This window comes from Cryptomeria japonica, chromosome 8, assembly GCF_030272615.1.
Source record: "Cryptomeria japonica chromosome 8, Sugi_1.0, whole genome shotgun sequence".
In the NCBI taxonomy this organism is placed as follows: domain Eukaryota; kingdom Viridiplantae; phylum Streptophyta; class Pinopsida; order Cupressales; family Cupressaceae; genus Cryptomeria; species Cryptomeria japonica.
Window position 1 is genome coordinate 316,898,855 of NC_081412.1, and position 144,179 is coordinate 317,043,033.

The following is a 144,179-nucleotide window of genomic DNA, read 5'->3' on the forward strand; positions in this document are numbered from 1 at the left end:
CAAAAAAGTCCAAGAGAATCCCACCTGGTTGCAGTCAAGCAGATTCTTAGGTATCTGAAAGGAACTATTGACTATGGGTTATGGTATCCATACAATAATGATTTTAACCTAAAAGTGTTCATAGATGCTGATTGGCTGGTAATGTAGATGATCGGAAGAGCACAACCGGTGGTGCATTCTTCCTTGGTGGTAGACTGGTCTCATGGATGAGTAAAAAGCAGAGTTGTATCTCTCAGTCTACAGTGAAAGCGGGGTATGTTGCAGCTTTCATGAACTACACTCAGACAATTTGGATGAAGCATGTATTGAATGGCTTCAAAGTTCCTGTATTTGAACTGGTAAGTATATTTTGTGACAATACTATTGCAATTAATACCTCCAAGAATCTGGTTTTACATTCTAGAACCAAGCACTTTGAGCTTAAGTATCATTTCTTGAGGGAAAAGGTTCAGAACAAAGAGATTGCACTGGAGCATGTTTCCAGTAAGGAGCAGTTAGCAGACATATTCACCAAGCCTCTCCCAAAGACTACATTTACATACTTAAGAGGTGAATTAGGGGTACTGCCCCTTCAGGTGAACTAAAAGCATATGCTCCACATCAGTCAGGTATTGCATAGTCAAATTTATTTTGGATTGATGTGTTGAAGGATGCTACTCCTCAGGGGGAGCAGCATAATGGAATAGGGAAGCTTGTGCCTCCACTTTGGCATTGTTGTCAAAGGGGGAGAAGATGTGAAGCAGAGAGATATCTTTGTATATTGCCATCAATGCCAAAGGGGGAGATTGTTGGCATTATGTGAACCGGTATGAGGACATAATGACATTGTATGTTGTCATTGATGTCAATATGTTGAAGAGGTGTGAACCGGCATATGTGAGAACCGGTATAACACTATGAACCGACATTTGTGCCAAAGTGAAGCGATGTGCTTGTTCATGATGAACCGGCATATAGTTATGGGAACCGGCATATGGAAGTATTGTATGATTACCGGTTGGTAGTCCCAACTTTAGGGTTTCCAGTTGATGTGCTTCAAGCCTGTGTGGCTCAACCAATGATATCGTGTGATGAGTTAGCATTGTAAAGAAGAACAGATCATGTTGCCATGTAAGCCTGTGTGCGTGAAGGATCTTGCATGAGGGAGATTGTTCCTATCTACCTCGGGAATGTGCAAAGTCTGTAAAATGGTGATAACATGTGATGGGTTATCAGCCGCCATAAAATCGGTGGAAATGGACGATGGAGAATGTCTTGAGTTTGGATCAAGATCTACTGCATTTAATGCAGTGTGCTCAATGGTCAGGATTGAACCGTTTGAATTCCTTAACCTAACAAGTTTAGGGTTTAGGTTTTATGCTACCGACCCATCTATTTTCCTATAAGGTCGATGGTGTGTCTCTTTCTGAGGTTGTTGGCAAAAGTTGTGTGTGTGTATCCAAGAGAAGGGATACGTGATTCTTGCCAAACCAAAAGGAGAGAAGTGATACCTGCATAGTGTAAGTGCAGAAGGTGAAGAGGAGCTTAAGCGGATCTGAATTGGCATTGAGTATTGTTACCAGATCATTGTAATACCTTTTGATCTCTAACCACCTCAATAGCTAGAAAATCCCTTAATAGGGTAGCCTTAACTGGCTTGCTGAAAATCCTTTAACAGGGTAATTCAAAGCTACTGAGTTTGGAATCCTTTAGCTATTGACTTCTTGAAATCCTCTAACAAGGTAACCTTTAATAGGGTTTAACCCTTAACTGGGTATTGTAGCCATCCCTTAACCGGGTGGTCCCTAACAGGATCAGTTCCTAGCAGAACCTATTGTAATGTCTCTAACTAAACAAGGCTTCTAACAAAGCGGACTTCTAAAGAGTTCAAAAATAGCTTGTGGGTATTCATCCCCACCGTGGTTTTTCCCAGTTGGGTTTCCACCTGAAAAATATGTGTGTCATGTGTGATGCTTTGCTATTGTCTATCAAGCATATGATGGTTCTGTGTTTTATGTCTGTCAATAAAACATGTTGAACTAGCTATTATTATGGTCTGATGATAGATTACCTGTTTATGCATAAGGGTGAAATGGTAGTGTAGTCTCGAGTTGAGTGAAAAGCTTAGTGAGTAACCAATTAATGTTGGACTCAAACATTCTTAGCTTTACCAGTTGCACTCTGTTTCAAACCAGTATCATTGTTTGCCAGTCATTTGAAGTGTTTGTTGTCAAACCGGTTTTGGACGGTATTTTTGCCTGTACTGATTCACCCCCCCCCCTCTCAGTACCAGTTTGGTACTATTCGCTCATCATTGAGCTATCAGTAGAGGACTGTACAAAGAGACCATCGTATATGGTATTCAGAGCTTAATTTTGTGTTCTCATTGCCTCTGATGGTTTGCCCAACTGTTTTGGTGATGGAGGGAGAGAAACTAATGAAAGTACCGGTTCTATCTTGTAGCCATCCATGCTGGTATTTTTAATCTTCAATTTCTTTTCTAAGTCTTTCATCAATGTTTCTGGATCTTCATTTGTAGAGGTTGCCCTATTATGAGGCGCAAAAGTATATGAGGCACAAAAGTATCTGCACCTTTTATCAATGCATTACAGATGACATTTGTATTAGCAGGAATACTGACTTCGGCTCCATTATAGGGGAATTTTAAGCATTAATGGTATGTTGATGGTACTACCTTCATTTCATGAATCCATGGCCTGCCCAGTAAGATATTGTATGACAAAGGAATATCAAGTACTTGGAAAGTGACATCTCTTTCTACAGGTCTCATTCTGATAGGTAATGATACCAGACCTTTAGAGGTCCTTTCTTCTTCATCATAGGCTTTTATTTTTATTTTCTTGTCGGGATCAATGACATTTTCAAAGAATCCTAGTTGTGTAAGAAGACTGTAAGTACAGATATGCAAACACGTTTGACTCTGTTTTTATGGATCATGGATTCAATATGCAATGGCTGGTTATGTGGATGATTTAGTGAGTTTTCATCTTCTTCAGAGAAGGTCAGATAGTTAGGTGAACTCAGATGACCCACCATAGACTGAAACCGATCAATATCTAAATCTTTTGGAATGTTAGTGGTGAGAAAGGTATTGTATAGGATCTCTTTGTGAGCACATGAGAGTTTTAGCAATTCAAAAATTGAGATTTGGGCATTTGTCCTTTTCAACTGTTCAACGACACTATATCTAGAGGATGATGTTGAAGTTAACCTTTTAAATTTGTCCAAGGTTGATTCTTTTTGTTTGTTTGAAAAGGCTAGTGGGTTCGATGTTGCTTGAGCCGGGTTGGAAGAACTAGCTCCTTGGAGAGTGACTTTCTTCTGAGAACGGGTCAGAGCTCTTGAATATCATGATTCATTTGGTTTATCTTGGACTATAATCACATTGCAATATTCTGATTGGGAAGGCTCAATCATGTTAATGATGTTGTCATTGCTGGTATAAGTATAATTTACTTTGGCATCGCCTTTGGTCTTTGAGGAATCGCCTTGTTTGTAAACAGGCAAAGGATCTTCAAATGCTTTATGATCAGCATTGGTCGGGTCATTCCCAACAACAATTTTACCAGCATCTATAAGATCTTGTATCTCATGTTTTAGCTTCATGCAATTGTTTATGTTATGACCTTTATTCCGATGGAAGTCACAGTATTCATTTTCTCTCCACCATCTTGGTTTGACTTCTGGATCATATGGTCTGGAGTTATCTGGTAGTGTTATCAAGTTGTTTGCCAATAGAGTTTTGAAAGCGGATCCATATGATTCTTTAAGAGGAGTAAAATCACGCTTAGGTTTAGAAAGCTAAGGCTTTTCTTTGAACCATTCTTTTATTATCTTTGGTGGATTTTCTGTTGTAGCCTCAGCAGCTTTAAGTGCTTATGTACCACTAGCCAAGTTGAATATTGTGGGCTTTGAGTTAGTTTTAACAGTGTCTACTACTCCATTGTTAACAACATTCTTGTTGTTGTCTTTGCCAAATTTTCAATACTTGTTCTTCTCTTTAGAGCTAGATCCTGGTTGTGTTTCTTTCCAAGGTGAGATATCTCCCTTCTTTATGAGCACATCGAATGGCATTATCTACCATTTTGTTAAATGATGGGTGTACTTGCATTTGTATACTATACTTCAGTTCGGGGACCAAGTTATTGACAAATATATCCATTTTCTTTAAGTTTGGGATAGGTCGAGAATACTTAGAGAACATCTTTCTCCAGCATTGGAGGAAGGTAAGAAGAGGCTCCCCTATTTTCTGTTTAGTATTGCAAAGCTCGATCATAGTCACAGGATGTTGAATGTTGTATGAGTATTGTTGTAAAAATAGTTGGATTAGTTCTTCAAATGTTTTTATTCCTTTGGGTAGACTTGAGAACCATTCCATTGCTTGACCCCCTAAACTCCTTGGGAAAAGACGCATGAGGTATGTTTGATCATGCATGAACTCCATACAAGCGGCACAAAACTCTCTGACACAATCTTGAGGATTTGAGGCACCATCATATTTGTCAAATTTTGGGATCTCAACTCGTGAAGGAAATGGAGGCATGTATAGATTTTTGTCAAATGGAAAGGGACATATTGTTTCCAGAGAATATTGTTTTGGGGACTTATCCTTATTCTTTAGTTCTATGACCTCCATCTATAAGGCTTGTAACTATTTGTGTACCATGAGTATAGGCGATTCTTCCTTTTTAGTAACGAGAGTCTGAACATCATATCCAGTAGGAAGTTTGGCACCTTGTTTTGCTAGTTCTAAGAAATAGTCTTCCTTCTCTCGAGCTAGGATAGCTTTCATCATTTTTCTAAAGTCTTTGTCCTTTTGACAATCAAGAATATCTTTTTTGGGGGGTTTTGTGTCTTCTTCAGCTTTGCTTGATGAGGAATCATTGTCGGTTTCGTGAACATTACGGTTGTTTTTGTCATTGTATTCTATCTCATGTATAGTTGGAGATTCAGGTTCATCAAAAATTGGTTTCCCTGATGACGAAGGTATGTCAGCGAGTGGATCTTCCATGTAAAATGGGTTATCTTGATATGAGAAGGGTTGTCTTTTTCCCTTGGCCTCTTTCTTGCGAGAACTCCTGGTTTGAATAGGCATTTTTATGGATTAGTGTGACCTAAAGTTGTTTGTGATGCAGAGGTCAAGATCAATTTCAGAGCTAGTTGTTTAGTTAACGTATTGTTTGAGAGAAACAACTGAGATTTTAATCTGGTTTCAGGAAAGATTTATCCTATATAAGATGTCTATCTAAGTTGATTCTAAGAGTAGTGTAAGATTCAGTCTAGTTTCAAGAACGATCTATCCTGTGTAAGTCGTTATCTAAGTGACTTAAATTTGATAGGTAGTTGATTAAACTAGGTGGAAGATGATCGACCAAATCGTGCAACACAAATGGCAGAGGTACACTATTTGGATCTATTTATGCTAAGGATAATGATAACCAGTATTATGTTCGTTGTAGACTATTTTTAGGCAAGTTTGACTGTTCTGTTTTGACAAAACTAGAGACTCGTACGACAGGATTTTCTGAACCGGACGACAATTTAGTAGTTACATGATGACAACAATTCTATTTCGTACGAGTTTCTGCCTTGTACCGTACGATAGATGGGTATGTGTAGGATGACAAAAGATTTAATGTAGTTTTGTTTCATATGACACAGGAGTTAGCTCTAGACGATAGACTTTTAGGTTTCGTACGACACATGATATAGTATAGGATGACAAATCACAAGACTCGTATGACACAGGATATAATATAGTACGACAAATCACAAGACTCGTATGACATAGGATGTAATGTAGAACAAGAAATCACAAGACTCGTACAACACAAGATGTGGTGCAGGACGATAATTTAGCAGATTCGTACGATTGTTCATAGAGCAGAGACTAAAATTCTGAGTTTTTTTTATTGCTGAGTATGACTAATTCTGAGATGGACTAATTTTGGACCAGGATAGACTAGTTTTGAATAGAATTTTGACTTAGGATGGACAAGTTCTGACATGGACAAAGTTTCGACTTAGGATGGACTAGTTCTGACATGGACAGAGTTTCAACTTAGGATGGACTAGTTCTAACACAGACATAGTTTCGACTTAGGATGGACTAGTTCTGACACAGACAGAGTTTCTAATCACTGAGTTTGTTTCTTGTCTTCTCTAATGTGGGTATTTCAGTTTTTTTTTGTTTCAGGGATGAAAACATAGAAAACACGTAGTATGAATAGTAACTCCAATCACAACATGCAAACCCTCAGAAATTTGGTGAGGAAAGAAAACCTTTGCTTGTAGACAGGTACACACCCAATAGCTAATCAGAATACGGCCACTGAGTCTCATGCAATAGATTCTTAACGTCGTATTATCCGACTCCAAATGCTAATGGGGGCACGAAATGACAAGTATCTTGGGAGAGTTACTATCTCTCTTGCACAAAGATTATCCCCCTTTCGGAGATGAACCGGGTAGCTTCTAATTTTAATTGGAACTAGTAAGGGATCCATTTGACGCGTTGAGGTATAAACTCAATTAAGAGGTCTCCCAGCCTTGAAAACCAAGGTTTAATATACCCGAAGGTATGGAGGAGAGCTATTCCTGAGCACTGTCGTTGACTTGATTTTCATCAAATCACATTTATTTTATAGTGGGTTGGAATACTTGGTGTTTAGTTGTTCCCACTTAGGTCATTCCCCTCACACCGGTCGTAACGACTTTAAGAGTTTTTCAACCCCTCGAGAGGGCAGGCCTGCTAAAGATGTACAAATCTCAAACAAAGAAAAAGCCTCAAGGGTCTAGATTTCTGATTGTCTAGAAAAAGACAAGAACATACTCTCCTACCTCTCAGAATTTTCTAAAAACACGAAAGACATACCTGTTCTTTAACTAGATAGCAATTTAGGTGCCTAAAAAAAATGAATTGAAAGAATACACGATGTTTGGTCGATTTTCCTTAGGCAACCTACAAAGACAACGAATCAGTAGTCATATTTTCTTTGTGCAACAAGCATATTCTTCGACAAGCATTCTGCAAAAAAATTGATTAGGCTTTGAAAAATTCTGAGATAGACAGATAAACAGTCAGGGTTAGTCGTCAAAATAATCAATTTGAATCAGAAAACCAAAATCATGAAATTTGCCTTTTTTTTAACCAGAAAATACAGAGTCGTACGATGGAGTTTTAGCTCGTACGATACAGGATTCCTGCTCGTACAATACATGCAGTTTGTCATTTCAGCCTGTAAAGATTGTCGTACGAGATGTACGGACGAAAATCCAAAAAATCTGAAATCTGGAAAATAACAAAAAAATAAGCAGTTAGTCTTGGAGGCTGAAAAATGTAGTCTTCTGCCCCACGGTGGGTGCCAGAGATGTGTGTGTGAAAAAGGGTCTATAGTTGCAAGCACAACACTTCAATTAAGTCATTATATGTATGGTTAGTAGTCAATAATCAATAAGTAATAAACCATAACAAAGCGACTAATTGCCTTCTAAAAGATGCGAGTATAAGATTGCTCTCACATTTTTATAAGCAATACTAGTGACTAGACTACACCAAGATGAATGATTTAATCTATATGATATTAACTATATGGATGCAAGGTGGATGAATAATTCAAGCAAATAACGAATCCAAGCAATATGGATGAGTAAAACTAAATATGGATGCAAATAATCTAAAAAGCACAATGATCTTCAATGACTCCAGAGTGAAATTAGCATGATAATAATCTCCAAGCATGTTCTCAAAAATCTTTGGGGTGAATTGGAATGAGAGCTGAAGGCTGAATTTATAATTACAAGAGAGATCATAAAAAAAGCTCTATTTAGGATTAATTGAAAATAATTGAGAAATCAAGTTCAGTTAACCTTGAGATAGATTCCAATTATAGTTTAATTGAAATGCATTTAGATAAGAAGTTCAAGTTGCATTGGAAATAATAATAAATTAATTCCATGCATTTGTGATAAAAATAGATAATTCTTTTATTTATTCAAGAAAAGAGTCTTTTCAATGCAACTGAACTTCTTTTTCTGAAAAGCTTTGAGTTCCAATTTTAGAGAATAATTCAATAATTCAATTTAATTGCTTTTCTAATTTCAAGTTCTAAATTTAGAAAAAGAAATAATATCTCAAATTTGATTTCTCTTTCAATTCAATTCTTTTTGTTTATTTTCAATTCAACTCTTGCTTTGTAATTAATTCCTCTTTTGTAATAAATTAATTCCTTTTGCATGTTTAAATGGCAAATTTATTAATTAATTAAATATGCAAGGATATTTAATAAATTAAAATAGGATAATTGATCAAAATGATATTCTTGGAAATGATTCAATTAATTAAATAAATATTGAGTAATTGATTTGCCATGTGATATTTGATGATTAAAGAATTAATAATGTGCTCAAGGTTGATTTAATTGCCTTTGGTTAGGACCTTGGTGATGTTGTCGAGATTAGGGGCCCATGGTTTAGATGACCATTTTTAGGGTATTACAACTACGAGGGGAAACATCCTCATTGTCATCCATACACCGAAGAGATCAAAGTGTAGAGAGAGCAGAGAGCAGTCAACAGTGATGGCATTGGTGCATAGATTCAATCGTGTTCGCCTATTTCAAAGGCCAGCAGATACAGGAGAGTCGGTAAGTACCACAAAACCTCCTTGTACTTTGCTATATAAATTGTTGTCATAAATGCATGCTAGGTAGTACAATAAATATGCTCTAGGTAGATCTAGAAAAATGTCAAGCGGGGGGAGGGGGGAATGTTAAGGTGCGTCTGCATTGGTGCCAGGTGCGTCTGGGTAGGCTAGGCATCTTTGCGTTGGTGTCAGGCGCGTCTATGATTTCAGTAGCATTTGGGTTCAATGTGAGCGTGTCTGTGTATTTCAAGGGCGTTTGTGCAGGACAGGCATGTCTGTGTGATTTAGGAGCATCTATGTAGAGCATGCGCATTTAGGAAGGATGCAAGTGCGTTTGCATCATGAATGTGCGTTTATGTCTTCAAGGCCAAATCGGCAGTTCTGTGATAAACATACGCTGTCGATTGGATAAGCTACTGAGAGGATACACTCAAGCAGGTCCTCTAGGGAAGACTAGGGTAGCACATAGGGCTAGGATTGATAATTCTATGATAGAACATATGTTGCCAATCAGGAAACTACTCAAGAGGATACACTCAAGCAAAGGCCCTAGAATAGGATAGATCGAGGCACTTTGTGATGAACAGGGAGTACCATAGAAATTGGCAATTCTGTGATAGAACATACGTTGCCAATTGGATTGTGCTGAAATTGACAATTATGTGATAGAACATACATTGCCAATTGGATTAGGCTAAAATTGACAATTTTGTGATAGAACATACGTTGCCAATTGGATAAGCTACTGAAGAGGATATGGTCAAATAGGTTCCCTAAAAGATAGGATCAAAGCAACACTTTGTGATGAATAGGGAGTACCACTAGGAAAAAAAAATAGCACTTTGTGATGAACAGAGAGTACCACTAGGATAAAAAGCAGCACTTTGTGATGAACAAGGAGTACCACTAGGATAAAAAAGCAGCACTTTATGATGAACAGAGAGTACCACTAGGATAGAGTGCCATATGATAGATATAAGCACTAAGATAAAAAAGCAGCACTTTGTGATGAACAGGGAATGCCACTAGGATTGACAAAGTTGATTTGCTTGACTGCAGGAGGACCTACCGATGCTGGAGTCACGAGAGAGATTCCCTTCGACTTGGATTTTACGACCAGAGTTGACATTCAAGGATAGAGCAGTAGTTGAGGTCATGGGACTGCGATATATTCTGTATGTGCCTGAGTTTCAGGTGAACATGGGTTTGTTGGATGCATTAGCTGAGAGATGGCACTCAAAGACATGTACGTTTCATTTGTAGATGGGTGAAATGACAGTCACCTTGGAGGATGTGTATAGGATACTAAGGATACTGATCGATGGGGAGTTAGTTCCTTACAATCGAGACAAAGACAGGGATGCACTAAAATGAGTGTTTCAGGATCCAGGACTAGAGATGAGGGTTGGACATGTGGCTTGGGATACCATGACACAGACAGGATTGGCCCTACCAGCAGTATTGTCAGGATTGATCAGTGGGTTCCTTTGTCCGAACAGGGCGACACGAGTGTTGGCTATGGGATGGGGGAGGACTCTGGAGATATTGGTGACTGAGCACACCAGATTTGCGTGGGGGGTGTGTTTGTTGGCACACTTGTACTATGAGCTGCATCAGTTTGTGTATCACAGATCAACAGGATTGGGATGCGGAGTGAAACTATTGCAAGTGTGGGCATATGAGCATCTGTCAGTTACATGATTGATATATTTCAAAGGCAGAGGACATGGGTGTAGCTATGTACATTTATATGATATGATTACGTCACAACAACAGATTGGGAGACTGGAGTATTGGCGTCGAGTGATTGACGAGATAGACATTATGGTATGGAGGTCATACCAGGACTATGAGGAGTGGGAGGATGATGCAGTGGAGCTGCCATATGTATTCTGGAGTAGGTATCTGATTGGGTGGACAACATATGTTATTGAGCGACAGTTGATAGACAAAGTATGCAGGTAGTTCAACAGGATACAGTGGATGCCATGGGGTTCAGGGATGTATGTACGGACAGTGAGGGATCAGGTGCATTTGGGTCCATTATTATCTTATGATCAGGTAGTGATATAGTTGCAGAAGACAGTTCCCATGCCTTGGGACATATGGGCAGATGTAGAGGATGCAGGGATGGATGCAGAGTACACTGCATATTGGGCAGAGCATCCATTTCCACGGCTGATGGATCTAAGGGAGCCGATAGATGGAGATGGTGGAGGTGATGGAGATGATAGTGGAGATGACAGAGGTAGAGGCTGACGGTGGAGGCAGGGCGCAGTGGTAGAGAGGAGAGTGGCTCTGAGGAGAGAGGGTGGAGAGGATAGACAAGCTCATGTAGTGAGGGGCAGAGGTGGATTTCCTTTACATGTGCCAGTAGCACAGGTTCCTAGAAAGGTACAGGATCCTAGACAGGTACAAGGATGGGGACAGGGACAAGGATAGGAGCAGCCACAGGGACGGGGTGAGGGGGGAGAGGAGGAGGATGAGCTACTATCCTTGAGGGAGATCTTCCAGGAATAGGCAAATGAGATCCAGGATCTGGAGAGGGATACAACTAGACTCAGGAGACAGATGAGGGACACTGAGCGGGAGAGGGATCGGGCTATTCAGTGCTATACAGAGGATGATACAACACTGAGGGCAGGGAGATAGGTAGCAAAGGAGACATGAGCCGGATACACCTATGTTATGTGGGTAAGGGAGGAGATATCCTACTAGAGAGGCCTATATTATGGAGTGGTGCCACCAAATCAGTGGGCTAGGAGCTTCCAGAGACCATCGTGGACTGCGACGACCTCTGGAGGGAGAGATAGGAGACAAACATCTAGCGGTGGGGTCATGGGTCCTCCACCACCACCAGATAGAGGGGGAAGGAGAGATTATCTTGGGACGGGTCCTTCCAGGGCTCAAACTCCATCGAGGTCAACCGGCTCTGAGGGAGGGAGTTCATCATAGCCTTAGAGGCCTCCCTATGTATTAGTTTTGTACCATTTTGTATGAGGACACCTTCAGGTGATTGTAGTCATATGAATTTGACATCATTGTATCATGACACTTATGATTTTGAGATATATATATGAGATGATTCATCCTTGTGACAACTATATGAATGTGTACCTATGTGTTAATGCATGATTTCTATGTGATTCTTATGATATGAATGCAAACATGTACATGATGCAACGCAATATTTTTGTTCTTTTATGTTTTATATGTTTATGCAAATGCAAATGTGAATGTATAAAATGTAGATGAATATGATAATGCAAATAACTATTTACATGATGAGAATGTAAAATGTGCTGACATATGTTGTGTGCAAGATGTGATGTAATTGTGATATCTATATGAATGTATGAAATGCTAACATGTGATAATGCAAGTGCAAACTACATGAAATGCAAATGTTTTTTATGTGTCATTATACTCAGTCATGTGATAACGGACGACATGGACTCGAGAAGGATGATGGAAGTCAATCAAGAAAGGGGGATGAAAGATAGAAGATATGGAAGTGAAAGAGCTTCTTGTGCATTATCATCATTGATCTTTATTATGGCAAATAGGTTATGACAATCCAAATATATGTTCGACCCAAAAAGTCATTGTACCTATTTTCATGGAGATCAGACAGTTGCAAACAAAGAATGCCCAAGTTCACACTAGACTCTCAGTGTCCTCATATACTTGTACAAGCCATAGCATTACTAAGAGACAATCCACAGACAGCAAATAAAAATAGGTGACGATACCCCATCCTTGCCTTTCTAGTCAAAGACGTCCTGGAGATAGAATCTCTAGTCAAAGACATGTCACCAAAAGATAAAATCAAAAGAAAACCAAGACTCGACACCAACATCCACTGTATTCCTCAAGTTTAGTGTCTCTTGTCACTTGTATAAGTCTATTTGAATGTGGTCACAATGTTTACTTTCACAAAAGGATAGATAGCACTGAACCATGATATTGTCTGAGTTTGTCGAAAGATTTGATTTGTTGAAGCCCATTGCTGCTTGTGTCTCATCTGAAACTGATTGAATCCATGAAATTGATACTTTATTACGGAGAAGATGAAACTTTATTGTGGATTGGCAATGCAAGTATTGCTTTATTGCAGATTGTGCGCAGATAGACTGAAGAAAACTGGAAGAAACTGTACTCCTCGGAACGTGTGATGCTCTCAGTTCCACACCCATCACTAGACGTAGGATTTGCCTTAGCCACAGATAAGATCTGATTTATTATGGATGGAAAGGTTGTGAGTGTGTGCAAACTGAAGGGATGAGATTGAATCCTGAAGGAGGCAGGAGCAATGTCTCTACACATGGTGTCGGTGACCTAGTTTTCACCATTGTACTTGCCCAAGGCACCACCGAAGTGGTTTTCACCATTGGACGAAATTATTTTTTCTTTACTTTTTGATTTTTCAATTTTTTTGTGTCACAAGGCACTTGTTTGCCAGGTTTTCACCAAGTAACGATTTTTTATGTTTATGATTTTTTTTGATTTTTTTTGTATTTTTGAATTAGGATACTCTAAAGAGCTATGTGTAAAACCTGTGAAGGTGCATGTTGTTGATAGGATCCTCCAAAGGTTCACCCTCTGGGGTTGAGAGTTGATATGCACTGGATCCATAAGCTATTGTAATGATGTAAGGACCAAGCCAATTTGGTTCGAACTTGCCCTTCTTCTCTCTGTCTTGCTAATTTTGGGGATTTTCTTTGAGAACTAAGTCACCTACCTCAAATGTGCGAGGATTTACCTTGTGATTGTAACTGCGACTCATTCGTTGTTGCTAAGCCTTGAGATGATTAAAAGCAGTTTGTCTTCGTTCATCCAATAGTTCTAGTTCCTGTAAGCGAGAGACCCTGTAGTCTTCATCAGTGATAATGTTATCCAAAGAGACTCGTAAAGATGGTAACTCAACCTCAATAGGCAAGATAGCTTCAACACCATAGACAAGTGAATAAGGTATGGCTCTTGTAGGTGTGTGAACACTTGTGCGATAAGCCCAAAGTGCGGGATTAAGTTGGATATGCCAATTTTGGCTAGCGTCATCGACTGTCTTTTTCAGGATTTTAAGAATAGTTTTGTTAGACGCCTCAACTTGACCATTACCTTGGGGGTAATAGGGAGTGGAGAAACAATGAGTAATATGGAAGTGTAGACACCTAAAAATGGTCAACGCTTGCGAAATCATACTTTAACATTTGCGCATTGCCTCATTTTAGGTTTTTGTGTCGCATTAACATTTCTCCTATGTCACGCACTTGGTCTTTATCATTTGCGAGCATCGAGTCCTTCTTCTGCATTCTTAAGTTGTCTCGCTTTCGAATTAGGTCTTGTTGATAACCAATTTTCAGTCATGATTTTGGTCAATCCTTATCAACTTGTCAATCTTGTCTAGGGAATTTTCATTATTGTTCTTTGAAACAACACTTAAAATCGCATTGTCTCAAAGAGGGGCAAAATGTAGACACCTAAAAATGGTCAACGCTTGCGGAGTCATACTTTAACATTTGTGCATTGCCTCATTTTAGGTTTTTGTGTCGCATTAACATTTCTCCTATGTCACGCACTTGGTCTTTATCATTTGCGAGCATCGAGTCCTTCTTCTGCATTCTTCAGTTGTCTCGCTTTCGAATTAGGTCTTGTTGATAACCAATTTTCAGTCATGATTTTGGTCGATCCTTATCAACTTGTCAATCTTGTCATTTTGCGATCGATTTGTCATCGATCGTCGTCCTTCTCAATCATGTCAATTTGGATCAATTTGTCATTGTTCCTCGACGCATTTATCAATCAAATCATTTATCAATTCAAAATCATGATCGAATCGACATCAAATCAATCTTACATCAAGACCTAATTGTCACCTTTGCATTTCTAATTCATCTTCCAAGGTTTTATCATTTATTCATTTAATCTTGTTTGGCATTTTCCCTCTAGGTTAAATAATTTATTTATTTATCCTAGGTCTTCTTGTCACAATTAAATGTTTATTTAATTGGCTAATTATTTCCTCCTATTTTTGTAAATTAATTAATGAATGGGAAATTATTAATTAATTTACCTAATTTTGCATCAATTTCCTAAATTCCAAGTCATCATTTCCAACTTAATTTTCTAATTTCTCCTAAATTCCTAAATGTCTATTTCTATTTTCAAAATCTTGTCATAAATCCTTGCATAGCAATTTGTCATAAATTGTCATAAATTGTCATAAATCCTTGCATAGCAATTTGTCATACACATGTCATAATTTTGCTATTCTTGATTTGAATTTCCATTCGAATCACTTTCATGCTAATCTTGTCTTTTCTCCAATTTATCTATAAATTGGATGAGTTTCTTCAATCAAAATCCCCAATTGATCGCATTTTGAATCCCCTAATCAGATTATCGAATTTCTAATCACTTTGTCAAATCACGCTTCGAGTACTCTTGAGCAATCATCTTGTCTACTTGCTTTCATATCATGATCATGCACTAGTAGGTGAGATCCACAACAAAACTATTTGGAGAAGAAAGAAGGACAATGGAGCCGCATGAAGGAGACATCTGCATTTGGTTTGCTTAGATTTCATTTAGAATGTCGTCTTCATGCTTTCATTGAATGTTTTTAGGATTGTTATCACTGCATTTTAGTTTTTTTGATTGAACTAATATTAATTGATACTTGCTTTGATGATTTCCAAATTCCTAGCTACATTAATTGGTGAACCCGACGTGAACACTAACCATCTAACCCCTTAACTGTGTTTTTGAGTGCTTTTGAGTTGATTTGCAAGTCAAAAAAACCAAAAACAGGGCAGTGCAGGGTTTTCTGGGGACTTCTGCGCCTGTGTAAGACAACTTGCGCCTGTGTTAAGCATTCTGCGCTTGTGTTAGAGACATTCTGCGCTTGTGTTATGAGTTTTGCGCCTGTGTCATGAGTTCTGCGCCTGTGTAAAGTCCAGAAACAGAGGTAAAAATGCAGTGTTTTACTTGAAAATTGTTTGTTTTGCATTCTGTTTTCTGCTTTTTGGTTTTTGGTACTAATTCTCTGTGCAGAACCTTGGCATATGCATGATAAAGGCAATAAATGAAACTACTAACATGTTTTTGTGCAAGTTCGATAGTCAAAGACTAAACATTTCAAACTTCTGACTTGGGTTTTGCAGGTTGCCTTGGACTACAACTAAACCTTGTGTTTGCAATTATTTTTTTTAGGCACCTAGTGATTTCTAAATAGGATGGAATGAATCTATGCTTGATTTGATTGTTGAGTTTGACATTGGAGTAGGAGAGTATGCTCTCATCCTTCTTAGGGTGATCAGAAATCCAGATCTTCAATACCATGCTCATGTCTTTGATTGTGTGTCACCTTTAGAGGGCCTGCCTTCTCAACCATTTGCTTTTGCAAGCAAGTGATAATCGTGAGAAGGGAACGACCCAAAGTGAGTACGGCTAGAATACCTTGGCATTCTAACTCACTATAAAAAAATACCTGATGAGTGAAAGCTTTGAAGGAAGGGTTACGTGGGAATTGCAGTTACTTGGGAAGTGATGACCCTTGAACTCTTTCTCATATCAACATCTAAGTAGGGCCTCATGGTCTAAATCGTGCTTGCGCGACTACATTTGTTTGGTATCTTGATGGGCTTCATATCTCAATCACGCTTGCGTGACATCAAGGAGTAACGCTTAACAGAAATCCTGACTAAACACCTTGTTTTTAGAGGCCAAAAACCCTTCTAGTTGCTTGAGAAGGACAAGTTCGGATACTTGGAAGAGATACTAAGTTCACCATGGGGAGATTTCCATGGGGACTGATGCTTGGCTGCCCTGAGAAGTGAGTGCCGTGGAGGGGAGCCCGTGGGGTCAAGCATCTATGTATTCTCCTTGAATCCCATAATGAGTCTACCTCTCAAGTACCTAATGTCCTTGCCTACCATAAGAAATGTGTAAATGAGCATGATTGTCTTGAGTCTATGTTAAAATATCTTGTCTTCTTTACTTGTCAAAAGTTGAATTGCATCTCATTTCAAAAACAAGGCAAATTGATTCAAAATAAGGTTAAACACAAGAGACATTCATCCAACAAAATTCAAAAACACCTTCAAACATGGTTGTCAAACATTGTTCAAAATCTTGTCTCAACATTCATGTCACTTACATTTAGGTTCATCCTAGGTTGCATTTTGCAAAGTTCATTGTCAAGTACCAAGGTTAGGTTTCACCTAAGTCATACTCCTTTGCATATCAATAAGGGTCATCCATTTGCATGTGTCCTCTTGCATTTGAGTAATACCATTGTCATACTTTGCATGCCCTAAGTCTCTTCATTAATTTTAGGTTATTATCATATCATATTAAGGTCATTTGCATAGTAATTGTCCCTTTGCATATAGTGCCAAAACTAAGTTTTGTCATACTTGAGTAATGCAAATCTTTGATACAACCCTAAGTCATTGTTAAGAAGTCTAGACCTTATCAAACTTTTGTCTTTTTGTCATCAATATCATTTGGTCAAACCTAGCTTAGTATCCAAGCATATAGGAGAGACATTGTCATTTTGTCCTTTTGTCACTCAGTCCTTTTGTCCTTTGAGGTCTAGACATCATTTCAATTTCCTAAGGGTCTCATTTTTAGATTTGCATTCCAAAAAGTTTGTCAAAATCTTGAAAAACAACAAAAACATTAAGTTGCATTGTCATCCTTTTAGGTTGCATTTGTCAATTCCAAAAATAGTTGCATTGCATAGTGACATGTTTGTTGAAATGAGGTCTCAACCTTCTTACGAAGCCATGTCATCACAATTGAGCAATCAATCATGTCAATCCAATCTCTACATGTCTCAGAACTTGGATCAAACTTATCATGATGATGTAAATGTCCAAATACAAAAACTAGAGGAGAAACTAGCTCAAGAAGAAGAGATATTGGAACAAAGAGTGAAAAACATTGAGAAGAATAGATCACAAATGTCCAAAGTGTTTCAAAAATTTCCAGGTCAAAATCCAAAGATTGAGCCAATTGATGTAAGATCTCTTCTTGAACGATCAGACATACCAGCTCTCCTCTCCCAAATAGAGATGATGAAACAATTTCAAGAAAAGAGACAACATCAATTTCAACATTATGTGCCTCCACAACAAGAACAAGAAGGTGTTTACTATCAATCAGATTTTCAACCAATACAACCAATGGTTCAACCAATTGTTCAACATATACAACCAATACAACCAATGGTCCAATTTCAACAATATGTCCAACCAACTATACAATGTCCACAAATGGTTCAACCAATGGTGGAATATCAATGTCAACAACCACAATCACAAATTCAAAAACAAAGGTTGCAGCACACACCAACCCAAGTTTCAAACATGTCAGAACAATTGAACCAAGTCCAATATCAAAACATGACATCAGATCAGAACCAACTTCTTGCCAAACAAGTTCAAATTCCAGATACAACCATGTCAAAACCTCAAAAGAAAGGTGGCTTTATTGCAATGCTCTTAAGGAAATTACCAAGTGAGTTCTTTGAAGAAGATCAAGATAATACACTTATGTCTAGCAATGTCTCATCCCCCCACAAACAAATTGACTCTCCAGTGGCATCTATCCCTACACCTTTAGAAGTTTCACAAGAACCTTCCACATTGTCCTCATCAAACAATACACCCAAGGATGAAATTATCCAAGAGCTATCCATAATTGATTGTCAAGATAATCCAATTCATGACGCACATCCTTGTCATGTTTCAGAAATACAAGATCCAATGCCACCATGCACTTTATTGCCATTACCTGTTTTAGAGGACCCCATTCGAAGTCCCTCTTCCTCATGTTTAAGCATTGATTCCTTGCCAGAATCCATCACAAATATTCAAAGTGCATTTCCTTCATTCCAAAACATTGATTCCTTGTCAGAATCCCCCATGCATATCCAAAGTCCAACCTCATGTCAAGAGGATAATTTAGAGCACGAAGAAATGAGTCCTAAAGAAAATCAAGATCAAGATCTCGAAACCTTATCATCCCATTCAATTGTTGACTAGGATCTCATCTTCCTAGAAACTCATGATGATTCCCCTATTCTTGTCCATCCTATCCAAAGTCCTATTGACACTCCATTCCCTGAGAAAGATCAAGATATCCCAGTTCATCCAATCCCAAATGATCCCCTTCCATTTCATGAGCACAATGTCCTTTCAAATCCCATTGACATTCAAGATATCCTTTCCATCCTTTATGATGATCCCATTGAAAGTCAAGAGCAAAGCACCTTTAAAGAGGATTCCAATGATCTTCCTCCTTGTCAAGATCAAATTATTCGTTTAGATCCTCCACAAGATCCACTTGTTCCTCCATCTCCTTGTCCTAATGCTCCATATACACTCCAAGATCACATTTCTTTTGATGATCCCATTATTTCTCCCATTCCATCTCTTGAAGAGCTTGTCATTGAACCATTTCCACTACACAATCCTAGTCCCCCACATGATCCTAATCCCCCTCATGATTCTAACATGTCAGTGCAAGATGTTCATGAACCCTTGATATGCATAATGGGTTCTTCCACTTTGGTGCAATCCGATCCACTTCAAGATCTCATTATTTCTCTCATCTCATATCCACCTCATAATGGACTCGCGTCTTCTTCCCAAAGAAAAGAGTATCCTACAAGTCAAGATATTCATAAAGGCAAAGGAGTAGATCTTCATAAGCAAGAATCCCTTCATGTTAAAGAAAATATTAAGGGTCATGGCCTCGGTGAAATTCCTCAAGATGTGAGTACCCCTACTAAATCCAACATCCCTCCATCAAAATCAAAACATGCACCTTCCTCATCACACCTTCCATCCATCTTAGGTCCTTATATTCCTTCATCCTCTATGCAAGGTTAGCAAAGGCACACATCCTTGAGTAAATTTCATCAATCCAAAAGAAGTCCACTTCATTCCTATCCATCCATGCATTCCTTTCCCCCTCCAAGCAATTTGGATGCCAAGTATAAAAGTCATAAGTCTAAAAATCCACATGTATTCAAGGATCAACATGTCCAATATAATCGACATGTCAAAAAAAAGAACAATATGATCTATAAAGAAAAATATATATCCAAAAGGCCACAAAGGCCCACTGAGCAAAATCAAAAACAAAAGTCAAAATATATATGGGTTCCTAAATCCCTTGTGCAAGCAATGCACTCCAAGGAACCACAAAAGCATGAAAAATCAAAAACCATGTGGATCCCTAAGCAGCTTCTTGAAGCACAAAAAGAAAAATCCAACTTGGCATCCAAAGTTGCTATTCCTCCATCTAAACTTTCCAACCCTCTCAAATTTGTTCCTCCATCACCTTCTTCATCCATTTTGGGCCCTTATGTCCCAAAATCCCAAGCTATTCCTCCATCCAAATCTCACAATCTGAAATACATTTTTCCTCCATCAGTCCATCACCCCTCAAGGTGTGTGCCAATGTTGATCTTGCCTTCATTTCCACCCACTGAAGCCCAATTCTTCCAATACCCTATCCATTATCCAATGCATATTTTCCATCCTTCGATCCCTTTGATCCCATCCCTTGCATAAATCCTTGCCTTAGTTTCATCTCATTTTCCATGTCCTCATCCTACCAACGTCTTTGAGCATACTTTCAAAGGTCATGGTCCATTTATTTCAAGGTTACTATCCAAAAAAAAAAAAAGACGCTTGAGTCCTTCTTCCATCCCCTATCATGTGTCCATCTTCTCTTGAAAAATTAAAAAAAAAAATTTTTTTAAAAAAAAGTGAAAAAAAAAAAAAGACAAAAGAAAAAAAAGTAAAGAAAAATAATTCGTCCACTGGTGAAAACCTGGCAAACAGGCGCCTTGGGCAAGTACCATGATGAAAACCTGGCAAACAGGCGTCATGTGTAATCTATGAACTTCTTGTACACCACACTTGGGGGCAGGTTTCCTCCTTCATATCATATTTCCCTTCATTATCCTATCGAACCCCTATCATTACCCTCCATTATCCTATTGTCCCTCATGTCCATTTCCTCTTTCCACCTTTGATCTTGACAAGGCTGACGATCTTCATGAGCATCATGCATCTTGTTTGCAGCTTTTAGTCCATCATAGCTTTTGGTCTTTATCCATTTGCTTATTACAACCTTTCATCCATATTCCCTGTCTTATTGCAACTTTCTGCCACTATCCCGTATCCTATCCCGACCTTCAGTCCATGTCCCTTATCCATTCTTGGTCTTGCTTATCCTATCCATATCTTATCACTATCCATACACTCTTTTTCATTCCTTGATCTTGATCTGACATAAGGACGCAAAATTTAAACATGGTTTCAAAAACCTCTTGACATGTCCCTCATGCCATGTCACTGCTTTACATTGTCATATCCAGTCTCTTGTCCCATCACGCAATAGCCCTTGGAAATTGCATTTGTATTGTCTCCATGATGAAAGGCCTTTATCTTCCCTCTATCCACCAACATTTTAGCAAGCCTATTTATTCACCTATCATATTCCTTTCCTTGCTAGACACTGGGGGCAAAAATCATATAAAATCATAAAAAAATTGAAAAATGTCCTGAAATAATTCAAAAAAAATTGAAATATGTCTTGAATAAATCATAAAAAAATTGAAAAATGTCCTGAAATAATTCAAAAAAAATTGAAATATGTCTTGAAAAAATCATAAAAAATTGAAAAATGTCCTGAAATAATTCAAAAAAAAATGAAAAATGTCCTGAAACAAAATCAAAAAAAATAAAATTGAAAAATGTCCTGAAATAATCCAAAAAAATCAAATAATGTCCTGAAAAAATCCCTAAACAGTCAAATAAAGTCCTGAAAAAAATGAACACAAAAACATTTCAAAACATTAAAATCCAAAAAACAAGCATTTTTGTCAATAAAGGATCCCTTTTTGTGCATAAGACAAATCACTGAGCATCCCTCCAACGACACGCAATCACACATTGTGCTTTAATGAAATCATGCGTTAACAGATGAACTTTTCAATCAAACCAGACATTCAAACTGATCCGAATTGTCATGTCAATCAACCTCAAAATCATTTGTCCTTGGCACACTATCATGGGTCTTATAGAGGGTGTGGTATACTCGAAACCAGACTGTGTCCTGTCTTAGACGGGGTACCGCATGTCCTGAAACCAGACAGCATGATCGTCCTCTCAGCACTTTCAACTTTTGACAATGAAGATCAAGATGTTTGTTTGACTTGTTGGAATTTGTGCATCTTATCTTTTTATTGATTTATCTTCAATCATGTTCCTATGTTGCTCGATGATGTCACTGAGTGATTTAGAGTGACCAGGATGGTTCATGGTTCCTTTCTTTTTTGTTGTGATTGTTGTTTGTCTGCAATGTGTCTGTCTTTTGCAAAAAGGGTTGCATTTCAGCTCTGGCCTTCAATGCCATGATGCTACGCATCCATTTTGCTACATTAAAATAAAGGTTCTCACCTACAAAGTGCATTACTGAAAGCAAGTTTTTCTTCGTCTCTAATTGTCCTCTGTTTCAGTTCTTCTTACTAACATTTCTTCCGTCAGTTCGGATAGTTAGTTCGGTCTAGTGCTCCGATTTCCCCAAACACACATGCTACGTCCTGCATTCATTGGTTAGTACATTTGCATTACATCAAGCATCATATCAAGCATATTATCCATTTCATATTATCAATGCATCAAAAACACATAAAAAATATACATTCATACATGTTCCACAATGGTATATAAATAGTGCATAAGTTATCCATACATAGAAAATAACATCAGTCATAACACATTGCATCCCATCATATTGATGCATATCATATGTCGAAATAATATCGGAGTACAAAATTGGACTGTCTGTCCTAAGTATGGCCCGCAGGCTGACTACAAAATGTCAAACTACATAATGTCCACTGTCTGTCCTAAGGAGCACGTGCCTCTGTCACTGGGTGCTCCCTCTGTCCTCCTCATCCTTGCAATGTCTTGTGGATGATGTCCCTCCTGGTCCTGGCTGTGGTGGTCTCATAGGTCCACTCACTCCCATGCTGCTCAATGACCTCCGAGAGCGTGCCCTGCTCTCTGTCCTCGATCGTGCCCGATATGAAGCTGCTCTCTACTCTGGTGGAACGACACCCTCATATAGTGTCCTCCAATGGTGTATCTCCTCTCCGGTCTCTACCAGCATCTGTGCCATCTCCTGTGCACTGGCATCCCGAATCGACCCAATATACTCAGTGACTCTATGTTCCTCTCGCTGTGCCTGAGCAATTGTTGCATCTCGAGCCGCTGTGAGTTTGGCTATCTCCGCTCTGAACTGATCCTGTTGTCTCTCTAATGTCGCAATGTGATCCTGCTGACTCGCTATGATAGCCCTGCACATCTCCATCTCCTCTGTCCTAGCTGTCTCCGGCTCTATGGGTATATCCTGCAATGTCTCCTGCTCGTCATCCCCATCCTCATCTCCGTCATCGTCATCCCCATCCTCATCTTCGTCCTCGTCATCCCCATCCTCATCTCTGTCCTCATCATCCCCCTCATCCTCATCCTCCTCGTCCTCATCATCTCCCTCCTCCTCTCCTATGAGTGGGAAGTCCTCCTGTCGCCTCGATACTGGAATATCTGGATCTGTCAATGGCACTGGTCGTAGTTGTGCAAACCATCTCTCATACTCATCTGTCATCCCGACGTCCTCCACATCTGATCTCCAATCCCACGGTCTATGCTGTAGCTATGAGAAGTCAGCATATGCTATGTGTGGCTGAATCATACTCCCCCACTGACTCGTCTCTCTGTGAGATCGGGCAAAATGTGCAGTCCTCCTGGGTACATCCTGCCTCTCTCCAAACTGTCGTCTGACTCTCTCTGGCAGGTACATCTCAATCACTCTCTGGCGATTCACTGGTCGCCCAATTAGGTACCTCTCCTGTCTACAATAAGGTAGCTCCTCACTGTCATCTGACCATCCCGGGCAATCACGATATGGCCTCCATATGAACTCTCTCAGTCGGTCTAGCTCATGTCGCCAATATAGTATGTATCCAAAAGGACCCTATCTCAGTGCTCCCCCATAGCAGTACACATATGGTCGATGTGGTACTACCTGTCTATCTGTAATCGGTCGACATATGGCTATGTGCTCAAATGCCCATACTTGTAGCAATGTGACTCCACAGCTCAAAGTCTGAACTCTCTGATACGCTATCTGATGCAGCTGAAAATACAGCATAGCCAGTACACATGGTCCCCATGCATACACCGTCCCCTCTGTCACCATCCACTCCAGTACTCTTCCCCATCCAATAGGGAATCCATGTCCTCATCTATCTCCTGCTAGTAGACATGCTATCACCACTGCTATCACCACATATCGTCGATCATACTCCGATGCCATGGTCTCCCAGCCAATCTCCCTCTCTACGATATCCAGATCATCTGCGTCACAATCAAATAATCTGCACAATGCGTCTCTCCCTGTCACTGGGTCATACTCTATCATCTCTCCATGAATCGGAATGCGGAGGATACGCCATACATCCTCTAGTGTCGCAGTTGCCTCTCCAGTCACCAGATGGAAGGAGGAGGTCTCCGAATGCCATCGCTTTGCCAATGTGATAAGCAGTCCTGTGCTTGCCCTAATCTCAGGCATGAACGTGATATAGTATATCCCCAGTCCTGCTAATGTATCTCTGTCCATGCTCCTGAGTCTATGTCGTAGCATGAAGCAGTCAGGTCGGTTCTCCCGTGTGATCAATGGATACTGTCGCCTCTGCATCACAATTGGGGCACATTTTGTCAGTTTTAGGGTTTGCTCCTACGGGTTGCATTTCCTCATTTCATCCACAAATCAGGGTGTTTTTCATCTAATCTAACCTATCCTACCCTTATCCCCCCTTTCCGGATCATTTGCATGTCGTTTTGGACCAAAATTGAGTTCCCAATGCACAACTGCGCCTATGTCAAGGAACCTGCGCCTGTGTCATGTAACCTGCACCTGTGTACCCTACACAAGCACAGAAGACCTCACACAAGCGCAAGATTCGCCCTACACAAGCGCAGAAGTCAGTTTCTGCACTCCCTGTGGGCCCCGCAATGTCCCGCAAGCGATCGAAATTCATGCAATTGAAAACATGGGTTTTTGAGATACATACCGCTGCTCCTGCGTCGTCCGGTCGTCTGAATGTGCGTACACATTCTCTGAGGTGATCTGCCATTGGAATGTTCGCCATCTATCTGCAAGTGTCCTTGTCCAGAGCAACAAATTCTCCTCTTTGGCTAGTACAAATGAGCTCTTTTCACTTTCTTGGTCCCATTTATAGATCTTTGTCAGTGCATAGATGGACGTGCACTCTCTCCATCTCATGTTGGTCGCGGTCTTTTATGTCTTCTATTGCTTGTCCTTCATGCATCCGGTCTCCGATTGTCAATCCGTTCGATCCTATCATTTTTATCAATCAATTGGCCTCTTTTCTACATGTTTCCGGCCAATTCCTTGAGGGGGCGTGCATATGTCATTGTCATTGTCTGGGGCATTTTCATTATTGTTCTTTGAAACAACACTTAAAATCGCATTGTCTCAAAGAGGGGCAAAATGTAGACACCTAAAAATGGTCAACGCTTGTGGAATCATACTTTAACATTTGCGCATTGCCTCATTTTAGGTTTTTGTGTCGCATTAACATTTCTCCTATGTCACGCACTTGGTCTTTATCATTTGCGAGCATCGAGTCCTTCTTCTGCATTCTTCAGTTGTCTCGCTTTCAAATTAGGTCTTGTTGATAACCAATTTTTAGTCATGATTTTGGTCGATCCTTATCAACTTGTCAATCTTGTCATTTTGCGATCGATTTGTCATCGATCGTCGTCCTTCTCAGTCATGTCAATTTGGATCAATTTGTCATTGTTCCTCGGTGCATTTATCAATCAAATCATTTATCAATTCAAAATCATGATCGAATCGACATCAAATCAATCTTACATCAAGACCTAATTGTCATCTTTGCATTTCTAATTCATCTTCCAAGGTTTTATGATTTATTCATTTAATCTTGTTTGGCATTTTCCCTCTAGGTTAAATAATTTATTTATTTATCCTAGGTCTTCTTGTCACAATTAAATGTTTATTTAATTGGCTAATTATTTCCTCCTATTTTTGTAAATTAATTAATGAATGGGAAATTATTAATTAATTTACCTAATTTTGCATCAATTTCCTAAATTCCAAGTCATCATTTCCAACTTAATTTTCTAATTTCTCCTAAATTCCTAAATGTCTATTTCTATTTTCAAAATCTTGTCATAAATCCTTGCATAGCAATTTGTCATAAATTGTCATAAATTGTCATAAATCCTTGCATAGCAATTTGTCATACACATGTCATAATTTTGCTATTCTTGATTTGAATTTCCATTCGAATCACTTTCATGCTAATCTTGTCTTTTCTCCAATTTATCTATAAATTGGATGAGTTTCTTCAATCAAAATCCCCAATTGATCGCATTTTGAATCCCCTAATCAGATTATCGAATTTCTAATCACTTTGTCAAATCATGCTTCGAGTACTCTTGAGCAATCATCTTGTCTACTTGCTTTCATATCATGATCATGCACTAGTAGGTGAGATCCACAACAAAGCTATTTGGAGAAGAAAGAAGGACAATGGAGCCGCATGAAGGAGACATCTGCATTTGGTTTGCTTAGATTTCATTTAGAATGTCTTGTCTTCATGCTTTCATTGAATGTTTTTAGGATTGTTATCACTGCATTTTAGTTTTTGTGATTGAATTAATATTAATTGATACTTGCTTTGATGATTTCCAGATTCCTAGCTACAGGAAGCAATCACAAAGTTCATGAACATCTTGGATTTTGAAGGGACGTCTATTGTCAGTGATGATGGAAAGAGGAATATCATACTGGCAAATGATATAGTTGGGAATGAATGTAGCAATCTGTTTTCCAGTGACTTGTGTAAGAGGCACGACTTCAATCCATTTGGTGAAATACTCTGTGGAAACGATAATGAATTTGTGGTCATTGGAAGGAGGGTGAATCTTGCCTATGAGATCGAGTCCCCACTGACAAAAGGGCCAAGGAGTCGCAATTGGTTGAAGTTCTTATGTTGGTGCATGAATAAGATCTCCATGAATTTGACATTGCTTACATTTATTGACAAACTGATATGAATCTTTTTCCATATTGGGCTAGTAGTATCCAGTCCTGATGAGTTTCTTGGCTAAGGTAGGACCACTAGAATGTGGACCACATATTTCTTCATGAACTTCACGTAATGCAATATGAGCTTCGTCACTTTCTAAACATCTAAGGAGAGTGCCATCTAGACCTCGACAGTATAGGATATCGGCTAAAATGATGTATCGGGAAGATTGGCGAATGAAAGTGCGACGTTGGTTGTTGGATAAGTCCGGAGGAAGGGTATTGTTATGAAGGTATGTGAAAATGGAACCGTATAACTGGGAATCAGGACCAACAACACATATCATCTTAGTAGGAGTGATCTCATATGAGGGAACCAAAAGTTTATCCACCAAGAACTCATAGCGGGCTTCATTCTATGGTAGATCAATTAGTGAAGCAATAATAGCCATGGCATCTGCGGCTTGATTCTTCTCTCTTGGTATCTGCTCAAAGGTTAACTTTGTGAAGTGTTGCTTGAATTCATCTACCATTTTCTTGTAAGGCATTAATTTTTCATCCTTTTTTTGGTAGTCATCAGTTGCTTGACGAATTACTAGTTGAGAGTCCCCAAAAACATGAAGTTCTTGGATCTTCCATTGAACTGCAATCCGTAGTCCAGTTGTTAATGCCTCATATTCTGCTATGTTATTAGTGCAAGTAAATGACAATCGATATGATTTTGGAATGGAATCCCCTTGAGGTGTGATAAAGAGGATGCCAGCTCCTACACCATGCTGCGTGTATGAGCCATCAAAGTATAGTTGCCAAGGCTTTGTGTGTGATACCGTCAAGATGGATTTATCTGGAAATTCTGAAATTAGAGGAGTATCATCTATCATGAGAGCATCCCCTAACTGATCTGTGATAGCTTGTCCTTTTATTGCTTTTCTTTCCACATATTCAATGTCGAATTCACTTAAGAGCATCACCCATTTGGCTAGTCTACCAGTAAGCATCACCTTATTGAGAAGGTATTTTAATGGATCGATCCTTGCGACCAGCTTAGTTTTATGAGTTAGCATGTAATGTCATAATTTATGCAAAGCACAAACTACAGCGAGGCATACACGCTCAATTGGTGTGTAGTTTAGCTCATAATCAACCAAAGTACGACTGATGTAATAGACTGCCTTTTCTTTGCCCTCAACATCTTGTTGCCCTAAGAGTGCCCCCAGTGTTGTTGATGTAGCTGATATGTAGAGTAACAGAGGTTGTTTTGGGACCGGTGGCTGCAAGACTGGTGGATTCAGAAGATAATATTTGAGTATTTGAAAAGTCTGTTGACAATTATCATCCCATTTGAATTTGATGTTTTTGTGTAGCAAATGTTGAAAAGGATGACATTTATCCGCAAATTGTGCTATGAATCTTCATATGGATTGGAGTCTTCCTTGTAAAGATCGAAGTTGACTGATATATCTTGGTGGTGGCATTTATAGGATCGCTTTGACTTTTGTTGGATTGGCCTCAATCCCTCTTTTTGAAACAATGAATCCCAGGAGCTTCCCAGAGGTTACTCCAAAGACACATTTCTTGGGGTTTAATCTTACTTTGTATTTTTCCAACTGATCAAAAATGACTGAAAGGATGTCCAAATGTGTGTCTCTGTCTATTGACTTTCCCAAGAGGTCATCAACATAATCTTCTACAGTTACGTGCACGAGATCATGAAAGATAGTAGTCATGGCTCTTTGATATGTAGCACCTGCATTCTTTAACCCGAAGGGCATGCCATTCCAGTAGAAAGTTCCCTAGGGACAAGTAAATATTGTTTTGTGCTGATCCTCAGATGCAATTTTGATTTGATTGTAGCTAGAGAATCCGTCCATCAAAGATAACATTGCATGACCTGTTGTGAGATCTATGATTAGGTCGATGTTTGGCAATGGAAAGTCATCCTTAGGACAGGCTTTGTTAATGTCTTTGAAATCTGTGCATATTCTGATGCTGCGATCCGGCTTACTGACTGGTACCAAGTTGGAGATCCATTCAGGATAATCAATTGGGTGTATGAATCTGACATCCAATAATTTTTCAAGCTCTGCCTTGACTAATAATGCCACATGTGGATGCATCTTTTTTAACTTCTGGTTTACTGGTTTTGCCCTCGATTTGACTATCAAATGATGCATTACTAAATTTGGATCCAGTCCAAGCATATCAATATATGACCATGCAAAATTGATTTGTCACTCTGTGAAGAAACTTATGAACTTTGATCTTTCTCCCTCTATTAGAGATTGTGCTAGGAATATGTTATGTGGAATCTCTTCTATTCCAATGTTTGTTTTGATGGTCTCCTCTACTAACATAGATGATTTTTCTTCATATGATGTCAGGAGAATGTCGAGCCTTCCATCTTCGGGCGCCTCAGAGAGGTTTTCACCCTTAGATACGTCCTTTCTTTTTACTTTTTTGGGGTCAGACACGTTGGTATTTTGGTATGGTTTTGTCATTGATGTCAACGCCTACTAAACGCTTATCAACTCTGGCACTTTGGAGAATCAACAACATTCACCGACAAGCGAGTGACTTATGCACAGTCACCGATATCTGGTACACCGGCAGGATATAATGATCACCAGCACTTGGAATGATATGGAAAACACTTGGTTATGTCGAAGACATTGTGTGGACACCTTGTCTTGGAGTTTTGTTAATTAACATATTCGTATTTACATATTTGTTGTTACCGGCAAATAGGTCCAGGTTACACCGGCAGGTTTATCTTTTCCAGATCAGCATGGCATGCTATGGAGATGACTTATTATTGTTGTAAATTCATTGAGCCGACATGTTGAATCGGTTATTGCATCGGATATTGTTTTGTTTATAAAATGATTTTATTGTAATATATCTTGTAGAGTCGACCTACTAAAATTGGTCCTAGGTTATGGTATAAATGTAAGATCTTATTTTAAGATCAAGTGTGCAGTGCAAAAAGGATTGTGTGAAGGTATATGCAAGAATAAGAAGAGCTATACACGTAGACATCATTTGAAGATTGAAGGAGGGTTTTTGTGAAGATAATCAGAACTACACCAGCACTGAATCCAACATATGAAGATGCTATTTTGAGCAGTACATTCTTATTGGATTTAACCATCCAATTGTAGTCAGTGTGACTCCATTTTGTGTTTGAGCAGTTAGCTCTAGGTGCTTGGCCTTTCTGCATGTGCAGACCCCATTCGTATACACTTACTATTTGCAGTAGTATTATCTGATTGTGGGTAAGGTTTCCCATCGTGGTTTTTCCCCTTACAGGGTTTCCACGTACAAATATTGGTGTTATGTGTTGTGGATGACTTTGTCCTTTTGTTTCATGCATTAATCTTTATCGGTATTGCAATTATCTAATAAAACTGTCCACCAGTATGAAAGACTGTTTCACTGGTATTAAGCAGAAAGTTGATTAAGTTGTTTTTGGTTTAAATTTATTAGACAACTAATTCACCCCCCCCCCCCTTCTTAGTTGTCTCTAGGACCTAACAAGATAGTGCCACATTGTGGTTTTCACTATAAAACCCTTGATTTATTTTTATTTTTACATTTTTGCGACTGGAAGATCCAACACCCTCACCAAAATATGCCACGTTGTTGAGTTCTATAGTGTATCCTGCCTTATGGTCTCCAAGCAGAAGATCATCTCGTATGCCTAGATAGTCGATAAAGGCTTCATCATTTTGGAATGTGTCGAACTGTATAGGTCCTTCATGGTCCTAGTCAATAAGTTGGTGGTGAACAAGGGGAAGGCCTTCAATGTTTTTGAAGTCAACGGATGTTAGGGTGCAGATATAGTTATATTCAGGTATGTCAAGGTAGTTGTCAAGGTCATCGTTGGCACTCTCCTCATCTGTCTTGATTTTGAACAAGTCCAAATTGTCATTACTAAAAGTGCATTCTAGAACAGGTGTTCTCATTCTTCATGATTTCGACCTAGAACCTAGAGACAAAGATTGTGTGGGATCCTCAGGGGTTTTTTCTTGACCAATTTTGAATTTTCTATGACCAATTTTGAATTTTCTATGGAATTCCTCTTCTTTTGTGGGTTCACCTGGTTCTTCGAATGTCTCGGTGAGTTCATAGTCACTGAAGGATTTGTCTGAACCCCATTCCCATTCATTAGAGTCGGTGGAATAAAACTTCTCTTGTTGATCATTGGACATCATGATTTGTAATGATTCTTCTTATTTGTGAGTGTTTACCCTGGAAGAGATGAAACCAAGCCCTTTTGAGCGTTGATTTTTAAATGTTAATTATGGTTGCAAAGGTTGAGTGATACCTTCTTTTCTTAAGCTAAGAGGACTTTTGCCATCATACCCAAACTTTTGTAGGATCTTGAATCCTTTGCCATATTTTTCACATGGTATGCTGATGTAATCTTGTGTACCATCTTCAGGGTCTTTGTAAAGAATTTTGTATAAGTCTTCTTCTTCCATTTCACCCCACTTTTGGAAGAAAGTAGGATCCCATTTTAGTGTAATGATAGATACCCGTTTAGAAGGATGTGGTCGTCCATATTCTTTTGGTGAACTCATAACTTGTCGTAAGCACATGGTTTGATTCAAAGTGTATACACCCATGCCTTTGTCCTGATATTTCCCTTTAAGCTTACCTTGCTTTGATGTTGAAGGTTTTAATGATTCAGGGTCAATGTATGCAGAAGAAGGGATAGCTTCTCTATTAATTGGAATGATTGTCTCAGTTTTTGGTCTCAAGTTATTGCAGTATATAAATGGATTAGGATCACCATTAACTATTACTTCAACTCCATTGTAAGGAAACTTAATGCATTGATGGTATGTAGATGGGACTGCTCTCATCTCATGAATCCAAGGAGGCCCCAAGAGTATGTTGTATGTGAGATCTAGATCAAGGACTTGACAAACCACATCCTCATAATTGGCCCAACTCTAAGAGGTAAGGTGACTGTACCTTTGGATGCATGCTCTTCATCATCATATGCCTTGATGGTAATTTTGTTTATAGCATTCACAGCTTTATCTGAATATCCCAATTGTATTATTGTGTTCAAAGAACATATATTGAGACCAACTCCTCCATCTATTAGGACTCATTTTATTCGATGTTTGTGTAGGAAGGCTTCAATGTGTAAAGGTTCATTATGCAGTTGGCTCATGGAGGCATCGTCAGCTTCTGTGAATGTAAGGGAATGTGGAACAGAAAGGTATCCCACCATGGCTTGAAACTAGTCCACGTTCAGATCAGTGGGGACAGAGGTGTCTCTCAAACTTTTATCAAGGATGGCTTTATGTGCGGGAGATATGTGTAAAAGCTCTAGGATGGAGATAAGCACAGGTGTCTTCCCTAACTGTTCTACCAAATTGTACTCAGGTTTGGCTAATGAGGAGGTGGTGTTTTTAGCTGGAGCACCTTGCAAAGTGACCTTACCTCGACGAGTTGTAACATTAAATTCAGAGGTAGGTTCAGAAGAAGATCCAATGCCTTTTAGGACAACTTTAGGTCTTTGGGTAGAATTTTTAGGCATTTTTTCCTTGATGATAATGGTAGAGACATAATTGTCCATCAAAATGTGATTAACAGTTGAATCATAATTATAGGATGCTCTGGTATAGTTGGTCTGCTCATCTGTGGCTTTGGATTTTCCCTTGTCATGTTTAGGGAATGGTTCCTTGAACATCTCATGTTCTTGATTGGATGAATGTCCTTCGATCTCAATGTCACCTCTATCAATAAGATCTTATATTTTGTTCTTCAGTCGATGACAATTTCCTATTTTATGTCCTTTTCTCTTGTGAAATTCACAATACTCATCATCATTCCACCAATTTGGTTTGACCTTTGGTTCGTATGGAGGATTGTCAAGAATTGTTATTATCTTGTTTGCCACTAGCTTCTTGAAAGCTGATTCAAGTGGTTCTCCAAATGGAGTGTATTTCCTCGTGGTTTGGAAGTTGTTTGAGTATTCACTTGATTGTTTGTAGAACTTGATCCAGAAAGATTGATTTTGGGTCTTACTGTGTTAGCATCGACAACACCATCATTTACCGAGTTCTTATTTTTGTTCCAAAATTGTGGCTTGTCTTTTCCTTTAAATTCCTCTTTGTTTTCTTTGAATATCTTAATTACTCCTTGTTCAATTAGGACCTTCTCTATTGCTACGCCTTTTTCAATGACGTCCTTGAAAGTGGACAAGCAAGCTTTTCTCAAGTCATAACCGATGTCTTTGTTGACATTCTGGGTGAACATCTCTACCATTTATTTTTGTGGAATTTCATAAGAGCATCTACTGGCTAAATTCCTCCATCTTTGTAAGAATGATGAAAATGATTCCCCATCCTTTTGCTTGGTGTTGCACAAAGTGGTGACTGATATATTTGTCTTTATATTGTATGATAAATATTGTATGCAGGCTTCCACTAGATAACCCCGAGACTTAATTCCAGGTGGAAGTTGGGAGAACCATTCCATAGCTTGATCACCTAAGCTTTGTGGGAATAGTCTCATCAAGTACATTTCTTCTGATGCTACCTCAATGCAAGCTGTGAAAAATTGTCTTATATGTGCCTTAGGGTCTCCTTTGCCTCTGTACTGATCAAACTTAGGTGTCACAAAATGTGTAGGAAAAGGAGGCATTGGAATGCTTTTGTCAAATGGATAGGGACATATGTCTCTCATTGTGTAAGTCGGCTTTGGTGTATTTATGTCCTCCATTTTCTTTTGTAAGTCCTTGATTTGTTGTTCGAAATTGTTCTTGGGTGGAGATCGACTTCTTGGATCATATCCCATACCTGAGCCACCTGGTGGGGGCGAAGCATACTGCATATATGGATGATATTAATCATACATATGTTCATATGGAGGAGGTCTATAGTGATGTTGCGTATAAGGACCATTTGATATAGAGTCATGATGAGGAATATAATATTTGTTTTGTCCATGTATACCATACTCTACAGGCATGTCATGAGTTTGTTCTAGTGTGATGCCCCCAAATTTGACATGGGGTTTCCTTGTGTCTAAATTTTGAGCATGCCTTTGGATATCTAATTGCTTTGGTGGTTGGTCCTTAGCATTGGTATGTGATTGAGTATATTTTTCTACATAAGACTTCCATAATGGTCTGCGAAGGTGAGTATCATATGCTTGACCATGTGTATGTGGGACCTCAGGTTTTTGAAACAAAGATGATGGTGATTTAGGCACAAGTTGTGGTCCTCTATTGCCTCCACTATTAGGCCTCCTTTGATCCATGTTGAGTTGAGGTTCTTGCAAAGGTCGATTTTCCATTATTTGAGACATGTCAAAATCATGAGGGATCTTGGCTCCACTTTGTGCCATCACTTGTAAGAAATATTGTCTATCTCTCCTCATTATTTCCTCGACCAATCGATTAAAATGAGGATCCATAATGGAGTCTTCCACTTTTGCTGAATGTATGCAAAAGTTGTCCATATTGTCATTGTGTGTATCATTGTTGTTTGTAGTGTCCATGTTCTCAACATTTGGAATATTTCTATAGGCATCCATGTCAGGTATTTCCAAAAGTAATTTGTGATCAAACCCAAACCATTGTGTTGCTTAAGTGATCTATACATCACAACATTTTTTAATATATCATTTTATTTTGTGTCCCACCTTATATTTATTTATTTATTTATTTTTTAACTTATAATCTTTTCCACAACATCACTCGTAATAAAAACAAATTAATTAGATGAGATCAAGATAAATAGATTTTATTTTTACCATGGTTGTAAATATGCACTCTAACTACTTTTATTTTTTCTCTTTCACTCATTTAAATATCTTTATATTTAATAAATATCACTTTGACCGTTTTATTAGCTCAGTTAGATTTCACTTTCACCACCACAATTATAGGTAGTTGTAGATATGCTTTCTAACCACTTTTATTTTCCCTCTTTCACTCATTTAAATGTCCAAACATCACTTTTACATTTTTTATTTAGTGTTTATTTACAAATATTTATTTATATAATTAGGGATGATTAAATTAAAGTATTAGATTTAAATTACAAATTAACAATAAATATTATTTTATAATTATATCTAATATTATATAATAATTTATAAATAATTAACATTATTTATAATTGTAGAAATAAATTGAAGTTATTAAATTTAATATGATATTTGAATAGATTATAGAAATAAATTTAAGTTATAAATTTAATATTATATAATAAATAATAAATTAGTTTAATATTATTTTGTAATTATTTATTTATAAATTTAATAATATGTTGTAAATATAAAAATAAGTTTCTTAGTTAATAGTTAAATTTGTATAATATACAAATATAATAGAATAAATTAGATAAAATTGAATTTAATATGATTATTGAATAGAAAAACAAAACTAATGTTAAATTATTTTAAAATGTGATTATCAACACATAAAAGTTATTAGAACAATACGAGGTTGTATGGGTCTTAAGAGTACTTGAACTCATAATGTATCAATATTCAAGAACACGTTTAATGGTATCTTCATAGTAATAAAGCTGACATCATCAAAATAGTATCTTCATACTCATAAGGTTGTATGTGAAATTAAAGCAAAACAAGTACAAATAACATAGCATGGTGTAATTTAAGACTTCCAAAGGTGAGAAACAAGTACAAATAAGAGAAGTGAAAAAGAAGATAACAAGATCAATTGCAAAAGAGTCAAACCAACATTTATATTTTGTAGCTTCATACATATTTAATGAAAAATGACACATCCTATGCAATTTGCAAGTATCTTCATCTGTTGGCACTCTCTTTCTAAAAAATCTAACTTACCAATTAGTACAACTATGAATGGTATGGCAAATATTGTAGTTGCAAATATTTTATGTTTTGATCCCTCATATGTTTTCTCTTTCCCTTATTCACTTCATCTCTCCTACTCTATCTCCCTTTATCTCTTTTTATCCATAGCTCTCTCTCCCTCTCTCTCTCTCTCTCCTTTTCTCTTTTCATAAATCTCTATACCTTTCTCTCTTTATCTCCCCCTATTCCTCTTCATGTTTCTATTTTTCTATCTCTACTTCTCTCTATTTGTCTATCTCTAGATATCTCTTCCCTTCTCCCTCTCTCTGAATCGTCTTATATATATCTATATCTCTATCACTTTGTCTCATCATATATCTCTCTCTATTTCTCTCTCTCTCTCTCTCTCTCTCTCTCTCTCTCTCTCTCTCTCTCTCTCTCTCTCTCTCTATTTGTGTCCCTCTCATTCTCCCACTATATCTCTCTTCCTAGACCTCTATATCTATTATCTATTTACCTCTCCATGTCTCCATATTTATTGTTCCATCTCTCCCTCTATATCTACTTCATTATCTCCCCATATCTCTCTACCTCTTTATATCTCACCCTCTCTAGCTCTATATATCTTTCTACCTCTCCCTCTCGCATTATCTCCCTCTCTATATATTTATCTCTTTCATTTGTATATATATCCCTCTCTCTTGATCTCTCCCTGTCCTCTCCATATCCCTCTCCCTCTCCCTCTCCCTCTATATTTATATCTTCCTCTATATCTATACCTCCTTACCCCCCCCTCTCTCTCTCCTTATTGCAAACATAACATCAGGTTATTAGTAATGGACCCTTATCGTCTCCTTGATTCAAATATTTTGTTTTTGTCTTGTTTAAATCCTTATAAATAGATGCATAGTTTATTTAACCCTATTAATTCTCCATTGAGACATTTTATATCTCTCTATATATTCCTCTATATATCACCCCCTCTCTTATTCTTTATTCATTGAGGTCCCTCTTTCTCTATCTATAAATCTCTGTGTATATCTCCCTCTCCCTTTCCCACACCCTCTCTCTATATTTATCTCTCCCTCTATCCACCCTCCTTTTCTTCTTCTCCTCTATCTCTATGTCTCTCTATCTCTTTCTCACTATCCATATTCTCTCTGGACATCCTCTACTTATTTATCTCTCCCTCTCCAAGCCTCTTATCTCTCCCTACCTCCTTTTCCCATATCTCCCTCCCTCCCTCCTTCCCTAGCCCCCCTCTCTCTCTCTTCTTTTATTTCCTCATATCTTTGTCTCATCATCACTCCCTCTCTCTCTCCCTCTCCCTCTCTATCTTCCTACATCAATCTAGCTTACCTCTCCCTCTATCTCTCTCTCTACCCCTCTATTTCTAGATATGTCTCCCTCTCTCTCTCTTCCTATACCTCTATACCTACATGTTTTGCCTCTCTCTCTATCTCTCCATATCCCTCTACTCCTCTCTTTATATCACTTCCTAGCACGATCCATCTCTTTCCATCTCTCCCTCTCTCTCTCCCTCTCATTATACTTATCTCTTCCACCTCTATGTCTCTTTGTTTTATCTCTCCTTCTCATTTTCTCTATATCCCTCTTTACCCCTCTATCTCTCCCCCATTCCTCCTCTTCCCTTGTTGCAAACATAACATGCTCTTGTTGGTAATTGAGCTTGATTATATTCCTAATTCAAAGAATTTTTAAATTGTGTTTAGATTGATGCATAATTGATGTGAATCTACTACACAAATGTATGAAAAAAAATTCAAAATTTACTCCAATTGTCCTTCTGTGCTTATCCGGTGTACCCATTGCACACCAAGATGCAATTGCTAGTTTAAACTCTAAAAGTAACAATTGTATCACTCCCAACTTCATCTACAAATTAATAATCTAATTAAGTTATGCTTGGCCTAAATATAAATAGACGGGTATTTAGTGCCTTGCAAATTCATATTATGGTAGGTAGTAAAATGTGGTACTTGCCGGTTTCATGTACAACCGAGATAACAAGCTCAAATGTTATACAGAAAATATTTTTATAATCTGTGGCTCGAAACATGGTGTTGCAATTCCAACTATCGTGCACAGCGAGCTTAGCTTATTCATCTTCCTTGCAATTTTTGGCGAGTAATCTAAATTCTTCTCTTTCCCCATCTTATTATGGTAGTTTTAAAAGTGCTTCCTTCAAACTATCCAACTCCACCGCTCACATGAATAAGAATTATCGAGGGATTTGTGCACAAAGTAGGCAAGCTCCTTTCAATAAAGAGGCATACGAGGTAGAAAGGCTGCGACTCGACGCGCGAGCTCGGGAAGCCATGAAAGCACACGAGAAGACGGAAAAAGATGACAATTCCAAAGCCTGGAAGTGGGAAATTCGCAAGCGAATTTGGGATCTAATGGAGAGGGAAAACATTGCACAGAATCCTCGTCCGGTTCACCATCGTATTCCTAACTTTGTCGGGGCCGCCGCTGCAGCTCAATTGGTAATCCCTTTCAACTAACAAACATCGCTTCGCATGATTTTTTTCTCCATAGATTCGCACTTCTCTGCCCACGAAAACTTTCATCTTCAATTTTAAGCACATTTAATCTATTGGATGCTAAAGAATTCTATTTCGGTCCAAAGCACATTTAATCTATTGGATGCTAAAGAATTCTATTTCAGTCCAAAGCACATTTAATCTATTGGATAATAAAAAATCCTATTTCTTCATGGATTTTCAAAACATTATTGTATTTTCTGCTACAATTCATATCTTGTAGGGGGGTTTTTGTGGTTAGCTATCGTACCTTACATTCCGTTTTTTCAAAATTTGTCAATTTCACAGAGTTTTAGGACTAATATATTCGAAGGGCATTGAGTTGTAAACGTGGGGAACTTAGCGCACTATGTCAAATTTATAAATTAGCGTATGAGAACTTTTGCAATTAAGGATTTTTCGCGTTAAAACAAGTTTCCAATTTAAAAGAAAGTAATATTACATTTTCATATAAGTGGTTAGTTCTTAGTGTGTCAATTTACGAAACGATTTATGGGAGCTTCATTGTATACTTCTGGAGTCAATTTATAATGCAATTGACTCATCGTACCATTTTCTATGTAATTGTAATGGTGAAATTTGCATACCAAATCGTTTCCCAATTAGTTTTGCACCTGTTTTGAGAGAATAACTTCATATATTTGCATATCAAAAAAGTTGTTACTCTTCCATACACACATTCCCACATCCTTTTTCCTTACCTCATCCACATTTGCCCATATTTCCATTTACTCTTCATTTATTATGTCTATCCATGCACTTATTCCTAGACATTTCATTCCCATCTTGATTCCGCCACCTTTTGTGCCTTGATGGCCAAGAGAGTTGTTTGTTGTTTTGATCATAACTTTTGAATTGTAACTCAGATTTGCAGCTTCTTATATGTGGTTAGAAGCCATATGATTAAATTTGAACTAGGTTGCTCTTAAAATTTGATCGGTCAATCCCATAGTTATAGAATCAACATCATGCTTATGGATTTGACCTCCTAACATTTAAATTCAAATTTCTGGTAACTCTTGCTCATTTGTTTCTTGCCAAGAGCTGACTAAACACATGTTTGTGTGATTTATTACTATTTACGTGTATTTAAAGGCATTCAATTGCATTCATTTTGATCATTCAAATGCATTTATTTGAATATGAATTGCATTACAAGGAAGAATACTTTAGTTTGGTGCACTAAAACAATAGTCATCTTAGAAGCATTTCCATGGTAGAGATTGGTTGTCTTTGACCAGGAACCAATTCACTTCAAGGCCAAGGAAATGTCATCCTGAAGGGGATTTATTAGCTCATCAACAAAATTTGAATGAAATAAGGCCAATTGCTGAGAGTGGGTATTCTCTCCTTTGCTTCGAGCTCAGTTAAACCCAAGAGGGTGTGCATAGAGGTATCCTTAACATAATTGATCACAATTGAGGATAAACAAATTGAATTTGTTACAATAATACTCAATGTATGCTTGGCCTCAAAGGGTGCCACTAGATTAAAAACTAATCTACTCCACTTAAAAACTCTTTTAAGCTACTAAGAACAACATTTCACAAATGCAAGATGAAGATATGCAAAACATGATTCTTTAGGATAAGAACTCTAATGGCTCACTATCGATTCTTCCTTAGGATAAGTTCTCGTGAAGAAGGATGACACTATGCAAATATGTATTGATTACAGGGCTTTAAACAATAAGACCATCAAGATTAGATATCCCACTCCAAGGATAGATGATCTCATAGATGAATTGCACAGAGTTGTGTACTCTGAAATTGATTTGAGATTGGGATACCATCAAATCCACATGAGAGATAAAGATGCCAAGAAGATAGCTTTCAAGTGTCATTATGGACATCTTGAGTTTTTGGTCATGCCTTTTGATCTCACTAATACTTAGCCACTTTCTAATCATGCATGAATAATATATTTAGTAAATAACTCTAAAAATTTGTGCTATTATTTTTTGATGATATCTTGATATATAGTAATACCTGGTAGGAGCATTTGAAACACCTAGATTCAGTTTTGGGTATTTAGGAGCAGCAGTCTTTCTTTGCTAAGTTGTCCAAATGTGAGTTTGGTTTGGAGAAGATTTTGCATTTGGGACATGTCATAAGTGCCAAGGGTGTTTGATTGGATCAACAGAAGATCAAAGCAACTTTAAACTAGCCACCTCCCACTAATCTGACACAGTTGAAAGGATCTTAGTATTATGTTGTTACTATAGTAGGTTTGTGAAAGGTTTCTCTCAAGTGGCTGTTCTTTTGATTGATTTGACAAAGAAGGGAGCTTTTGCATGGATTGAAGATGCTCAAATTTTTTTTGACAAGCTTAAGGGGGTAATGAGCTCGTGCTCTATACTTGCTATTCCTAATTTTTCATTGTCTTTTCTTGTTGAATGTGATGCATCTAGAAAGATTTCAGTAGAACAGCATGCTGAATTTGTACCTGCTGAAAATTTCAAATGAGCTACTATTGGTAAACAGTTTGACAATAATAATGAGGATGCTGGTGTATCTGAAGATAGCTGCACAAATATAAAACGAGATCAAGAGTGGGTCAAACAAGAAAACATGGGTAATTACCAATCATTTTCTAATCCATTTTTTGAGATGGATGTAGGGGTACCCATTTCCAAAGAACCAAGTTTGACGTGTGCTTGGAGGATGTTGGCAATGGATGAAGAGTCTGCATTTACACCTGAAATATGCAACCGCTCTTCTAAAGTTTTCTATTGCACTATTATTACCTTGTAATATTTGGCCAATTTAGTAAATATATATTCATATTATGGTTTAAAGGAGTTATCTCATCATCTTTATTATTACCTTTAAACTTCGACAAAAGAAGTAATTGTATTTCCTTTAGTGAGTATCAGTTTTGTTTAATGTAATCAATGTATCTTTTAAATCTATATTTAAAATACCTTTAGTATTTTCCAGTAATCTGATAAAAGAACCCAATTTTTTGGTAAAGTTAATTAATAAGTGTAAAAAGGCTGGCTAGTTTTTTCATGCTGTAAGTAAATAAGTTTCAATTAGATTTTAAGCTGTTTGCTTTTCACACGTCTGATACTATTTGTTGTTGTTTTATCTATGCCCCAAGTTGGCCAGCTTGGAGGCATTTGCCACTGCACAGTGTGTGAAGGTGAATCCTGATACACCACAAAAACAAGTCCGTTATCTAACTTTATCAGGTATTCTCATTAACACAAAACTCCGGTTATTGATCTTATGTTTTTGTATGTAGATCTAAGCTTATAAGTGTTGGCTTTTGTAAATTAGTTACCTATTGGTACTCGAGCATATGACTGAGAAAATAACTACTGTATAAGCCTTCAACTGTACTTCGATATTGGACTAATTATACACAATTCTCACTTTACAAGGTGTTGGTCATTTGTCTTGATAAATTTCTTGAGTTATTCGTCTTGGTAAGGAAATTTTTTGAGAAGTGTAAAATGTTTTAAAAGTTAGAGTGGTTGGCAAATCTGTTCATATTAGAAAATAAGAAGTCTAATAATATTTGAGTAAAACATAAGTTTTTTGATAATATCAGAGTAGCGTTACTTGAACTTGGGATTGGATAGCAAACCAAGAGTATAAATGAAATTCAATTACTCGGGAATAAATCAGTAAAGAACTGGCAAACTAAAAAGGACTGAGTATTCATAAAAACATGAAAAAAAAAAACAATTTTATTTGCTTATTTCATGCCATATAAAGTGTGTAGAGATAGATTTAACTGTAAAGTCACCACTTTATGAGTCCCGTGCCTCCCTTTTTAATACTTTAGGCTTAGCTTTAACTTACAATTTTTGCTTCCTAATTCTATTTAGAGGTACTGCCTCATAAAGCTTACATAAGCAAGTGTAAAATCAAAATTACAATAATATAAAGGCAAAGCATTTAAATTTTACTATATTTTTTATGACTTCTTGGTGTAGCTTGCCTGCAAAGTGTCAGACTTAGAAACAACCCTGTATCCATTGGGCTATGGAGTCAAAATTAAAGCTTTTTCATCCTTACAACCCAAAACAATGTTTATTCTTTTCTTTCTAAAACCAGAGCGTGTGTCTGGGGTAGCAGCCCCCACTGCAAAGCCAAATTTAAGGCCTTTGAGGCTGCAGGAAACTTTAAGATGAATGCCATTCAGAGTTTTACTGTATTAACCAAGCTCTAAATCCTTCAAAATATGTGGATGTCAATTCCACATAAATTGTAATTATAATTCAACAGTTGTGATTACTCAAAAATCCTGCCCAGTTTCTCAAATACAAGTTTGATTCCTTGATGTGCACCTGTACTTTGAGAAAATCCAAACCTGCAGCGTAAATATGAAGGAAAACCTAAAAATAAATAACTCAGACAAAAGTGAAAAAAGTGTTTTAATGCCTAATTTAATTGTGATTTTTGAATAAATTGTCTTGAATTAAATATTGGCTATTCGATCTGGATCAGATCACCTTTGCTTCCAGTTTGTGATTAATCATGATTAGTCTTGATATCATCTTGATTTCTGCTTTTAAGGATAGTACCTTTAAAAAATATAATTAACCATCTATTTTTAATTTTTTTTATAGAAGCTTTTTTATGCAAAATTTTCTAACGGGAAAAATCTATTTTTTGAAATAATTATGAATATTTAGCCAATTGAAACAAAATGGCCTATAAATTTATTGAGTCTTTAGTGAATCAGATTATTTTGATAGTGTAGGTGGGAAGAAGCTCCTAACTCCTCAACCACGCTTAAGGACAGGATTTTTTTCCATCTTGGATGCTACAATGTTGCCACTAGGAGCCATACATGAAGCCTGTACTTCAGCAGGAGTTGCAAAGCATGGGAAACCCATTGGTTTGGATGCAACACTTAAAGTAGATTTGATTGTGATTGGATCCGTTGCTGTTGACCCGAGGACAGGTGCAAGGCTTGGGAAAGGGGAGGTAATGTTGTTTGAACATTTTTCTTCAAAACGTAGAATTAATGTAGTTCAGTTGCATAACATGAAAATAAAAGTAGAGTAGGTTTACAAGGTGTTAATAGAGTTTAATTGATGGTCATGCATCCTTTTAAAAAGGAAATGAAAAGCTATAGATTAAAACATTTTCTTTTCGTCAAATAGTCTGAAAAGAATGAAGAAGATGACATATAGGTTTGTAAGAGAGTCAGTTGAGAAGAATTTATAAACAATTTAAATTCTGAGGCATTGTTTTAATACTTTTCCTAATGATGAGTCCAGTAGCGAGACTTTAAATTTTTGACCTAAAATTGATTGTGCTGTTTCTTTTTGAAAAGACTCTTACATTGAGCACTGTGAGCAATTTAATCTTGAAACATCCAAGAAACTCACTTCCACTGACAATAACAAAGATCTAACCTTAAAACAAAGACATTGGTTCTTCAACAGTAAAGAGTTTGGTAAGACAATTGCCGACCTTGAGAAGATACACTCCATTTATTCACAAATCTATAGGGAGAGGGCAAAGTTATAAATCAAATGAAAGGTAGTCAAAAGCAAGAGATGATATACTGAATGAAAATAAAAAGAAACAGACATTATCAATAAAAAATAGAATTCCTATTGAAATTGCAAACAGTCCAGCCCACGACGCATGCAGCATTGAGTGTCCGGTGGTGGCCAGAGCGCTCGCAGCATAGGCAATGAGAGCAGAGGAAGAAGACTAACCCTGGGCTGTGGGTTCTACCACCTGGTTTGCTTTTCTGAAAATTTGATAATCTTTGTTTATATCTGATGGAATTGTCACCATTTTCTGTAGGGTGACAAATATAGAAATTTTAGGATATTTGGCCCCAATTTTTATCATGGAGGCTATTAAGGAAGGAAGGTCTGTAACTGGGGGGTGAATGTATTGTTTTTTGATGCCTCTCGGCAGTGTTAATATCTATGCAGAATAGGAGGGATTAGAATAGTTTAGCAGTGGACACAGAACAGATGATGTAACTACCGCAGTTGTAATATCTTTTTGGAGATCAATATAATGGGTGCTGCCCTTTAGCAGCTATTAACTTGCCAAAAAATAAATAAATAGAATTCCTATTGTAATTTTTAAATAAGGACCCATAATTGTGTGCAATAATAACCATGCAATCACAGCCAACCTAACTACAAACTGTTAGTGTGAATATTTTAGCAACTGTTTTGTTGTTTTCGTAATGCCCTTCACCCACTAAATCAGATCACTTCAGCCACCAAAACCAGTAAGTTTCTTATTCAAACTGCCAATGGCTAATTGGATCTAGTGCTTTCACCCTAAGAGAGGCTATGGTCTCTTTCAAAAACAATAGCTTTCAAAATCCAAATCACAATTTCAGGTCGGCTGTTTTTCTAGAAGCACCACACATCTGCAAGGAGATGACAAGGATTCATACAATACTATGTCAGAAGAACAATCACTTGGCCCAACTTCCCACACAAAGGAAAGTGGGTGCTATCTTAAAATTGAAATCTTGCCAAAGATCTCTTTTTCAATGGATGAAATGGAACATAGATTTTGGATACTAAAAGAAAGCGCTCCAGTGCAGATTCATAGATGCCTTGCCTAGACCTAAAATTGTTAAAGATCTGGGTTGTGGAGAATTTGAGGCCATCAGGTATTGTAGAGATACAATGCCCTAGGGATAATTCACACAATTTTCCAATGTAACATGAAAAATATCAAGTTTTCCAATGAGGGCCATGGTTCATGAAGAGATCAGATGAAGGATCTACCAATTACTGTAACAACATGGTTAAAATTGCTTTAACGTTCAAGTGAATATTGGCAGGAAGTCTTTCAGAAAAAAATGATAAGGCAATTGGTGAATAAACAATATTGAAATTCAGGAGAATCTTAAGAGTGTTCAACTATGCATGTATCTATGTCAACTTGAACATGGACAAGTCTGTGACTGATCTATTATTTTAGAAATCGGAGGAACAGATTGGGGCAACTCTAGGACTGAATATAGCCCATTTTGGTGTTGGATTTGTTAGAAACATGGCTACTTAGCAAAGTTATACCTCTCAAAGGAAACCGACTAGCAGAAATCCAAATGCAGCCTCGAGCATAAAGAACAGCAAGCTTTTAATGGAAAACAACAACACGATCATATTAATCATCAGCAAAATTGGAACAAGAACCAAGATCAAAACAAATTTAAAAAAGGCTATGGAAGGAAAGGGAAAAAACAACAGGAATAACAGGCCAAACAATTTTGACAAATCCATTTGTAGCCCTTGAAGAGCGGGACATAGTGGAGATGGCGGATGTCTAATCTAGCCCAATCCTTGTTCCCGTGTCCTCAAATAATTTAAAGGAACCTGCAAAAGTAGAATCCAAATGCAAACGCAAGCCAAAAAGCTCTAGCCTATTCTCATTGACAAATCCTTTTTCAGCCCCTGAAGAATAGGACACAGTGGAGATGGAGGATGTCTAATCTACTCCAAAATTTGTTCCTTTGTCCTCAAATAATCTAAAGGATTCTGAAAAAGAAGAATCCAAACACAAAGGCAATCCAAAAGGCTCAAGCCAATTCTCATTGACAAGTGATTTGCCCAAGCTAGATGCTTGGAGTAATAAATCTCAAACCGACAACTTTTGGGAAGATCTGATCCCAAGAGTTTCACAGATCTGAGAGCCAAAGTGTATGAGCGATACTAAAATAAAAGTAAGACTCTCAATTAAGGCTATAAAAGTGAGGAGCACCCAAAAATGAAGAGCAATGATGGAAATTCTACAGATTTGGACACCAAAACTTTCCAACTTGGAGCCACATCTAGAAGGTACTTTTGTCACACTGAAGTCTTTGGCACGTGGGCATTATCATGGAATATATGAGGTATAGGCATTCCAAATAGACACTTTCTTGCTCAAAGACAACAAAGAACAATATGATTTTTAAATAAAAGAAAGCAGAGACAATAATAGCCAACAATCTACAAAGGATCAAACCTATGGTAATTTGGGACAGCAAACACATCCATTTTGGGCAAATTTGAGGATCGTTATTTGGTAGGACCCAAGAAGGTATGTTAACCCACTCTCTTACCTCTTTTATTTGGGGGATGGCTTCTTGCTTCTAATGAATTGTAGGTGTAAATGTATATATTCTCCATATGACAATACTAGAATTGCCTACCTTGAGAAAATCATAGATTGGGTAACAACTAATACTGGACAAAAACTCATCCTTATGGTTTATTTCAAAATGGTCAAGTCACTAGAGGAAAAATAAGGTTGGGAAATGTATTAGCACTAGAACAATAGATGCTCTAATGGTCCTTATTGAGACTAACAATATGATATATGGAATTCGTTAAAGGATTTTTTTTACCTATTAAAAACAAAAGGAAATGAAGACGCTATGCTGAAAATAAAAGAGAATGATTTTTGTAACCAATAGGTCTCGACTAGCACACAAAATAATGTCCTTGCTAGTGATTACATACTTTTTGATAATTGGCCTATGATATGGGAGATCTATAAAGCAATTCTTGATGTTAATCTTGATTTAAATTTGAAATCCTGTGGCTCACTCATCTTGATGTTTCCACAAAGATAACTCATTGGTGATTAAATTTGGGAATATCACTTGACATGCCATGAATAAATTTGTTAGAAAACTTGATCATTTAAATATCCAAATGTAAGAATCATAGTTAGTAGTGAAGAGCACACAAAGAATATTGAGAGGGAAGGGGGGGGGTGTTGAATCGGTATTTTAAAATTTTTAAAATTTCAGAAGCATGAAACCACACAAAACTTAGAAAGAATAAACATTAAGAAGTAGACACAAGATTTCTCGTGGAAAACCCTTGGGTAAAAAAAAGCATGGCACAAAAGCTTTCTTTAACAAGATGGGCACCAACCCAAATGAGCACCAACTCAGTTTACATAAGTGAGCACCGACCTCTAATTTACAAAATTGAACACCAACTTCAAAGATTCAAAATAACAATTTTAAAAGCATTCCTTCAAATCTATTTATGTCTTAGTCCAACCCTCAAGAAGTTACAACTTTAGCTGAACTGACTATTATAAGTAGGAAGACTCCTACAATTGATTAAGTTTTGCAAAGTCGATAACTTCAAATTGCACTTGCTTTCTATACTTCTCTTCATACTTTCTCTAACATAGCACACCAAACTTCACACGAAAACCTTTATGTCACCATTGCAGAATCAAACACGCCCTTTACTTATCTTGGAAATAATCGAGAAGATGGGCCTTCTCTTTCATATGCCCAACCAATAAAACTTAAAAAACAAAGAACTCTTTACTCAGCTCTAGGAAGTCTAAGGTAAGCCAAAACCAGTTTCTTATGATGTAGAGCAAAGAATAAATACTCTATTAGCATGAAAAGATATTAAAAAACTCTTTCCATTGTGCCAAGAACTAGTTCCTCCCTATCCGCATGCTTCACCATTTATAGAGATATTGTGGTTTATTATTGCCGTACCATAAATGAAAGAGTTAAACAGTTTTAAGAAGGGCAAACTTTCCCGTGTTTGCCAAGCAGAGAAAACATTGTCTTATTGAGAGGCACAATCATGTATAGAACACGATATCTTCTATTTGTTGTTTGTAACTAGGTAAAGATGGGTTCGGATTGCCTTAAGGCAACATCCGAACCCATATAGGACTGGGTCCTATCCTAAAGGGGTAACGTGCCCCCAAGTTGAGCCCAGCCCTATACCTCCACGCCACAATAAATAAATTGGCGCCAAAAGAGGGAGGCCGACTTGGATTTAATAAAGGCTAAGGACTCATATAAATAAAGTCATCTTGCAAATACAATTTAGTCATCCATGAAATCAGTGAATTAGCTCTGCAAACAAGAGGTGCGAAATCACTAAAGAAGGTTGTGCGAATTTATCCAAGGATTGTGCGAACTTGTCTAAGGATTGGGCGAACTTATTCAAGAGGATATAGGGCATTTTGGTGCAGTCTTGAAGCATGCAAAAGGGGTAGATCTGATGTATAAAGATCAGATTCAGAAAAGCAAGCTAAGTATTGTATTTGTGCAATAAGAGTCGATACATAATCTGACCTGTGGGTCTTTAATGCTGGGTTTTTCCTCCTTGGAGGTTTTCCCAGGGTATTTGTGTTTGTCTCTTGGTTCCTTGTTTCATTCTTGAATTTACTTGATTATAGTTTACTAAATTACAAATTTAATTAATAAACTAGGGCATAATCAAATTTTACAAATCTGATTAATAAACTAGGGCATGATTAAATGTTACAAATCTGATTACTGATCTAGGGCACGAATTTAACACTATTCTCATATTGCTCTCACAGCTCACCACATAGAAGACGACTCCTAAAGAGTGCAATGTCACCCCAAATGACCATCACATCTGCCCTTTTCATCCACACATCTCCGAAATCATATAAAAAAGGTTACCACATATTTCCGAAACAACACGTTTTGAAAAACAGTTTTTTTACTGTTTTTATCATACATCACGGCTATTCAAACACATATTTCTCAACCCTTCAATGAACTGCCCCCCAAAAAAACACATTTACACATAGAAAGCACTTAAAAAAAAACATAAGTCACTCCATGGCGTTTTTTATATCATTTCCAGAAAAAACGACCTACGTGAATGACCACACACACCGCATCTTCCAGCCATCACACCAATCTAATCCATGCAATATACATTATTCATCATCAATTTTTCAGACTCCAACCACGATACCATATCAACCGACTACAATAGCTTCATCGAAGAAAAAAAACTATACTTCATTGAAGATACGATTCTATATGGTTCAACTACATCCGTTGAAAAGCTATTGCTAGAAAAAAGTAACACACCATAGTTGAAGAGATACAACATCAATATTTTTTCCAAAATAAATAACGTCCCCACAAATTTAACGCATATCACAAATCCTTCAATGAACTGCACAAACATGATTACGTTGATTTGCACAACAATCTTCAAGTTGATACCAAAAGCACTGCAGATAAAACACACCATAGCTAGGTTTGTGGAAAAACAACACGTGAATAGTAACATGCAATGAATGCATAGACCAACACTCAATAACACCCACATGGAAATAATGAATCAACCACATAAAAGAATACGTGCCACAAATTAGAGCAAAAACATTTTTATTTTAAATATGCTCGATTACTTATCCATTCACATGAAACTATATTTAAATCAAATACATGGCAATCTAATATGGCACAAGGAAGTTGACAAGTAAGCAACTTAAGTTGATAGGCAACCAACTGAAGAAGACACCCAACTAGCTAGATCAAACATACAAGCTGCTTAACCAGACAGGCAGGTAGCTTAACCAAGCAGGCTAGCAGCTCACCTGGAATTGTAATTCAACTCTGAACCTAATCAATTGACCTTTGACACCAATGACAAAAAGTTCAACAATCTCCCCCTTTGTCATTGATGGCAACTCCAACTGGAAACAAAGTTAAAACAACTCACCTTGACTTACTACTCCCCCTTTGACATCAATGATTGAAACACATCTGCATAACTGAAATGGAGCTCATAGAATATAACAATAGAAAGCTCCTTTTGTGACCAATCTGCAGTTCAGTGATAGAGTGAAATCACTCCCGACTTTGCCCTCAAGAATTCAAACGCTTCCTTTGGTAGAGGCTTTGTAAACAAATTTGCAATCTATTCTTTAGTAGACACATATTCCAACTTAACTTACTGTTTAGTAACTTGGTCTCTCAAAAAATGATACTTAATGGGAATATGTTTAGTCCTAGAGTTCATAATTGGATTCTTAGAAATGTTAATGGCACTAGTATTGTCACATAAGATAGAAATAGGATGATTGAATTCTACCTTTATGTCCTTCAATGTCTGCTTCATCCAAAGAACTTGTGTGGAACATGACATTGCTGCAATATACTCCACTTCAACTGTAGATAATGAAATAGAAGGCTGTTTTTTCCTCAACCATGAAACAAGATAGCCACCTAGAAAGAAAACACCTCCGCTTGTGCTCTTTCTATTATCAACTATACCACCCCAATCTGCATCAGTATAAGCTGTAAGTGTAAAATCATTACCTTTAGGATAACATAAACCATAATCCATAGTACCCTTAAGATACTTGAAGATCCTCTTAATTACCTGAACACGACTATCCTTAGGAGTGGCTTGAAATCTAGCAACATAACCAACAACTTGCATAATGTTAGGTCTAGTAACTGTAACATATAACAAACTTCCTACCATAGACCTGTAAAATGTTTAATTAACATTTGAAGACTCATCATCCTTACCAAGTTTGCATCTTGTTGCCATATGAGTACTTACAGAATTACAATCCTCCATTCTAAACCTTTTCAACATCTCTCTAACTGTAACATATAACAAACTTCCTACCATAGACCTGTAAAATGTTTAATTAACATTTGAAGACTCATCATCCTTACCAAGTTTGCATCTTGTTGCCATATGAGTACTTACAGAATTACAATCCTCCATTCTAAACCTTTTCAACATCTCTCTAATGTACATTGTTTGTAATAGAATATTAAAATATGTTAATTTTAGTATTAATGCTCATTTAGTGTATATTCTATTTTAGAAAGATCGTCTTCGATCTTCTCAGCAGTTTCTTTTTAGAAACTTGCTATTCTTGTAAATAGCTTGTATTATTTATGAGCGTTTTGCTCATTCTGATTATTCAATCAATTCTTTGAAATCCATTGCGTGTTTCGCACTGTTTTATGGTATCAGAGCTACAGGAGGAATTTTTTCGAAAATTTTTTAATCCTAATTTCTCATTAGTGGAAATTTTCGAAATTATTTTTTGGAAAAATTTATCAAAGTTTTCTGGGACGGAATCGTCGACCTGCAGGTTCGTTGTTTTTCGGCAACTTCTGTCTGCAGGGTCGTCGTGCGTCGTCGCGACCTGTGTTCGCGCAGGGAGGGTCGTCGTTTTTTCTTCGGCGTCGTGTTTTCCCGAGACCAGTGTTCGCGCAGGGTCGTCGTCTTTCGGCGTTCAGTCTGCAACCCTCGACGATCGCGGCTCTGTTCCTGGTGGTGTCCGCGGCTTCGTGCAAACCCTGGGCTCGTTTCTGACCTCGGCGTCGCGACCTCCGCCTGCAACTTCCCGCGCGACCTGTTCCCGTAACCTGCAACGCTCTTCAGTGTCGCGACTTAAAACTCCGGCGTCGCCGTCGCCACCTGCAACTTTCTCCTGCGTCGTCCTCTGCAAACTTGACCTGCATCTTCGGCGATAGTTTTTTCTGCAAACAATGGCGCCGACCACTGCAATTTTTGATTGAGGTGGTTACCTCCGGTTTTTATCGAAATTCAGTTTTTATTGCAGATTCGTGGTGGGTTTTTCAAACTCTAATCTGGGTTGTTGTCCATTTTTTCTGGGTGCCTCGATCTTCGTGCCTCGATTTTCGAGCCCGCGAATCCAAATTCTGACAGGAGAATCCTTCTGGGTTTTTTGCACGCTTTTCTGGGTTGTCATTGGATTTTTTTGGGTCAGCCAGGAATTTGTCTTGGGAAACGTGCAAATGGCTTCTCTCACCAATCTGATGTTAGAAGGCAGTCAACGCTTTAATGGTCACAACTACAACATCTGGAAACAGCGTATGTTGACCATTTTTGAATATAGGCGTCTTGACCAGCTTGTTTTGGGTAAAGAACTCAGTCCTAGTACACCTGGTGCAGATCAAGATAAGTTTGATGAACGCAATCGGGAGGCCGTCATGCTTCTCAAACTCTCAGTAACTGATGATCAGTTACCGCAGATTCCTTCCGGCAAGACAGCTTCTGACATCTGGAAGCATCTGAAGGAATTGCATGAGACATTCGACAAGAGCCGAGCATTCTTTCTGAAGAATCAGTTGTTCTCCATTATGATGGACGAACGTATGTCCTTACAGGAGCACCTCACGAGGATTAAGGACATTCGAGATCAACTCGAAGCTAGTGGTCGGACTATGGAGGAAGAAGACATGGTTGTAATCACTTTAAAAAGTCTTCCGAAATCGTATGAACACTTCATTGAAACCCTCAATATTACTTCCACTAATGTTGATCTGAAGTTTTCAGAACTATGCACCAAACTTCTACAGCAGGATCGCTGGAAACAGCAATTTGGTAGTGGTACTACATCAGCCTCCTCGGAAAATGCCTTCACAGCTCAATCCTTTCAGAAGGATAAAGGCAAATTTCAGTCCTCTCAGTCTTCTCAGCAGAAAGGCTCTTCTCAGACACAGGATGGAGCTAAGAAGAAAAATGTGCAGTGCAATTACTGTCACAAGTACGGCCATATGAAGAAAGATTGCCGTCAGAGGCTCGCTTCTGAACAAAAGAAGCAGGGAGGGTCACACCAGAAGGCGCATGTTGCGGAACATTCCGAGCAGAAGGAGTCCGCCTTTTATGCTTTTATGGCTAAGAGGTCTTCAGATCATGCCAGGTCTTCTGCTTGGTACATCGACTCTGGTGCATCACGTCACTTTTCTCATCGGCGTGATTGGTTTATAGACTTCTCACCTTTCAGTGATTCCGTTGTATTTGGCGGAGGTGAGGAGTATACAGTTGTTGGCAGAGGCACTGTTCAGATACAGTCTGGTGGCAGGACTCTCCTTTTTCTGAATGTGTATTATGTTCCTGGAATGGAACTTAATCTGCTCTCTGTCAGCCAGATTATGAGGAATTCTCCTCAACTAGATGTGGTGTTCAGTGCTCACAAGTGCTCCATCATTGATCGGGAGACTCGTCTTACTATTGCTGTTGGTCTAGAGGATCATGGCCTATATAGGCTTCTTAACACTGGTGATTCTCCTGAAGTGGCTCTGGCAGCTCGTGTTTCTCCTCTTAGCACTTTGTGGCTTCAGAGATATGGACATCTCAACATTCAGTATCTCTCTCAGCTATCTCGGGAGGGACTTGTTTCAGGGTTACCTGATATTCAGACTCAGCATCTTGGAGTATGTGGCGCCTGTCAAGCTGGCAAACAGCATCGGACTTCATTCCCACATGGAAAGTCTTGGCGCGCATCTAAGGTACTTCAATTACTTCATGCTGATATTTGTGGTCCTATGAATACATCTTCTGTTACTGGTTGCAAATATTTTTTGCTTATTGTAGATGATTTTAGTAGAAAGATGTGGGTGTACTTTCTTAAACATAAATCAGATGTATTTAGTATCTTTCAGAAGTTTAAGTCCTTTGTTGAAAAAGAGTCTGGACATAGTATCATTACTCTTAGGACAGATAACGGGGGGGAATTTTGTTCTTCTGCATTCTCCAACTTCTGTGATACCCATGGCATCAAACGCCAGTTGACTACACCCTACACTCCTCAGCAAAACAGTGTTGTCGAGCGTCGCAATCGTACGGTTGTTGAGATGGCTCGTTCTATGTTACAACACAGGAGTGTTCCAAATAAGTATTGGGCTGAAGCAGTATTTACTGCTGTCTATCTTCTTAACCGCTCTCCTACTCAGGCTATTAAGGGGAAGACTCCAGAAGAGGTTTGGTCTGGTCGGAAGCCTCAGATCAGCCACCTGAAGGTTTTTGGCTCTGTTGCCTATGTTTGGATTCCAGATGCTAAGCGCTCCAAGTTGCATTCCAAAAGTCAGAAACTCATGATGACAGGATACAGTGATCACCATAAAGCCTACAGACTGATAGATATAGACACTGAACGTCTTATCTTCAGTCGTGATGTTGTATTTGATGAAGACAGAGGATTCTTTCAGTCCCCTTCTTCTGAGCAGAATTCTGAGGATCAGCCTCACAGTGTTCTTATTCCATTAGGTTCGCCTGATGGGAGGGATGATGCAGAATCTATTTTCGATGATGCACTACCTGAGTTCCCTCCGGAGAATAATCCTCCTCTTGCTGCTCCTGTTCCTGATCCTGAGCCTCTTCCAGCTCCTCCAGATGTTCGCACTTCTACTCTCCGGCCTAAATGGTGGGCCAAGACCATTGGTGACCTCGGGGATACTGAGCTCATTGAGGGTAGAACCTCCCGTAATAAGAGCAAACAGCAGCATACAGTCAATTTTGCTCTCATGGCTAACATACACAGTGTTTTTGAGCCTCAGACATACTCAGAGGCTAAAGGTATACCTGAGTGGGAACAGGCTATGGAAGCTGAGTTCTAGAGTCTTCAGAAGAATCACACTTGGGCCCTTTCTGATCTTCCTTCAGGGAAGAAGCCCATTAGCTGCAAATGGGTGTACAAAGTAAAATACAAAGCTGATGGAACCCTAGACAAGTATAAGGCTCGTCTTGTTGCTCGTGGGTTCTCACAGAAAGAAGGCATTGACTACGAGGAGACTTTTGCTCCTACAGCCAAAATGAGTACCATACGGCTCGTTCTTGCCTTGGCAGCCCAGTTCAGTTGGAAAGTCCATCAGATGGACGTCAAGAGTGCTTTTTTGAATGGTGACTTACAGGAAGAAGTCTACATGACGCAACCCCCAGGATTCAAGGTTGCTGGTCAAGAACAGAAGGTCTGTAGACTAGTCAAAGCACTCTATGGTCTGAAACAAGCTCCTCGGGCTTGGTACATGAAAATTGATAAGTACCTGACAGATCATGGCTTTCAGCGGAGTCCATCTGATGCAAACCTGTATATCAAGTATACTAGTAATGATATTCTGTTTGTGGTTGTCTACGTGGATGACTTAATCATTACTGGCAGTTCAGCACATTTGATCACTGGGATCAAACAGGATTTGTGCCGCACTTTTGATGTGACAGATTTGGGACTTCTACATTACTGCTTAGGAGTTGAAGTCTGGCAGACTGAGACCAGTATCTTTCTCTCTCAGTCCAAGTATGCCAGAAGTCTTGTGGACAGGTTCAGAATGCAGGATTGCAAACCTGCCTCTACTCCTATGGAACCCGGGCTCAAACTTTCAGCTCAGTCATCCTCACCAGTTGTGGATGAATCTCTGTTTAGGCAACTAGTGGGCAGCCTCATTTATCTTACTGCCACTAGACCTGACATCAGTTTTGCAGTGAGCTACATTTCACGCTTCATGACAGCTCCCAAGGCTGATCATTGGTTAGCAGCGAAGCGTGTGCTGCGTTATGTGAGTGGCACTTCTGATTATGGACTTCTGTACACTCGGAGTTCTGATCCTATACTCAGTGGTTACACAGATTCTGACTGGGCAGGTTTGGTTGATGACCGTAAGTCTACAGCAGGGTATGTGTTTAGTTTGGGATCTGGTGCTGTCACATGGACTAGTAAGAAGCAGCAGGCAGTGGCTCTCTCCTCGACAGAAGCAGAGTATCGGGGAGCAGTTAAGGCATCTTGTGAGGCGGTTTGGCTTCGACGAATGCTTGCGGATATGCATGTCTCCCAGGCAGGTCCTACTCCCTTGTTTTGTGATAATCAGGGAGTGCTCAAACTCGCCAAGAATCCAGTCTTCCATGAAAGAACCAAGCATGTGGAAACGCATTGTCACTATATTCGACAGCTGGTTGAAGACGGATCCATCCAGTTGCTGTATGTTCCTACCTCGGAGCAGCCAGCAGACATATTCACCAAGCCCCTTGGACCTGATAAATTTGTAAAATTCAGGGGGTCTATAGGTGTAGTTAATAGATTGAGCATTAAGGGAGGGTAATAGAATATTAAAATATGTTAATTTTAGTATTAATGCTCATTCAGTGTATATTCTATTTTAGAAAGATCGTCTTCGATCTTCTCAGCAGTTTCTTTTTAGAAACTTGCTATTCTTGTAAATAGCTTGTATTATTTATGAGCGTTTTGCTCATTCTGATTATTCAATCAATTCTTTGAAATCCATTGCGTGTCTCGCACTGTTTTAGTTTGAGAGATAAAAATACCTTTATCATGAACTTGTAAGCCAAGGAAGAAAGACAACTCACCCAACATGGACATTTCAAATTCCTTCTTCATATTGATATTGAAAACTTTACACATTTCTACACAATCACTACCAAAAATCAAATCATCAACATAGACTACTACAACTAGCAGGTGATTGCCTTCTTCTTTCACATATAAGTTGCTGTCCGCTATTCCTCTTCTGAATTCTTGCTACTGTAGATAATGGTAAAGCCTATCATAACAAGAATGTGGTGCTTGTTTAAGACCATAAAGGGCCCTTTTCAGCTTGCAAACATAGTTCTGATTTTTTGATAACACAAACCCTTCAGGCTGTTCTACGTAAACTTCTTCATTCAAATTACCGTTCAGAAAGGTAGATTTGACATCCATTTGAAAAACTTTAAAACCTTTTAAAGAAAAAAAGGCTAAGAACATTTTGATTGCTTCTAAATGAGCAACAAGAGCAAAGGTTTCATCGAAATCAATACCTTCTACCTGTGCATATCCTTTACAGACAAGCCTTGCCTTGTTTTTTACAACTTTGCCATCTTCATTTAGTTTGTTTTTGTAGACACATTTTGTACCAATCACGTTCTTATCTTTAGGCCTTGGGACAAGTTCCCAAGTCTCACTCTTTCGAATCTGATCTAGCTCTTCTTTCATACCAGCTACCCAGGTTTTGTCTTCTGCTGCCTCCTGAAAACTCTTTGGTTCAATCATGGACAACAAGGAGATGTCTTCATCCTCATAATATTGCTTCTTGTGGCTCTAGGTTTGTCCTTTTGCAAAATCTGACCAATAGGATGATTTTTTTGAACAAACTTAGAAGGAGCCTTAAAAAATCTTTCCATTCCATGCTCACAAAAGATATTTTGGAAGATTTTCTTGTCTTGGAAGAATTTTAACAATCTTTTCCACTTCTGAAGGATTCTTGAATGCCTGGAAATTTTGGAGAGAGAAAACCTTTCCAGAGAGATTTTTGTCTTGAAGGAAAATCTTTGTGTTCTTGTGCACCCCTCGTCTTGAAGGTTGACCATTTTTTTCACATTTGAAGAATTTGCTTTGTCCTGAGTCCTAGAGAGAGAAAATTCTCACAACCAATTTTTTTTTTCATGCTTTGAAATTCTCCACCTTGGGTGCATTTCTTCCTTGAGGAAGGAATTTTTTTAAATTTTGAAATTTTCCTCCCAGATCATGTTTCTGCACTTTCTACTTGTCTTGGAGCGCATTTGCTAGGAAGTAGAGGAATTCTAGAAAGTTAGACTTTTCTTCCTTGATGTCATTTTGGCGCCCATTCCTTTCCTAGAGCACATTTTCTCCATGGTGAAGGAATTTTTGATGTGGAGGAAAAATTCCTCCTTAACCTCATTTTGGTGCCCAACCTTGATCTTGATTCTATTGGCCCCTGAGGAAGGAATTTTTTCATGCCTTAGCCAAATTTCACATTTTCCAAGAATTCTATCTTGAAGGAATGAATTTCCAACACTTAGTCAATTTTTCACTTTTCCAAGAATTTTGTCCTGAAGGAAGGAATTTCCAAAACTTGTCAATTTTTCACTTTCCTGGAATTTCTTCATCTTGGGCTTAATTTTCTCCTTGGGAAGAAATTTTTGAAATCTTGAAATTTTCCTGAATTATTTCCCCTTGCTTTGAATTCCTTTCCCAATTTTGTCCTTGGGCGTTGTTTTCACCATGTGGAGGAATTCAGAAAACTTTGAAAATTCCTCCCTTAACCCTTTTTGGTGCTCTATACCAGACTTGGGTGCTATTTTGCCCTGATGGAGGAATTCTATCCTTGGAGGAAAATTCCTCCTTTACCTTGATTTGGTGCCCAATCTTGACTTTGGGTGGAAATTTGCTAGTGTGCAGGAATTTCTTGCATGGAGGAAAATTCCTCCTCTACCTTAGTTTGGCGCCCAGTCTCATGTTTGGGCCGAATTTTCATGTGGAGCAGGATTTTTTTTGCTTTGGAGGAACATTCCTCCTCTATGCCATTTTGGCACCCTTCTCTAGACTTGGGTGCTAATTCCACTAGGAGGAGGATTTTGTCCTTTGGAAGGAAATTCCTTCCTGACCCTCATTTGGCGCCCTATTTCCTGCTTGGGCGGATTTTGGCCATGGTAGAGGAATTTGATGAAGCTCAAGAATTCTTCCTTGCCTTAAACATTTTTGCTCATCTCCTGGATTTCTTTGCTATTTTTAGAATGAAGTGGATTTTTCGTGCCTTACAAGATTTTTCGTGCTTTTTCCACTTCAGGAAAGAATTTCATACTTAGTCATTTTTCTGATCACTTGTCAGCATTTTCAACTTTTCGAATTTAGACTTGGATTTTAGGAATGCTCAACCTTCAATGTCTTGACCTTTGCTTGAGATGGACTTGCCAAAAATAGAAAAAACAGTATGTACTTCAGAACATCAAATAAGGGAAAACTGGGACAAGGTGACACTAAAAATAGAAACTAGTAAAAATAGTAAGTTTGTTTTTTGGCAAAATTAGGCCAATCCAAGATGCAGTGAAACTTACTAAAAATAGTAAGTGCTCAGAATTTGCTCAAATTTCACTGGTAGTTTCCTTGAAGAGTTCTGACTTCATTGCAACGTTCAGATTTTCCAAAACCCTAAGGAAAAGACCTCAAACCTAATTCTGAAAGGCAAAACAGGTTCTAGGCTTAGTCAAATTTGCTCAAATTACTTGTAGACTATCAAAATTCATCAAAAACACTTGCAAACCAGGGAGACCGAAGGGATTGCTGCGAAAAGACCCAAAGACCCAGAACCAAAAGACCAAGAGGACCTAAACAGTAGGGGTCCCCTTTTGGAATGGGGTGATGTGTGAAAACATCACAACAAGTAGGAGCATCTTTTGCCTCATGTTGAACACTTACTAATGTATTTTTAGGACTTCCACTTGCTGTCCCAGCTTGCATACCAATAGAAGGTTGCTGATCAGCACTTTCAGCTTCATCATTATGTAAACTATCATCACAATCTTGCAACTTTTCACAAGTGTTAGAAATCTCATGAAATCTCTTGTTAAAACATTTATAAGCTTTGCTTTTGGAAGAATATCCTAAAAAGACACCTTCATCAGCTCTAGGGTCAAACTTACCAAGATTGTCTTCATCCCTCTTAATGTAACAAGGGCTGCGAAAAACTTTAAAATACTCAACCGAAGCTGCCTTACCATTCCATAGTTCATACGGTGTCTTGCTATGTTCAGCTCTAATTAACCCTCTATTCTGAATGTAGATAGTAGTATGGATTGCCTCTTTCCAAAAGGAATCACTCACCTAGGACTCATTCATCATGCTACGAGCCATTTCTTGGACTGATCTATTCTTCCTCTCAACAGCACCATTTCATTGAGGTGTTCTAACATTGTCTCCTTATTCCATGTTTTTGACAAAAGCTAATGAAATCATTAGATGTAAACCCCCCTCCATTGTCTGAATGTAGGCATTTGATTTTCAGACCCTTCTCATTTTCAGCTAAGGCTTTGAAATCCTTGCTCTTTTCAAGAGCCTTTGACTTCACCTTCAAAAACGTAACCCAAGTCATACATGAATAATCATCAATCAAGAGCATAAAATATTTCTCACCTTGCATACTAGCAATTCTTGTAGGACCACACAAATCAGTGTGTATCAGCTCAAAAGGCTTAGTGCTGGAATACTCCTTTGATTTGAAGCATCTTCTTGTTTGTTTGCCAAGTTGACACTCTTTACAAACAGTGTCAGAAGTCTTAGTAAGTTGTGGCATATATCTAACAACTTCTTTTCTGCTGATTTGAATGAGACTGTCAAAATTCATTTGTCCCAATCTCTTTTGCCATAACCATGTTTTATCAAACTGACTTACACAACTTGTTTCACTCTTAATATCATCAAGAATATACAAATTGTTAGCTGGCCTATTGTTGTGACCAAATCACACATTGCCCCATCATAAATGGGGACCCCTCTTTGCTTTGCCATAGCTTAGAATAAGTGTCGAAGTCTTCTTGTGAGATGATCCAGCATGTAGTGAGCTGAGCGATTCACCTTTAGAATTTGAAAAGCATCACAACTTGGCTAAGCAATGAAAATAATTTAGGTTGTCATTTCTATTGGCACCCCCTGTCATTGCTATCGACACCCCTTGACATTGCTCTTGGCACCCTATCTTTGACGACGATGAGGTATGAATGAAAGCAAATTTTGATCAAGTCTAGTTCGAATAAGATGATGGAAAGGTGAACTCCACATGATGCTACATTCAATGTGAAATTTTGAAGATAAAAAATAGATTCAAGTGGTTAATCAAAAGGCATTAAATGAGAATGGTTGCACAAATACAAATATTTAAGATCGATGCCTTGTGATACTGTAAAGTTCGATGTGAATCATTCAATGCAAAGCGGCCAGCTCTATCACAATCAAAGTTTTAAAAGTTCTAAGTTGGCGATTAGATATTTGGAGACAAAATTCAATGTATTTCACTAAAGATCAAACAAGTGATATTTAATGAATGTGGCAAGCACAGCAGCGATGCATTTTTTAACTTGATGAATGTAAATGATGGCATTCAATAATGCAATGTTAATCGCACTAAGTGGCTAAGATTGTAAAATTCAAAGCCCTATACAAAGGCATTATTGGATCGCATTGAATGATAAGCATTCAATCGATTGAATTCAAGGGTGCAAAGCTCGAAGTTGAGATGCAATATATTCAAGGCAATGATCAAGTATGTAATACAAAGGGTGCGTTTTTACCTCCCACGTGCCACGATTTTGAAACAAGATATGGAATGAAGGTGGCAAAACGTTTCATTCTAACTGGACCTCATTTAATAAATGATGCCTTACCTTTGAAAATTGATATGTTGGAATATCCTATGCGCCACAATCTGCAATTATCATTTTGTAATCGACATCAATGCATTAAATGAAATTCGCCAATAGCTGTGATGAGTTATCAACTTCCTTGAGCAACAATAAACTTAAAATTGATCATTTCATTTGATCAAATTAAATCGATTTGCCTTTACATCTGCGATTTCATCTTCTGATTATCAGTGAGTTGTTTGACAGTGATTTCGATCCACATTAGGCGGCGAATTCATCTCTGCATTTTGATCATCAGTGATTTTGCTTTGTCCAGCGATTCAGTTATTAATTCAAGCTCTTGATAGGGATCGATTTGAGTGTGGAGTAATTTTGAATTGATACAGTGACCAGTCTGTCAAGTGCGATCTTGATTCTAGCAATCACCGAATACATTATTGGTGATTATCTCCACTCGATCAGACTTGCATCCAAATTGAGGCCATTGGAGGATAGTGACCAGTGAACTTGATTTTGACATCAAATCCGTCCCATATTCTGTCAATCAAATCACTCTATCAGCAGTGAGTTTGTTCATTTTGGGTGGCGAATTTATCACTATTTGCTATCAGCAAACCATAGTGAGTTCATTTGAGGCTGACTTCATAAGTTCTAAGCTAGCGATTTTGACACAACAGTTGAAGCGATTCCAATTTTTTGACAGCAATCTGAATTTAAATGAGAGATACAGTCAGCAACTTTGATAGCGACTTGACTTGGAGTTGATCAACAAATCGAAATTGGAGAGAGGGTTATTGTTTATCAAGAGGACAATTTGATCCATTCATTTGATTACTGGTCTGTTCTGAGACATTTTCAGGTCTGAATTAGAGTTCATGCCTTTCATTTTGGGTCTTATTACAAGAACGATCCGGCATTTCATCCATTATCTTTATGAGACCTTTTAAGACGACTCTAGTTTTAGTATGTTGAGATCATTTCAGACAATTGGTAGAAGTGCAATTCATAGATTTAACTGATCATATCCAGCTAGGGGTCTGGTTTACAAGCTAAGGGTTTCAACTTAGATACCTAGGGTTTTATGCAATATTGCAGGATCTTGATGAATTATCATTTCTTAGATTGTTCTTAGCCTAAGAGGCTGATTCTTATTCACAAGCAAACATCATTACATGAAACTAACTTAGCCAATTCTTGCAGGTGCAAGATGGCGGAAACAAGACAAGCCCTCATCAAGGAAGATTCAAAGAACATCATCGTGGAATCAAAGATCACATCATATTGGGGCAATGTAGACGATCCCAATCTAGGCCAGATCGATATGAAGAAGTATCAAGGCTCGCTTTACACCACCAAACCAACGGCATATGCCAAGGCGATGATGGACATCGGTGTTGTGAAGGCAGCAGGCTTTCCTTTGGCATGACAATGCAATGAACTCATTATCGAATGTACCAGACACTACGATCCAAATAGAAGAGCGATTGTGACACCTGATGGAAGGGAGATCGCCTACCTTTCCAAAGAAGCAATTGGTGAAGCCTTTCATATACCTCAATTCAAGAACATGATATACAAGAACATTGAAAGTGCAAAGATAGTTTATGATGATGATCCAAACAAATATCAAGAGATAGTAAACAAGTATTGGCTATTGAAGAGCAAACCACGATCCAAGCTTGTGGGCAAGTTTCACAGGATTGATTTCAAGGAGTGATTTGGTGATCTAATCACGCTTATTAGCCGAGTCTTTGGGATCCTGCAGGCCTTCCACTTCGAAGTTTGGATGTTCTACTTCATGGAGATTGTGTCACTAGGAAAAGAAAGGATCAATTGGTCAAGGATCATTAGTAACAACATTGATTTGCAACTCCAAGGGCTTGAGCAAATGAAGACGCTCTACATGGGCTCATACATCATATACTCACTCGCCTGGGCTTATTAGTACGTAGGATTAACATACAGAGCACCGATTGGTACCAAATCAGGACAACTGAGAGCATGTGATTCATACACACAATTGCAATACCTCAATCAGACACATTAAAGGAGACGAATGATGCCTTCACTATGCACATCACAAGAACATTGCAAGGTGGTATTCATCAGAGGCTATCCCTAGCAGCACAAGAGTTAGTAGAAAAAATTGGCACATGGTTCATTCAGTTTCCTAAATTCACTTACATAAGAGTTCAAGGATGTTCTTGTCCACCTCTCATGCTACCGATATATCCCACGGACAAATTGATACTGCTTGAATTGGTGAGATAGTTGGTGGCATACAACAAGGTACTTTTCCTATTTCATTAGGAAAGTCTTTGGAAGTTTGCACATCCTTGCAAACAACTGAGAAAACTGATGAAGAGTTGATGACTTTCTCCCTCCAACCATACATTCCAAGAGATAACTTTGATCCTCATGGTGTCATCCACAAGACAAGTGGAAGGAAACATGGGCATTAGTTGCAGTTAGAAGATCATTTCATGAATGCACCAGATGATTTGGAAATTAGAAGGAAGATGTGTTCAAGACTACCTATTATTGAGATTATTAGAACAACTAAGGTTTTCGATGTTGCCAATCAAGCACATGATGTTGAGATTACGGATTTGGAAGAACTCATGAGGCTAGTTTTGATCTACACCAAGTGATGTGTAGAAGCACAAACACATATATTGCAAGATAAAGGCATCCAAGTGACATTTCAAAGGATGGGAGAAGTCGAATCTTATAATGATGAAAAGGAAAGTGAAAGTCATAATGAGAATGCAACTCAATCATCTCATTCCAAAGGATCTTAGCAAAAGGAAGTTAATGAGGAATAACATTTGAAGAAGAAACTCAAGACAAGTCAAGCACCTCGTCCTTCCTCTAGTACTTCATCTGTGCATCAAGTGGAAATGAATCAAGTAGTTAGAATAGGTATTGATCATGGAATGAATGGTAAGGGAAAGTAGCAGGTGGTCCATGACAAGGTAGCTTCACCCAAGCCAATCAATGACAAAGCAGGCAGCGATACATATGTGAACATTGAAGATGACGAAGAACAGGAAGTTACATCTCCTCCATGAGAGCAGCAGTTGAATGAGATAAAAATTGAAGAAGAGAGATCAGCTATGCCTGCCTGGCTAAGGGAAAGATTGGCAAAGAAGGTGATTGTAAAAGAGGAATAGGATCCATTCGATCTAGGTAGCTACCTGGATAGAGATCACGAACATGAGAAGAAAGCAACCAATAGAATGTCAAAGACGATAAGAGATGAAGAAGGATCCATGATGATACGGGTTGCCATTCCAAAAGTAGACAAGCTAGAAGATGAGATTACAGAAAAAGAGTTTGATTTGGAGACCATCAATTTAGGTCCTCCCACCACTGATCACGCATTAGAAGATATGAATGATAAGGTGAAAACAGTTCATGATATGCTTAATTTAGAAGTTGAGAAGAATAGCAAGTTAGAGAAAGAGAACAACATATTGAAAGGCTACCTCCAACAACTCAGGGTACCACTAAAGCAACGTGATCCGTCAACTTCACTATCATTGCTACCACCTCCAGATACAATTGATGATTTTGAAAAGATGAAGGCCTATGCCACAATGGTTACACCGCCAAAGAAAACTCCCACCACCAAACATTTGCTTGATCATTGTTGTATAATGCCAAAGTGGTGAATCAACATCAATATTAAAAGGGTTCTGTTGAGTTTGGGCTTGGGCAACTAAACTAGAGCTTGCACTTGCACTTCCAGTCTGAACCATTATGTAGGATTCTATGAATAATGCACCTGAAACAAAAAATAGAAAACTCAACATATTGATTTTTTATTTTTTTTTTAAATCGGCATTATAACCCCACATTATGCATACAAAATGTAAAAAAGTATTCAATACTTATTTAAGAAAAATTTTAAAAGAATTTTTTATTAAAAAAAACTTGGAAAATCTTGAAAAAAATCTTGAAAACTTGAAACAAATGAGGATTCATGTAATATCCCCACAATTTTTTTCAATTTATTTCCATTTACAATCACAACAAGAACCTGTTGAGGTTAGTAAATGAAGAGACAATAATGCTGAAATTGTAACCCTTCCACTTTCTGATCATCAAGTGCCCAATATGCGAAGGTGAGAGCATACGGTGTTGAGGGGATCGTTAGCTTCAAATAATTGGAATAATACAATGCTTGGGCGGCAAGCCAGCCCCTTCCACTTTTCAGCGGGAAATGGACAATATTAAAAATCAGTTGGCGGTAAACCAGCCAAGGATGATGCAAGAACTGAAGAAAATCACTCTACCCCTTGAAAACACCAAAGAATCCTCCTAGAAAATAGGAAACCCTAATTTCTGCTCCCGACTAGCCTACAGGCCTCCGAACTAGGCTAACGGCCAACTAAACTAATCACTGCGGAGAAGGGGACATTACAATCCGCCCTTCCCGAAATTGCTTGTCCTCAAGCAATGCCACCACAACTCCAGAAAATTTTAAACTAATCCACACCCAAGCAAATACGAGCCCAGGGTCCCATGTTCGTCTCAAGAAGAACCTACCATGCTGATGCTGCGCCACTCTGATCGCATCAGTGAAAACATCACGCCAAAACTGCACTAACCTCCCTTGTAACTCCAAAATGTTACCATCCATGATACTCAAACTGAAAATCCCTGAAGGATTGAAATCAATATCATGCATCATCTCGTGCCCATAAGGCTCTAAGTAATCAATATCAACAGTGCCACTGTCTATCACAAGCTTGGGCAATAGAAAATAAGGTCTACTCAACTCACGATCAAACTCCACAACACATCTCCATATGGTATCTAACAGAGCCATGACTGTCAATGTGACTTTTCCAAATCTTCCTGCAAGGAGGAAAACAATCATTTGCAGGAGCTCAACAAACTCATTCTCATAACTCCATATGAATCTACTAGGCCTCAATGGAATTATTCTGATAAAACCATGGAGACTTCTGAAATCTCTTATAGTTCCCACTCCAAACAGTTCAGAATGATGAACCATAGAAAGCAAAGGTTCGTTGTCCCAATCATAAGTAGAAGAGAGGGCATAAGAATAACCACTAGTTAGAGCTTGAACACTTTCCATACACAGATACCGATTGCCCCAACTCGCCATACCTGTCATCTGAGACCATAAACCCATCTTGCCAAGAGACTGTGAAGTCTGAAAAAGAGTACACCAGCAGCCCACCAAGTCCGAAATGATTGACTTGAGATCTGATTTCAGGAAAATCAGCATCCAAGAAGATGAACAACTGCTGCAACACAGGAAATCATTGTCCAAAATAACACATATGCTCACGTTCAAGGCTGGAAATATCTTCTCTAGTGACTCCAACTCCGCATGGAACCATCCTTTGCTTAGAATATCTTCCCAATCCACTAGTTGATGAGCAAAAGGAACCATCAAATGGCTGGTAAAGAAGGGAACAACACCATCAAGTCTGAAAATTTGTTCCTTATCCCTCCAAAGATCCTTCTTTCCACATGTAATAAGCTCTATCAGACCATGTTGACAATCTCGAGCCTGGATACCCAACTGAAAGTGATTTTCAATACACTGAAAAGAAAACTCAACACATTCCCAAGTGATAGTGAGGACCAAGTGCATACTTAAGAAATTGATGTCTCCTCTAGTGAACCCTTGTACGACAACTAAATTGTGTTTCGACAACACCTTGATGTCAAAGATATTGAAGTCATCCATCACAAAGAGAGGGTTATCGTAGCTTTTCTCAATACCCACTTCAAAGAAAGGGTTATCAAGAACCTGGAAGCCATCCCACTCATAAGAATACAAAGATGGTGTACTTCTGACGGGCTGTAAGAAAAAATCAGAACTTTGTTTCTTGCAATTGCTGCTCCCATAGCTGCTCCAAGACTCTTGTCTAACTCCACCAACTAGCTGAAAATGCTCAATATCATAAATATGATTAGACTTCACTAATTCTTTGAGCCTTTGATTACAATCAAAATTTCCTTTTCTTGTCTTCAATGACTCCTTGGTTGTCCCTAGTCTCACACCCCATATCATCCATGTGATGACATTTCTCAACAACAAGATCATGATCAACACTGTGCACTAATAAATCTGATTTATGTTCAAGAACACCATCAAACCCTTCAATATCAGGAGTCTTATAGACTTTTAAATCTGCTTCCACCCCATTATCACTTTGATCAAACGAGAAGGCAGCCCCAAGATCAAGTGTAACGTCACCATTGTTTACTGATATAGAATCCTCATCAAGTTCCATTTCATCATCTGGATCAAAGGGAAATTCATCACACATGGTCTCCTCATCGTCCTTACTTGCCTTCACACCTGGATCCCAAATACTAAAAGGCTGATTACTTGGCTCAGTTAGGAAGTGCTCACCATAGCTCCAAGTATCATCCAACGAAAATCTTGAATCTTCTCTTGGTTTCCACACATTGTTATTTTGACCAAGTGCATTGCTAGAACCAAGTGATGTTCCATCTTCCCGCTCAAAAAGTGGATTGTCATATGTTTTCACTATACCCATCTCAAACAATGGGTTATCAACAATCTGAAAAGTATTTCCTTTTTCCAACTTAGACCAACTATCTTGCTGTCCTAAATCTGAAAATTCGAATTTAGGACACTGCTCCAAGTCAAAGACTTTCAGAATTTGGTCAAGCTCATTCTTCAAACTAGAGTCTCAACACCATTATTCTGAAATGCAATTTCTGATTGGTCCTCTAAATCTGCCCCTTGAATGTCATCATTTTGGTATATTTTAAACTCACAAAATAGGACAGCCTCTTGGTCATTAGGAACTTCATCATTAGCTACAATATTTTCAGACTCGTGACATGAATCTCCATCCAACAATCTGTTAACCTTTTCCTCTTGTTTAATATCTTCAATTTTCATCTGCTTTTCCTCTAGAAGCACATGAGTGTATTCAAAACTGTCACTAGCTCCATAAGAAACCTTAAGAGATTCATCATGCACATCCTCAATTACTGTTTTTTCATCTTCTTCCGGCAATGGTCTCAAGGACAAATAATTGTCCAACTTCTGAACCCACGATCTAGCAGAACTCTTATCACTACCGTCAAAGTTGGCTAGAATAACCTTTCCAAGGGCTTGTTGATAATGTCGTGGAGCATGAGGGCGATTATCATATCTTCCACCTCTTTTCATATTTTGGTTCATAAACTGGTCAAAGGTGAGGATATTCCGGATCTCTGCAGGGAGAGAAGCATACTCCATGTAACTATTCCTTATTTCATCCATTGTTGATATCTCAGTTTCAGCTTGAGGCACTTCCTTGGGTAGGAAGACGGGTTGCAAAGGCCTTGGTACTAACCCTCCAGGTGTTCCTCCATTGTTGTTAGCTTGAAGTCCATTAGTGGGCTGATTAGGAGTCCAACCATAATTCTGATTAAGTTTGGTCAGCAACTGGGACATCATCTTCATCATGGTTTCAAATTTTCTTTCCACTCTAGCATAAGGACCTCATTTTGTTCTGTTGTTCTCTCTGCCATAGAATCAACTGCTGTTTCTCTGTCACTCAAGGAGAACTCTGATCAATTTGAACTAACAGGCTGGCAGGAAAACCAGCTCTGATACCACTGTAATATCCCCACATTTTTTTTCAATTTATTTCCAGTTACAATCACAACAAGAACCTGTTAAGGTTAGTAAATGAAGATACAATAATGCTGAAATTGTAACCCTTCCACTTTCTGATCACCAAGTGCCCAATATGGGAAGGTGAGAGCATACGGTGTTGAGGGGATCGTTAGCTTCAAATAATTGGAAATAATACAATGCTTGGACGGCAAGCCAACCCCTTCCACTTTTCAGCGGGATATGGAGAATATTAAAAATCACTTGGCGGTAAACCAACCAAGGATGATGGAAGAACTGAAGAAAATCACTCTACCGCTTATGCAACGGGAGGACTAGAAATGAAATAGTAATCAACTCCACCGCTTATTCAGTGGGAGGACTGAAAATGAGATTACAATCAACTCAACCTCTTATTCAGTGGGAGGATAGAATTACAATAGATAAGAAGGCGGCAAGCCAGCCTCTTCCACTTATGCAATGGGCCAAAGAACAACAATCCAAGTATATAGCTGTTAGTACTACTAATCAACTTTACAATGCAAACGTGGATTACAAAATTACTAGAATCATTGTCCAAACTAGGCAGCAAGGTCAGCCTCTTCCACTTAAGCAGTGGGACTAAGAGAGTTCAAATAAATTTTTGTTAGTACTACTAACAAGCATTACAATATGATTCATCAAGGATATTCAAATGTCAAAACCCAAACTAGCAGCTGCAACTTATTACCAAGACTCTTCACCACACACCCATAGACTCACATGCCTGAAAACCAGCTTCAACCCCAAAAAACTAAATCTGATATGAATGAACAGCAGGCTGGAAATACAGACCATCAACATTAAAATCCTCACAAACACTTCTAAATCACTCCCCACACAATCAAATTATCTCTAAACACACTCCATAGAACCCACACACTCTAAAACCAACTCCACACAAGGAAACACTCCAAACTAACAATTTTTCAGATTTTCATATGCAACCCATGCGCTGGAAACACACAGACCAGCAACTTAAAAACTCACAAAAATGCTCGTAACTCTATTCACACTCAACGAAATTACCCCCAAATGGATGCAAATGAGATATACAAGACAAGCGATGAGATTAGAACCAACAAACTGCACCCAAAACCTCTAAATGAATTTATGCACGCATTCCCAGGCAACCCAGCATAGTACAACTAGGAAAGAAGTACGATTTGCATTTAAAAATTAAATACTCAACATTAAGCTTTACAAACTTACAAACTTGATCGCCTGTGGCATAAGAAGAGAACGAGCCACTACCCAGAATGATCTGTCACATGAATTGAGAGTTATGAACTAAAACGTGCTACAGCCACACCAAAAACCAACAACACTGCAATCCACACCACACTGAAAATCTGCAAATGCACACTAAAATCGAACCACACATTCAAAAGATCTAATCACAGCTAGGAGTGATATCTCACACTCGAAGTCTGTCAAGAGCCCTAGGAGGTATTCACCCTCGAAGATTGTCTGGAGTCATTCCGATAGCATAACAATATGTTTTCTCTGGATACCAAAATGAGAGCCCAAGTCACTTATAACTTTTTGCCAGCCAAATTCAAATTCAAATGCACTCCAAATACGCCCAAACCAAATGCCATTCCATTTCATCCACATTTGGCATTGCATTTCATTTCATTTCCTTGCACAAGTTCGTCCAGTTCACATTCACCCAAAATTGCCCTTTTTAATAAGTATAAGTGTCATAAAATAAAGTGTAAAGTGGGTGCTCAACTGTGACTTCCAAATAAAAAATATTACTAAGGCAATATACTTAGAAAATCGCCCCATTTTCCTTGAGTTATAATTTAATTATTAACACCATGACGACCCTCTTGAAGTCATATGCAAATTTCGCCCAAATAGAGTTGGGATAAAATTAATATTTTCTCCCTTTCTAAGTTGTCCATTCATAAAATAATCAAATCTTAATACCTCATACCTAAGGTATTAATATATTAAAAATACCTTCTCAAATACTAATTACTGCCAAATTGAGCCGAAGACTAAAGTGCTCGAAATCACCAAAACTGAACTGAGTTGGGGCTCTGAATTGAACTACTAAAAATTGTCATCTGAGTGAATACAGGATCCTGCCAAAATAATACTACGAGAAATAGCCACTGAGCTGAGCTGCAGAATCCTTGCCAAGAATAGCACCAAAAAATGCTAAAAGACCAACTGCTCAAACTGACCTATCGGAAATTGCCATCTGAACAGGCCTGCTGACGTCCTGCTAAAAATGGTACTTACTAAAAATAGCATACTGCTAAAAATAGTAAGGGTTTCCAAAGTGATTTTAACCACATTCTGAGTAGCCGTTGCACTTACTAAAAATAGTAAGTTTGGAAAATGTCACCCGATGCAGATGCATGTCGAACCATCCTGAAGCTCTCTGAAAACCCAAAAGCAATCTAGGATCCAAACTGTCAAACTCCCACATATACCCCTTGAAAACACCCTAATTTTTGCTCCCGACTAGCCTACGGGCCTCCGAACTAGGCTAACGGCCAACTGAACTAATCACTGCGGAGAAGGGGACATTCCAATTCACTCACCTTTGATGGCTAAATCTTCCTTCTCCAACGATTTCTATGCCTTTGATGTGTGTCTCACACCTCTATAGCCTTCACCTTCAAAGAAAAATGCAACAACCTTCAAAACCTGCTGGGAGAGAAAAAAAACTTGAAAGATGCAAATAAAATGAGAAGAATGAGTGTATAGAGAAAAAAAAGGCACCTTTAGGGTGGAGTTAGGGTTTTAGGAAAAATAAAAGTTAAAAAAATTGTTTTTAAGTTTAAAAAATCACTTTCTAACCCGTGGGCCCCGTTTTTGTCACCCACGTACTTGGGTTCCCTCGGGTTTCTCTGAGTTCGCCCCGAGTGGCTGGGTTCCCTCGGGTTTGTTCGGGTTCGCCCCAGGTGGCCAGGTTCCCTATGGGTCCGGCTGATCTGTACCCACAGAGAACTCGGTCGCCTGGGGCGCACTTGGGGCACACCCAAGGGTGAATCTGACTTGTAGCAGGCCTCGAATCGCACCGGGCTCTGATTCGGGGGTAAACCTACAAAATCCGGTAAGTTAGTTGAAAAGCCTATGGGAACCTAAGAATAGGCTAACATGAAGCACATCGGACTAGGAGCAAAAAGGGGACATTACGGTCTCTTTAATTTTTGATAAGTCAGAAAGATTTTGTTTGATACCTAAACAAAATGTTCATCTTCTCTAGTCTTACCTTTTCCCCCTAAATAAATTATGAATATTATTTTAATATCTGCATAATGCATTGTTATATAGGTTGACTACGACTGAATGCCATCAAGGTGCCACATGTGGATTATCAATTATGAGATAATTTTGCATTTTCCTTTGGACTCCTGTAGGAGATAATTCTATAATCCTCAGTAAAAAAAAATGATACATTAAAATGGACCAGTACTGCAAATCCCTAAAAATGACTCATGGAAATGCTTCTAAATCTTCCAATTTTAATATAGATTTATGAAACATCATAATTATTTGAAGATGGATGGGTTGATAAATCTCCTTATTATGAATTGGAATCAATTTGTCAATGGGGGAATCAATTGTGCATTGAAATATTTACTCCGGTGCACTTTCCTATTCACGTATTCTTAAATTTCAACATATGCATAAGAACCAGATGATCATTTCATTTGAAACATGCATGGAATTTTGACATCATCTAAGGAAATCACAATCCAGATATATTGTGAAAACAAAAGCTAGCATAAATAGTGCACAACATAGTGAATGAAATTGTGTAGAAACCTAAACTTTGAAGTCTATATTCTTCATGAAAAGTACTACAACGCTTCTCAGATGGTTACAAATGACAAAATTCAAAATTAATAAGATTCCTTTATATTTGTTGATTTTCAAATTTTTCCTAACTTTGATTGATTTCAAATTCCTTATTCACCGTCAAGTAGCTAATAACTATTGCCTTGTGTTTTAAGGCATGTATCCACTGTGTTTTGAATTATATTATCCAAATTACAAGTTTGAAACAACAAATGCTAAAAAATTTAGTCCTGGTCATTTAAATGGTGAAAAAATTATTCCAAAATGTTGGTTATAAGTCTCTCTTTGTTCCCAAAATAAAGTAGTAAAATTTTTGTACAATCCAAGTACAACTACTGCACAAATAAGTAAATAAAATTGACTCATGATTCTGTCTCATATTTTGTTTGGCTTTTCATTTTTCTTTTTCTTTTTCATGTCTCATAGCTAGCCTTTGTCCTCAGTGGATGAAAGTAAGTAATGGATTTTTCTTTAATAAATATAACCTAGTGTTCTTTGAAAGATTAAAAATTGAAATGGGTTTGAATCTCATAAAAACCTGAATACAAATATTATTGTTATTGCTATTGTATAGAAATGAATAACAACAAACAAGTTGCAAGCGGAAAACGAGAAGAAAACAGGCTTAAAGGCTTAGATAATAATTAATATAAAAAATATACTTATGAATTCAATGCAATTACCTTTTGTTGTGCTTTGAATTTCTAATTTCAGTCCTTTGTGTTTGGATCAAAGTTCCCAGACTCGGACTCGGCAAGGCCGACTCGACTCGTGACTCGGCTATGACTCGGCAAAATTAAAAAAACCCTTGAAATTTAGAGATTTTTAACGATTTAAAACTTGTTTCATGCACCCATTATTGAATAAAGCTTAAAGACACTATAACATCATCAAATAGAAGCTCTAGCTCATCCTCAGCCTCAGCCTTAGAGTAGTCTGTCTACCTCCTACAAAGGTGTCTAAGGTAGGTCGTGGATGACTGAGTAGCCATAGTCTCCGCCTGTGAGGTGCCACAATGAACAACATCAGTTGTGCCAATGCTGGATCGTGCTCTATCCTCCTCTGCCATAGCCACAACCTTAGCCTCTCTGTCTGTCATGTCTGACATGCCACGGCGCGAGTTCTGGAGCTCGGACTTGGCGAGTTTTACCATAACTTGCCCGACTCACCCGAGTTAGGTGAGTTATGAGAAAAACTCGCCGAGTCCGAGTCACGAGTTGTCAAAACTTGCCGAGCTTGGCTCGACTCACTAACTCGGCAAACTCGCTTGACTCGTGGCAAGTTTGGGAACTCTAGTTTGGATGTATTTGGTTTAGGATGCATTTTAACAATAGACAGCCAATGTCTTTACTATATTTTATTTTAGCCTTTATGTAACTGATATTTACAGAAATTAATTTGAGTTACGTTACGTTAAGCAATTAATTACAATTACATTTGAATTAAGGTTATGTATCAATTAGAAATATCTCTTGGCATACTTTACATATATTTCTCTAAAAATAGGTATGCTAGTATGCATTTAGTTCTAGCCATTTAAAAGTGATATTCTCTATGAGTGCCACACAAATTTTTATATGTAAGTTTGTTTTAGTGCAGGGGTTTGCTGAGCTTGAGTATGGAATGCTACGGTACATGGGAGCTATAGATGACAAAACCTTGATTGTCACTTCTGGTATCTTAATAAGCATACTATTAAATTTCTTAGTCTTTCAGTGTACCTACTCTCTAATTGCTTGGTAATTATTTCCTTGCACATTTGCCTAGCGTGCTATTTACATACAACTTATCACTTTCTCATTATCAGCTGCATGTAATTGTAATAAAAAAATAAAAAAATGGAAACTTAATTAATTTGAATGCAATATAATAAGTTTTGCATTCTCTTCTTCTAGGGAATTCATATATTTATCTGACATAGTGTGCCAGACTTAACTTACGAGAGGACCAAAAAGAGAATAAAGGATATTAGAGATTATAACTGCAATGTCCCGTTTTAGATAACTTGCTATTAAGAGACAGTTACTTCAAATCCTTGTACTAACTATAGATTACAATATCAGATTAAGATTATGAATTATATAATCAATAGCTCAAATACAATTATACAGAGATATTGACACTTTCAATTGCTCCTCCTAATTGATACAATATGTAAATGCTAAGTGAATAAGATGTTTATAAACTTCCCCTTTCACCAATATTGATAAGGGGATGTCAATTGGATAGGGTGTTGTTTCTGATCTGTCTTTGTGAGATATGCTGCCTATGGTCTTCCAATCTGCAACTAGATTTGATTGCTTTTCCAAATATGTCGATAGAATTGTGCAGTGGTCTTTGTTGTCTCTGCTGCTATGTCTGATATAATCAATAAGATATGCAGATCTGGAAGTTGCTGTTTCTGATGTGAAGATAATTGCTTGCAACGAATTGATGGACTGCTGTTCCTGATGTGACTATTGAAGCATGCAAGTGTGGGTGCCTTTCCTGATTTCTGCTCTTGCTCCTTATGCAACCTTGGTATGCCTTAATGGCAGTCTGCTCTTAGAGAGCAAATCCAAACTGGATTAAATAAAGAAAATACAAAACTCTACAATGCCCTCCTGAGATTGATCCTCAATATATCACTTGCAACATAAAGGGTTGCATCTCTTGAATATCTAAGAGACATGTTGCTTCATAAACGCGCCTCTCCATACATTGGTTTGTTATGCAAATCGTAACTCTTAATGTTGACTTGTTACCATTATCTCATTGCTGTTACTAGATCGCTTATGCTCAATATTTATCTTTAAGTTGCTGTTATCTAATTTGTCCACCGTCATGACCAAATCGGGTCTTTTACACAATTGATATTAATTTGTCCATCTTTGATTATTGCCCAGGTTGCTGCATCATCATTAATCGATGCATACTAATAAATCCCTTCTTTCATAGTTAATGGTTATTTGTTATTCTTGAGTACTCGATGTCATTAATCTCTTTACTTGTTATTAACTCACTCGTTTAATCAATAATCGTAGTTATCACTTAAGTTGCTATCTTCTCCCTTAATCGATGCTTAACAAAATGACTTCATAGATAACATTACTGTTTTCCACTTAATCAATTATTGATTACTTATTATATCGATGCTCATGAAGACTTGATGACTAACTTCTGATTGTATGCTGGAATGCCATGATGATTGTTATAGTGAATAGCTGCTTGACTTGCATTGTAATTGATCACTGATCTTGCGTTTGATACCTTCGATTATTAGTCTTCAATTGGGAGCGATCATCTTATTTAATGGGAGGCTATTGACTTCGTGTTTCTTTTAATCGATATGTCAGCCTTTGATAAGAACTCAAAGGTGTGAAGTATTGCTACTTGATTTATCATTGATGCTATATAGATGCTTATTCTGATCTGGCTGAAGGTTTCTTGACAACATGGTATCGAAGAGTTGTATAATCATTGGAATATCTTTATACCATTTTCCAGCTGTCTTGATGATATTGAACCATTTTATGAACATCTTATTATGACCCTATTATTGCATGTGTTGATCTTAATGGATCTATATGTGTAATGGTAGGGTTGTGATCATGTGTGTAAGATGGTTTGAAGTTATTATGCTGGACATATTGTAGCTTGAGATGTTGCATATCCTTGAAGCCCTCTTTTGATGGAAGATCAACTTCATACACTCATAAGATGGTTAATTAGCAAGGTCATCTTTACGACAATATAAGCCTGGATGCTTGGAAGTCTTTATGGCTTGGTGACTTGTGCAGTTATTTTCTTTCTTGTCTTTATCCTTATCATTCTTTGGGACAAGATTATTTTCCTTGTTTTACAATAGACAACTATACATCTTACTATTGATACTATGTACATTTTATTACTTTCCACACCTAACTATTCAAAATTTTGTTATCAAGGCTGCCACCCTTGATTACCCTACTGTGCTTTGCTTGTTACTTTCTAGGTCAAAGATGGGGAGATTACAGTCTTCCCTTCTTGGAGATGCTTGCCCACAAGCATTTAAAAACCATGATTCCTGGATCCCAAACTTTCAAAGCATTGTCTTGTTGAATAGTTTTGTCAAGAGGTAGAACATTCCCATTCTCTTTAGAAGCACTTTCACTATACGCTTCATGGGTTATCTTGTTTCTGGGTTTCCAAATTAATCTTGGGAGCAAATCACCATACTACTGCTGCACTACTCTGATTACAATAATCAGGTTTCTAAACTGCCTTCCACCTGTCTAAAGTCTCAAGAAATATCTGTTGTTTAATTCCAAATTGGGATAGATATTATTCTTGGCCAAAGGAGAAAAGAACTTGCTCAGTTCTAGAATCAAAGTCTCTTCATATTCTCTGAAGGTGTCAAGAAGAGAATTCCGAATTTCCCAATCTATTGTATCCACTGTAATGTTGTAGGAGGGATTGTATATCAATTTATTGGATTGCTGATATGAGTGATCATTCTTTGTGGTGGAGGTGGATATCAAAATGGTGCTTGTAGGATTTCTTATAATTAACCTCCATAAGGTGCACCATGGTCCAATAACCATTGGGTCCTTAATTGATGTCACCACAATGCAACAATAACTGCTTTGTGTAGGATGCATATGAGAAAGGTTACTTCTCCTAAAACATTGAATGCTTAGTCTTTGTTCAAAAGTAGGAACCCTGTTCTGAACTGCAATCTCTTGTAGTTTGATTGGAGGGTGATTATTGCTAGGGTTTGCCTTATTCCAAGCTTGTCTCTGTACTTCATTGATTAAGGATGCACCGGGATCCCAAGTTTTGTGTTCATCATTAACTTTATATGCGCACCCAATAGAGCTTTACTATTCCATTCAAAAAGTGGGTTGTCATAAGTTTTGTCTACTTTGATTTCAAACAAAGGATTATGAATAGATTGAAGTTATTTGTTCTTAAGACCAAACTTAACTTCTTCCAACTTTTCTTCATCTCATTTCTTCAGGTAAAGTTTCAAGTCATAGAGCTCATTTATCTTGAGTGATTCCTTAATTTCACTATTCCCTCTTTTCATTTTGTATTCTTGTCCTTTGAAGGGTCTAGTGTTACATGTAGGTCTTCATGCACATCCAATAACTTATCCTTTTTGGGCTGGTATCGATTTAGGGTTTCATGGCATCTAGCTGCTATTCTATCTTTGTTTACTAACCTTTGTATCTCATCTCTCCATACCTTCAATGTCATCTATCCTTGTTTATCTACTTCAAGGTGATGGGGTTGGATACAAGAAGTGATCCCTGATTTTATTGCACTAGAAGCATTACTCTTCTCACCCACAACCAGGAATGGTAAGTCTTCTTTGGAAGGTGAAAGAGAATTTTGGTTGATATCCTTGAACAACTTTACATAATCTGAATTATGATTCCTTGCTTCAATCTCTATTATATCATCCTCCGGGCTTGATCCTTGAGATGATGTAAGATCAAACTCATGATTTTCATCAGTCCACGTACTTGATTCACTTGTGATATAAGAAATGCATGAAGAGTCAACTGCTTCTATCCCTTTAAGGGTGTTGAAAATTATTTCCTCTTCTGGTATTTCTAACTCATTGAAGTGCTTAGCTATCATGTTCGAATTCTTTGCTTCTTGTTGTGCTTGATGAATTGGACTAAGCTTTTCTAAGTCTTTATACTTTACTCCTTCCTTTGATGTGACAACCTTCCAAGCTTCTAATGTTATCGTTTGTGAAATTCTTGATGCCAATTTGTAATCACATTTTTCAATTTGTCTCCTTACGTCAAGGTGATGACCTTTGCGTTCTTTAGGTGAGTACTTTACCCTTAACTCTATGTATTCTTCTAGAGACATATCATGATGCAATCCTCCTTTTATCCAATCTTGTCAAAATTGCTCATGTAGATCAATTGTGGGCTCATTGACTTTTTGATGTTCCACCTTAGGTGGGAATCTTGAACTTGTTGTAGACATGTATTTAATTGGAGTTTAAATGTTGGGGAATTGATTTCTATTGTCTCTTTTGTGGCCATTATTGTTTATTTGTGTTAGCCTGCTCAATAATTGAGTCAGTTTTTCTTGAGTGTTGCTATATTGTGCTATGGATGGATTCATTCTATTATTGTAGCAACTCTTGAATTGTCCTCATCTTCTGCACTTCTGAAAGGTTTTCCCACTGTCTGGCAGTAGTTCTGATACAACTTGTAATGTCCCGTTTTAGATAAGTTGCTATTAAGAGACAATTACTTCAAATCCTTGTACTAACTATAGATTATAATATCAGATTAAGATTATGAATTATATAATCAATAGCTCAAATACAATTATACAGATATATTGACACTTTCAATATCACGTGCTCCTCCTAATTGATGCAATATGTAAATGCTAAGTGAATAAGATGTTTATAAACTTTCCCTTTCACAAATATTGATAAGGGATGTCGATTGGATAGGTTGCTGTTTCTGATCTGTCTTTGTGAGATATGCTGCTTATGGTCTTCCAATCTGCAACTATATTTGATTGCTCTTCTAAATATGTCAATAAAATTGTTCAATGATCTTTGTTGTCTCTGCTGCTATGTTTGATATAATCAATGAGATATGCAGATCTGAAAGTTGCTGTTTCTGATGTGAAGATAATTGCTTGCAACGAATTGATGGACTGCTGTTCCTGATGTGACAATTGAAGCATGCAAGTGTGGGTGCCTTTCTTGATTTCTGCTTTTGCTCCTTATGCAACCTTGGTATGCCTTAATGGCAGGTCTGCTTTTAGAGAGAAAATCCGAACTGGATTAAATAAATAAAATACAGAACTTCGTGATGCTCTCCTAGAATGAGATTGATCCTCAATATATCACTTGCAACATAAAGGGTTGCATCTCTTGAATATCGAAGTGACATATTGCTCCATAAATACGCCTCTCCATACATTGGTTTGTTACGCAAATCATAACTCTTACTATTGATACTATGTACATTTTATTACTTTCTAACCCTAACTATTCAAAATTTTGTTATCAAGGCTGCCACCCTTGATCACCCAACTGTGCATTGCTTTTTACTTTCTAGGTAAAAAATGGGGACATCACAATAACCATGCAAATGTATAAGTTTGGATGATATGAAGACAGAATTTGTTCTAGTTTAGATTGTTAGATTGGCAAGAGACAAGGTTTACTTTGTTTAGAGGTTTAAAACAAATAAAGCCAAGCAGATGTTGTAGATAGATTTGTTATAGCAATTTTTAGATTGCTTTATGATGAAACAAAGATTAGTTTTACTTTTTATTTAGATTTCTTATGATGAAACAAAATTTCTTATCGCTAGCGAAGGTTTTCTTGCCTATATATATGGAAATGTGTATTGTCATAAGGATGCCATTATTTGGAATGAATTTAAAAGATTTCACACTTAATTGAAGATTTACTGTCTTCAAAATATGGAGATTTCATCTTCTAGCTTGGGTGTTTTGTTTTTTGGATGTAATCTAAACAATGTTCTATAACTTGTTATTGGGAAAAGTCTACTTATTAAGTCTATTTTCTATTTCATATCTTATTAGTTTATATTTTGAAAATTCATAGGCAATTTTTTGTTCCTGAATTTTATCAATTCCAATTTAGATTTTTCTAGGTTTATGACTGTTATCAGAACAGAGATTTATTGACAATGGTAACTGAGACATAATGAGATAAAAGTAAGGTGAAGCAAGCAATGGAAGAAAGCTTCCAACCTTTGGTAAAAAACTAAGTTACTGGTTCGGGTTCGGATTCGGGTACAGATTCGCGGATTCGGCAAAAAAATAAATTTCTTGGGTACAGGTACGGGTATGGGTTCGGGTTCGTCCATACACACACACACACACACACACACATATATTAATTATATATATATACACATATTATATATATGTTCAATATATACAATCCATACATAAATGATAAATGTTAAATCATAAATCCATAATTGCCAATGCCAATAAATATTTATATATCGCAAATGTAATCAGTAAACTAATAACTAAAGTCTAATATCATATTCATAATTTACAAAAAAGATAATATCCAAGTTTCAAGTCTTTTTTAAAAAGTCATAAAGGGGCGAATTAGGGTTTTATTATTAAAAAACTATTTTAAAAAGTCTTTTTTATTGTTTTTTTGACCCACGGGCCCCGTTTTTGGGAACACACGGGCCTGGGTTCACGCGGGTCCTCCTGGGTTCACCCGGGGACCCACAGGGAACCTGACCACCTGGGAAGGACCCGGGTGGAACCCAGGTCGAACCCAAGCCGAACGAGGACCTGGACCTGGTGCATTTTCAGGAGAATCGGTAACTTAGGTAAAAAACACAAACTGTATGAGTTGACCTAGATTGTTCAACAACTATGAAATAACTCGTTTAGTAAAAAACCTTCATCAGATCACTCCTCACGTGGGGTGTAATGTCCCCTTTTTAAGAAAAATTGGTTTGTGGACAATTAGCCTATTTTGATTTTCTGAGTTTTCCCGTAGGCTAATTGGTTAGCAAGGGAGAACTCCAAAGTTCTTGGAAAGAACAAGATGAGTCTTGCAAAGATGTTCTTGACAGTGAGTTTAGTTGATCTTGGTAAGCCTCTCAATGCTTTTACAATTGATTTTCGATCTTTTGGGAGCTCTCCAAACTTCTTGGAGAGGTTTGATAATTTTAGAAAGTCACCCGGTTGCTTCATCCCTCCATCCTAAGACTTCATGGACATGTGGGTATGGTCAAAATTTGCATATTTGTGTCATTTTGATACTTATGAGTCTATGACAACTTGGGTAATCTATTGAGTTATTAAATAATTATTCACTAAGTTGTTTAATATTGAAATTTTTGAAAACACTTGGTGTAATCATTTATTAAAAAGATGTTATAAGTTGTGGATCAAACTGGACACTTAGGCATGGGGGTCTTTTTGCATATTGGATTATTATTTATTTTTCAAAAAGGTCTTTATAGAGGAAAAAGGAAATTATTATTTTTTATTATTGATATTTTCCCTCCAAAAAAGCTATAAGAGGAGGATGAGAGCTCATTTGAAAGGTTAGATGTGAATTGATATTTGCTTATTGTTAGGGGTCAATAACACATGTTAGTTTATAGTTGGTTTGGGTGTTTATGTTTTGCTATGTATGAGTCATCGAGAGGTTCCCGTGGGGTAGTTGGTAGTTAGTGACGGTTGGCAACTTGGTCAACTGTCAATTCTAGATGGTATGGATGGAACCTCGGCAAATTAGTATTGTACGAGCATATTTGAGAATCCAATAAAGATATCATTATTCTGCCATAGCTGTTTTGTAATTGTTATTTATGCTTTGATATATGTTAATGTTCTGTTACATGAATTGTTGGTACATGTGGAATGTCTCTGTTTATCCGTGAGTTTACCAACCTCACCATAAGGACTAAACATTTTGGCGTCGTTGCCTGTACGAACCTGGAGATAACTATGGCTGCAGGCGGAAGGAATTAATGGGCTGACCATTCAACCAGCAATTAACTATCGTAGACAGTGACACACACGAAGAAAGTACTGCGGAAGAGGCACGAGAGGATCAGTTGACGATAGACTTGGTAGAGTTGTGGGACGTGTCGGTCACGCAGTACGTGCAGAGGGAGTCTCAGGAGAGAGCCATCTTTGAAGGCACGGTACGTGGTGAACTCACTGTCAACACTCTCGTCTTGGATCTGCTTGTAAGTATTCCAAGGTTGCTCGCTAGAAATCTGATTGCACTCCAAGACCGAAGAGAGGAAATTGCACGGGAACTCCGTCGGCAACAAGTACTCCAAAGGTACGAAGAGCGGAACCATAGGGAGGAAGAGGAAAGGGATACAAGCCGACGCCGTACCCTCGACACTTAATGCCCCTACGACCAAACAAAGACAAACGTACCACTACCATTGAGGGAGTAGACAAGGGAACCATATGGAGATCCCTCCACAAAAGAATAGGTCGAGCGGAGACGATGGCTAAGGGAAGTTGCTGACTCAAGGAGCCCTGAGGAACATAGTAGAAGTCGGAGTGTGAGTCGGAGTCGTAGTCGGGAGAGACAAAGACCGTGTACATGGAAGGAGTTGGAGGAGGTCATCAGGAACCTGCTACTTCCAGACGTAGCAGAGGAAGATCTCGTCGACCAGGCCCCGCACTCGACGTCAAGTGAAGAAGACTCCAGAGCCGAGTCGCAGAGTAGTCCGTCAGAGAATTTTGAACGAGAGGAGGCGGTACGGGATCTGCACGAAGAGATCACCAATATTTTTGAAACGACATTATCCCGCATCAGAAATTTGTCCTTGACGAAGGAAACCAAAATAGGAGGATCAGACCTAGAAACCCGAGGAAGGAGGGACTATAGGAGCGAGGGTGACCAAAGCCCTGCGGACAAGGGTCCAACCAGGTCAAACGCGTACGGTACCTTCCAGACACATAATACCTTCCGAGCATATAATAACTTCCAGGCGCTACATAAATCCCTCCAGATGAAAACAATGGCACACACTCCAGAGAAACAGAAGCTTCCAAAATTCATGGGCGACAGGTCAGAGGATCCCGTACGACATTGTAAGACATGCATGACCATTTGGGAGGCAAATGGCCAAGACGACCAGGATTACTGGTTGAAGGCATTTCCGGCCACCCTGGGAGGAATAGCAATTGACTAGTATACGGATCTGGATGCCCACTACAAAACATCATGGAACAACTTGAAGAAGGCTTTCCAAGAGGAGTTTAAACTCCTACGGGATGACAATGAAATCGTGGCGGAAATTTATAATACCAAGCATGGAAAAAGTGAGTGTGCGGGGCTATAACAGAAGGCTAAGGGAACTGCTCAACAAAATGGAGAACTAGCCGGCTGATGGCCTGAAGAAGAGATGGTTTGTTGAAGGACTGGTGTCGTCCCTCAGACGGAAGATGAAGGTGGTCCCTCCACCCTCGTATGATGAAGCATACAACTGCGCGATGGATATTGAGAGTGAAAATAAGACATCCCGAGGGAAGCGTCGGGTGAGCGATGGTGATAGTACGGATGAAGACAACGACGGGGAATCCAAGACCGTATAAGCACTCTGAAGGGATATGATGAGGATGATGAAAGAACTAAAAGCTGACAAAGAAAATGGCAAGGGAAGGAACTATGGTGCACCGACTGTAAGACAAAAGGGCACACTAAGGGGAGTTGCCCTCGAAAAGCCTTCTGTGACATTTGCCAAGTAATGGGACATTCCATTAAGGAATGCCTGTACAACTTGAAAGCATGGAGCATACAAGTGCTCTACGCCCAACCCGACCAAGTCACACCACCAGCGACACCTCCGAAGCCGGCAGCAAACTCGGACACCTCTCCTAGAGGGTACCGAAACAACCGGCGGGATAACAACAGGTCCAACAATAACATGCCGATGAGTAGAATTCAATATGATGCAAAAGGACGACCCATGATCCAATGCTAGAAATGCAACGAATGGGGTCACTTTGCGCGGGAATGCCAAAATGGAGATGACACAAGGAGTTTGTTGTGCAAATGGTGTGGTTCGGGGAATCACGAGGACACAGAGTGTCCAAAGAAAAAAGGGGTGAATATGTTGGAGGTAAAAGAACCGAAGGAAGGTGTATTGGCAATCACAAGATTGCAAAACAAGAAAGCCATGTATCCTGACCCTTGTACAAAGAAGGAAAGACTTCAGGAAGCCAGGGCAGATATTGAACGTGTGATGGCAGAAGAATGGAGGGTCTCGTATTCGGCTACCAGTACCCCACTTCGGTCGGGACTGGAAAAAAACTATCATTAAGCAGATGTTACAGACCACTATACCCGTACGAGTATCCGACCTCCTACAGACCATGCCGTAGTTGAGGATGGCCTTGATAAATGCAGTCGGTGACACCACCGTCGACCAGGAACACCGAACGACGACAAGACCATCTAGTACGGCTCCGGTGATGGAACCTGGTACGGATGGCATAGATCCTATGCTGCTTACCGTAAGCATTGGACGGAAACCTGTCGTGGTGGAGATGGAGATAATGGGACAAAACTTCACAAACACCATTGTGGATGGCGCGTCTGGAGTCAACGTGCTACCGGAAGAAACTTGGAGAGGTCTTGGCAAACCTACCCTCTGGCCACCAACATTCCACCTCGTCAGTGCGAATCAACACGGCATCAAACCCCTCAGGACTCTCATGGCACAAAAGGTGGTGATCGAGACACAACAATTCCTTCTGGACTTCATAGTCATTCCACTGGAGAGAAAAGTGTATGACGCCCTCCTAGGAAGGGGATGGCTGATCATGGCTAGAGCCAATCATAACTGGAAGAAGAATACACTCTCAATCGAGAGTGAAGGTCATAAGTATGTGATTGACCTGAGGAACCAGGCCGTCAGTGAAGAGCTTGCGTCGTTTGACTCCGACTCGGAGGATTCAAATAGATGGGAGTGGGGTTTCGAAGGAGACAGAGGAGGGAGGGAACCCAACGAGGAAGGACTGCTGGAACTGGACGGATGCTCTGAAGATGGAACTAGTTCATTGGTCAGACTCTTCCATTGGCAGATGGAGGACTATGAGGTCTTCCACCCAGAGTGCCACATGCTGCAAATATGCGAGATTGGGGAATCAAGTGGTAGTATGAAAGAGCAGTCATTTCCCCTGGAGTACGGTAGGTACCAGGAAGGGATGGCACGGTTGGATGACACACCAACCCACCGGTTTGAACGAGGCAAACCTATCAAGTACGAGGAAAGGGATGTGAAAAAAGTCAATCTAGGCAAGGATGAGGACCCGCAGGTGATACTCGTAGGGGATGATTGGAACTCCGTACTGAACGCGGCGACCTTCAGGATATTCCTGGAATACAAGGATGTCTTTGCTTGGACCTACAAGGACTTGAAGGGTGTACCTCCGGAATTGTGCGTACATCGCATATCCCTCGTACCAGGAGCCCAACCCGTACAGAGGAGCCCATATAGAATGAACAAAAACTATGCGGCCAAGGTGAATGAGGAAATCAACAAAATGTTGGAGGCTGGGATTATATTTAAGGTGGAAACAAGTGACTGGGTCTCCCCAATAGTCATTTCTCTCAAGAAGGAGGCTAACCAGATAAGGATATGCGTAGACTTCAAGTACCTAAACGCAGTAACAATCAAGGATTCATTTCCAATCCCATTCACGGACAACATTCTGGAAGAAGTAGTTGGGCACGAGAATACACATTTCTGGATGGGTTCTCAAGATACAATCAGATAAGTATTGCGAAAGAAGATAAGCGAAAGATCACATTCGTGGTGGAAGAGGGGGTGTATGCCTACAATCGCATTCCCTTCGGGCTATGTAATGCACCGACAACCTTCTAGAGAATAAGGTTACATCTTTGACAAAATGTTCGTAGGGAACTTCAGGGCTTTCTTGGATGACTGGTCTATTTTCAGTGATCAGGACACTTATCTGAAGGCACTCAGAGAATGTATGGAGAGGTGTCGGAAAGCTAGGCTAGCTCTTAACCTGAAGAAGTGCAGGTTTATGGTACCGCAAGGAAAGCTCCTTGGCCACATTGTTTGTAAAGAAGGTCTAAAGACAGACCCAGATAAGATAGGAGTGATCATCAACATTTAGAATCCGATGAATGTAATAGGGGTGAAGTCATTCTTAGGCCACGTTGGCCACTACCAGAGATTTATCAAAGGCTTTGCACAAGTCTTCTGGCCCCTAAACAAGCTGACAAGGAATGGAGAGCCATTCATATGGAGTACGGAGCAGGAAGGAGCCTTCAAGGAATTGAAAGATCGGTTGGTGAGTGCACCGATATTGGTGTACCCGAATTGGAATAAAGAGTTTTACGTACATGTTGATGCCTCCAACTTCGCTATTGGTGCTACCCTTGCACAAGTAGGGACGCAAGGACTAGATCACCCCGTTTTTTTCACCAGCCTACTTTTGTCAAGGGTCGAACGAAACTACAGCACAACGGAGAGGGAGGCAGTCGGGATGGTGTACGTGGTACAAAAGTTTCACCACTACCTGTTGGCTACTCCATTCACGTTTTACGTGAACCATCAGGCACTAATGTACTTGGTAAATAAACTGATCATCCAAGGTCGGGTAAGTAGATGGCTGCTGCTCTTGCAAGAATTCACCTTCACCATTATTGTGCGACCAGGGAAGTCCCATTCAACTGTCAGGGATCAAGTCAGGAGAGCCGACCGAAGGGGTGAACGAGGACTTTCCAGATGCACACTTGTTCCAGATTGCAGTGCTACCATCGTGGTACGAGAAGATTGGCCAATACCTCTCTACTTCCACATTCCCAAAGGAGATGCCTCCAGGGGAACGATGGAAGCTGGCACTGAAGAGTAAGACTTTCCAACTGATCAATGGCTTGTTGTATAAAATGGGACCTGATCAAATTATGAGGAGATGTGTTATGGAGGAGGAAATCCCCAGTGTCTTGAAGGAAGCACATGACGGGTTAGCAGGCGAACACATGGGACCAGATGCAACTACGCAGAAAGTACTTCTGGCTTGTTTGTGGTGGCCAACTCTACACACTGACGCTCGGGAGTGGGTGGTCGGGTGTGACACTTGCCAACGTGCAGGAAAACCACTCAAGTGGGACTTCATGCCCCTCCTTCCCTCTCAACCACAGGGGCTATTTGAACGATGGGGTCTAGACTTTGTGGGACCTTTGAAGCCAAGCAGTATGCATAGGTGCAAATATATTGTAGTGGCTACAAAATACCTCACTAAGTGGGCAGAAGCGAGAGTCTTACTAGATAACACGGCTCTAAGTACGACACGATTCTTGTATGAACAGATCGTCACTAGGTATGAGATACCCCTTCAAATCACAAGTGACTGGGTAGTTGTTGTGACATATTCACACATTGCCCCATTGCAAATGGGGACCCCCACTTTTTGCTTTCTGGGGTTAGCCCTTTTGGTTTTGTCGTTAGTCGTTAGTCGTTTTAGTGTCTTAGCCTTTGCATTGAAGGGATTGAGGTGGATCTCCTCAAGAGGTCAGGTCAATTGAGTGATTAGGGATTATTTAGATCATTCCTAGGGTGTTTTTTGTGTACTATCCGGTCGCACTTCAAGTTGCTAAATCAAACCTTCGTTGAATGCATAATGTCCTCCTAGGTCCCATCCCTTACATCAAGGACAAAGCGAATTCACCTTAAGGAGTCTGGAATGTCATCCTGATCCTCAAATGTTTTGAAATTTGGCTGAGTTTGGAATGTCATCCTAATCCTGAAATTTGACTGTCTGGAAAATTGAAGAATCCTCCAAAAACTAGATTTTGCATTATAACTCATGGAGGTCCGAAACCACTCTCAAACATCCTGACAATATATATGGAATATAACTTGAAGTATAAGAAATTCTTCTTTCGTATACTTAAATGTTATATTCCATATATGAATCCTGACAGAGAGACTAACATGTCAATTTTCGCTCCTGACCCTTCCAAAGGGTCCAGAGTGAATTTCCTTATATCTCCCTTCTTGGTCCTAATTTGCCTCATAAACCTTATCCCTATGGCGTGGTTGAGAGACTATTGATGTGTGAAACAAAGTGAAGTGATGAAAAGTGAAGGATTTGAGCATAATTTCAAAATTCGCTCCTGACCCTTCCAAAGGGTCCATAGCGAAATCCTCCTAATAGCTTATTTCTTCACTAGGGATATTGAATGGTGGTCATGCATGGCAGAGAAAAGGATCAAGGATCAAGTCTAAAGCAAAGATGAGTGAAAAAGGATGAGAATTGAGCCCAATTGAGCAAATTCGCTCCTGACCCTTCCAAAGGGTCCAGAGCGAATTTCTTTATAAAACATTATATCTTGCTCAAACCTATGAATTAACTCATTCCCAAGCAATTTTGAAGGCAAAAGACTTGTTTCTAATGATTAAAGGATGAGAAATGGAGTTTTGTGAAGGAAGATCAAGCAAAATGTCAATTTCGCTCCTGACCCTTCCAAAGGGTCCAGAGTGAAATTCCTAGCAAGACTCTCTATTTTGCCTAATGCACTAAAAGGACCTTGTTTTGAGCTTAATAGATGGGGAATTGACTTGATTATGATAAGAGGAGATTTGATAAGTCAAGTTTGAGGTGAGTTGAGAGGAAAAGAAGTGTGAATTGAGCCTAAAGACAAATTTCGCTCTTGACCCTTCCAAAGGGTCCAGAGCGAAATTTCTTAAACAACTATTTTCTCCTTGTCTGAGGTCAAAATCTTAGTTCCTAAGGCATGGTTGAGAGAAGATGGATATATTCTTGCCTTAAGAAGTGAATGGAAGTAAAGGCAATGATGGATTTGAAGGTAAAAGACAAAATTCGCTCTCCTAAAGGGTCCAGAGCGAAATTTTATAGAATCCTCCCTTTGTTTCAAATTTGAACTAATTTTGTGCCTTAGAGCCTTAGCTAGGATGTCATCATGCCTAGAAGCAATTGAGGGGTGAGAAGGTGGAGGATTTGGGCCTAAAATGCAAATTTCGCTCCTAACCCTTCCAAAGGGTCCAGAGCGAAATTCCTAAAACCTCTATTTCGCTCCATCTTTGAAACCAAGGTTTTTGTTCCTATGGCGTAGTTGAGGGAAGATTGATGTATTCTTGCCTTGAGAAGAGATTTGAGGCAAAGAGATGATGAAATTTGGGCTAAAATGCAAATTTCACTCCTGACCCGAAGGGTCCAGCGCGAAATCCCTAGGAGGTCTAATGTTTTGCCTAGGTCCTTGAGCAAAACCTATTCCTAAGCAATTTTGAAGGCAAGTGACTTGATCTTGGTAAGATAATGTTGAAAATGAGGTCTAATTGAGCAACTTTGTCAATTTTCACTCCTGACCCTTCCAGAGAGTCCAGAGCGAATCTCATTATAGGTCCTGTCGCTGGGGAGGATCCAAAGCGCATTTTCTTATAGGTCCTTCCCTTGGGGAGGGTCCAAAGCGAGTTGATCTTAATGCTTTCTTGTTGATGATTTAAGGTAAGAAATGCTATGTTAGAATGAATATGTCATGTATTCTTAATCATCTTTTGTTTGTTTTGCAGATCAACAAGACTGGGCTGGAAGGAAGAACAGACAAGGAGGACCTATTCAAGTTTCATCATCACTAAGGACGCCTTGGATGCATGAGAAGGTACTCAAGGTGCTACTAAATTGAAGGACTTCGAATGATCAACAATTGCAAGCAATGTGTTAGAACTATCCTCAAAGAGATCACAAGATGACAGAGAAGGATCTTGTAAACATTTCAAGGCAAGATGGGCTACTAGAGAAGGAGTGAATTGACCATGAAGAGGCCTCATCAAACACAGGAGGGTCAAGGAGAGGTACGTCATCCATCAAGTACATCAAGGACAAAAGAAGATCAACCAAAGTTAGTGCAAGGGTACGTTGAAGAAGCAGATACTTTCAGAAGAGTTAATCAAAGTTAGCTTCTCGGCATCACCAAATTGAGTATCAAAAGAGACATGAGCAGGTACCAGACAAGGTGGCGTCTTAGTCACCGTTCCTCTAGTCAGATAGCTCCACCTCAACATGTCTAGATTCAATGTACCTGACTCACCAGTGATAACACAAACTTCGAGGTACCTACCCCTGACATATATTGGTCCATTCTCATGAAATGTAATTTTATCATTGGCTAAAGGAGTTTGTTATAAAAACCCTAATTAGGGTTTCTATCTTGTAATCCTAGCCATTGATTGTAAATCAATCAGAGCCATTGAAATGTAAGGAGCTCTCTATATAAAGCTCTGCCTATTCATTTGTAAAGGTTAATAGTTAGTTCATAGAGGTTAGAATAGCTAATGATTAATAGCAAATAGAATAGCAATTAAAGTAGATTAGGAGAAGGCAAGAAATTGTTGCCTAAATTGTAAATGAACTCCATTTTCATTGAAGTTAAGGTGAAACATGTTCTTTCTTGCAATATGCATGGTTTCTTGTTGAATCTTCATTTTAGATGGTAAATAATTAGATTGAATGAAGTTACTAAATGCACTCGCGTGGAATCCGCCTAGTCCAAACCACTAACCTCTTGCTGACTGTAAGTGCGCCCTGTGTGGTCAACTGGCATAAAATGAGCTTAATCTTGAGTCGTTACACGTCTATTGTTCATGCATTATCTTGAATGGTGATCAGTGTCTGATGGTGTACGACTTGAATATATTCGAAGCATCCCTTAGAAGATCGCATTGAGTTGGTGTTGAATTGTTCAGCTTGATGGTGAGACCCAACCCAATAGGACTCCAACTAGTCATTCATCCATCTTCTCGCATTCTAGGTCTTAGAGTAGACTTTCTGAGCCCTGTATCTTTTGATATTTCTTTATCTTCCTACCAGTAGATAGGACTTGAGCTCTAGCAAATCAGACACTCAGGCATTCAGATGTAAGTCCCCTTGTGAAACCAACAAAATCACATCACACCAACAGAGCTTATCCACACGTAGAGACCCTACATATAAGAACCTTGGAGTTGCCTTGATTGATCCTTAGGCGAAATCTTCAGCGTTCGGGGAAACTTTGTTCAAGAGAAGATAAGATACCTTGGTATTTTATTCTGTGTTCGCATGTGCATAAAAAACACATCAACAGGAGTGCACTTTGTTAACCAAGTAATCCGTACCATGACCGTAGAGTTCAAAATCTTTCACAATCTCTCTAGTCTGTACTACCCCCGAGCTAACGGATAAGCAGAAGCAACCAACAAGGTATTGGTGTCAATAATTTATAAGTTGTGTGGGGTGGAGCAGGAGGATTGGGAGGAAAGGCTACCAGTAGTACTATGGGCTTACCGCATGACCTACAAGGTCACTACAGGGCATACCCCGTTCCAGCTCATGTATGAACAGGAGGCAGTGGTACGTGTCGAGTACACCGTACCAAGCCTACGGGTGGTGGTGGATAATAGACTCAGTGATGAAGAGAGCTTGAGTGCAAGGCTTGACAACCTGGTGAAACTGGACGAACAGAGGGTGATGGCACAATGGGCAACGCAGGTAGTGCAGCGACGGCGGAAGTGCTAGCATGACAAGCACCTATTGCGGGTCAACTTCTGGTCGGGGCAGTTTGTTTTGAATTATGACGACTGGAACGAACTCCAACCGGGGAAATTTAAAGTTCGTTGTCTCGGACCCTATAAGATCAGAGAGGTCGGCAAGAACGCAGTGGTGAAGCTATCCACCTTGGATAACAATCCAATCAGGGACCCAATGAATGGTTCGAAACTGAAAGTCTACAGAGAACGAAACAAACTTGTGATAGGGATCAACATGCTGGGGTACGCTACAAAAGGAAACTGGACCATCGGCCAGAATAGGAAAGTGGAAGAAGACCTGGTGGTGGAAGCAGAGTCCTATCGAAGGGATGCAGATTGGGCGAAGCCTCTTACAGCCATGGAAGAACGGCTTGTGCCGAAGCGGGTGGAAGGTGTTGTGGTTCCCAAGATCCATAAACCCCTGACAAATGTGTATTTTGGGGACTCAGCTGTGTGGGTACAGATTTCAGGACATTGGAAGAAGCAGACCCCATATGAGGGTCTTCAAGAAGGGTACATAGCATATGATATTGATGAAGCAGCCGAAGCCAGAAGGAAAGTCGAGAATGCAAATAAAGAGGAGGAACCTATAGACCTGGAGGAAGAACTTGACCTAGAGGAGTACGGAGCAACTCTAGGTCCATGTTTAAAGATGGTGCTGAAAATGGAAGACTTGTTCATCATCGCCTCCCAGCCAGGCGAATTAGAAACCGGACCAAATTCATTATACCGGGTGATCCCTAACCCTGCAAGACCTTTGGAGGTTGACAGAGAAAAAGTAACATGGTACCAACAGTACGGAGGCCGCTACATTGACGGGCGGTATAACGGGGTGGGACTCGCTCCGTTAGTCGACAAGATATGGGACCTGGAGTATGTGGGGACGTGTTGTGCACAAGAATGCTACAGGAGGATGCCGCACATATGTATGTGGTTGCACGATTCAAAGATAAAGCTAAGGACTCGAGATGACCCCTCAGGAGTGAACAGGAACATAGAAGACGAGGACGCTGACCAAGGACCAAACAAAAGGTGGATGGAAATCAGGACTAGTGGCAAGGGAAGAGCAAGGAAAAAATCAAGTACCCGTACAACAAGGAGGAAACTAAGGGGGCGAAAAGATCATTCAGCAATGTTCGCAAAGGCAATAAGCTACCCTGTGGATCACAAAGGGCGATTTGAACGACATAACCTAACCCCGGGACACCTTGGTAAACTGAATGTATGAAGAGTTGCATTTAAAAAATATTGTCAAGTAAAAAGTTTAAAACAATTGATAAGAGAGAGGGTATTAAAAGTTGAAAAAAAAAGTATATGGAAGAAATAAAAAGGCCAGGGTTAGCAAGCATTAAAAAATTAAAGTGTAAGGCAAGAGTGATGGAAATAAGTAAGGGAAAAATACAATTGATAAGAAGGCAATTATTTTATAAAAAGTTAATAAAATACTTATGCCTAACCCTAACCCTGACAAAAGATTATAAAGACCCCCAAGAAGCCCATTCGTACACATCTCAGGAAAGAAGTCAGAGAAGGAGAAGCAGACTCGATAGCAGGACAAAATTGAGAGAGGGAAGGCAAGATTTCGTACAGCCACAAGAGAAGTCAAATCCATACAGTGCACGTACAGGCGAAGAAGCAAAGACATCGCACAATGTACGGATTACCCGTACGGTTGGCACAAAGCAAGCAAGTGAATCCGTACATAGCATAGATTGTCCGTACGAAAAGGGAAGAAAGAGCAGGCAGGGTACATCGAAGCAATCCGTACGGTGTACATACTGTTCGTACGGATGAGGAGGCACAACAAACATTCAATCCGTATAGCGTACGGTTTGCACGTACGGACAAAGGAGGAGGGGCACAGGAGGTGAATCTGTACAGCAAGGAACACAGTGAACAAAGGGTTGTGAATCCGTACGGTGTACGACCTGACCAAGCAGACATATCGTACGACGTACGACAAATAGCAATAGAGACGCGTACAGAATTACTGTACATTGCAGAACACGTGAGGCAAGCAATTCGTATGGGGATCGTACCGTATGACACAGTAGAAGACATAACACCGCGTGACAAGGTCAGTGAACCGTATGACCCCGTATGGATATCAATAGCGGAAGGAACTAGATCGCTCGATGTCCGTACATGCAAAGAAGAGTTGCATAAAAAATTTAAAGGTCATAAAAATTTGTGCCATCCGTATAGCCCTGCGTGTAGAGTTTGCGCGAGTTGAAGAGGCCGCACGGTTAGGGAAGGGAAGTGTACGGACCAATCCGTACAGTGTCGAGGCAACAGTTGGTACAATGATCCGTACAAATTGGCATGTCACACTTTTAGACCGTTATAATAATGGTCAAGGACTTGACAAAGACAGGAAAACAGACACAGTGCAAAGCAGTTACAGTGCAACCATGACCGCTACAGACCCAACCAACAGTAGTAAGAAAGCCAAAATCAGGCCAAAAGTACAAAAGGATCCGGAAGGAATCACTGCCGAGAATGTGGCCTTTGAGAGCGTGACTGGCAATGAATGTCGTGCTTGGTGGGAGGAAACCCCTCCCGACCATGTGATAAAGGACTCTCTTAGGAAAGCACAAGTGGACCATGCCATTCAGATGCCGTCATTCAATATCAAGGATTTTGAACTGGTGTTGCGGACCATGGTGTCTGGATACAACTGCCAGGAAAGGGCCTCCATTCAGTTCCAGGGCTGCACAGTACGGGTTTCCTTCAAGGCTAAAGACTTCAAGAGGGTATTTGGTATACTCGAGAAGGGAGCATCTGCAGCAAAACCCGCCAAGAAGCTCACCAAAGAGAAAAAGAAGTGGCTGCTGGACTTGGTATGCAGAGATGACCTGATAGAAGAGCAATGGAAGAGCTCCTGGTCTGACAGTAGGGGATTGAAACGTGCTTTTATTGCACCAGGGGAATGGAGGATGCTAATGGACTTGGTAAAAAGTCGACTCACAGGGGCCAGTCGTGCATCCGATATAGCCATCTGGATGATAGGGTTGATGAATGGCATCAAGTGTGGAAAAGTTTACATCTGGGGATAACTTTTAGCTGAGAGGATTCATGATTTCCTCAAACTGGAGCACAAAACATTTTATATGTGCCACCACGCCATCAGTCTATTCCTGGATGCCGTACGTTTACAAGTACCTCTAGAGATGTGGGGTACTTTTGAACCACGCGGCAGGGTGGAACCCAATAAACCATCCATGTACTATTATGCCCATTTGGACACTCTTGGTGACACCATACAACCCGCAAAGAGGAGGAAGCTGGACGTGTCAGTCGAGGTTGAAGAGGACAGCAGCATGGAAGATTCCGAGGAGGCTGAAGAAACTGAGGAGCAAGAGAGTAGAGATGAAGGATTCCGCATGGCACCACACACAACCGGAGAGGAAGAAGAGGAAGCGGAATCGCAACAACAGGAAGGGGAAGAAGAGGAAGCGGAATCGCAACAACAGGAAGGGGAAGAAGAGGAAGCGGAATCGCAACAACAGGAAGGGGAAGAGGAGGAAGAGCAGCATGGAGGACTGCGAGCACAGTGGAAAAGCACACGGGTGAAATTTACACCCCCCAAATTACCCCCTCTAGCGCACTTGGTATCGCAGGAAGCACTTATAGTGGCCAGCCCGATAGGCGACGTAAGACCAGTAGGAGTGTTGTTCACGAGAATTGATGAAGGGGAACCGCCGGCACAACGACGAGTGTCATTGTCGTAGATCAGTTTGGTCGTACTCAAATCACAAGCTGTACCAACAGCAAAGCATACCAATAGGCCAACTGACTGTATGGGTAGTGACCTAGGCGGCAAAGGAATGATGGACCGTACGGTGGCAGAGGAGGCCGTACAGCATAGTCCGGAGGTAGCCATACCAAAGGAAGTTGCGAAGACAGTAGTACAAGAAGCAGTCGTACATGAGGCGGGTACTAGTACAGTACCAGCAGGGGGAAATGAGTCTGAGGATGTACCGATGGCAGGAGGAGATGGTCTGGAGGAGTTGGTGGTATTGGACACACTGACTGACAAGGATATAGATGCATCTCTGGACGGGTGGTTGGGACAATTTGCACTCACACCTCACCCTCCCACCTCGCCCTCACCACACGCCATGGCAGTTGGACGGAGCTAGACACAGCATATGACCACTCTTATCACAGATCAGGATGAGAGGATGTCTGCAGAGGAGCAAAACAAAGCAACTAGAGGTGGTGGACATGGCCTGAAGATTATCAATGTCGAGGAGAGCGGGTCCGAAGGACTAATGGTAGGTCTTCACCTCACCCCGCCAGACCCTAGCGATCCAGCAGGCTTGCTCCAGCGATTCATTGGGGAGCTCCAAGGGATTTCAAATATAGCACAAGGAATGGCACAATTGATTGGACAGATGGATGTCAGCAACTTAGCTGACGCTGAGAAGCTGTGCCACTTCATGGCTTCCAGATGTGCAGACGAGTTTGCACGCCACTTTGAGCAGCAAGGGTGGCCAGACAGTAGTATGCCGGAGATGGTACAGGAGTGGACATACATGCGACTGGTGGAGGGAGTGGGCACCTTGGGAGCCACCTTGTGCAGTATGGAAGGATTGTTTCGGAATGTCTACCTACAGATGTGACAGAGTTAGATAGAGTAACAGACCCAGCGGTTGTACGTAGCAAAATTGGAGAAGGAAGGGGAGAAGCGTGCGAAGTTAGCTGCAGTAGAGAAGAACCTGAGGATTGAGCTGGAGACAAAGGTGACTACTTATGAGGCCCGTTGCAGCATGCAGGAGAAGGAGGCACAAGCACTGGCAACAGAGGTGGCTGACCTTAATCTACAGATGGAGCAGAAGGACAAAAAAATATTGGAGGTCGCACACATGGTCAAGAAGGCACGAGAGCGGCAGCTAATTGCGGAGAAGAACCTCAGACTTCACACAGGGCAACAACCTTCTTCTTCGACCACGACAGGGACGCCTCCTCCCCCTCCTCAGTCTTAGTCTTTTGTTTTGTTATTCCGGCTCCTGTTGTCTTAGTCGTTTGGAAGACGACTACTTTTTGGGGGGGGGGCTGATGTTAGGGGTCAATAACACGTGTTAGTTTATAGTTGGTTTGGGTGTTTATGTTTTGTTATGTATGAGTCGCTGAGAGGTTCCCATGGGGTAGTTGGTAGTTAGTGACAGTTGGCAACTTGGCCAACTGTTGAATCTATATATGGTATGTATGGAACCTCGGCAAATTATTATTATACGGGCATATTTGAGAATCCAATAAAGATATCATTATTCTGCCATAGCTGTTCTGTAATTGTTATTTATGCTTTGATATATGTTAATGTTCTGTTACATGAATTGTTGGTACGTGTGGATGTCTTTGTTTATCCATGAGTTTACCAACCTCACTGTAAGGACTAAACACTTATGTGTTGAGAGAACCTGTGTTCTTCTCCAAATTTCTTGAGGATGAAAACCCTCTCAAAATTGCTGGTTTTAGGGACAAAAAGCCACCTAGCTGGTTTGGGTGGTTTTAGATAGAGGCCAGAGCTGTGCCTGCAAGCGAAGTTATAGGTTTGTGCGAAATGGAGTCATTTGATGTATTTTGAATTTACATTTTAGTTTTCTAACCTTGTGATTGTGATTGTTCAGTTCAAAGGAGTTTTTGAGGTGTTTGAGTGCTGGTTGAACCTCATATGTTGGTTGTACAGTTTGTCTGAGCTGTATCAATCTGAGATTAATGCATTTGATATTGACAAAGTATTGATACCTATTATTTGAATTGGGTTTTCCAGATATATTTAAAATAGTCTATACAAATTTGGGGAAGACTTTATGTTGTTTGGGACTATACTATTGTACAGCTGGGTCGTACCAATGATGAAGTGAGGCATGTGGCTTAGAAGGTGAATCACCTACTTTTTTCAATCATTTTCTTCTTGATTGGTGATGCCATCAAGGTATATCAGCTTTTAATTCATTTTTAGGTCGTGCTTTGCAAATTTATGATGATTTAGAGGTATTGTATAGCTTGTACTTGTACCAGAGTTATTTCTAGGTCCATTTTTTGACTGAAAATCATCAGTTTGTTTATGGCTGTAGCATGATTGTTAATTTAGTCTCAGTCGTCTGTCTCCTTATTTTATTAGTGCACAGAAACTTGTCATTTGCGATTTAATTGTGATTAAATTTAGTTAGTATTAACTAAATTTAATTTACTATGCTATGATTAGTTTAGGTATCGTTGAGTTTATGTAAGGAAGTAATCGCCGGTGTAAGAAGGATCGTGGCTCCACACAGGGGTCATGACCCTATGTGGAACCACGTGGTTCCACATAGGATCGTGACCCCCTGTGGAGGCACGATCCAATGAAACAAAAGATATATATACTACCCTCTCTGTTCATAAGATATTCGATAAAAAAAAGAAAAACAATACAGTGATTGGCAGTAAGTATAATCGTTTGTTTTCATCTGCAGAGGCAAATCGATAAGACTAGTAAAATCGGTTTTACATTCCTTATATCCAACGCTAAAACTTCTAAACTGGTTGTCTCAGAATTCTGATTGCTCAGAAGGTAATAACAGTCTATTTACATTTACATGGTATCAGAGCCTAACTACTTAAAGATCCGAATAGACTGAAAGCGAAGTTTACAAAATTGAAGAGTTCTAAAATGGCGAACACAATCAGATTCGAGGACAGACTCGAAGGAGCAGCAAATTTTTTGGCTTGGAAAGTCAGAATTATGATAGTGTTAAAAGAGAACAAAGTAATCAAATTCATAAAAGAAGACAAACCCGAACCTGTAGACGAACCTGAGAAAACTGTATGGAATGAGGGAAATGATAAAGCTGTAAAAATCATGATAGATGCAGTAAGGGATCATATAATACCACTTATATTAAAATATGACAATGCATATGAAATGTTCAAAACCCTTGAAAGGACGTATGAAATAAACAATCCGAGCAAAACCCTAGCTCTAAAAAGACAGTTGAACCACATAAGTATAAATAAAGGTGAAACAATAAACTCATACTTCATGAGGATAGGTTCACTCAAAGATCAACTGTAAAAACTTGATTATCATGTCGAGAAGCAAGAACTATCAATGATTACCCTAGACGGATTACCTGAATTCTGGGAATCATTCAAACAAGGCATAAATGCAAGGGACAAATTCACATAATTTGATCAACTAAGGGATGACTGTCTCCTTGAAGAATCAAGGCAAATGAAAGGGGGAAATCACAAAACTAAAGATGAGGACCTCCACATTCTGAATACCGACTCCCGTAAGAAAGGCAAGAAGAGAAACTTCAAAAAGAGAAAATTCCATCATGGGAAAAGCTTTCATAAGAAAGACATGTCAAAAATCCAATGTCATAGATGTGATCAGTACGGACATATGTTATTTAATTGTCCTGACAAAGTAAAACAGCAGGCATCATTCGCCAAAGTAGAGAGGAACACAGAATTTGAATCTGAAAAGTTTGTATTATATTCAGCACTATCAAGTCAAGCTTCAAACAAGTCTAACACTTGGGTGATAGACAGTGGATCGTCAAGACATGTCACCGGATTCAGAGAATTACTAGACTCAATGGAAAAGGGATCAAATGAAGAGGTAACAATAGGGGATGACTCTGCACATCCTGTAAAAGGTGTCGGGACATGTACAATCAGACTGAAGTCTGGAATCTCAATCCAACTCACTGGGGTACTATTTGTACTAGGCATCAAGAGGAACTTAGTCTCTATCTCTGCACTTGAGGACGACGGATATAGAGTCTCGTTCATAGAAGGAAAGGTAATGGCATGGCCAAAAACAGCCACCTTCAAAAGAGCACAAGTGATTGGTTACAAACAAGGGCACCTATATGAATTGTGTAATGAGCCAAATCAAACCTTACTTCATGAAGTCATAGATCAAGCAGAAATTTGGCATAGAAGACTAGGGCACTTACATTTTCGTGCTCTACCCTCTATGGAGAAATTAGTCACAGGACTACCTAAACTAAAGCCAATTTATTCAGATGTTTGTAAAGGATGTGCACTAGGGAAAAACACTAAAGCTCTTTTCCCTGCAGTTCTAGGAAAACTAAAGGAGTACAAGAACTAGAACTAGTTCGCTCTGACTTATGTGGGCCTATGTCTGAACCATCACTAGGAAACGCATTATACTATGTAATCTTTGTAGACGATTTTTCTAGGAAAACTTGGATTTATTTCCTTAAAAGTAAAGAATCTGAAGATATTCTTAGGAAGTTTAAAGAGTTCAAATCTATTACAGAAAATCACTCTGGTAGGAAAATCAAAACTCTTAGGACTGACAATGGTAGGGAATACACATTAGAAGTGTTTAAAGAGTTTTGTAAAGATGTTGGGATTAAGAGGGAGTTCACTGTACCCTACAATCCTCAACAAAACGGGGTTGCTGAAAGAAAAAATAGAACAATAGTAGAAGCGGCAAGAGCTATGTTGTTAGATCAAAACCTAGAAACTGCACTTTGGGGAGAAGCCACTAATACCGCTATATACATTCAAAACAGATGTCCTCACTCTCATATTGGTGACAAAACTCCTGAAGAAGTCTTTACTGGAATTAAACCTGATATTAGCCATCTCAAAATATTTGGATGTCCTGTTTATATTCATGTACCTAAGGAGAAAAGAACTAAATTAGAACCTACTAGACAGAAAGGGATTTTTGTAGGATATAGTGAAACATCTAAAGCCTACCGAATATTCATCCCTAGTCAAAGACAAATAGAATTAAGCAGAGATGTCATATTTGAGGAAGATATAGCTATTAACAGAACAAGGAGTTCCATCACACCTGAAATCCCAACCAATTCCATTAATTTGGAAGAAGATTCTCTTTCTGAAACTCAGAGGGAGCATCCTGAGGATAACACCTTGGAACTTGAGAACACTACAACAGAGAATCCCAAGAAGAGACCACTATGGGCCACTAAAACAGTACAGGAAGCAGAATCCTTTGCAGCACCTATAGGAACAGTTAGAGAAAACAAAAGACCTTCAAAGTTTTCTAGCTATGTTACGCTAATGACAGATCTCATAAATGTTGAACCTTCAAGTGCCGGAGAGGCTCTTAAACAGCAAGTATGGAAAGATGCCATGATAGAGGAATATCAATCTATCTTAAAGAATGATGTGTGGAAAATTGTGCCTAGACCTAAAGGAAAATCAGTTGTATCTTCTAAATGGCTCTTTAAAATTAAGCATGCTGGTAATGGCAGTATAGAAAAACATAAGGCAAGATTTGTTGCTTGAGGCTTCTCTCAGAAGGAAGGAATTGACTATGAAGAAACATTTGCACCTGTTGCACGATACACTTTTGTCAGAACAATCCTGGCTATAGCAGCATCTAAAGGATGGAAAGTTCATCAAATGGATGTAAAAACTGCATTTTTGAATGGAACAATTGAAGAAGAAGTATATCTAGAGCAACCTGAGGGATTTGAGGTAAATAATGCTAAAACACATGTATGCAAGTTAGAGAAAGCACTGTATGGATTAAAACAAGCTCCCAGAGCATGGTACGAAAGAATTGACAGTTACTTATTAGAGATAGGTTTCTCTAAAAACATTCCTGATCCAAATCTATATTTCAAAATAATCAAAGGTGAAATGTTGATACTCATATTATATGTAGATGACCTATTAATTACAGGCGAAGATCAGCTCATTGCAAAATGCAAACAGGAACTAGCTTCAGAGTTTGAGATGAAGGATTTAGGTCTACTCCATTATTTCCTTGGATTAGAAGTATGGCAAAAACCAGATGGTATTTATCTAAATCAAGGTAAATACACCATTGACATTCTGAAGAGATTTGGAATGATGAATTGTAAGCCAATGTCATCTCCTATGGAAACAAACCTACATAAATTAAAAGAAGCTATAGCAGATTCCAAATTTGCAGATCCAACTTTATACAGACAGATTATTGGATCATTAATGTACCTAGTCAATACCAGACCTGATATATGTTATGCAGTAAATGCACTCAGCCAACACATGGTTGAACCCAAAGAAATACATTTGGTTGCAGTAAAGCATATATTGAGATATCTACAAGGTACCTTGGACTATGGACTGCATTATGAACACACTGCATTGAACCTACATGGATACTCTGATTCAGGGTGGGCTGGAAGCGTGATAGACAGGAAGAGCACTTCAGGATGCTGTTTCAGCTTAGGGTCAGCTATGGTATCTTGGATCTGTAGAAAACAATCTTTCGTAGCTCAGAGCTCCACAGAGGCTGAATATATAGCTGCATCCATGGCAGCTAAGGAAGCCGTATGGCTGAGGAAATTGATAGTAGGACTGTTTGGTGAAAGTCTGAAGCCTACTATCATTCATTGTGACAATCAGAGCTGCATTAAACTTTCAGTGAATCCAGTTTTTCATGATAGATCCAAGCACATTGAGATCCCATATCACTATGTAAGAGACATGACAGAGAGAAAGGTAATAAGACTGTAATATGTCAATACAGGAGATCAAACAGCTGACATTCTCACCAAACCCCTAGCAAGAGTGAAAATTCATCACTTCAGGAGATATCTTGGTATGGTTAAAATGTAATTGATGTCTAAAATTTATGTAAACTTCTTGGTCATATATTTGAGTATATGAAGTATGTAACCTTTCCCTGTGTTCACTCCTAAAGGATGACGATTCTTTAGTAATGGACACTTGTATTTTAACATTGTAAGGTGACGATCTTATAAATGTTTTGAAAGATCATCAGACAATTTGAATATCAGTAATATGATAAGTTATAGTAGACATTATGTAAGCGGATTAATGTCAATGCACATACTATAACAGGGATATCAAAGTGAGTATATCCTTAGTATCACAGGCTGATACTTAAAATTGGATATCAAAGTGAGTATATCCTTAATATCACAGGCTGATACTTAAAATTGGATATCAAAGTGAGTATATCCTTAGTATCACAGGCTAATACTTAAAACTGGATATCAAAGTGAGTATATCCTGAGTATCACGCGATGATACTTCACATCTAGGTGATGTAATTCTCATGAGATTAGTGGTAAGCTCAATTAAGTTGTAGGCCTATACTCCTAAGACTAAGAGGGAGTGTTAATTATAGTCTCAGTCGTCTGTCTCCTTATTTTATCAGCACACAGAAACCTGTCATTTGCGATTTAATTGTGATTAAATTTAGTTAGTATTAACTAAATTTAATTTACTATGCTATGATTAGTTTAGGTATCGTTGAGTTTATGTAAGGAAGTAATCGTCGGTGTAAGAAGGATCGTGGCTCCACACAGGGGTCACGACCCTATGTGGAACCACGTGGTTCCACATAGGATCGTGACCCCCTGTGGAGGCACGATCCAATGAAACAAAAGATATATATACTACCCTCTCTGTTCATAAGATATTCGATAAAAAAAAGAAAAACAATACAGTGATTGGCAGTAAGTATAATCGTTTGTTTTCATCTGCAGAGGCAAATCGATAAGACTAGTAAAATCGGTTTTACATTCCTTATATCCAACGCTAAAACTTCTAAACTAGTTGTCTCAGAATTCTGATTGCTCAGAAGGTAATAACAGTCTATTTACATTTACAATGATGTTTGGTTCATAATAGTGGTTTTTGAAGTGATAGTTCAGTGTGGACTTGTTGGGTGTGAGTTAGGCAGTGTGTGTGTAGAGTGCTATGTGTTAGCCTGCTGTTCTGATGTGTTTTCCAGTGAGTTACAGAGTTGCAGCAGTCACAGAATCAGCAAGTTCAGTGCTAGGTTGTTCTAAAAAGCATGAGAATGATTATAATGTTCTTATCTCCTGTTGGTGAGCAACATATTAACCCCACTTTGATGGTGATTTTGGTCACTCTGTGTATTTACAGCAGTATTAAAATCTGTCCTGATTAGTTTATCAGTTTTTGCAGTAGTATATTATCATCATGGGTTAGTTTGTAATGTATTTTATTTACATTTTGTAATACATTAGATGGTAGTACCGCCAGTGGGTTTGGTCATTGTTCATTAATGCATGTACTCACCCCATTGAATAAGTGAAAAGTATTGGATTGCTTACCCATTGAACAAGTGGAAATATTGTATTTACTTACCTCACTGAATAAGTGTAGAGTGCTGAAATTGTTACCCATTGAATAAGTGGAAGCTTTGATTGTAATTGCACTCTGCTGAATAATTGTGAAGTGCTTATTTTCATTGTATTGTACATTCCATTGAATAAGCGCAAAGTGTTCTTTCCTTTCAGTTGCATGGCACTTCACTAAAGAAGTGAGATTGGTTGGCTTCCCACCTAGTGCATATACTTTCAAGTTGCTGCATTGTATTTATTTGTGTGGTCTTGAATGCTGTATGCTCTCACCTTGCCCATCTTGGGAACTGGGTGATCAAAACGTGGAAAGGACATTGCATTGTAGCTCGTTTACAGTTCAATTTTTTTTCAAAAAAGTTAGGGTTGTCTATTGCAAGGGGCTGAACCATTGCATAGTCAGCATAGCAGGTCTAGAAGAGCCTTTGATTGAACAATAATGTTCTTCTCCTAGACAAAGGAATTTAGGATGAGAGACAATATATCTTAATGAAGATCCTATTAGAAAATTATGGAGACCATAAATTGCCAGTGATGATAAATTTGGACTAAACTATGACTTACATGCATATTGCAATTTGAGAATGGCTGTTGGACATGGGCCCAAGGTAAATTGAGTCATGTATGAATTCAAAAAATTCATGTTTGTTGATGGTTTACAATGTTTACATGATGATTGAAATGGGATATGTTGAGGCTCATCCAGCTGACTTGGATGGAGGCATTGCACAAGGCAGATCACATGAAGAACTACTCCAAAGTAAGGCCCAAAGCAAGCAAATTTGTACACTTCTTAAGAATCAGCCTAGCTCAAATAGAAAACATCCAATATTGATATGAATCTGTCACCTAAGACTTGAATGAATGCTAATGAATCAACTAAGGAAGATTTGAGGAAGCCATGCCCTTTTTTCTCACAAGGAGAAGTGAACTTGGTTGAATTATTAACCGTTTATCAGTGAGTATGAACAAGCTAATATTAATGGAGGTAAGCTGCCTCTAGAGGTTACATCATCAAGAGAGTTGGCTGAGCAAGCCGTTGCATCTTTGGCTTCCATAAAAGGGGCATCTTCAAACCCTATTTTGAGAGAAGGATGGATTAGATGGAATCAAGTTATAGTGTTGATTAACATGGGTAGTACACTTATTTTCCAATGGGTAAATTTTATTCTTTGTCAATCCAGAAGCATATGCTTGAGGAGATGGGATGCATTATACATGCAAAAACTACAATGCCTTTTTACAGACTAAGGTCTCTAAAATGCAAATACACCTGAATTGGGGAGTACTGTAAAAAGGGATATAGGGAAACACAGGAAATACTAATGTTGTTTCCAATCTAGGCACAAAACAACCAGAAAAATGGGTAAGGATACGAAAAAGTAAAAACAAACCATCTAAATATTGGAAAAGGAAAACAAACTAAATGTAGAAAGTAAAATATGCAAGATTTGAAATTCCTGTATGGAGATACTAAATAATCTGTATGTAATGGAAGAACAAGATTGCTTTTTCAATCTCTTGTTCTTTCTTCAATGTAGAATTCGTGCACACTAAATACTTAACACAAACACATCTAATTAATTGGAGGGAATACGACCAAGTCAACTATCATTCTTTACAAGCAAGCCCTTTCTTGGAAAGAGTGATGTGTGATCCCCTTTAGCTTGAGATTTTATGTTTAAACCAGAAGCAAAATGTATTACTGAAATGGTGAATTACCTAAAATAAATCTGTTGCAATTCTTTTTCTCCATTCTCTTCCTATCTGTCGTACATCCCTAGTTGATATAGCCAAGGGATTCACATTCTACATTAAACAATCCAACAACTTCTCTCAACTGATATTTCTAATGATAATGCTTATTTCACAAAGTGACAGATGACAACATTTGGACCCATATGAAACAAACAAGACAAGAAATAGCTACAATATGTTAGGAGCTTTGGCAACGTGTGTAGACAGCTACACATGGTAGTTTTGTGACTTGGGATTTTATTCTCCAGCAGCAACTGTCAAACAAACAAATATAAAATAGTTTGATCATCAATATTCCGTTCATAGCCTTATGCAACATATATTCATCCGCAACATTGCAGTGACAAGCATCTTCTACAACACCTGTTGTGCATTTCTCATGTATGTAGCAAATATTCTGCAGTATCAGCAGCATGTGCTGTGTGTTGCAGCAATACAAGCATAGATGCAAAATTCACCAAAAAAAAACACAGAAATCGTGAGTACCCATTATTTGCAGAGGATGCTGAGAAAGTGACCTACTTACTTGCAGGCAAGATTTTCTGAGTTGCAGGCTAGAACTCTTGGCAAGTCCATGCCTGAAATTCACCCATTTACTCACCTATGCCAATTTTTGCTGAGTTAGTGAATTCAAGTATTTTTTTTTAATTCACCAAGTTTTCCCGAGTTGCCTAGTCTTATTCAAAATTGGGTCTTCCAAGTTTATCCAAGTCGTGAGTTTTAAAACTACAAATATGATAATTCTAGTGTTCTATGGCCATTCAAATGTTGCACTGGACCTTTTGCAGCAGCACAGTTGTAGAACAGGATTCTGCAACATTTCAGCATGGTTCCATGTTAGTGCAGTTATACAACAGGATTTTGCATCATCATACAATAACTCTTCAACACAGTTCACCTACTTGGCTAGTCATCGGGTACTCACCAAATTTTTCCCCCATGACTTTTTCGGACTTTAAGTTGCCAAATTTCTGGGCATGTGTACTTTGCGAGTCCAATAGGTTGACCGATATCGTGCCAATAACACATGAAAAATGTTTTTTTATTGTCTTTATAAGAATTGTCTGTTTTCCTTCTAAAAAATTAGCATTCTATTTGGATATGTCCACCCCCCGCTCCCCAACCAAAAAAGAAAAAGAATCCTTGCATTTTTGAGACTCGGGGAATTGGGGTAAATGTTCCCTTGCAATCCTATCGCCTCCACTATGGACCAAGGACATTTCTAGGACACCCTGAAATGTCTAGGGGACTCCACAAGTGTCTCCTAACCATCCTCGGGACTGCTAGGCATCTGCCATGGCAAGAAAATGAAAAAAGTCAACATTTTTTAAAATAGCAGAAAGGGTATTCTATGTGTGTGCCACAAACCTTAATCCTAATGGTTTATGGGCCCCACCCAAACTCTAATTACTCACAAAATCTTATAAATAGGCATCTAAGCCTTATTTCCAAATCACTCTCAAGTTTTAGAAATAGTAAGGACTTAGTGTTGTAAAAAAACAAAGTGATAAAATTATGCAAACCATGAAGGTTTGTGTGGTTTTGAAGGCCTTAATCTGTGCTTGGTGGCAAGGTCTCTACCCTCAACCCTATCAAGGTGCTGCCCCTTGATCCCATTGGAGGTGCTTTCCCCAAACCTCCACTTGCCACCACTCCAATATCATCCCAATGTTGTCCTCTCACCATCCCCAAATCCAAGCCCTTGGTCCCTCCATCCCTCCGTCCCCTCATACTGAGACTTTGTGGAACATAGAAAAATTTAAATTTATGAAAATGATGTATGCCATGAAGGTCTTCTTCTGGTCTTTGTGGTGGGGGCTTGGCTTCTTGACCTTACCTTGTATTGCGATAGGGATGGCATGAGGGGTGATACCCCTAAACCTTAGTGAGAGATGCCGCCTATCAATGCCACTTGGGATGTTGCCCCCAAACCCCTACCAAACTCATTTCATACATTTTGTAGCTGAATTTTGCATAAAATTTGTTTTCCAAAAATTGAAGTGTTTTTTGAGTTGCTAGGTTATGTCTAGTTTTTAATGAATCAGAAATTTCTGACTTGTCAAGTACTCTTCGAGTTTAGGTATGTAATATTTGCTGCAGCATACAACGAAAACAAAGGAAAGAATCCTGCAATTAATGGTTAGCTCCATTTAAGTAAATCAAAATAAAAAAATAGCCTTATCAATTATTTCTTAAAAATCACTTAACGCTTAACACTTGGAATCATTAGAGTAAAATATCCTGTATAAATATGGATTCTGGGGTTAACGTTAGATATTTGAAGTAGCAAAATTTAATGGGGATTTGTTAAAAAGGTAAGACAATTGGTGCCAACAACAGATCCCATCAATTTCATCAATTTTAAACTTTCTCCATAGCTTGGTTTATGTATATGTGCATGTACTTGTTAGGAATTTGTGTTAGTACACCATAGTATAAGTTGTAATGCACTTGGTGTATATATATTTTGATTATTCTAAATTATAGCTAGGTTAATTATGTTAGAAAGGTTTAACTTATAAAACCTATTATATTTAGCTTGGTTAGTTGGGATGTCAGACTTGTTTGTAGATTCACATAGATTAGGTTTTGTTGGAGAAAGAAGGGGGTGAGATACGGAATATCTGTTTTGCTACTGAATTCTTCACTGCCATATAATAACAATCTAAATGATAACAAAAGTAAACACAATGAACATGGAACAAGTAGATCTTTCATATACAGTAACGTGTGATGCAATTGTCTTGTACAAGGAGGATCCAAAGAACTATCATAAGACTTACTACTTGAATGCCAAGTCTCACAGTTATTGGCTACACAATTGCCAACAGTTGAATCACAAGTAGTTACATCACTACCTATTTCTAACAAAGATTAACATAACGAGTCGGCTTACAAATAAAACATTAGGTATTGTAGTTGTCCACATTATCCCTGTTTAAGAAAAGTCAAAGTCCTTTCCAACATGAACAACACTAGAAGGTTAAAAAACAATATGAAGTTGTAGGTGGGGGAGAAGGGGATGTCCTTGCAGCTTTGAAAGGCGGTTAATAACTGGATGGCATTGTATGTTATGCCTTAAGTTGTTTCATGTCATGTCCCCCTTTCAGACAAAAACATTTGGGAGTCCCTTAGCATATTCTTTTATTTTCCGTAGCCTTTTGAGACACCTTTAGAATGCACCCAATCAAGTATACAACCAACAGATTTGTCAAAGATGATTTCAGCTCATGCAAAACCTAACAAATTAGACACAAAGGAAACACCTTTGCCATAGGTCTATGGTTTAAAATTCATTCCACCTTTGGAGTTATGAATTCTTTTCTTGAGTTTTTACTTCAAGGTCTTATCAGATATGAAGAATATAGAGAGCCCACATTTATTTGTTGGACATAGCTTATCAAAGATAATTGTAAGTGCTTGAGAATAGTCAGATAGACAAAATGAATGACCAAATCATAATTGAAGTGGTCTAGCCAAGAGAGTTTGCCATTGGAGAGATGGTACCTGAGTTGGACAACATAGATGACACGAAAGACAACCATGTATGGAATGACATTGCACATATGTAAGTTGAGAAGGTGACTTAAATTGGTTCAACTATTATGCTATAAAGTTATGAACAACACTAATGAACAAAGGACCACAATATGCATGGATCAATGTGCAATTATATCTAATTTTGCAAGCTGCTCTAAGCTCATTTTCTCATAATAAATTTTCATCTATAGTAGTGTATGGTTAATTGTATTTTGTTATAAATTGTGTCTAACCTAGTTCAATTTTTCAATGGAAATTTTTATTCTAATATGGATGACTAAGTTGATGAGGATATGGATGAAGATAATGAGAAAGAATATATTCTATAATGTTGCATAATGACATTGAGGTTTAGACTTTTTATTTTCCAATGTTCCATAGGGACACATCCACCCCCCACTATCACCACCACTACCACCTCCTCTTGTCAGGTGATGTCTATTGGACATCCCCCAATTTTGGGGATTGCAAGGAGACATGGGATGTCCTTGAGATCCTCAAGCCACTTGATCAAGTCTCCCAAACGCACTAGAAACATATAGGCGTCCCCTACATCATTCAGCTCAAAAAGTGCATTTTTTTAATGTTTGTGGTAGTAACTCTACCTTAATGCTTTATGGGTCCCATCCACACCATAAGTACTCACCATTTTTTTTTCTTCTAAAGAATGAAGATTTGGTTAGAAGGAGTAAATACTTGGTGTTGAAGTAAATGCAGTGATAACATTGTGAAAATGACATGTACCATTTACCTTCAATCTAGGGTCTTGGTCCCATGTCCACAAGACTTGTCATCCATCCCCTTGCCCCAAGAATCCATGGATTATAGATATTTCTATAATTTAAAATTGTTCATGAGTTGTGGATATGTGTTATCTTGTCATGAGACCATAGACCATGCCTGTAAAATATTTAAAAGTCTTTGGTGGTTACTTTTATAAGGCATTGGGCATTTTGAATTAAGTTGAAACAAGCATGAAAAACACATCCTCATCATTGTAGATATGTGATTTCCACAGTCCATAATGTTAACATGAATAGCTTCAAGCATCAACTGTGTTAATTTTTTTGCTCGACGTTTCAGATCAAACTCCATGATCCATCATCAGGAATAGAAAAGCAGAACAAGAGAACAAGAATGGATCATGGAGTTTGATCCAAAACATTGAGCAAAAAAATTAACACAGTTGATGCCTGAAGCTATTCATGTTAACATCCTCATCATTTTTTGTTCTTTCCCCCTTATTTGCAGTTTGCATTTACCCATCTTTTCCTTTTCTTCCTTCATTCCTCTTCCATTTTTACCTGTTTTGTAGATGACTATCAAGCATATGAGATTAGTACATAGCTAATACATGGCATCCCTTTTTAATGTTTGTATACATATCAGCATTCACCACACAAGCTCACAATCACCAATTTTCTTTGCAGTGCATGATAAACAGTTGGTTGAGGACATTCCTGTAGAGAAACTTCTCATACACGATGTTCCAGTTGATGTGATCTGCACTCCTACTCAAATTATCCATACAAATACAACCATCCCAAAGCCTCAAGGTGATCCTTCGAAGAATTCTTACTTGTGATTCTTATAACTGTCAGTCATAGCTAATAGAGTTAACATAGTTTGTGAATTGTTTAATTGAATGATTTGCAGGTATTTATTGGGACAGATTATCACCAGAAAAGCTTGGGCAGATTAAGATTCTTAGGGAACTGAAGAAACGCATTGAAGAGAAAACTGGCCAACCACTTCCTTGTGGACCTTCGGAGAAGCTTCCTCCCACTGCTGAACGGAAAAGTACGAGGCAAGGATGATTTCTAACAAGAATTGCAAAAAATTCAGGCAGTCAATGTTATCGTCATGGTCTGTGTTGATAAGTTAAAGAATGGTTGTGTCTGTATTCTAGCATATTTTTTGTATAGATTATGTTGTGCAGTGTGATGTTAACTATGGATATACCAGCAATGAATCTAATGAGACGTGCAATGATGTTTCAGGTTATTTTAGCACACCTTGCCAGGTTGGTCTTTTTTTGTGTGCTCTATATTGTCTATTCTAAAAGTTCATAGATGGTTCTCTTGTAGAGCTATAGCAATTATCCAAGATTGAAAAAAAATTGCAATCAGAGTTTGGTAGATCTGCAGTATTTAGAAATGTAAACCATTGTGCTTGGTCAGCTGGTATTTTGATGAAATGATCATGGTGGTAGGATGTGAACAAATATTTTTAGGGTTTGAAATTTCCATGATCCTCTTCTTATCGTCAACTTCATCTTATTTGAAAGGGATGATTCTTACATTGATCACCAAAGAAATGCTATGTAGCCACATGTATTTGGCATATATATTCTTTATCAGTTGGCACATGATGCAATTGTGCAACCACATGTATTTGGCACAATGTCTATTTATTGGAACATGATGCAACTATTACAAGCATATGATTTGACTTCCATGCCATTGTAGTAAAATCATAGGCAATTGCTTAAGTGTTATTTGTACCAGTATGCCAGCTGGGAATTCTGGTAGTGTCAGTCAATTTACATTGCAGCATGGACTGGAAAATCTACTAGCAGATAATCCTTGCAGCTCACTTCCAGGATATGGTTCCCATGATTCAAGTTTCCATTTGGAGTCAAGAACTTGCACATATCTAAATATAGTCGTTATTGTAAATTGTCTTGCACTATTGTTGGATGTTTACTACAGTAGTAAAGATACAGTATTTCACCGGCATGCCATCTTCATTTAGCTTCTTGATCATCATATTTTTGTAAGAATACTCAATACTAAACAAAGGAATCCTTATTATCACTTTTTAACAGCAAAAAAATGCCAGGAAGCTTTCTCTTTGCATGATTGACTTGGATTAGATCTGCGGATCTGAGATAGGGATATCAAAATTTGTTTGTGGTACTACGGTTTCTCCTTATCTTGAGAGTGGTATGAGTAGCCTGTTAAGAATAATGTGGATGTTTGTTCTAACTACTCAGTGGGTTTCTGGTGATTCTGCCAGCACAGTTTTCAAATGTGTGACTTGTGAGAAGCTTAAATCATAGCTCTGTTTGAACCTGGAATCTGTTTTCTAATTTTAGCTATTGAATCAGATTTAAGGCCAGCCTAATAACTCCAAAGTAAATTGAAAGGACTCGTGAAAAACCAGACACCATATCCAAGTAGTGAAGGGGAACTTTTGTTTATCTTCATCCATGAGGAAGGAAATAAAGAAGATTAAGCCTTCTTCAATCATTTTTTTCTTACTCTGTCGTCACTGTAAAAGCATAGACTAGTTCTCTTGAGCCTGGTCACCTCAAAAGTGGCTGGGGCTATATACCTTGTTTCGTCAGTTCTATGTTGTATGAACCGGCAATACATTGTTTCAAACCTAAAATTCATCTGTTTTGGGCACTGCTTGGATTGGAGCATCATTAGATTGATTATTAGCCTATGATTAGTGTGAAAAAACTACCTTGTTAGCATGTGTACCTATTGGTGTACGCTTTATCATTCACCGAACATTACAATAAAATGTCAAGGACACTCTACCCTCTCTTGAAGAAAATCACTACGTGTGCCAAGATTGCAAAGAAAGACCACACAACGACTCCAAGGTCTATATGTGCGAACGAGCGACTTTATGTCGGATAGCTTCCTTGGTTATGTACGCTGAAATACAAGGGGGACTTACACTTGGCTTGTTCAATTCACAATGAAGGTCTAAACAATGAAGCTCTATCGTTTGGGTCTTGGAAAGAAATCTGAAAAGGAGATGAGAGTTTAGAAGTTCTAATTTATGCCTAAGAATTCAAGAGACGGTATTGACTAGGTGAAACCAATAACCACGCTTTGCTTCACCACGCTGGGGGCAACTACACAAAGTGGGTGCAATCTTCAAGAGATGTACTTATGATTTTCACGTCATGAATAACTACCATCAAACCGAACAATATTTATCCAGATAGAAGTTAAGCATCCACAAGGTAAGCTCAGACTAACTTTACACAATGCACAAAAATCATCCATTCATCAAAAATATGGGTAGAAGATTCACCATAAATCAATACTTATCAGATCTTGCATTTGTCTAACATACATGAAATAAAATCTAAACTATGATGAGGGATAAGAACCATGCAAACTCCAAAATAAGAGAAGTAATCACTATCAATTCGAACAATGCATTACTTATTACTTTGGCAGTCATAAACAACAATTCGTTTATCTCAACATGTTTTCCAACATGCTCCCATGTTCTACAAATGAGGGGCGAGCTCAATTTATAGGCTCCTCAATTACAGTTCAATGGCCATGATTGATTTCAAATCAATGACTGAGATTACAAAATAAAACCCTAATTAGAGTTTGTTACAACTACCTCTCAACCAATGAGAAAATTATATTTTGGGACACTTGTCATTCTGCTAAATACAAACCAATAATAAAATAGAAAGTTGTTGCATTGTGGAGTGTGCCCTCTAGAAGCTCTGTGGATAAGTCAGGTTCGTTGAACTTGGACATGTTGACATGGAACAATCGGATTGGTTGGAAGATGATGAGGCGCCACTTCAGCATGTTGGATGTCCTCTTTGGTTACTTTGTTTTTTTTCCATGTACCTGCCTTAGAATATCATTCCTTGCCGACGACTGTGTCTTTTGTGATTGCTTCCTCCTAGCTTTGATCTTGGATTCCTGTTATTCCTCTGAATTCTCCAATTTGTGTCAAGAAATTGTCTATGTATGGATATATGTTTGGAATACTCTTCCTATCACCATCTAATTCTGGTTGGGAGCTTGTCTTTAATTCTTTAGGAGATGAAATCATTCAAGGAATTGCCCCGATTGCCTCAATGAAATCCTCCAAGAAGTCCGAAATTTCTTTCTATATTTTCGCCAAGTCTAAAGACTTTTCTTTCTTGATGCCTTGAAATTTTTTCGAGTGCCCTGAATTTGGAGAAGATTTCTTCGGTGCCTTCACCACAATGGAGGAATTTGAAATTTTCTCTATGAAGTATTTCCCATACTTAGCCAATTTTTGGCTATTCAATTTCATTTTGTAACACTTTCATGTGAACCTTTCAACTTTAGCCAATATTTTGGCCATCTCTATGCTCGAACGAACTTTGCCTGTGGATTTGCCTTCAATTCTGAATTTGGCTTGTGCTAAATTTGGCAGACTCCATCCTTGGACAAGGATTTTATTCATTTTCTCTTTAATTTTCCTCTTTATTCTTCTTCATTCTTCCTATTTCCTTTCCAACACTTGGTCAAAATTTGACTCTTTTGTTGTGGAAAATTCCACACTTAGCCATTTTATAAAAAAAAAAAATTCTCTTCCTTGTTTCCTTTCCAACACTTGGGTCGGACTTTGGAAATTCCTCTCCTTCCTTGAACTTGGAGAGAGAGAAACCTTTCACTTTCAAACCTGGGAAAGAATGAAAATGAAAGTGACAAGTTAAAATTGATTTAAGTTTGAGAAGTTTGATCCTTTCTAGCTTCTTCACATTCTTGGTAGATTCATCGAACTTAGTCTTCTTCTCATCCTCCTTGAAATGGCAATTTAATTTTCTCAAAAGACTTTCAAAGAAAGTTTCTAATTTCGCTCTTGGTGCCACTTCACACTTAGCCAACTTGTCTTCATCTTGGTCATGTCTTGTAAGGAATTTCTTCATGTGTTTAAAAAAATTTCTCTGTGTTGGGCAAATTTTGAAAAATAATTCTAAGTGTTGGATAATTTTTTTTTACTTCAAACTTGGTCAACTTCATTTGTCCATGGTGAATTTCATGTATTTCTTATGTCATTTTATCCCTTTCTCTAGCCATTTCTTCCTTTTTTCATGGTGAATCTAGTCATATGCTAGGCCGAATTGATCAAATGTTAGTTTGAATTGTACTTGCTAGTTGGGCGGACTTTCATGTTCTTGTGCCATTTGCCACACATGGCATGGTGGACTTTGACCTTCATGTGCTATGTTAAATCCACCAAGTGCTTGGGTGGACTTTGTTGTTGTTTGGACACTTTGACCAAGGTGGACTTAACTGTATGTCGGTCATCTTTCTCTCTAGTTGGGCGGACTTCATCCTTGTTGTGTCAAAGCATGGTGAAGTACCTCTCTCTACTTCTCTCCATATATCACCTCCTATATCTTTATCTTTCTATTTCTCCATCTCCCCCTCTCATTATCTCCCTCTTTCTATCTCTATTTCTCCATATCCCTCTTACTCTCTCCTTCTAGACATCTTTCCCTCTCTCTCTATATTTATCTCTCTCACCTCCCCTGTCAACACTATTGGCAAGAACTTGACGCATTTGTCCCTTGTTTATCTTTATTAGTAAAATTTTGATCTTGCCATTCTTATACCATGCTTCATGGGTCTAAGTGAACAACTTTTTGACAATGTTTTTACTTTTTGGTACGCCCTTTGCTTTGATGTGCTCTGATGCACTTAGTTGCCTCTTTTTAACTTTTGGCATGCCCTTTGTATTGGCACATTCCAAAGCAATGGAGGGCCACTTTTAGTGTTTCCTCTTCTTGGAAGTGTATTGATGCACCCCATAGGTCTAGATGCCTCATTTAAACTTAACACTAATATTTCAATGCTCTTTGCATTAGTGAGTGTGAATGCACTAGCATGTTGCTTTTTAATCTAAACATTTATAATGTATTTGGGTACTTGAATATACTAGGATGTCTAGTTTCGTGCCTTAAACTATTTTTGCACTTTTCATGTCCAAGCTTCATTATATATGAATGTTAAAAATGTATGTGTGTGTGTGTATATATATCCCCATTTTATACTCTTTCCTTTTGGACACTATTATTTTTGTCTACTCCCTTCAGCTATCATTTTCTTGTGTCTTTTCTTCTCCTCTCACGTCTCTTCAAAAAGTGGTTACAGGGGAATGGTAATGTGTAAGGCGTCTTTATTTACATAGTGATAAGCAAAGTAAGGAGAGGCCAACCTGTTAAGGCCCCAACCCTAATATAACAATAAGTGCATGTTAAACATTTAATTTCATTAACATGCGTGCACACATCAACCCATGGAAGTTATAACCAGAAAGTGCACGTATTTCAATGTATGGTACTACTGTGACCTTTTTTCACACATCGCCCCATTGCAAATGGGGACCCCTTGTTTTTGCATTTTAGGGTTTTGCCTTGGCATCACAAATGGTAATCCCCAGTCTTTTTGCAACGAGGAGTTACAGTGTTTAGAGTGGTCATCCGAGACAAATAGAGAAATCATGCCCCGATCAGTGTCTGGACACCGCCAAAGAACTCATAAGGCCCGAAGGACAAAGATCGCTATTTCTTTGGGTCAATTCTGACACCTTCCTATTTTTTAGGAATTCTGTTTTGTTTTTTTTTGCATTTTGGGACCAATCTGGGAAGCAGTTTTTTTTGGTCTGCTTTTGCTTGTTTGCTTTTTTACTTTTTTCAGCTTTTTTAAAAATTGACCTAGGATTGGATCCCTCAGGTCATGGCAACAACGTTCCTATCTTCAAAATAAAAAAATTGTGTCTCCAAGTGTAAAAAGCAAGGGAAAATCTCTAGATCGGGGTGTTGATCTGGATGTTCTAGACAAACATGAATTGTTGAGTGAGAAAATTCATCCAAGTGTTCATGACAATAGAGAGGACCATGTCTCAGGCCAGTTCAAAGTTTGCCATCAATAAGGTTGGCCATGTCCAAGAAAATGTCTGACCTATGAGCAAGTTCGCTCAAGGTAGGAGTTTCCAATGTCCAAGCCATCATGAAGTCTGCCCTCCCTTGGAAGAACATCCAATGCAAGTGCAAAGTCCACCAAGGAAAAATTTAGAAAATTGGCTAAGTGTTGATACCTTGGGGAGAAAAAATTCAAAAAATTGGCTAATTGTTGATACCTTGGAGAATAAAATTTCAAAATTTGGTTAGGTGTTTGTACCAAAGACAAGTTCAAATGGAGATAACAATGGAAGAGGACTACGTCTTGCCAAACTTAAAGTTTGCCATGCCAAAGGTGAGATGGCAAGGTAAGTGCCAAGTCCGTCATGGCTAGAAATACTCAAAGTCCGCCCTTCTTTTGGCATGACAATCACCAACTCTACCCAAGGTAAAGAAGACAAATCCGCCAAGGTAGGGAATGGCATGAGGTTGGCCAAGTTCGCCCAAGCAAGAGAAAATGGCATGAAAGTCTTGAACTACGCCCTCCTTTTGGCAAGATAAACATCAAGTCCACCTTAAAGATGTCAAGGGGAAACGACAAAGGATATGCCAAGTCCACCCTCCATTGGCAGGCCAAGGGTAAAGTCCGCCCACACTTGGCTCAAAAATGTTGAACTTCGCCATGCTTTGACACAACAAGGATGAAGTCCGCCCAGCTAGAGAGAAAGATGACCGACATACAGTCAAGTCCACCTTGGTCAAAGTGTCCAAACAACAACAAAGTCCGCCCAAGCACTTGGTGGATTTAACATAGCACATGAAGGTCAAAGTCCACCATGCCATGTGTGGCAAATGGCACAAGAACATGAAAGTCCGCCCAACTAGCAAGTACAATTCAAACTAACATTTGATCAATTCGGCCTAGCATATGACTAGATTCACCATGAAAAAAGGAAGAAATGGCTAGAGAAAGGGATAAAATGACATAAGAAATACATGAATTTTGCCATGGACAAATGAAGTTGACCAAGTTTGAAGTAAAAAAAAATTATCCAACACTTAGAATTATTTTTCAAAATTTGCCCAACACAGAGAAATTTTTTTAAACACATGAAGAAATTCCTTACAAGACATGACCAAGATGAAGACAAGTTGGCTAAGTGTGAAGTGGCACCAAGAGCGGAATTAGAAACTTTCTTTGAAAGTCTTTTGAGAAAATTAAATTGCCATTTCAAGGAGGATGAGAAGAAGACTAAGTTCAATGAATCTACCAAGAATGTGAAGATGCTAAAAAGGATCAAACTTCTCAAACTTAAATCAATTTTAAGTTGTCACTTTCATTTTCATTCTTTCCCAGGTTTGAAAGTGAAAGGTTTCTCTCTCTCCAAGTTCAAGGAAGGAGAGGAATTTCCAAAGTCCGACCCAAGTGTTGGAAAGGAAACAAGGAAGAGAATTTTTTATTTTTTTTAAATGGCTAAGTGTGGAATTTTCCACAACAAAAGAGTCAAATTTTGACCAAGTGTTGGAAAGGAAATAGGAAGAATGAAGAAGAATAAAGAGGAAAAGTAAAGAGAAAATGAATAAAATCCTTGTCCAAGGATGGAGTCTGCCAAATTTAGCACAAGCCAAATTCAGAATTGAAGGCAAATCCACAGGCAAAGTTCGTCCGAGCATAGAGATGGCCAAAATATTGGCTAAAGTTGAAAGGTTCACATGAAAGTGTTACAAAATGAAATTGAATAGCCAAAAATTGGCTAAGTATGGGAAATACTTCATAGAGAAAATTTCAAATTCCTCCATTGTGGTGAAGGCACCGAAGAAATCTTCTCCAAATTCAGGGCACTCGAAAAAATTTCAAGGCATCAAGAAAGAAAAGTCTTTAGACTTGGCGAAAATATAGAAAGAAATTTCGGACTTCTTGGAGGATTTCATTGAGGCAATTGGGGCAATTCCTTGAATGATTTCATCTCCTAAAGAATTAAAGACAAGCTCCCAACCAGAATCAGATGGTGATAGGAAGAGTATTCCAAACATATATCCATACATAGACAATTTCTTGACACAAATTGGAGAATTCAGAGGAATAACAAGAATCGAAGATCAAAGCTAGGAGGAAGCAAGCACAAAAGACAAAGTTGTCGGCAAGGAATGATAGTCTAAGGCAGGTACATGGAAGAAAAACAAAGTAACCAAAGAGGACATCCAACATGCTGAAGTGGCGCCTTGTCATCTTCCAACCAGTCCGATTGTTCCAAGTCAACATGTCCAAGTTCAATGAACTTGACTTATCCACAGAAGCTTCTAGAGGGCACACTCCACAATGCAACAACTTTCTATTTTATTATTGGTTTGTATTTAGCAGAATGACAAGTGTCCCAAAATATAATTTTCTTATTGGTTTGTATTTAGCAGAATGACAAGTGTCCCAAAATATAATTTTCTCATTGGTTGAGAGGGAGTTAGTTGTAACAAACTCTAATCTCAGTTATTGATTTGAAATCAATCATGGTCATTGAACTGTAATTGAGGAGCCTATAAATTGAGCTCGCCCCTCATTTGTAAAACATGGGAGTATGTTGGAAAACATGTTGAGATAAGCGAATTGTTGTTTATGACTGCCAAAGTAATAAGTAATGCATTGTTCGAATTGATAGTGATTACTTATTTTATTTTGGAGTTTGCATGGTTCTTATCCCTCATCATAGTTTAGATTTTATTTCATGTATGTTAGATAAATGCAAGATCTGATAAGTATTGATTTATGGTGAATCTTCTACTCATATTTTTGATGAATGGATGATTTTTGTGCATTGTGTAAAGTTAGTCTGAGCTTACCTTGTGGATGCTTAACTTCTATCTGGATACATATCTCCCAATTTTTCCTTATGTTGCTTATATATACTTGCAGCCTATAACAAGTTCGTACAAGAATAGCTTATTTGTTGGTGCATACAAACAACATACTAAGTAATTCAATGGTCTACATAAGACCTCTACTATTGTTTGTTTTGGGTTAAAACTAAATGGGTTATAACAACAGTCGTAAATAGGAGATAACATATTTTAGTTTTCTTCAATAATAAATACAACTCCTATTAAATCTGATGGCAGTGCAGAGGTAAATGCATGCGAACTTTGTGTGGCCTATGGCCAATAAAATAATGGCCCATGTAATAGCTGAGAATAGGAAACATACAAATTGGTCGGTTTCCTTCACCACATGCTTCCTCCATCACAACAATGACACACGTTATAACAATGAATAAATAGTTAGCAATTTCCATTCACACATTTTACCTTTGGTATCCAATCAGCAGGTCGACGCCACTTGGAAGTCGATGTCATCATTCAAAAAAAAGGTAGGAAATAAGTTGCTGGTCATAAAGTAATCTACAACAATTCCTGACCAGAAAGTGACAGGAAGGAAGATTTGCATCCTTAAATCTACATACCGAAAGATATATTTTGCAAGGCTTGAAATAACAATACTTATTTAGTAAATACAATCTATAATAATTTTCATATTTTAATCTCAAGACTATATTAAATACCACTTATATATATGTAATCATATGCAACATAAAGGTGAGAAAATGGTATAACGTGGAACAGAAATGGAAAGTGGAAATGGGCATGAAAGTGCATGAAATAGGCTAGAATATGGCATAAAATGAGACATAAATAGCTCTCATCATTCCCCCCAACTTAGCATATTGCACGTCCTCGTGCAATCAATATGGTCCAGAGGTCTTGAACTGGTAGCCTTTTGGATTTATAGCTTTGGCCTTCCTTTTTACCCTTGACTATTATACCTCATCACATTTTTTCATTCAATTTTTATATCAATTCCTCTTCATATAAAGCTTCATGACTTTACTTTCAGTTATGTTTCACCTTCTCTTCATGGCAAGATTTGTGGCTTTGCTTGCTTTACTTTTCATGGTTTGTTTCTTTTCATTGTCATGCTTTTTGACTTTTGTCTCTTCATTTCTTTTCTTTTCTTTTTATTTTTTACTTTTCCATTCTTCATAACATCAATTGTTCAAATGCTATTTATAGGACGTATAGTGAAAACTTATCGTCACATTTGGCTATGTAAAATGGGTGAAATGATAGGCAATCATGAAGGATGAAATGATAAGGAATATGCAGAGTGGAATAATAAATACTATGATGGGATGATTAAGGACAAAGTAAAATAATGGGTGAAAAGATAGGTAGTAAGAATGGTATACCTCCCCCCCAACTTAAAGGGTTGGCTATCCTCGGGAAACAAAGAGAAGATAGGCGTTAAGGTTGCATACACAATTAATATAATAAGAAATATTAATAAAGTTAAGAGATAAAATAATGAAAAATATAATTGATCGCTTTACCAATTCGAATGTCCATCTATGCCAAGGTATGGTAGCCAAAAGAATGCAACAAGTGTGAATCTCCAACAAGGAAGTAAATATTGTGCCAAGAACTGCAATGTCACAAAAGATCACCATCTGACTGGAAGCACTAGAGAGCAAACCGCCAGGAGGAACCAAAAATGGTGACTAAGACTGCAACTTCATGAGGGATCTTCATCTAATTGAAGCATTATAGAATAAAGCACTGGTAGTGGATTCCATTGGAACACCTCACTGAACGTGTAGCACATACTATAGGTGATCAAAAGTATGGTGACCACACAGAATTTGAGCTATAGAAGTGAGCGATAGGAGGTGCTAGGAAAATGAAAGAACCGTAGAAGTCATTGAGTGGTTTTGAAAAAAATGAATAGCTAGAAGGAAGAACACCAATTATTGCAATTTTATTTTTTTTGGTTTTTTTTCAATTTTGATAACGACAACAGCTCGTCGGTATCCCAGTTTTCAACTTGTCACCGCCTAAAGGTGCCGAAAAATTGGTTTTCACCTTTAAGTTTATTTTGCATTTAATATCCGTCAGAATCTAGTTTTCAAATACTAACTGGCCAACAACCCCCGAAGGTTTTCATTGTTGGATCTTTTACTTATTTTTCCCTTTTTTTCATTTTTTTTTCTTTTTTTTTTTTTTTTCAATCTTTTTCTTTTTCTTTTTTCATTTTTTTTGCATTTATCCCTTATGAAAAACTGCATATAATGACCATAGAATATGAAACTCTCATATGGATGTCTATGTGATACCATCAAAATCTTTAAAGTTCCTTTGGAAGCCCTTGAAAGTTGTTAAGTTGGTTACATGATGCAGAGATTGAAATGATGACCAATGGCAAATATACCTCATCAAGAGTGACCATTCATAAGTGTATAATAGGATTGCATAATATGATCCTATTCAACGCAATCCAGCATATCTGAAAGCTATCTATAAAACTTTGGAATACATGCCCAATCACTCGGTTAAAAGAATTACTTACAAAAGAAGCAATCCATCAAAGAAAAGGTTATGTCAGGAAAGACCAATGGAGTCTCTCAACTTATCCATTTAGCTTTAGATAGGCAAATGAATCAATTGTGATGATGAAGTGCATTGATCTGCAGTGCAATACGCTCAAGCTCTTTATAGGATCTCCATATGTCTTCAAGTTGTCTTTGGATGTGTGACTTGTGAAAAATTAGTCAATGAACATAGTACTGCAGGATTCATTGTTACACTAATTGGCATTGTGTCCACAACATGGTCGCAGCAGCAAGGATGGTAAAAAAGAGAATGTATGTCCATTAATGTTGAACTTTTGGCATAAGAATCCTTTGGTGAACTCCAAGAGTGAAGCACAAAAGAAACTTGCTTTTCACCATCTAGTTAGCAAGGCTAAGAAAGTGTGTCTTGCATACCCATGTAGAGAAGCATCGTGAATTACTACTGGTGCAAAGGTGCCATCATAAGAAACCTGGAACCATGTTCTCAAGACCAAGCATATCAAGTATAGTAAATAAATATCATCCATCCAATAACTCCACCATTATAATAAATTGATATAGGAGAAAATGAATGGTAGAGTTATTTGTATGAATAAATACTCAATAATAATAAAATGGATGAATTACAGTAAATTCTTGTGTAAACATGATATAAATTCAATTCAAACTAACACAAGAATGCATACCTTGATTTTGTCCAAAGCTGAAACATGTAGTTTTATAATTTTATTAGAAGCACCAATGAAACAATCAATGAAGTCCTTGTCAAGAATCAACCAAGGATTTTCCAAAATTCAATGGGTTTCCTCCCAACTTAATTTCATACTACAAAAATATGAGCGCATTAGGTTAATCCAAATAATTCATAAAGAAAACAATGTAATAACACCTTGAGCCTTATTCAAATCAAGAGATACAATGATATATTGAATCATACCTTGATTTTTTCTCAATGAATGTTCATCTTAAGATAAAGAATCAAGAATGAAAAAGATATAAATACTAATACCTTGATCCTTCTCATTGAACAATTTTGTAGCATTATATTATTGTAACATGATATCCTTGTACAATCTTGAATAACACTAGCTTGTATTCACTCCCAAGAATGTCTCCCGCCTAGGCATTTTCAAACTTCTCCTCACCTGCTCGCAACGACTCCCATGCGTTGGACCCTGTTGTTACGAAGGGCGCAGCTTCTATTGGCGTTGTTGCGGTTGTGGGTAGTGGTGGGGGCTTCTTCTCTGCACCCTTGACTGTTGCCTTCCCTCCCCTTTCTGTTGTTGGGTTTGTGCGTGATGCTCCCTTGGTGGTGGGTTTTCGTGTTGGTTCCCCACGAATGGTGTATCTAATCCAATTTTGGATTTGGATGCCCTTGTTACTGCTGATGATGCTCAGGTTAATAGGGACTCTCCTCGGATTGGTGGTGCTCTTGACGACCCTCCTACAGGTGCTAATGCTCTGCCTAGGCCTCCTTTTGATGGGAATCGTATCTTTTCTCGTGTGGCCAGATCTGTTACCCATCCTTCCAAGGGGGTTTGTCCTCTTCCTTGTGCCAAGACTTCCCCTATTGTGGTCTATGGTCGGGAGGTTGTGGAGAATATTGATTTCAATCAACGCAGTGCTTTGGTCTGCAAATTTGTTGGGTTTTGTCCTTCTCTTCCGGACCTTCATCGTTGGGTGAGTGATTCTTGGAAGCCTTTTGTTGCTCATGGCATTGAGATTTTCACTTGTGCTAAAGGATTTTTCGTTGCTTCTTTTACCTCTACTCTTGACTGTGATTTGGTTCTGGGAAAGTTGTGGACTTGGGGGGATCACTATCTCTCTATTAAGCCCTAGTCTTCTTCCTTCAACCCCCTTACTGAATCTCTCTCTATTTGTCCGGTTTGGGTCTGCCTCCCCAATCTCCCTCTCCATTTTTGGGAGCCTTCTTGTTTCGAGGCCATTGGTAACTCCATCGGCAACTTCTTGAAGGTTGATGATGCCACGTTCTCCATGGGTCATTCTACCTTTGCTCGCCTATTAATTGATGTCGACATATCTCTGGCCTTCCCCAGGGATGTGGTTCTTATGGTTGGGGATAGGCCATGGACTCAACTGCTAGATTATGAGGGCCTCCCCTTTTGTTGCCGAAGGTGCTTCTCAACGAGTTACTTAGCTTCAGACTGTTCTCTCTCTCGTCACAGAGGCGCTGCTACTTGGTGGAAGGATTCTACTGAAGATCACTTGACAATTAATGCTTCAAACTCTATTGAATCCTCTCGAGATGAGGTGCCCCTTACTGTTGATGAAGCCTTTGCTGATGTTACTGTTGTCGTGGACTCTTCCGCCCCCTTGGCTCCTACATCTGTTTCTCCTGCTCCATAGCTTAGCTCTTCTCTTGGTGATTTTTCTCTTGATGTTGTTCTTCAGCAATAGTCTGTTGTTTTTTTGCAATAGTAGTCTGGCAGTGACTCTGAGGGGCCTTCCCTGCTTGATTTTTCTTTGAATGTTCCTAATGATAGTGTTGCCTTGACGGTTGTTTTTCATAGGCGGAAGGGAAAATGTACCCCCATTTCCTTGCCCCCCCCCCCTCGTCAAGTTTTGAGTATTTCTCCCCACTCTTGAGCTGGTTTGGGTTGTTGTAGGTTTGACAGGTTTGTTTGGCATGTCCAACTTTGTTTGTTTGGGGTTTGCACCCCTGCTTGGTCTGTTTAAAATTGATAGCCTTTTGGCTATGTAAAGGGTCAGCGCCCTAGTTAACGTTGCTTTATTATTAAAAAAAATGATATCCTTAACAATGTGTGGTATGGTCATTAATGCATTCAAACCCATCGAATTGTACTTATTTATAAAATCAAACATCAATGGGCCCAAATCAATAAGTGTGTGAGGAATACATATTTTGACCATAGGCCTCCAAAAAACTATATAGTTGAGTATAAAAGTAACAAAAGATAGATCTGGTAGGCTTTCATTTGTTATCTCACACAATTCTTGAATGCCCAATGCATTTAGCTCAACATTTCTTAGTGCATGATTAATTTCAATACACACATTGATGAGTTCCATAAATATAAACTCAAATTGAAGAGTTTCATTATTTATTTGAATGTACTCTAAAATTTGTGATTTTCCAAGTAGAAAGAAGAACGAAATTGAGTATTGTACAATTGATCGTATTGTCCTTCTATTGCAATCAAATTAAAATCACATCCCATAATCGCCGAAATACACTTCAATTGTGATTGGCCAATATCATGCACATTATTATAATGCAAAGGGATCCATGAATATGCATTATTATATGCAGTTTCAACCACCTTATTATGTATTTTTTTATTAGGCATCATGTTTGACTTTGGTGGATATGTGGAAGTGGATGAATGTGATAATGGTAAAAGTTGTTTTGGATATAAAGTGGGCAAGCTTAAGTAGGATGGGCATGATGAAGATGGCATTACATGTGATGGAGATGGTAATAATATGTATTGTGGTTGTTGTGAGCATACATTTTTCCATTCACCATATAGAGGAGGCGAAGAAGCATTCTGTGAAGAAACATGGTGTCTTCATATTCCAATAGACATTTCAAAATCATTATGCATTCCTTGATCTTCCCAACTTGAGGTGTGAATTTGTCTCTGAGTCTCAGAGAAGACTTGTTCGCTTCCACCCTTGTTTAGATGAGGTTCATTTATAGCTTGTATATCCATTAGCAAATCCTTTCGATCAATGTGGCAAGTGCAATTAGCTTCTCCTTGCAATAATAAGAACAACACGTGGTTAAATCTTCATTGTCAAAATTCCATTGTCCTATAAATTCATCGATTATTTGTTCTTGCTCATCTATAGGAATAAAATTTGCAAATGATTGTGACAATGGTAATGGAAGATCAGGATAATGTATGTTGCATTCATGAGATAGAGGGGGTAGAAACAGATCGCCTTTGTTCAACGTGATTTCCCCACCAATTTCTTCTTTTGTTTTTAAATTCAAAAGAGAGGGTCAAGGGAAAACGCCCCTTGCAGGGTCCTAGGGCCTTTGGATTCTTCATTTTTGAAGTAATTTTCTCCCAAAATTGATGCATTTGGACTCCCTTGAAAATGCAACATTTTTTACTTTTTTGTGCTATTTCTTCACACTTGCTGATTTCTATTGATTGAATCACAACAATGAGTGTGGATATATAAATGATTCTTAATTTCTAAGATCTACCTACAAACTCAAACAATGCATCTATATGATTTAAAACAAAGCAAACCAAGGTTAATCATCTAAACAAGGTCGGCAATTGCATAGATTTTCACCGAGGCACAATGCTCCTAACTTAGCTCATTACGATTTCATGCCTTTAATACCTTTCCCCCGCAACGACGCCAAAAATGTAGAGACAAATTGTAGTTTCAATATTAAGAATAATTGATAAGATTTAGCAGCCAATTCAGCTTGCTCCTAATGTCAATCTGGGGTTGTAGACTGGTGAAAGGTATAGTGGTTATCTGCTCAAGGGATGAAGATAGCAAGACAAGTGGGGATGAATGCAGCTACAAAAAAAACCTATTGCAAATCAAAATGGAATTGGTGACAAGAACTGTCACTTCCTGGCGACAGGATCTATTCTACTCTATTTAGGTGACAAAAACTATGCAGAAATTGTAGCAAACTCTGAAACAACAACTTTAACACAAACCACGGAATTAAATCTAAGACATAGAATCCAATTCAAATTAAATAACAACTATAAAAATTACAACAACTCTAATATACAATATTAATATCTATCTCTAATATTTAATCAATCCAAACAGTGCAGAAATAATAAAACACATTACAGAAATGAAAATATATACATTCACTTGACTACTAGAGAGTGGGCGCCCTTCGTCCCAGTCAGCCAATTGAAGAAGGCGTTCATAGATCTTGCAGACTTCTCAGAACAATAATATTATAGTTTTGAATAATATGATTCATACATATCCCCAAATTTTTCCTTGCGCTGCTTATATATACTTGTAGCCTGTAACAAGTTCATCCAAGAATAGCTTATTTGTTGTTGCATACAAACAACATACTAAGTAATTCAATGGTCTACGTAAGACCTCTACTATTGTTTGTTTTGGATTAAAACTGAATGGGTTATAACAACAATCGTAAATAGGAGATAACATATTTTAGTTTTCTTCAATAATAAATACAACTATTAAATCTAATGGCAGTGCAGACGTAAATGCATGCAAACTTTGTGTGGCCTATGGCCAATAAAATAATTGCCCACATAATAACTGAGAATAGGAAAAATACAAATTGGTCGGTTTCCTTCACCACGGCTTTCCTCCATCACAACAATGACGCACGTTATAACAATGAATAGCTAGCAATTTCCTTTCACACATTTTAGCTTTGGTATACAATCAGCAGGTCGATGTCATCATTAAAAGAAATGGCAGGAAATAAGTTGTTGGTCATAAAGTAATCTACAACAGTTCCTGACCAAAAAATGACAGGAAGGAAGATTTGCATCCTTAAATCTACATATTGAAAGATATATTTTGCAAGGCTTGAAATAACAATACTTATTTAGTAAATACAATCAATATTAATTTTCATATTTTAATCTCAAGACTATATTGAATACCACTTATATATATGTAGTCATATGCAACATAAAGGTGAGAAAATGGTATAACGTGGAATTAAAATGGAAAGTGGAAATGGGCATGAAAGTGCATGAAATAGGCTAGAATATGGTATAAAATGAGACATAAATAACTCTCATCAGGAGTGGCAAGGGAGGGAAGGAAGATTTTTTAATTTATTTTTTATTATTACCACTTCCATTTACATTTTATAACTAATATCATTAAAATATTATATACACAGAGAGCCTTACAAACCTCATCTCATCTCATGAATGATTGGTGATCGCTTTAGACTAGAGCTTTGAACCAATGGGGCCACAGTGCAAACCCCATCATCGTGTACATCATCTTTGATTGCGAGGCATTAACACCTCTTTTTGTCCTTTCTTACCTCCTTATCTCTCCTTAATTTTTTTCTTAACTCTCCTCTTCCTTATCTCCCCTTACCTTATCCTTTCTCTCCCTCCATCTACCTCCATCGATCGCTATCTCTTTGTTGTCACCTACATTGGTCTATTCTTCTTTTGACTGCTCCATGGCGAGCAAGAACTATTTCCAACGCAAGTGGGTATGAACTCCAATGCGGGGTCCAATCTCTAGTTCCTCCCCCTCTGTGGCATTTGGGTCTCCAATGCGAGGGCCTTGCTTATGTTGAAATGTCGCAAGCCACATACCTCCATCTATCTTCTAACACGTTGTTTTCACTAGCCAGGAACGGGAACAATGTTCGACCCAGTGCATCAACATACTGGGATTTGAACACGGGAAGTGATGTAAACACCACTTTGCGACTTACCATTGCACTATGGGGGCATCCCGTAAATGTTCCGTAAATGTACTTATATTTGAAGAAAGGGGACATTTAAGTATTAATACTTAAAGGGAACATTTAAGTATTAATTAAATTATTTAATTATTTAATTATTCTACTAAATATCCCATTCTTCTAATGTTAATGAGATATTTTTATTATTTAATTAATTTATCATTTTCTCATGCTAATTAAATAATTTTTATTTATTTAACTAATTGATCTATCATTCTCTATTCTTCTTATCTTTTATAATTAAATAATTTTTATAAATATTTAATTATCTAACATTCATCTATAGTTGAATAAATCATTTAATTTATCCACTTATTCACATCTCCATATTCTCTCAAGTAAATAATTAAAATACATATTTTTATTTATTTTCTTCTTGCAAATAAAATTAAATAATTTTAATTATTTTATTTTATTTTCTTCCACCCAGCCATTTGTCCACTCCTTTCTTCCAACCACTTGTCCACTCTCTTTTCCATCTTTGACCTCTACTTTTTTCCAACACAATCTTGACCATTGATCTTCTCTTAAAAATTTAAACTCAATTGTTGATTCCTGCGCACCCCCCTCCAATCTATACACTCAAGTATTTTCTTCTACCATTTCTTTAAACACTACATTTGAGCTTTTTTTTAATCTAACAATTTTGTGCTTATAGATTTGATAATAATATTTTTTTACATTTGAAAGAGACTCTTAGACTATGGAATTTTTTGTATTTGATGCTTGATATGCTTATTAATTTGTTGGTTTATTTAGTTTATTATATTCATCTTTCATAATCTTCATAGGCTAGCTAGATATTTGCATAGATCGGATGGTTTTGTGGTTGCCTTTTGATGATTTATGTATTCTAGATTTTTGGTTATACATTTTGGCATGCCTAGTGGGACCCCACGTCCAAAAAATTGATTTTTTAAAGTTTTTGTCAATTTACCTCTCCGGTCGACACATCTAATTCATAGAGTATTGCATCTATTCACTAGTCTAGTGCATCTATCAAAAAAATCTATACAAATCTCACTTCTATTTTGATGCTTTTGTTTTTTGTTTTTTATTAATGTTTTATGCAAATTTTGCTTTCTACACTTTTATCTCTCTTTGACACATTTGTTTCACAAATAGGCGCTTCTATTAGGTACATGTGTGTTGTTTCTCCTTATTTAGATGTCTTTGTCTTTTGTATCTGTACTTTTGTTTCATTGTGTCAAATTCTTTTTTTTTCCTTTTTTCTAACAAAATGTAGATTATGTGGCTTACTAACAAATCTGTGCGGCTTGTCTCCCAATTGTTGAAGACATTTGAAACTACTAATATATTGTTGTAGGTTTATAATCATTGGGAGAAGATAACTTTGAAACTTCTAACATGCGCTTTTGTAGGGCTTTGTGTGTTTGATATTTCTAGTTAAAAAATTGTTTATTTTCTAAGGTTAAAGAACCCTATTTGTTGTTTTTTGTGCACTTGCACTTGTGTTTTTACCCAAAGGTGTGTGTGTGTGTGTGTGTGTCCTCTTCCCTTGCATGCCCAAGTAAACTTGGGTGCAAGAGAAACACGCACTTTCCCTTTTTATTTTTAGTAATATGAGGCTTGCCTGGGGATCTCATCATCCTAGGGTTCAACCTCAACCACATTTCCTAGTGGTGTATATAAAGTGGGGGGGAACGAAAGATGTCCCTCAAAGAGTGACCAATGTCATTCGAAGCTGAGCCACAATGGCCTCGATCCACAAAGACTTGTTTGGTATCGAGAATAGAGGAGACCCCTCTAATCTCAAGCTATTCAAGCTATTACAAACGAGCTTTTTGTTTATGGTAGTCCCTCACTAAGAACCTTTGTTTTTTAGAATCCTAGGAGCCATCAATTGTTTTCATAGTGTGGTGCAAGGTACAATGTCATGCTTGAATTTACTTGACATGTACCATCCTGAGTAAGGTGGAAATAACTTGACTAAAAGGTTTTCAAACCTTCGAGGTAAGAAGAAAGACAAGCCCTTGTGCTACTGGACCTCTAGCCATTGGCTCTTAAGAGTGGAGAGTTCTTGCACAATCCTAAGGCATTTAATTGCTTGGGCTTTCACTATCAAAAACACATCCACTTGAATAATTAGGTTGTGCTTGTCCTATTGTGTAAAATTAGTGACACCATTTGGCCTTATTACCCTAAAAATGTCAATCGGGTATTTTGTCTTTGTTTGCTGAGTGTTTTCTTGTCACTTTATCTCACTTAAACCAGTTAAATAATTCAAAGGTTTGACCAAATATGTCCAAAATGTATTTGTCTGTCAATTTGCACATTAGTTTGGAATTGTTGTGTTATTGTCTAAAACTCCTACACTATTATTTTGTACTTAGACGCCTTTGATCTCTTTCTCCATGTCTTTTTCAAAATAGTCTATGCTTCTGCACACTTTCTACACCATTGACCTTTGTGTATGCCCCTTTGTTGTCTATAATTATGTATTTGATAGACTTTTGGTGCCTGTGGCTGGTAAAATTTAAGTTCCAAAAATTTAAAACATAAACTTATGTCTAAAACCATTGGATTTGAAATTGAATTTATCAACCTGAGCTTGCGGACCCCTAAATCTAAGATTTAAAACTGCACTTTGGCATATGAAATTGAGTTACTCAAAAACAATCAAAATTTAAATGAAGACTTAGCCCAATCGTGAATAATGAAAGTTGTCATCACCAACCTAGAAAAACCAGTTAAAAGCTATTACTTTGAAACTAGGTTATTACCTTTGTACCAAGACAAGAAACTGAAATTGAACGACCAAAATAGAAAAGCACTCGATTTTGCAGTCACTATTCACATAACTACACTTTTTTATATACTATTGTGCATTTGTCTCAACCTGTTCATTTTTGTTTAGATATTTTGTGCATCCAATTGTTTATGTCTAACAATGTTACGCCTCTACATCACTTTAGTGCGCTTTTGCCCTATTCTGTTGCACTTTTGACACTTTTGTTGCGCTTCTATTGTTGTGTCCTATACTTTTGTCTTGATCAATTGCACATCTATTATTTTTTGTTGCACATATGTCCAAAACAAAGATTATCCAGATTACAACAAATTACTCTATTTTTTCAAAAAAAATTGAAATGGGCTCTGCCGCTCGTAAGGCGATTGTTACCTTGGTGACTCCTACCTGCAACTCTACCTTTGCTCATGCCTGCATCCCGTCCGTTGTGCCTTCTGTTGTTTATGTGGGTTATGTGGCAGTATTTGGGGTGGACGTGAGTGTTGCTAGCGTTGGTGGGTCCTTCCCACCTAGCATGGCCTCTTTTGTTGATTTTCCCCCACTTCCTCCTTGAGTCAGTGGTGTTTCTGCACCCACACCCCCTGGTTTTGTTTCCTGTGTTGATGGTTGCACCGTTGCGAGTGTCATTGGCGATGTGGGTGTTGGGGTTTCTACTTCGCATGGGGTTGTGCTTCTTGGGGGCTCTGTCAAGCCCTTTGTTCCATCTGCTAAGGGTTTGGATGTTGGCTCAGTTTCTTTGAACGCTAGTGTTGGTACCTCTGCTGCTATGAACGCTAGCGAGGGTGTGGTTCCCAAACCTCCTCCCTTTGTTGTTGGGTGAAGCTTTGCTTGCATGGCTAGATCTGTTGCTGCTTCTCACAAAGGTATTTGTACTCTTCCATGTGCCAAGACCTCCCCTGTTGTGGTTTGTGGCAAGGAAGTTGTGGAAAATAATGACTTCTATCAACGCAGTGCTTTGGTCTGCAGATTTACTGGGTTTTGGCCTTCTCTTCTGGACTTTCATCGATGGGTGTGTGATTCTTGAAAGCCTTTAGTTGCTCATGGTATTGAGCTTTTTCCTTGTGCTAAAGGATTTTTCATTGCTTCTTTTACCTCTACTCATGATCGTGATTTGGATTTGGGAAAGTTGTGGTCTTGGGGGGATCACTCTCTCTATTAAACCCTGGACTCCTTCCTTCAACCCCCTTATTGAATCTTTGATTGTTTGTCTAGTTTGGGTCTGCCTGCCCAATCTTCCCCTCCATTTTTGGGAGCCTTCTTGTTTCAAGGCCATCGATAATTCCATTGGCAATTTCTTGAAGGTTGATGATGCCATGTACTCCATAGGTCATTCTACCTTTTCTTGTCTATAAATTGATGTCGACGTATCTCTGCCCCTTCGCAGGGATGTGGTTCTTATGGTTGGGGATAGGCCTTGGACTCAATCGTTGGATTATGAGGGCCTCCCCTTTCGTTGCCGAAGGTGATTCTCAATGGGTCACTTAGCTTCGAACTGTTCTCTCTCTCATCGTAGAGGTATTGCTACTTGGTGGAAGGACTCTACTGAAGATCATCTAAAAATCAATGCTTCTGACTTTGTTTCAGTTGATTTCTCCCAGGAGGAAAATGTTGCTGATGTTCGTGAATTCTGAACTCCTGTGGCTCCAACTTTGGATTCAACTCTTGTCGCCTTCGACTTACAGATCTACTCCACATCTTTTGCTTCTTCTCCTGAAGCCACTACTCTGCAGCAATCCTCTGCTACTGTTGTTTTGCAACAGCTGATTGTTGTCTCACTATTGCACTCCCTCGAACCTTCTAATGGTATCCAAGCAGGTACCTTACCACTTGATCACTCTCTTGATGGTCCCAAGGACAATATTGTCTGGACTATTGTTTGTCGTAGGTGAAGGGGGAAATTTTCCCTGCCCCCCCCCAAACCCCTCCTGGTGCAGGTGTCCCTACCCCTCCTGGTGCGAGTGTCTGTACCCCTCCTTGAGTTGGGTCTGGGTTGTTGTTGAATTGTAATTTTTTGTTGTTGCAATTGTATTTTTGATAGTCTTTGACTATGTAAAGGGTCAGTGCCATAGTTATCGTTTCTTTTTTAATAAAAAACAGAGATTATCCAAATTTCCTAAGATTAATTTGACACATAGATAGACATGAGACTACAATTGACACCTATTACACTAGTACATTCAGGACTAATTTCTGACGGCCTATCATCGGAATTTCAACCACTCTTCGTCGGACTACCGACAAATGAAGCCGTCAAAAACTCATCGTCGGACTTCCCGACGATGCCATTGAAGGTCAGCATTCCGACGACACCGTGAACTCTTCCGACGGCAGTCATGATCGCTCCTCTGGTCAAAAATATCGTTGAATGGACGTCGGAATGCCGACGCGCCCCCACTACTATGTGTTTATGGTGAAAATGGATAACAACAATATTGAAAGACCAAATGAATTCAACCATAAATCCCTAGCCTAACAACAACAAAGATCCACCATAACATATGAAGATTACCTAAGACCATGCAAATCAAATGAAATCACAAAGATTATACCATCACATGTCCAATAGGGTTTGGATCTCCATTCTTCCTATCTCCATTGATCTTGCTTGATATATTTGCTCTCAGATTTTATGTGTGCACAAGAGCTCAACAAAGAATGGAAATGTGGTTGCAAGTATGATTGCATATGAAAGATCGAATGCTAGGTTGCTTCCATAAAATGCATATGTCCAGGGGTTGAATGCATAGGGTTGATAATGAAGGAAGCATCTCCTTATATAGAAGACACTATAAGAAATGGAGGGATAAGATTAAGAGGTGTAAAAGATAAATGGTCGACTATGATTAGAGGGTAGGTAGAGAAAATAAGAAAATAATGAGAGGGTAGGTAGTGTATGAATTAAGAGATGAATGACATGTGTCATAGGTAGAAAAGGTTAATGAATTAATTAAATAAATAAAGATTTATTTAATTAATAGAAGAAGTGGGATCAATTAAATAAATAAGATATTTATTTAATTTAGGAAAAGGATAATTTAAATAAATAAATGTATTTATTTAAATGAGAAATAAGGCTAGAAGAGGATAAATGAATTAATTAAATAAATAAAGATTTATTCAATTAATAGAAGAGTTAGGCTTAGATAATTAAATAAATAAAGTATTTATTTAATTAGACTGGACAATTTTAGGTGTCTACATTTTGCCCCTCTTTGAGACAATGCAGCTTGTCGCGTTGTTTCAAAGAAGATAATATGAACTGATACAAAGTTGCCCCAAGATGGGAATGATATGCCCCTGTGTGGGGGAAAAAGTGACACTAAGCAAACATGCCCTAATCTCACTTTCAATCACACACTTGTGGAATATGAAAGAGCCTAGAGGTATCACACAATTGGCTACTTCTTTTTGTGGAAGAGAGAGAGCCACGGGCTACCTATTAGGATTTCTATTCCTTTGTTGTAATTTAAAGATAAAATGATGCAAGTTCAATTCCTAGCCCTAGAGTGCAAGTATGAACTAGTAACAAGATTGCAAGATTGAGATTAAGTGATGAAAAGCTGCAAACACAAGGATAAAAGGAGAATGCAGATGTGTACCTGGAGTTAAAATCTGAGTGAAAATGTTCGGGACGGGGGCGCGGGCGCCACTGTCCTGATTCTGCCCCTGAAACTGCTCCTGAAACTGCTGTTTTACAACCTGGAAAACTGTCAGAAATGCTAAAAATTGCTATCTGACAGAGGGACCAGGGCGCCCAGCGCCACTGTCCCAGGGACCAGGGCGCCCAGCGCCACTGTCCCAGGGACCAGGGCGCCCAGCGCCCCTGTCCCAGGGACCAGGGCGCCCCACGCCCCTGTCCTGGTCTTCTGGGTTGGAATTTGGTGTGAAGTTCTGTCTCGGTCCGCTTCCGTCGAATCTGCAACTTGCGGCGTCCTTCAAATTCAGAAATCTGCACTTATATCTGAAAAGGGTTGTAGGTGGCTATATAGGGTTTTGCCTTAGTCAAACCCCCGCTTTGGTGATTTCCACCTCCACGAATAGCCAAGTTGTATAGTAAAAGTTGTGTGTGCAGACCTTGTGTGTGTGCAAGATCCTAAAATGCAAGTAAGCAAACTAGAGCAACCTAGAAAGTAAACCCTAATTGCTTGCAAATGATAATGCAAATGCTATAAATCAAGATGCAAAGCGATCTAAAGCATGAATACAAATGATATAATGAGGCTTATGCAAAGACATGAAAACAACATGAAATCATACCCAACCCCAAGGGAGCGGTACAAGCCAATCTTCAGTCGGTGATCCCTTATTGCTCTTCAATGTCTTCAAAGCCCTAAATGGATGAATGAATTTGATGAATGCTTGATGGATGGATGTTTGAATGTTGTTGAAGTCTTCAAAGATCTGCTCTTTCGCTGCATAGAAAGTCCCTTAAACCAAAATTAGGATCCTTTCAAATGAAGAAAGAGAGCTCTTATATATGAAACCCTAGGTATTAATTTCAACTTTAGGCTGACTTAGAGATTGAATCTCCCGCCAATTTCTTGGGGTTAAGCTTTATTTTATGATTGGATCGCACTCCTAAAATTTCAGGAAAAATGTCCGGGACCCTGTGCACGTCGGGCGCCATGGTCCCAACAACTTTTCACCAAATTTTCAGGGCCGTCGGATATGATGATTTTAGAGAGAATCCTGAAGTTACAACTGATTTCGAGATGTTTTGACCCTTGAAATCAAGCCCCCAAGTTCAAAATAGGACCTAATTAGGGTTTTTGATTAAATGATGTATTGGAGGAGTAAAATGAAAGGGGCACACTTTAATGAAAGGGCCCAACTTTATGATGTGGAAGATGATGAAATAGGACCTTAGACCTAATTAATTTAATTAATTAAGTGCTAAAGGGGAAATGCAATGCAAAATGCAAAATGCGCCAAGGCGGGTGCTAAACTAGGTGTGAAATTGTACCACCCTAGCAAGTGTGTACAATTTACGACGCTACATTTAGCCCCCACTTTAGCGGTCATATGAACACTACATGCATATGCAAGCTAAAGTACAGAAAAGTAAACATTATTTGAAAAAGGATATATCCATAAGTCTGTCGAACGAAGCCCCCAGCGGTATCTGCAGTACACAGTTAAGAACCGCACCCTACAAAAACACACGTTAGATCACAAAATCACCTAATGCTTACTAAGGAAGGTGATGAAAATTCGAGGGTAGCTATATGCCCCCCCCTGTTTCGGCTTGCTAATTTTAGTGAGTTGAAAGAGGGTATCATGTTTACCACTTCGAATTGTTAAAGAATATTGATGACAAATGCTCACAAGAAGATTTGATATGAGATCAAAAACTAATGGAGAATCATTTGGTAAGAAAGAGGACTAAATCTCAATTCCAACACAACAAAGAGTGTGAGGATTTGAGAGTTCTCTAACACAAGATGAAGGATGTAAATGGAAACAAAATGCAAAGAGAAGAAAAGAAAGGAAAAAAAGCAGCATGAATACACACATTGGTGATCCATGAGAAGAATAGTGAGAGAGAAAACATGGACTTCTCGCCCCTAGATCTTGTCTAGGTGATCCATGGGAAAAAGGATATGGAAAACCAGCCCCTAGAGTCTGTCTAGGTGATCCATGTAAGGGAGGAGAGTGAGAAAGTCTAGCCTTATGCCACTAGTTCCACTCAACCTCGTGCATGTGTGTGTAAGTGAGGTTAGAAGCACCTCATAGGAGTCTATGCCCGAGTATGCTACAACCTGTATATGTATAGTACAAAAGTGTGACATCTCGCTCTAAGAGTCTGTGCTTTGGTTCCGAGAATAATCACCTTGCATAAAAGAAAAAAATGGAGACATCTTGCTCTAAGAGTCTGCGCTCTAGTTCCGAGAATGACCCATTGCTCAATAAGTGTAATGTTTATGTCATAAGCAAAGTAGAACAAGGATACCTACCTTCATCACAAAAGAAGATACCCCAAAAATGCAACAATGTCATAGATCCAAGCAAGAGAGTTTTGCACTCTTTAAGCAAGGATAAGATAGTTGAAAAAGGGATATCTTGTAGTATGTGTAAAGGAGATCCTTAGAGGAGAAGAGATCTTTGTACAATAGACACCTATCCCCGAGAGGAATTGTCTTAGACAAATATAACATCTTCTAGAATAAGACAAAGAAGAGAATAAGAATGCAATACTTCCTTCTTTTGCGAGGTGAAAGTGATTCTTAATGAAGGATGACGCTTTTTTCTTCTTTTTTTAACCCAATTGGGAGAGTGAATTCATTATGGATGTATTTTACCAAGTGCAAAAGAGGTTGTAGTCAAGGAATTCATTATGGAATATGAGGTGTACTTGCAATGTCCAAAGTGTAAGACCAAGTATGTATGTAGTAGAGTAGGTGTGGCTTCCAAAGAGATGATAGTTTCTCTTGATGAGGTAAGTTGACCTTGACTCTAAGTAAGACCAAATGAGACCCAAAGGTGATAGACCTTGATGAGGGACCACTTAGCAAAATGTTGTTGTATGTAATATGTTGACAAAGTATGATGAGGACAAGCAAGTGACCTTTTGACTCAAGTTTAGACAAATGTGAATGTAAGGTAAGGTGTAAAGCAATGATGGACTTTGTGAGACCCAAAGATAGGTTGAATTCTAGATGAAAACCTGAAGAGATAACCTAGGAAGCTCAAGAATGCTGAAACTAATTGCTCTTGTTTGTTGGACTGTAAATTTTTCCCATTTGTGAAGTTGTTTGGTTGTGACCAAATCTAAATTTTTGACTGTTTTTCGTGACAAGAGGACACAATGTTGATGAAGACCCAATGTTTGCAAGTGTTTGGACTCAAAATGACTCAAAGAAAAGTGTGTTGTTTGATGTAATATTGTTTTGCATACACTTGAAGACACAAAAGACACAATGTTTTGGTGTTTGGTCTTGAATGTTTGATTGTTTAAAATAAGTCAAGCACAATTCTTATGGCCGGCCAAGACAATAGTTGTTGATCCCACATGGAGTTTCCCCCGAGGCTACGTTATTCAGAGCGGATACTTAGATGCTTGACCCCACTAGCTCCACCTTCGGCACTCACTTCTCGGGGCAGCCAAGCATCAGTCCCCACAAAAACTCCTCGTGGCGAACTTTGTATCTCTACTAAGAACCGTATGTGTGTGGGCTGCTCCAGAGGTCCGACCTCCTGCCCCAACAACTAGAAGGATTTTGGCTTCTAAAACAAAAAGGTGCTAGTAAGGGCATCCGCTTGTGTGGCCATACATGCGACACTTTCAACTCTGTAAATATAGAAGGCTCCCAGCCGGTAGGGGTTATGCCCTACAACTGATCAAATAAATTTGATCAAACGGGTTTATGGGGAGACATAGTGTCAATATGAACTAATCAACACACGTTATCCATAGTTTTCACCATGGATATAGTTGTTTATAGTGGTTTGGAAGAGGTGGGTTTTCCTCGCTACCACTTGGGTCATTCTCTCCTCACTAGTAGTCCTAATGACCACATAGGGAGATAGGCCCTCTAAAGATGAAACAAAAAGAGCCTATTGCTCAAGACACAAAAGACACTAGTTCAATTTTAGTGCACCAATTGAAGTGTTTGATAATCTATGAAAACAAGGCACACAATAAAGATCAAAAACCCTTGCCAAAATTCCACAACAAATATTTGTTAGTAGTTTTGCAATAATACCCCTCCTGCAAGCACACAGGTTACGTAAATTTTAGATCCAAAAGACTTGGTGAAATAGAGGCCTTCAACAATGCATTTTTTTGACCAATTCAAAGATCTGATTCATCATAAAAAAAGACCACTTGTAAAATTTCAAGAAATTTCCAGAAATGTAAGAAAATCCAAAAAATTTGCTAATTTGCTCCAAAAATTAATTTTTTATGAAAAATCATAAAAAATTCATATAAAATGCAAAATTGATCCAAAAAATCTAAAATTTTTACTAGACAGTCCTGATGGTCTTCCAAAACTACATATAAAAATTCCATCACATGTCCAATAGGGTTTGGATCTCCATTCTTCCTGTCTCCATTGATCTTGCTTGATATATTTGCTCTCAGATTTTATGTGTGCACAAGAGCTCAACAAAGAACGAAAATGTGGTTGCAAGTAGGATTGCATATGAATGATTGAATGCTAGGTTGCTTCCATCAAATGCATATGTCCAGGGGTTGAATGCATAGGGTTGATAATCAAGGAAGCATCTCCTTATATAGAAGACACTATAAGAAATGGAGGGATAAGATTAAGAGGTGTAAAAGATAAATGGTCGGCTATGATTAGAGGGTAGGTAGAGAAAATAAGAAAATAATGAGAGGGTAGGTAGTGTATGAATTAAGAGATGAATGACATGTGTCATAGGTAGAAAAGGTTAATGAATTAAATAAATAAATAAAGATTTATTTAATTAATAGAAGAAGTGGGATCAATTAAATAAATAAGATATTTATTTAATTTAGGAAAAGGATAATTTAAATAAATAAATGTATTTATTTAAATGAGAAATAAGGCTAGAAGAGGATAAATGAATTAATTAAATAAATAAAGATTTATTCAATTAATAGAAGAGTTAGGCTTAGATAATTAAATAAATAAAGTATTTATTTAATTAGACTGGACAATTTTAGGTGTCTACACTATGCATCGATGACCATTCGACAAGGAAGTGTCGTCGGTCATACAGCATCCTCGTCGGATGTTTCTTTAGTTGGTGTCGGACGTCCGACGGATACCAGAAATTTTGCACCGATGAGAATGTTGTTGGTCCAACGATTTGGCCATCGGTGCAAAGTTTAGTTCCTATCAGAATTCCAACGACAATTTATTTTGTTAAAAAAAAAATGATTATCCTGTACTGTGACTTGTTCTCCTTATCTAGACGTAAAGCACACCTCATTGATATGTACAGGGAATGGTATTCTATCCCCATCAGCTACCAATAGGGGGCATAGGTTTCAAGCTAATATGAGGGGCACCGGTTTCAAGCTAATATGAGGTGCAACATGGTTGAGATGGTCCAACTCCTAAGAGGACTGTATGAACCACTGAGTACTGGTAAACCTATTAAAAATGGGATCCAAGGGAGCATCTCTGGTGCTGATAGGGAATTATCTAACCCAAATACAAGAGCCTTTAAAGCCATTTTTTTGGAAAAGGAAGGGACAACGCCAATGGAAGAAGAGCAACCCAATCAGGGAGATGAAATGACTTTATCTACTTTATCTAAGCTAGTTGTTCTTGTTCTTCTTTGTTATTTTCGTAAATTAGTTGTATGAGTCACATTTGGTTTGCAATGACTTTATCTACTTGAAACCTACTTTGGATGTTTTTCTTAAGCTTGTAGCCTTTGACTCCCTTGCATGTTTTCAACATTGCCCCCCATCAGGTTTCCATTTTAGGTTATCAACCTAATGGAAATGGTACAACTCTATCTTAGTAGAAAAGTCCATTTGCCTTCAACATATTCTCCCCAAGTTTGGTATCTAGCTCGAATGACCATTCATCATATTCTATAAAAACTCGAGTACCATAAAAATTCCATAGCACCAGTCACATAGAGGTTCACATTCACTAGAATCAAGAGCTTATTCACAGACCAATTGTTCATATCCAACACCTCCTAAATTCCAAATAGATGTCAACACCTTCACAAAACACTTTACAATAAGTTTTTTCATATATGATATTTTCTAGAGATGTAAGAGGTTACTTCTTTAAGGTATACTTAGCCCTTCATTTCTCTCTACTTGGGTAGTTTTTTTTCCATTATTTATGGGTTGGGTTTTATCTCTTTTTGAAGGGGTTTCTTCTCTTGAGCGGAATCTATTTGTACATATATATCTCATAAAGATTCAATTGCTAGGACCCATCATTTCACCTGCCTAGTCTACACATAAGGATGGTGTTAAATTCTAGGTTTCTAATTCATTTTTAGTTGGATGTATTTTATTTTCCTACGTATTCAGTTTAGTTGGATTATTTATGAGTGAGTGGGTCAAACTGACCATAGACGAATATTATGGTACGTGGCATATTTTATGAGTGTAAATCCCACTATTTTTTGGTAGTTAGAACTATTTTTCTCATTGATTGGTTTTGTCTCCCTTCCTTCCACTATATGTATCCACTCCTCTAGCTTATTTTGTATTTATGTTATTATAAGCTCTTGTGATTTTTTGCTTCTTAATTATTTACTTATCTCTCTTGATAACTAACTCTAATCTTCTATTTTACTTTCTGTATCATTTGTTATTGTTGGGAAATAACCTTTACTTGGTAAAGTTAATTTCCTTTTACTTGTTACTTGTAGGAATATTCCTAAGGAATCCCTACAAGTCCTTTGTCTTATTTGAGTTGTCTCATCTCATTTTATTTATTCCAAATATGTCAAATATTATATTTTCTCTATATGAGGATTGTGGCACTTTGCACACACATAGGATGTTAGATGTCATGCTTAGACTTGGGAGTTACATTTGCAACTCCACTCTCACCTTTATATATTTGAGGTGCCTCTCTCATTTCTTCATGGAAGCATTTCTATGCTAAGCTCACTCTCTCTTTCTCACATTGTATTTGTGGTGAAGGATTGAGGGTCTGATATGTCCATGTATCAAACATTTAAGGACAACAAGATTGAATATACACCATGTTCAATGAATAGAGATTAATTCATCTTGTGTTTGGTGATAGAGAGATGTGTGGGGCCCTGTGCATCCGATCAACAAGGTTGGAGATCATGTTGTAAAGGAAGAACACAAGCACTATTGACTGTCCTAGAAGGACAGACCGTGACAAATTGAAATTACTAGTGTCATTGCTGCAAAGCAGAGTCTTGTTGGAGGGTTTGGGAGGTTGGAAGTCCAAGAGACTGGTCCTAGTTCTTGTGTAGGTTCTGCAAGTCAGTTTCAAGGGGTTTTTTTAAAGGCATAGATGTGTTTATTTGGCCTTTGGCCATCAACGTTGACAGTCCTAATTGCAAAGGACTAGTAACCATCAATGATAGTATGTGTGACATTGTTGAGATCCACTAATTTGCACTTGATGATGTCACAAGCCCAAGACTGGTTTACCATGATGTTTATATTGCCTTGTAATGTTGGATCAAGCCTTGAAAGGGTGATCAAAGTCTAGTGGCCAATAGGTGTGTCCAGGGGTACCCATAAAGGATGGGATATGAAACCATTGTCATTGTGAATTGAAACACTTGTGAATTTTTAATTTGTGAATTCTTATGTTATGCATTTGTTGATTATTGTTATCCAGTGAATGACCTTTTGGCTATTTCCTTATATTAAGTTCATTTCTATATCTTCTTAAGCATATTTGTTTATTTTGCTTCTCTCTGGAAAAGTGGATGCAAAGAACCTATTGAAAATCTTATACTTAGTTCTCATAATCACAAGATGATTGTGCTTGATCAAGTATTAGAGTGAGACATATCTACACACCCACAATACTATAGGTAGACTAAAATTAAATAACAATTAACAAAATAGTGGAAGAACATTAAATTTATAAAGAACTACTATCATACTTACAAACTTACAATAATGTCTTGAAAGTTATTTTCTTTGTCTATCATGTCTCTCAACTATCTTCAATTTCTATTTGTTAGCTCTATTAGTTTATCTCAATTTATATATACCGGTGAGCATGCTAACATGAGTACAAGGATCATGTGACAAACATGATCGCTTGCCAATTCTAGGGTTTCTACATATAATCAATCTATGCAAAATGAATTGGTCCCTAAGGAACCCTTGAAAGGGCTTTCTATCAATGGGTAGACAAAAGTGACGAAGTTTGCCCGATTATTGAACCATGGCCTACACTCCATTGTTTATATCTTTGCCCCATTATCACTATAATTAGTGGGAATATATTGACAAGGGTATATGGATGCTTTCATTAAAGGAGTTGTTGCATATCCTTCCTCAATTGTGTAAACTACTTTATGTAAAACTCCATTGGATTTATATCTTAAGACTGAAATCTAAACTTAATTATTATTATAATGACATCAAGCAAACAATGAGGTAAAGAAAAATCGAAGCCAAGCAAAACAGACAAAAGACCTTTGGTGATTAGAAGTGAAAGAAATAATTGAAATATTACAAACAACCATTTAACCTATGAAATGGGATGATTATTGATGGAATCCACTACACATTGCTTAATAGAATTTATAAGGGACATCACAAAAACAAATCTTTCGACAACTTAATCATGAATTAAAGCCATTTTTCTTTACCTTATTGTTGGCTTGATGTCATTATAATAATAATTAAGTTTAGATTTCAGTCTTAAGATATAAATCAAATGGAGTTTTACATAAAGTAGTTTACACAATTGAGGAAGGATATGCAGCAACTCCTTTAATGAAAGCATCCATTAAAACTCATAGTTGTTGTCACCTCATGAAACGTTACGAATGCAAGATAAGCATAGGTTTGGTCAAAATGGTCAAAATTTGAGATTTTTGTTTTTTTTGTGTTATTTCATGTAAATAAGGCCATTTGAGGCCATTATGATGTATTTGGACCTAATTGGGAAAGTTTGAGGTCCATTGGACAAAAAATGTAAAAATTGTAAAAAGTTGTCATTATTGTCATGATAACTTTTTAAAATTTGGTTGGGAGGTTGGTTTTTGGTGGTTTTAGATTGTAACCCACTTGGATGGGCATAAATAGGCCTTTTTCACACCACCCAAGTTTGTCTTGTTTAATTTTGAAAGTTTTACTAAATTAAGTTGGAGATTTTTGTTCATACAAAAACGTTTCAGTCTGATTCTCTTTATTTTTAATTGTGAAATTCATCATATTTTCGTTAGAAGTCGATTGGATATGGTAGAGAAGTGAATTACCTTAATTTCATCTTTTGTAGCATTGATATCCATTGAAATTTGAAGAAGATATCACCATTAAAAACTCACACCACTGGTTGGAAAGGCTCTTTTAAATATTTATTTTCATCTCTTTCTTTCAGGTCTCCAAAACCTCTGAGATACATGCTAGATTTGATTGATTGGTCTAATATTCATCATGTATCGAACCTCTGGGATAACAACATAGAGAAAGTGGAATATAAGATAGGTGAGAGTGAAGTGCCTTGG

At 38.3% G+C, this 144,179-nt stretch overlaps 1 protein-coding gene across 3 annotated transcripts; it reads left to right on the forward strand.

Moving 5' to 3' along the window:
* Positions 1-37,604: 37,604 nt before the first annotated feature.
* LOC131061493 (5-formyltetrahydrofolate cyclo-ligase-like protein COG0212) lies at positions 37,605-111,398 on the forward strand. Of its 3 annotated transcripts, none has more exons than XM_057995192.2 (7): positions 37,606-38,121; positions 41,281-41,371; positions 42,892-43,118; positions 73,923-73,998; positions 110,214-110,339; positions 110,440-110,590; positions 110,784-111,398. In XM_057995192.2, exons 1-7 carry the CDS (start codon positions 37,693-37,695, stop codon positions 110,791-110,793), a joined length of 1,110 nt encoding a protein of 369 aa, XP_057851175.1. In that variant the 5' UTR covers positions 37,606-37,692; the 3' UTR covers positions 110,794-111,398. The 3 variants fall into 3 exon arrangements, with proteins under 3 accessions (XP_057851176.1, XP_057851175.1, XP_057851174.1); XM_057995191.2 differs by having other exon boundaries at positions 37,607-38,121; positions 110,440-110,649; positions 110,784-110,922; XM_057995193.2 differs by lacking the exons at positions 110,214-110,339; positions 110,440-110,590; positions 110,784-111,398 and adding an exon at positions 74,707-75,018 and having other exon boundaries at positions 37,605-38,121.
* Positions 111,399-144,179: the final 32,781 nt, after the last annotated feature.

Coding starts and splice junctions, on each gene's coding strand:
- LOC131061493 (XM_057995192.2), top strand. CDS start 37,693: ATGGTGTTGCAATTCCAACTATCGTGCACAGCGAGCTTAGCTTATTCA. Junction 41,372..42,891: donor CCGTTATCTAACTTTATCAG/GTATTCTCATTA, acceptor TTGATAGTGTAG/GTGGGAAGAAGCTCCTAACT. Junction 110,340..110,439: donor AACCATCCCAAAGCCTCAAG/GTGATCCTTCGA, acceptor AATGATTTGCAG/GTATTTATTGGGACAGATTA.